At 39.1% G+C, this 144,179-nt stretch overlaps 4 protein-coding genes across 4 annotated transcripts; 1 reads left to right on the forward strand and 3 right to left on the reverse strand.

Moving 5' to 3' along the window:
- The first annotated feature begins 5,724 nt into the window (after positions 1–5,724).
- Positions 5,725–54,708, forward strand: LOC136751747 (skin secretory protein xP2-like). The gene is made up of 3 exons (XM_066707541.1): positions 5,725–5,737; positions 54,072–54,418; positions 54,460–54,708. Exons 1-3 carry the CDS (start codon positions 5,725–5,727, stop codon positions 54,706–54,708), a joined length of 609 nt encoding a protein of 202 aa, XP_066563638.1.
- Positions 54,709–60,677: 5,969 nt separating this feature from the next.
- Positions 60,678–64,993, reverse strand: LOC136751774 (trichohyalin). The gene is made up of 4 exons (XM_066707557.1): positions 64,965–64,993; positions 64,560–64,609; positions 62,034–63,590; positions 60,678–61,946 (listed from the first exon to the last, which is right to left on the reverse strand). Exons 2-3 carry the CDS (start codon positions 64,596–64,598, stop codon positions 62,052–62,054), a joined length of 1,578 nt encoding a protein of 525 aa, XP_066563654.1. The 5' UTR covers positions 64,599–64,609; positions 64,965–64,993; the 3' UTR covers positions 60,678–61,946; positions 62,034–62,051.
- Positions 64,994–71,687: 6,694 nt separating this feature from the next.
- On the reverse strand, positions 71,688–75,888 carry LOC136751775 (trichohyalin). Its single transcript, XM_066707558.1, has 4 exons — positions 75,860–75,888; positions 75,447–75,496; positions 72,939–74,495; positions 71,688–72,851 (listed from the first exon to the last, which is right to left on the reverse strand). The coding sequence occupies exons 2-3, from the start codon at positions 75,483–75,485 to the stop codon at positions 72,957–72,959; spliced, it is 1,578 nt and encodes a 525-aa protein (XP_066563655.1). The 5' UTR covers positions 75,486–75,496; positions 75,860–75,888; the 3' UTR covers positions 71,688–72,851; positions 72,939–72,956.
- A 6,352-nt stretch (positions 75,889–82,240) lies between these two features.
- On the reverse strand, positions 82,241–95,617 carry grpr (gastrin-releasing peptide receptor). The gene is made up of 3 exons (XM_066706038.1): positions 95,076–95,617; positions 86,977–87,328; positions 82,241–84,081 (listed from the first exon to the last, which is right to left on the reverse strand). The coding sequence occupies exons 1-3, from the start codon at positions 95,486–95,488 to the stop codon at positions 83,689–83,691; spliced, it is 1,158 nt and encodes a 385-aa protein (XP_066562135.1). The 5' UTR covers positions 95,489–95,617; the 3' UTR covers positions 82,241–83,688.
- Between the last annotated feature and the right edge of the window lie 48,562 nt (positions 95,618–144,179).

Below are 144,179 nucleotides of genomic sequence, written 5' to 3' on the forward strand. Positions count from 1 at the left end.
CACGTTTATTTGAGTTCATGTATTTTGTTTAAGTTAATCACTGTAAGATTTTAAACATTTTAAGTGATTTTAAGAATTGATTTAAATTTTTTTTTAATCATAAGTATTAAAATTTTGAAAGTTTTTATTTATTGAAATGTAAAATACTTTACCTAATAAAACAGTAGTACCAGTATTAATTGGTCAGGAGACGGTGCTTCACTCCAGTGCTCACTGTTCCCCTTCCCTCATGTTATTTGTATATAATCAGACTGGGCCATGGGCAGTGCAGTAATACGGACTAAATAAAATTACATCAGGGGGCATTACAATCCGTGACAGCAGGCATGTGCCACACAGACAGGTTTCCAGTGAATTCATGCACTTGTGGTGGCGTGGAGCATGAAGGGAGGCCTCTCTCTCTCTCTCTCTCTCTCTCTCTCTCTCTCTCTCTCTATCTATCTATCTATCTATCTATATATATATATATATATATACATATACACACACACACACACACACACTGTCACTTACATACAGACAGACTGTTTTATTAGTTTAAGTAGTTTACATTACAAAATAATAAAAACATTCATAATTGTAATACTTATGATTAAAACCTTTTTTTAAATCCAACTCTAAAATCACTTAAAACCTTTAAAATCCTAATGTGATGAAATAAAACCAAATGACCAAATCAACTCGAAACATGTGCATTACATCATCCAAAACAATAGACTTGTGATTATAAGGCAAACTGCCAAACCAACACATTTGAACAAAACAATCAAATGCATTGATAATCAGCGGGAAATGCAGCAGATAAATCATAACACAAACAAAACCATGAAGAACACAAACTAAGCCAAAACAATCGGATGCATTTGTCAAATAAAATGAACACGCTCAATGCATTGGACAAACACAACAAAACAAGTGCATTTTAAAAACAAGAATTCATTAAAAGCAGTGAAAAATCATTTTTACAAACATTCAAGAATCAATCCAGACAGTAAAGGATCTTGGACTCGAACTCCAGCAGGGGGGGGTATCCCTCCCCAGAGGTGCTATCCTATCATGGGATCCTAAACTCCCCCAGATCTTGAATATGCCAGATCTTAAAGGCGTCCTCCTTGCCCTTCTGATGGATCTCCAGACCGACACAGTCTCTAACTAGGTCCAGCTCCTGCTTGTTGAAGAGACACATGTTCCGTCCCTCCCACAGGGCCCGTTTCACCACGCAGAAGACACGCCACCAGCACCTCAGAGTCGGTGTTAAAAGTCCTCTCCATATAGGATCTGCTGGGCAGTCGCCCAGTGCAGGAACGGGAAAGACAGGATGCAGACCCTGCAAGTGGAGGGTCCTGTAGTCCCAGGAGACCAGCGCGGCTTTGTGGAGGCCTACGTCGAGTGCAAAGGCTCGGAGCGCCCTGCAGAACGGCGGGGGATTCCACGAGTGCGGCCTGGTGTTGTCCATGGCGCAGAGGCCCAGTGGTCTCAGGCTGCTGGCAGAATAAAAGCGGGTTCATGAAACTCACTTTTTTGCCAGCAGCCTGGATGTTCTTAACCACATACGCCAGCCCCGGTTACATGACAGACAGACATTCTGTCAGACACATATTATGGCTGGTGCATGGCTAGTCAAATGGCTAGCAGCAGTCGTAGTGTGGGTAATGTGAGGGAGCCAATCATAGTCCCCTACATTTGCATAACATGGGGCAAAGGTTTGTGGGAAAAGCCAGTGAAGACGTGTAGTGATGTGCTTGTCCATAGTTTACAAACGGGATGAAAGAGACAGTATGACGTCCCGAGAACCTAGGATTCCTGGTGTGAATGTGAGGGGCAGAGGAAGCAGGAAGCAGGAGCCAAGTGCGCTTGTGAGCGCCAACAGAATGCAAAGGATTGTGGGAAAATGGCACCCCGCCCTGAATTCAAAGGGGGGCCAGAAGGCATGACATAAATATGAACGGCGAGACTGTTTTATTTGGCCTGGCCCTATCCATATAGTGGGGTCAGCAGCCACCTAGCAGGCCCAGCAATAGCAGCGAAGCCTGGGGAGACTGGATTCAGCATTTCCTCTCCCTTTTGATAAGTAGCCATCGTTTCTGAAACATACTTCTAACATATATACGTATACATTTCTTTTTTACATGCACACTGATATAAATACATACATATATATATAGAGAGAGGTACACATATCAGTGTACACATACAATGTCACCTGTTATATGAATACATTACGGAGGCAACTGTCCCCTTATATTATATTCATCATATTTCATGTGCACTTTTCAAATCTACTTCTTCATAGCTTCATCTTCTTTTATCTTGCCATTTCTGTTCTACCATCCTTTCAAATGTTAGCCTAACATTGACACATTACATCTCAACCGTTCTGTTCCAAAACTTGCAAGAATGGAATTGGAATTGCCCACCTCTGATCTATAACCTCGAACAGACAGTCATAATATTTAGTAAACCTACGACAACACTGAGCTTTTTTTTTGTCAATGTCTGCCTCTTGTCCACTCTGCTTCCTCCAGAGCCGCTCCTTCTCATCCCTGAACGACCTGCCCACCGAAGTCAAAACAGCAAGAGTCCTTGACCTCCTTCTGGCGCTTAATCAAGACACATCTGTTCAGACTCTACTTGTAATTTAGTCTTTCATTCTCCCTTAAGATTGCACTTATACAACGTTTTGTCATACTGCTTGCCTTGCGTTACTGGTACTCATATTGATTATTTTGATTTCCCCTATGCTCCCTTTCCCTGACCCTTGACTGTGAACATCTTGTCTGCACTCATCAGCTTTTACACTATAGGATTGAAGACCTTATATATTGTTACTGTATATCTCATATACACTTGTGTAAATTGGAATTTGTAAATGTATTATGCCTTGAATTGCACTGTATTACTTCAATACTTTGTATTGCGCTTATATTGCACCTTAACTGAAGTAATTTAATTACATTTGACTCTTTAAATTTAATTTGTTTAATTTGGTTCCTTAATAATATAATCACTTCCTTATACAATTTTATACTTTACTTAAAACCCCTACTGTTAAAAATAATGAAAAGGCTCTGATTTATGAAATTATTACTTTAATTAAGGGTTCAAATAAGTAATTGAGAGCTCATCTGGAACAAAACCAGCAGGGTAGGGCGTCCTCCAGGACCACTGTTCTAGATCGGTACAGGACCAACTGTGTACACGGCTCCTGGAATTACGATTATTTTGAATGTCACACTCACTTCATTTATTAAAAACACAAAATACATATAATGACTCAATTGACTGTAAACTCTTAACAGGGAAGTATAATTAGAAGTGGAGGTGCACTGTATACAGCAGCGGTTCCCAAAGTGCGACCTGGGGGCCAAATGCGGCCCTCGAGGATGTTCTTCAACACCCCCTTATCTGAACCTTTATTATATTTTTACACTTTATAAAGAATTTGTTACAAATTGCACATGTAATTTGGGGAAAAATAAAATAAAACTATTAAAAGTTCATAAATGTTCCCTAACAGAATTGTATAGGAAATAAAAAGGTATGATTTGGGACAAATTTCATTTTCAACGGTGGTTCATTTTCTGCTGCGACCCCCCCATCTCATGCAACCTCCGGAAATTGGCCCTCCACCACCAGACATTGGGAACCCCTGGTATAGAGCAACAAATGTAGGTCTTGTAGGCAAATTTTATATCTCGATTTTATATAATAAATAACTATATTTGTTAATATAGTTGTTAATGCAAAAATACCAGCTCTGGGAACAAATCACTTTTAATATCAGAAATAAACACTGTGTAAACAGAGAGCTTAACTCACATTCATTGCACCAATTATGTGTGTGTTCCCTGTGACATGAGACATCTGATCAAAGAACGCTGACAGTGTTTGTGTAATGCACATTTCCACAGAACTGCGCAGATCTGCATGGCTCCACCAATGTCATGTCTGTCAGTTCCAGACTAAAACCATATTTGAGAATAAAAGCCTCCCAAAATCCCCGTATCCTCTACACAGAGAACAACGTTTACATTTTAACCTGAAGCAACAGTCACTTCTGTTGAAGTACATTTTGCATTATTCACCAGGGGCGCTGGTACGACACAGTTCATGTCGTACACATTAAAGTAACAAACTAGTTAATTCACTGAACAACAAAAAAGACAAATACAAAATTGCTTTACATGCCCTGTGGTTGTTTATTTGATTTGGTCAGGTTTAGATACCCTTGTGTCGTGATCCTATGTCTACAATTTAATACATCAGTTCCCAACACTGAAATGTTGTAGGCTTTATTTGTACCTGTCATAAGTCAACAACAACAGAAAAAACAGTTGCACATCAAATACACAAAAATACACAAACAGAATGATTGTAGCAAATCTATCCCTGCCTGGTATTTGAATCAGGTTATATCCTCATGAGCAACTATGTATTTTAGTAAAATTCCCTAGAATCCCATCAGTTTATGCTGTTGGGAATTGTTAGTGAATCTCACACTGTTTTCTAAGAGTTATACTACTCCTGCATGTCCAACTCCTTGTCTGAGGTTGTCACACTTGCAGTTTTGCACCACTGCTTGCAGGCTATCATCCCTCACCCAGCTGACAATGACAGACTTGACCTGGTTTGATTTCAATCCTGGCACTTGTTTTGCTTTTTTCTCTGTTTTTTAATCCTAAACCAAACCGATTAGTCTATTTTTGTAATTATTTGTTTTGCTCCACTACGTTCTGTGATTTGCGTTGATGAAGGAAACTGAGCTTCAGGCTACAGAGCTGCTGAAATGAAGTTTACAGACTTTGGAAAAGCAACGAGAGTAAGTTAAGTCTTGGTCTCTCGCTCTTCAGTGTGAGGGAGTGTGTTTATAAAGTAGGCTCTTTTCCTCAGAGCAATCTGTTACCCACAGTGACTGTAATCAGTCAGTGTTACACAGTGAATACAGGACTATATATAAACAATTACGTTTGCATATATAGCTGACAATGGAAAAGCAAACTAAACAACTTGGTGATAAAATCTGTCAGCGCTATGATGAAAAGTTGATTACCCTCATTCATATAAGGCTTTACAGGATGCAAGGTTCAATGATTGATGACACTGATAAATAAATAAAGTAATTAAACACTCTTACTGTACTGTTTTGGAGCCGAGAACTTTTTCCATGGAAATCTTCACCATATATTCACGTTGAAGGGAATGCGTCTTTATTTGGAAATGCATATGACCAAGACAAAACTAAGTAAACATAAACCCAATTCTGTATAAACTTTGCAAACTGATGTGTCTGAGTGATGTGTAATGTAATCTATGAGACCTAAAGGTGTGATATAACTGGGATTATTTACTTTACAGTGAATCGCAAAGGGACAGCATAGCTTTGTTCTGGAAATATATAATGAGTGGCCCAAATAAAATCACACCAAATGTAATACCAAACCAAATACAGAGTGGCTCTACTGATTCAGCATACAGATGAGGAATCTTCATAGTTCATAGTCCTCACTGTGATGGAGTGAACCCATCTCCAATACAACCACACTACTCATTGCTGATTTGTGTGATGCAGTTAAAACGCCTTTTTTAAACGTTATTAATGGTGGTAATTTGTTGTATTAAAAAAAAGGGGCATGGTTGATATTAATAACTCACTTATGAATTTACCTGTTGTGGAGGGAAAGGGGGAGCTAGGCTGGAGTTGTGGGGGTTGGTGTGTGGGCAGCCATGTTGGTGAAGGGTAAAGTGGTTACAGAGGCCAGCCTGGAGAAGTGCAATATATGCTTGGCCATTACCATATTTATTGTATTAAGGTAGCCACTCTTAATTCTCTGGCCAAGGGAAAGGTTCAAGTGGTTGTAGGAAAGAGGTGTGTGCAATAATGTTTTGTTTTATTTTCTTTGTACTAATGTTGGTTTGTTTTTCTTTATGGTATTAGATATAATTAATTTTGTTTATCATGAGAGTGGGCAATGCAGTGTATTTGTGTTTATACTTTTAGATATTGAGTTATTTATATTGTATTAATGGTCTGTTCTTGGGGGAGGAGTTCTAGACCTTGGAGTATAAAGAGGGAGTGTGAGAACTGCTAGGGGTCAGTTGGAAGGTTGGGTTTCTTCAAGGAGATGGTTAGTATAGAGTCCAGTGGTTTCAAACTGGAGTATCCCCTGCCCTGCTGTTTTTTTTTTTCCAACCAAGGTCTTAATTGCTGAATTGAAACCCTAATTGACCTAACAAAGCAATATACCATTCAATTAAGTAATTAAGACCTTGGTTGGAACAAAAACCAGCAGGGCAGGGGGTACTCTAGGACCTGTTTGAAAACCACTGGTATAGAGGGTAGCTCTTGTTTTCTTCCTGCTCTCAGGAGTTTTTGTGTTCTCTTGGGAAGGGATAGATTTGCTACAATCATTCTGTTTGTGTATTTTTTTTAAAGATAAGAAACTGAATTAAATGACTATCTGGTCGTATGTGTTCCCTGCATTATAACACCTGACCCTGGGTCTGCAACACTCACATCAAATTGAAAAAACAAAATAAAAAAACATTAACATTAATTATCAGAAATACTGAACACAACTAACCTGAGCGAAAATATATCTGTTGGTGCCCATGACAATTACCATGAATGGTCAGTGTGTTTCAGTCTATTATCCCATTATTGCAGAGCAGAGTCATTCAGAAGAGCCAGTTTGTGAACTCGAGATGACAGGGCGATGGGAAGACGTTTTTACCTTCCTAGTTGAGGACGGTCTGAGGGTATGAATTAATAAAATATGTAAAAACTTCAGAAGGCTTTAGTGGGCAAGGTTCGACAAGTTCTCTGGATGTGCTTGTAGTAAATTCCAGTGTCTCTTCTGCTCATGTACTTATTTCAGTCATTACTAGCTTTATTACAAAGGCCACAAAATGTTAATGGATGCAATGAAGACAAGTAAAAAAGGTTAGAGGTGTTAGAGGTGTCCAGAGACTTCAGAGACGTAGCATAAATCAGGACCTAGAACTGTGTACTGGGTGAATCAATTATGTACTGAGTGTAACAGGTGCCGAATCGATATTTTATTAAGGTAGAAATCGTTGTTCTAAACTGAAAGGCCTTTGACTTGAAGCGCTATCCTTTCAACGTTTACTGATGTTTCTAGTGGATTAGAAACAAAACGACATTTTATATTGAAAGTCTTTGTTCATTTCCCTCAGTGCAGAATATCAAAGACTGTGAATGACATGACTTTTATGGATGTGATCCAGCATTCATCTGAACTAAAAAGCTTCACACCTAACCTTGCAAGACATGCTGACACTCACTGCTCCTGTCAGGCAGATTCTGAACTACATTTCTACAACATTTCGACAGTCCAGCTTTTGAATTCTCCATTCGCTTTTCTTTCAGAGCAACTTGGTTTTCTCTCAAAGCTGTTGCCCAGTAATTCAGAGTCAAGATGGGTTTCAGTTTTGACACATATGGGAGACATGAATATAAAAGTGTCTTGTAAACATCATTTTCATAATGTTATACTTTTCAGACTGATGCATTTCCTTGTCTGAATATCATTCACTATTTCAAGTTTCTCCCTGTGTACAATCCTTTATGAAACAATATATGCCATTTAAACACACACGCATACACACACACACACACATATATATACACACGCACACGCACATATACACATGCACACGCACATGGCTTAACCACCTTTTACAAGGTTCCCCTTTGTTTTGTCCGTCATTAACTTCAAATGCCAGTGTGAATTTAAATTGAAAAGGTCAGATCTTTAAATAAATGACTTGAAGTCAGATTAAATTAGGTAGACTCTCTGTTAGAGAAGAATTTCATAATCTGAGTTAAACCTCATGAGAGAGTTAGAAAGGAGAAAATTAATCTCAAAGAACACGTGGAACATGATCTAATTGTCTAATTGTCTTATTTCGCCATACCCGTCTCTGTCAATTCATAAAGGGATTACAGAAATACACATTAAGAGCAGAGAAAATATTCATTAGCGAGCAAAGCCCACGTAATTATTTAATTAAAAGCGCCATTAAGTCTAAATCACAAAAGAAAGTGTGCCGATTGTTTTCAGATTTTTAATTCATTGGATGAATTGTGTTTGGTTTTAATTAGGTATTTCCCCATCATTGTAACAAACCTCTGAGTTAGGTTAACATTGATTGGCATACAAATAAACGTACTTTTCACCTGTATTGTAATATTTACAAACTCCTATAAACACTCTGTATATGTGTACATGTCTGCCAATAAATTAAAACTGAATTCCCACTATATTTCAAAATACATATTTAATACCTATATGCAAAAGACTCTCATGCATAAGTAACATGTAGACAGAATGTGAATGTAAATGAAAGGATTGGAGAAGCACCTATTTACTACTCCTGAACATTTGAGCTCAAACAGAAGCAGTTTCTATATATCTGAGAATGAAGGAATAACAGTTTATGTTGAAAAATAAAATTAACATGCCAGATAATTGAAAACAGGACTGCTCTGCAATCAAGTGTGACATATGAAACTGGAGCTTTGAGCGTTTTGTGTTTGTGTGTGTGTGTGTGTGTGTGTGTGTGTGTGTGTGCGTGTGTGTGTGGTGGGGGGGGTTGATGTGTGTGTGTATAGTTGTGTGTGAGTGAATAATTGTTCACTACTTCATAATCAAGTCCTGTGCACTAACTTGTTTAGTTACTTGTTGGAATCTGATGTATGGGGGTAGTTTGTTGCTTTGGTCATGAAATCTCATCGTTTTTTAAGCCTAGGCATATGTTTAAACTCAAAACAAGATGCAGACAAATGGAAAAATCATTGTTAGGCCTCACAGTGGATTTATGTGGACTTTGAGTAGCAACCTAAATGGGCATATACACTCACTTAAAGGATTATTAGGAACACCTGTTCAATTTCTCATTAATGCAATTATCTAACCAACCAATCACATGGCAGTTGCTTCAATGCATTTAGGGGTGTGGTCCTGGCCAAGACAATCTCCTGAACTCCAAACTGAATGTCTGAATGGGAAAGAAAGGTGATTTAAGCACTTTTGAGCGTGGCATGGTTGTTGGTGCCAGACGGGCCGGTCTGAGTATTTCACAATCTGCTCAGTTACTGGGATTTTCACGCACAACCATTTCTAGGGTTTACAAAGAATGGTGTGAAAAGGGAAAAACATCCAGTATGCGGCAGTCCTGTGGGCGAAAATGCCTTGTTGATGCTAGAGGTCAGAGGAGAATGGGCCGACTGATTCAAGCTGATAGAAGAGCAACTTTGACTGAAATAACCACTCGTTACAACCGAGGTATGCAGCAAAGCATTTGTGAAATTCAGATGGTAGAGTCAGAATTTGGCGTAAACAGAATGAGAACATGGATCCATCATGCCTTGTTACCACTGTGCAGGCTGGTGGTGGTGGTGTAATGGTGTGGGGGATGTTTTCTTGGCACACTTTAGGCCCCTTAGTGCCAATTGGGCATCGTTTAAATGCCACGGCCTACCTGAGCATTGTTTCTGACCATGTCCATCCCTTTATGACCACCATGTACCCATCCTCTGATGGCTACTTCCAGCAGGATAATGCACCATGTCACAAAGGTCTAATCATTTCAAATTGCTTTCTTGAACATGACAATGAGTTCACTGTACTAAACTGGCCCCCACAGTCACCAGATCTCAACCCAATAGAGCATCTTTGGGATGTGGTGGAACGGGAGCTTCGTGCCCTGGATGTGCATCCCACAAATCTCCATCAACTGCAAGATGCTATCCTATCAATATGGGCCAACATTTCTAAAGAATGCTTTCAGCACCTTGTTGAATCAATGCCACGTAGAATTAAGGCAGTTCTGAAGGCGAAAGGGGGTCAAACACAGTATTAGTATGGTGTTCCTAATAATCCTTTAGGTGAGTGTATTACTGCACTTAATTTGGACATAGCAAATACTAATATGACCATTTAACTGTAGACTATTAATACTTTAGGTGCTCCTAATTAAACACTTTTTAATATTGGCGTGCCAAACAAAATGACCTAAATATATTATTTTATTTTGTATGTATTCATATTACTACTAATAATTATTATTATGAAGTTCACAAATATGTAATGCTCTTCAAGCTGGAGTTAACATTAGGTTAAAGAGACATGTAAGAGTTAAAGATCTATGACTAAAAAAAACAATCGCTGTGAAATTCTCTCGTACAATATAAATAAATCAAACATTACCTCCTGATGTTTGTTCACTCCTGAACACAGAATGACATTTAAAGTGGTTAGTTTGCAACTTATTAAGTTTATGCTCTTATTATCTACGATTAGTCTGTAAAGCAATATGTTTATCCCTTTATTTTTATGAAGTTGGTGACAAAGAACTCACAAACTCATTTCTATAGATTTTTTTATTTATTTGTAAGCTTTATATTTTTTATTCTTGTGCAACAAACATATAGCTGGTCTGCTTGTCCAAATAGTTCACTTTTTCTTTAATCCAATCACAAGACATGATTCCAATTGAGGAGTTAAATACATTTTAGATGCTTTTCTGGCAAAACTCCAGCCTCTTCTTTAATGTATGAAGAGAAGGGATTTTGGCTTATGTTATTATTCTTGTCATTGTTTGCTTTTTTCTCAGCCATTAATCTGAGTGAAGAGTTAAGTATTCGTCTGCATGTGAATTGCACAGAGATATTACAGTATGTTTTATGCTGTTCTGGTTCTGGAGAGGTCTTTAAGAATTGGCTTATGAATCAACCTGACAGTCATGGATATGAAAATTAGGTTCAGAAAATAAACACTAGAACTTTTAAGATTTATAGTTAGTTTGTGTACTTCTTTTAAAAATAAGACTTGGAAGCTCAAAATACTTTTTATAGGCAGGAAAAAGTAGGGTGTCCGAAACACTAGGAACTTTTTGCTGAGAGCTGTGCACCGTGGATGAATCTACTGTAACGAGAACATGCGTGGCCCAAAGACCAGGGTTTACTAATGAACTGTGGCAAAATTAACACTTGAGTGTTTTCTGAATAGTAACTTAATAAAATCCAAAGCCGAATCATTGAGTGGTGATGTGAAAAGGGTCAGGAACGGTGGCTTTGAGAGGTTGAATACTGAAGGGAGAGGACAGACATGCTCTAGGGGAGAGTTAAGCTGAGCTGAGCCATATTTTTAAATTATGGGTATAAGCAAAGTACCCAAATATGTGCATAACAAATTTTAGTCAAATAAAAGCAAACCTGCATAAGATTAATGGTGCTTTTATAATTTTGACTATTTGGTGATGATGCATATTTGAACATGGATCTACGTTTTGTGTTTGTTTGGCTTAGTGGTTCACAAAATTAATACCATATTATTAATTTTAAATGTCAAGAGCTCTCAAGATTTGAACAAAGGCAACATCATTTTCACTTTCTATTGGGTGAAGAAAATGTGATTTAAAAGGTTTTGCTCATTTACATTTTGTATTTCCACATAGTCTTTTGGTCTTTGTGTTACTAATATTGAATTCCCGTGACAGGAAATATGAACATTTATTTAAAGAATTGAAAATCATACATTATAAATAAAAGTACCTTAGTGTATACCCCACATTTTAGTATGTACTGTGGGAAAAACCATAACAAATAATATTCCAATTCACAGAACACATGTATATTTCAATAATACATATTTCTGAATATTAAACTATCAAGGTCCCATTATATAATAGTTTTATATTTTAAAACTTGTTATCGATATGGTTTCCAACTACAGTGAGGGAAAAAAAGTATTTGATCCCCTGCTGATTTTGTACGTTTGCCCACTGACAAAGAAATGATCAGTCTATAATTTTAATGGTAGGTGTATTTTAACAGTGAGAGACAGAATAACAGCAAAAAAATCCAGAAAAACGCATTTCAAAACAGTTATAAATTGATTTGCATGTATAAATAAGTATTTGATCCCCTATCAATCAGCAAGATTTCTGGCTCCCATGTGTCTTTTAAACAGGTAACGAGCTGAGATTAGGAGCTCTCTCTTAAAGGGAGTGCTCCTAATCTCAGCTCGTTACCTGTATAAAGACACCTGTCCACAGAAGCAATCAATCAATCAGATTCCAAACTCTCCACCATGGCCAAGACCAAAGAGCTGTCCAAGGATGTCAGGGACAAGATTGTAGACCTACTCAAGGCTGGAATGGGCTACAAGACCATCGCCAAGCAGCTTGGTGAGAAGGTGACAACAGTTGGTCCGATTATTCGCAAATGGAAGAAACACAAAATAACTGTCAGTCTCCCTCGGTCTGGGGCTCCATGCAAGATCTCACCTCGTGGAGTTTCAATGATCATGAGAACGGTGAGGAATCAGCCCAGAACTACACGGGAGGATCTTGTTAATGATCTCAAGGCAGCTGGGACCATAGTCACCAAGAAAACAATTGGTAACACACTACGCCGTGAAGGTCTGAAATCCTGCAGCGCCCGCAAGGTCCCCCTGCTCAAGAAAGCACATGTACAGGCCCGTCTGAAGTTTGCCAATGAACATCGGAATGATTCAGAGGAGAACTGGGTGAAAGTGTTGTGGTCAGATGAGACCAAAATTGAGCTCTTTGGCATCAACTCAACTCGCCGTGTTTGGAGGAGGAGGAATGACCCCAAGAACACCATCCCCACCGTCAAACATGGAGGTGGAAACATTATGCTTTGGGGGTGTTTTTATGCTAAGGGGACAGGACAACTGCACCGCATCAAAGGGACGATGGACGGGGCCATGTACCATCAAATCTTGGGTGAAAACCTCCTTCCCTCAGCCAGGGCATTGAAAATGGGTCGTGGATGGTATTCCAGCATGACAATGACCCAAAACACACAGCCAAGGCAATAAAGGAGTGGCTCAAGAAGAAGCACATAAAGGTCCTGGAGTGGCCTAGCCAGTCTCCAGACCTTAATCCCATAGAAAATCTGTGGAGGGAGCTGAAGGTTTGTGTTGCCAAACGTCAGCCTCGAAACCTAAATGACTTGGAGAGGATCTGCAAAGAGGAGTGGGACAAAATCCCTCCTGAGATGTGTGCAAACCTGGTGGCCAACTACAAGAAACGTCTGACCTCTGTGATTGCCAACAAGGGTTTTGCCACCAACTACTAAGTCGAAGGGGTCAAATACTTATTTCCCTCATTAACATGCAAATCAATGTATAACGTTTTTGAAATGCGTTTTTCTGGATCTTTTTGTCTCTCACTGTTAAAATACACCTACCATTAAAATTATAGACTGATCATTTCTTTGTCAGTGGGCAAACGTACAAAATCAGCAGGGGATCAAATACTTTTTTCCCTCACTGTATATTCCACAGCTTTATTTGTAAGTATTCTTTATCCTAAAGCCAAATATCTTGCATTAATTTACACTTATAACCACAAAGGCTGTTGTTCATCTGATCATTCAGTTCATATTAAACATTTGTACGCAATTCAGCTTGAGTTACCAGAGCTGAATCAATCAATGTCTCACAAGGGGAAATTAAAAAAAAATTAAACCAAACAGAAAGGAAAAATTTGTAATGATATGTCAAACTATTATTTAATCGAGTTTTCTGGAAGTTATTATACAATATATACTATTAGGCAGGTGTTGGGTCATTTACAAATCTTGAATACAGTGTCTGAGTCTTAAACTTGAATTTTAATAATTTATCAATTTGTACTGGTTTAACATTTAGCTATATTATTCAGGAAAATCTCACTGCTGTCTTCATTCATTGTGTACCGACACGATCAAGCTGCTCGGGGGTTCAGATTTGCATTTCAATGGGGATATTATGCCTGGCGCTGTGTTGTGATCATAGCAGCTGGAGGTTGTAATCAATCAAGGAGTTATGGCATTTCTATAAATAATATTATAAAATCCCACACAGGCAGACCCCACTGTGAAACTGTCGACCATATGATTTGCAGATTTGATTGCTCTGTAATTTTTTACGGGTTACCTGCCTGCTCTAGTGTGTCTCCAGCCATGCTTTTCCTTGGGATCCCATCTGAATCCCATCTTTTACTTTATCCTCCAGATTGTAGCCAACCCTCTCTATGAAGGCAGATGAAGGTGGTGAAAAGCACCTGTGGAATCCCTGAGGTCAATATAAACAGACCACTTCCCCCACTTCCGGGTGCTGGAAATGTGCCGAGTGTAATGGATGACGGGAAGGAAAGCAATTCACATCACATTGATTGTGCTTCTTGACAGTTGAACAATCAATTCCGATAGATGTGTAGTTTAGTTTTGTAAAATGCACACTATTGTGGTTGGGAAATGAAGGGGTTCGCTCAGACAACCGTACATTTCAGAGGAAGAGATTCCCGTTAATGCTTGTTTGAAATACGAGAACGTGAACTTAGCTGAAGAAACCCTTAGACACAGGCAGTGTGGAGCCGGGGGTATTATGTCATGGCTGTCTTCCACGAGACACATCTCATTTGTTGGCCAGTGAGCACTTTAGCAACCAGGAGTCAGTTACTGGCGCTAGTTAATCTTCAAAGATCCCTAACCCAGTGATTCCTTCTCATTTTAGTCTCTTACATAGTTTTCACAAAAAAAAACGTAATACAGAAGATCTCTTTATTGATTTATGTTACCAAAATGTTTTAAAGTTTTTGTTGGACAGCTTGCAGAATTCCAGGGTATGACATTGCAATGAATTGTATCAAAAAGAAGAAGAAAAAACTATTTGTGCATAGCGTTAAGAGTTCAAAAAAATATTTTAGGGTTTATAAGTAAAATTCTCTGAAAAGCAAAGAGGCCTTGCCTAGAAAAATACCTGTTTGTAATTTTCCTTTGAATCTTAAAGGCCTTTTGCACCTGCTTATAGTAGAACACACATCAAATGTACTACCTTGTTCAACTGACTGTCAAAGACTGATGCATGGCTGCTCTGGGAATCCTGTGTTTGAAAACGCACAGAGCAGTCATTCATCATCGATTTAGGGTATCCTAGGCTTCCCAGAGTAGCATCAGGAGAGAGATTAAATCTTGCTAAACAAATATTAACTGAAGAATTCATTCAGCATCCTGTATCCTAAAAGTTGTCTTCTAATCAGGTAAAGCAATCTGACAGTTTTCTGTGGTTTGATGTGTGTAATTGGGGTATTTTTTCCTTCCCCTCAAGCTTCCACTTAAACACAGAGATGTTATTCCACTACTTCAGGAGCCATGACTAGACTAAACCCAGAGATCAGGGAAAGATACTCCCTCATAGTTTAAGGCATGTGAACCTTTACATCTTGTATCAAAGGTGAGCCATGAGATTTGTCTGAGGTCTTTCAAATCCTCAGAGGGGCTGGCATCAAGAATAATATCACAGAGCAGCCACAAGGGCAATATGGATTTCATATCTGGAAATGAGATTCAGAAACAGGCACAAGGTATATGAAATCCATGACTGAGTCACGCCGTAGTTGCTGATTAACTTCGTATCCCAAAAGATCACACTCTGAGATTAGCTACTTGAAACTGAGAGCAGTGAGGGACTGCGGGACTCTCAGGCGCTGTAATGCTCAGACTTCGTGCTATATCAGCAACGTGAAGACAATTCTGTTTGAGTTTCACATTTCTAATCAGAAAAATCATTGCGCTTTGGTTACTGAATTTCTAAGGTATTATAATATATCTGTTGTGTATGAATGCACGTGTATTTGTGGTATTTTTGCATGATAATGTTGTTGTTTTTGTTTTTTTAACACATCCAATGAGAGATTATTATGTAATTAATTCAGTGGTCACACAATAAATCTGTTAAACCTGACATGGTACTAATTAATGTTTTAAATTGTTACAATATTAAAGTATTTTTTTAATGTGTATGAACTACATTCTTTACCAATTCATTTTTTTAAATACATAACCTATTTGTTCCTACGCATTGACTGATGACAGCAGAACACCTAAATTAATATTTTTTTAATGTTTGTAATTAGTGATCCTTAATGAGGTTGATACTGTGATCATTTGCATGTAATGATCGGATGAAGGCGAATTGCTGAAGGTGTCTGTGATACCAGCTAGAAGTTGATTGTTTTAAAATATGATTGATTTGTAGTGTATTGGTGAGTGTAGGTCGTTGTTCCTGTTGACATCTGTGTATTGAAAATTATTTGTGCATTGTATTTTAATTAATTTGTAATGTATCAAAATGCAGGTCACGGTTAAAGTAGAAATGAGTATGCATGTCCAGAAATAACCTTTTATTATTATTATAATTAGTAGTAATAGTTGTAGTAGTAGTTTGTCTAATTACATTTGTAAGCAGTACTGAAAACATTATTTAATTGTATTTTTTTATATCATGGCTATGCTGGAGTGGACATATTTGTCCATTTCGTGAAGTGCTGTGTTGGCTCTTGGCAGTGTTCCTGACAGGCTGCTGCTGTTTCGTGCCACTTTGTCTTCAGATCGGCTAATTTTTCCTTGGAGATTAATTTCCTCTCCTTTCTCACAGAAAAAGTATCTGTTGTACAATGACAGGGTAGACCTCTTCTGCCCCTTCAGTCCCACTAAGTGTGCTGTATCCATACAATTTGCCCTATCGTTATGTAACCATGCTACAATCAGTGTCAATAAATGTAATTGTTTCCATAAGGAGCATGTGGTCAGCCTGTGCCTATTTTTCAATTATTCGCATGATGCTTTTGTATTGCCATTCGCAAACAGCCTATTTGCTACTTTAACATCCTCTCCAGAGACAATCAAATACTTATAAATGCATGTCAACTCCGGTTCTTTCTAGCCATTAGTTGTTCTTCTGAAAGCTGATTTAGTTCTGGTATTTTATTTCATCACTCTGTAGACTGTTGATCTTAAAATAAGTTATTGAGCAATAATGGCAAGCATACAATAGATATAATTATCAGAACCAAAGATTATATTAGAGAGGCGGTATTGTATTCCATCTTTGCTAATTTAGTGGCTTATAGCTAATTAATCCCAGAATCTTTTAGTACAATCCTACATGCAGGCTTCAATTCAGTTCAAGGAGTTTGAATACTTAAATCAACTCCCATGCACAAGAGTGGAGACACAGCTATCTCACCTGTCTGTTTATAACATTCCTGTGAGATCAGGAGTTATTCTTCAGGATTCTTCGTTTCTTGGCCGTTGTTATGTATTCACCCGACACTTGCCCAGATCAGCTCCAGATATCCCTGTCTCCCAAATTCTAGTTACTTTTCCTCCTAGTTTTTAGCTTGTTACTTAATTAGTCACGTTAATTAGTCATTATCACATACACCTGTTCTCAATAGCCTGTTCTTCTGTTCCTCAGTATATATTCATGAATACCTCATAATACCCGAAACATTTTGCATTCAAACCACATTCACCATTTTTGCCTTTCACAGATTCCAATACTAGTCTAGTCAGAGTCTTTCAACTGCAAAAGTTGCAGTGTAGGCTTGTGTGTGTCTCTGCCTCTCCATAAATGGTTGCAGAGTTTAATACTAACAATAATCGCCATCATCATCAACGAATACAATTCGGTATTGTTGGTTGCTGTTGTTCTTGTCTTCTGAAAGAAACTGTACGAAATGAATAATGTTAAAACAGAATTTGGGAACATCATTAACAAAAAACGGAAATGGTGAGTAATTTGTAGTGTCACAAATCAACTTTATATAATCCACATGTTAAACAGCTAACTGATTTTCTGGGCCTTTATCAGAATATGTAAACCTGAAAAGCTATTCTAAAGTCCCTATAAGTTTTGGCAACTTTCCTGTCTCAATATTTTGTGATATCAACACCCGCTGGCAGTTCATCACAGAGAGCTTGGGGCTCACCTGTGTGTTTTTGAAATTTTGATGACAATAGACTGGAACTGATGAAACACATTCATTTCGTCCCTGGAATTCAAGTCTTTGCCTGACTCACACTGTCGAGCGGTGTAGTGTGGGCTAATTTAGATTTGTGATGAATGCTCTCTGGCTCAGCCCTTGAGTGGCATGTCTTTTTCATTGGCCTCTAGTGGAGTCATGGAAATCTTGGTCCTCTTGCAGCCCTGTGTGCTTGGTGATACCTCAGCAGGTGACATCAGTATGCAGAGCACTAAAGGTCACACACGACTGTGCTGTATCTTGTCTCTGAACCGCACACTCTCTTGCACAGGAGGAGCTGCCCTGAGCCCAGAGGTCTGCTCTTTCTATCCCTTACTGCCTGACTAATTAATTGCTTGACCACCCCAGGGACGCAAAGCCTTCTATCACTCATTTGTTTGGAGGTTGCAGCACTTAAGCTTTTAATACAACTTGATTTTCACTGCACTGGAAGGTTAAACAACAATCCTGCTATCAACACGGGACACACTTGCTACGAGGCACGGTCCATGAGATAGACAGTTTAAGCTGCAATAATAAGGGTGGATATATGGGCTAATAATGATTACAAGCTCTAGAGGGGTGAACTTACACCAGCAGGCCAAACAACAATGGGGAAAGTCACAATTAAATCATTGAAATGTGTTAATCAACCACTCCATTTCACAGCCATGCAGAAACTGCCATGGATCTCACTGCTCCCTCTGTTCACAGGTAAGGGCTAGATTCATATCTCAGATTTGGAGAAACTTCTCCGGAGCCCACTGAGTGCAGCTCTGAGGTGCAGAATGGTGATCTGTCTCTTTGCGTTTCACAGAGGCCGCACCTGTGCTCACACTCATGCGTGCCACTGAGAGGAACACAATGTGCTCGGAGCTGTATTCACGAATCTTCCCCTTTCCCCTTGTGGATTTCCATATGCCAAATAAAATGGCTTTGTCAGCTTTAATTATTTAAGGTTAGTCAAATGTATTAAGGTAATCAGACTAATATCTAAAAACCAAGTATAAACAGACACAGCAACTCTGTGTAATGTTGTGTGTCATTATTTGCAAGCACAAGGTTAGCTTACAGAAACTTGCCAGCTCCCCCCTGATGTGTACAGTAGTATTGATTCATTGTAAATGGTTCTACTAAAGCAAATGAAGCCTTAAGGCATACATTATCCTCACTCTCCTGTCTGAATTTGCCCCCACAACTCAATTTGTCCGATACAATAATATAAATGAATTGTATCAATTAATGTTATTATTCCATAATCCGTCTGCTTCCTCCAATCTTTTATGATCTGTTCTGTTCTATTCCACACAACGTAGGCATATAGCAGCTCAAGAATGTGGCCCTACATCTCTGATGCCAACTCTCCTAAACATCATTTACAATTGTCATTAGTTGCAGATGTTTTTCTTAGTTTGTTTAGTCTGTTTGAGAATTAGTAATCTATTAAATATAAATCACTGTTTGGTTAGGCCACCATGTACTGCAGAACATAACAGCGATGGGTATTCTTTCGATACATCAAGAGTAAGACCACATAAGAAACTGGAATTAAATAAAAAAAATGAATAAATTAAAATACAATCATGAAGATTTGAATCATTATCTTCATGTATGTAGGTATTGACAGAAGGATTCATATTGATTTAAGACGACCACAGCGGAGGCTTTAAATATTTTTTTCTAGAGGTATGGATTCTGTCAGCTGAATTTGACTTTTTACATATATCTGATACCTTGTGCTTCTACATTAAGTTCCTCTGCTTGACTAAAGAAAAGCCAGTGTTTCCCCTTTGTGATGGATTTTTTCAAAAGGTAAAAACCCAAAGAGAGGAAATGTGATACCAATGTAGTGTTGAAGTGGTCATCTGTGTAATCTGATTATCAGAACTATTAAGAGATTAATTCAATTGCTGTTGAACATATTCGCCTTGCCGGTTTAATTTAACAGCCAATTACCTTTTCATTTTGCCACAGCTGGCTTAACAGATTGGTTCTGACACTGTTGGGATTCCCATATCAACACAGAGAAAGAAACAAAAGGCTACATATGTTGCGAACAGAGTTTCTGTTATTTATCACAGATTTATTTTTGTTTTATTGTTGTTGGCTTCGTAGTCGCTTTCAGACCAATAGGAGTTGACAGACCCATCTAATAACACTGCAGATGTTCGAGTTGTTAACATCACTAGTTGGTGTCAGCAGTTTTATGACAAGTGTGTTGATTAGCATTTTAGTTTTATGTTAATAAGCCTGGTTGTGAGAGTTATTTTTTTGTAATAAACTTCCTTTATTGCCAAAGCTAAAATGATAGATTTATAAAAAAGTAAACTAGAAAAGATTAAAAAGAATCAAAGAAAAAGATAATTATTGTATTATGTTTGCATTAATTATAGTGTAACAGCAATCACTGCCTTCACGAGTGTTACAGTGACATCACTCCCTGAGTCCAAGAGTAGCAGAGTGCATCGGTCTTCCCATCACACACTGCAATAGCATGTCCGGTAATGTGACTTCCAAGGTTACTCAACAAAATAACTTCAACAACATCATTCTTTTTTATGTAGAACATATTGCTTCTTTTTCTGGAAACTGCACTGCACTTCTCCAGCGTGATTAATAATGTATACATGACATGAGTCACGTCAAGTCTCTATAACTGTTTTTAGTGCTGTGAATGAAAGGTAAATGTTGATGTAATGATTTGATGCAGACCAGACCCACGCTGGGCCCTTTGTATTGTATAAACGTTGCGCAGTCTACATTGTAGCCAAGAGGAATTCTTCTTGCTGTTGGATTTAGAGATTTAATTCTGACAGACATCACATAGGCACTCAAGGATAACCAGATCGCTCTGTATCAGGGTTATTTACTTTGAAATTTGTATTGCATGGTACGCTGAATCTATTCCAAACATTTTGAAGTATAGTATAGTTATATACTTAAAACAGCCAAGACACAAATTCCAGTCATGTGATTCTGGAGAATAGTTTTAACCCTGTTAACCAATTCACAAACAAAGAAACCTCTTGAAAACATTCAGAGCTTGTAAGAAATGTTCGTCTCCCACACAATAATGCATATCTGATTGCTGTAAATGTAAGAAAACCTGGATTTAGCTGACATTTTCTTGGGCATAGTGTACTGAATATTTTTATTTTATATGCCTCTACTATCACATTCAAAAGGGGAAAATGTATTGATACAAAAGATAGTCAAAGTCTTCCTTATGTGTGTTTAGCATCACCTGAGTTATACAAAACAAGTCTCAGGGGGTCCATGTTACTTAACCTCCCATCCAAAAAATGTTGATCTCTGTCTTCCTTCTATATAAGGAGAATTTTATAATTCAGTCCTAGCTGAGAAATGGAAATTGACTCGTATGATAATCTGAAGAAATGTCAAAGACAATCCATCGTTCCCTTTGGTTCTTTGTGTCTGTGTTGGACACATAAGTGTCAAGGGACTGTTAACGTTGATTCGGTTAGTTGACATTCAGAAACATGCATAGCTGAACAGCTTAAAGCCTTTCATAAATTGTTGAAATGCGGTTTTATGTACATTACAGGCTGATGACATTGTCTTGGGCGTATCTGCTCAAATTGCACACGGTGTAACTTATCTGCTGTTCAGCGCACATTTAATTCTCTTCAAAGACTGCATAGCCTACATGCCAAGGTTTATAACACCAGCCAGTTTTATTGTATTTAATTAAATTTTATTTCATTTACATTTTGGAAATCTGTTCCCAAAACAATCCACACAAGAGTCCTATAAAATTGTGGCAATGTGTGCTTTGTTTGCTAAGCAACTAATATATATTCGGTTTATCTATATGGTGATTAGTTCCAAATGAATCTATTGTTAGATCCTAAAAGACCTTGGATTTCAAGTCACTTAGGGATATTATGCTGATTCAGTCTGAAAGACGTTACGAGAGTAGAAATGCAATTAACTCCTAATAGGCAAAGCTTTGTTAACAGTCTGGTGTGCAGTCTCTATACAGAACTGTTCATTTGTTGAACATAATTACTTCAAGAGATGTCCTATACATTTGTAATGACACAACACAATTTCCACAGCGTAATAACCTTAACGAGGAATCCCAAGGTTATCACAACACTATTATGGCTTTTTAAAGATGTAAAACATAGAAAACATTCTTTAACAATGCATTTCCACACAGAAAACACATTCTAAAATTGTAACGTAGTCTTGCTGATGTTGCCTGTGGTTTGCACATAATATGAGACATGAGTTTGTATTTTACATTATAGTTTATTAATTGCTATTACCCAAACACAGTAGACAATACCTGTATGGTCTAGCTGTCAAAGTTTGTGATTCCCTATGTTTGTCACTCTGTTCTGTGTGGATGTCTCTTACTCCAGTTTATCTTGCTTAATTGTACTTCTGTTTTTAACATTATGCAGGAATAACAACCTGTTTATTTCAAAGAGAGCATTCATTGCCAACCTTTCACCACAGACAAGTTGATTAGGCCATATCTGTGCATTTAAAACGAACCAATTATTGGAGGTGACACATACAACATGACACGAGGTTAAACTCAAGACGTTTTGTAGATAGTTAAAAATAATGAAATTACTTTCATAATTTGCAAAATGCAGCTTAAAAAGTTCCTAAGAAATCAAATTGAGGCTGGCAAGAAATACAGGAATGTATCACTACCTGATCTGAGTGCGTTTAATTGAGCATTCAAAGCACACAACACCTGTAAATAATTCACAACTGAATGTGTTCAAATTGACAGCTGGCTTTTGCTTTATACTGTATATATAGATGTACATACACCCTGTATACATACCCTTGTGTAGGGTGCAGAGATGTCAGTTTGAATGAGAAATCTGTGAGAAATACAGGTCTACAGCATCCCCTCCAAGAAGCCTTGAGCTCTGTAATTGAGTAAAACAGCCTCTGCATCAGAAACCTGTCCGATCAGAGCAATCAACGTGCAGGCCGGGAAACGCTGTCAGACTGCTGAAGACAAAGACTGGAAACCTCATCAGGGACACGACAGCAAATTAAACAGAAGTTAGTAATCTGAATTGGGTTTTGATTACACAAGTTAGAACATTTATTATGGTAATGAATTCTGAGCATGGTTCTGTGCGGCCTTGGTTTGGCTTTGGCCTTCAAATCATCCAATACTAAAGCCCTGTCTGGCAGTTATTACTGCATATGAGAGATCATTTGTTTTTCTTCCTTTTATTTCTACAATAAAGAACGATGTGTGTGGATATCTATATATACAACGCCAAGCTTTGCAAAGTTGTTAGGAGTGAATAGATAAAGTACAGCTAATGCGCCTCTCCTCAGCTCCGGGGGTTTTTCACTGTCACGGAGGATCACAGTGCTCATCTTAAAGTTTCCCCAACGTGATCAAGATCAAAACACTTCCCCACATTATAACATCATTGCAGCCCTTTAGAGGAAGCTGAGAATGAGAGGCCAGGGGTTAATTAGCACTGAGACCAAAATAACCCGCTTGCCAGAACGTGAAACGAGCCCCACTGCAAGTTTAAGTGGGTGTGAGTGAGACACATAGCAGCTGCCGGCCCAAAGCATCTTCTTCGCCAGCAGTACGAACCACATTGGAAAGGAAAAAGAAAATCTGAGTGATATGGGACTGTGACAACTAAATGAAAAAATGAGATGGAACAGTAATAATTGCCTTTAATCAATTAAGCAAACTAATAGATTGCTTATATGTATACTGATATTGTTTCTGTCAATTTACTTCATGACTAATATTTGCATTTCACCTGGAGCTGTTCTCCATAAACTCACTATACTGGTGCAATGCAGCATGCTATCTGTGGCAAAATCCATTTAATTTCTGACAGTCCTCTCTCTAGTGCTGTATACGAGACCATGTTGTGCTAACATCTTGATCCCAACATATTCCCCGGTGTGCCACATTGAACCGAAGCGGTATAATCCAAGACTCATTAACCTACAGCCAGTTGAAACATGTGAAGTAGTACTAATTAATGGTTGTGGTGCAGCATTATTGATCTTGGTGGAGTTCATGCTATGTAGGTCTTCACACATCTCCATCACAGCTATCATCCAAATTAGTGGCTGTCAGTATCTAAATAACATGAACTAATTTTTTGTGTGGATACTTCCTGTTTACGATAATTTATTCTCCTGTCTGGCTTTTTTAAAACAATTGCTTTGTAGATTTCAGACAGACATCCCAATGAATGCAGGGGATATTCTACTTGAAGCTGTTAGGGGGAGTTATTGCTTTTAATCACATTCCTCAGAGATTTAGAGTGGTTTTATAAACTATATAAAACCTTGCAAAAGTATTCCAACTCCTTCCCATTTTTCTCAGTGGAAGGATATTAAGGTCCGTGGTGATTAAATTTTCTATTCTATGGTTCTTGTTATGTTCGGTACTGAAGGGTTATACAAATGACTTAAGAAACTGAAAATGCTTAAGCCCACAAAACACATAAATATATTAGATAACTATCAGCATTAGGTACGACAGGCAAGAACTTTATCTAAGGTAGGAGAGGAGAAATGTCTACATTTTAGATTTCAATAAGCAGAGAGTGGGAGGTTCTCTATAAGTAAGTGCTATATAGTTGGGGGCTGCAGGGTGAAGCTGTAATAAAGCTGAATAAAACATGAATCCAGTGTAGTCAGCGCGTTGAGCCAATACAGGGGGGCTGGTATAAATGCATCTCACTCTCTGTGTTGGAAAATAGGATAATTGATAAAATATTTCTCTATCATGAAACTAGAGTACTTGCACTAAGCAACTAATCAGACCTTGGCACCATTTATTTACTTATTTCTCATTATCACGAGTCACACAATCATAGGTATTAACCACACAATACCCACTGACTACGATAGCTTGGTTGGATAGTCAACAGCAAGCAGAAATGACTGGAACATCTTATGAGGAAACAAAATTTCAGCAACTGTGTGATACCCAGAGGTGTAGAAAGTATTCAGAAGTCATACTTGAGTAAAAGTAAAAATATTCTATCAAAAACGTACTCCAGTAAAAGTAATAAGTCTCCCATTCAAACAGTACTTGAGTAAAAGTAAAAAAGTAGGTAATTTCAAGAGTACTCAAGTACCAAAAGTAAAAGTAAATTGTGATTTTAGAAATAAAATGAATGTGCATGTGTTTGTGTGTGAGCCTTATGAAGAGGCACGCCAGAGATTAATTTGATGTTTTAATCCAACATTTTATTTTCCATAAATTATCAAGGTATTTTATTTTCATGGCTCCTCAATTTTATCTTGAAGAAAACCACGTCCAACAAAACTAAATGTTATTTAGGTACATATCTGGAAATTACTTTAATTTGTATTCAATATTAACAAAGGGTAACATTGGTGGATTTATATAATAGCCTGTTTTGAGTTTTCTTAGCAAACTCACTGTTCACACACACACACACATACCAAACAGTTGTATAATAAAACACAAAACAAAATAAACAATATAAAATATGTACCCCTGTAGTGATCACATTTCTTATAATATAATCTATTGCACTGTGGTGCAGGAGACTGGGTTTGAATCTAATTTAATTGTAATTGACACTGGTGAGAGAAGTGCAGTGTTAATTCTTTACACATAATAGAGTGAAAACAACACTGGAAATGTAACACTGGTGCAAGAGTAACTTTAACACTCAAGGACGAAATGTTATCTGAAATAGTGTTAAAATGTACTCTTTAAGAGTGAAATGAACACTGATGTTTTTACTGTGTACTTGTGATGCAGCATCCTGTCATACTGCGCAATAGTGCTACATCCTGGATGGTTCAGGCACCTTCATGTCTGTGCAGTTAGTGTATTGTAACTCTCATAGGTGTTGTTCATATTCATGACCTACCCGAAGTGAGTAAGAGTGACGGAGTCGTCTGTGGGAAATGTAGTGGCGTAAAAAATACATTATTTTGTTTAACCCCAGGTCTGTATAGCCTAGATAAGTGAGAGTTAAATTTGTGTTTATTACACCAGTACTGAGATTTCCTTGGCTGTGGAGTGGAACAGCATGGGGGCGCTAGACCTTTACTATCCATTTGGGAAAAATAAAGGAACTAGACTGCCATCATCTTGAATCTTCACACCAGACTCTGCTAGGGCTGTAAATAATCATAATATGAATGGCTTAATGGTAGCTCTATAAGGGGAGCCACGCAGTGTTTAGTTTCTTCCCAGGGGCTAAGCCAGTTTGGGCGGAAGATTTAGGAACACGTTGCTCTGCCTGCACTGAGATATTTTTCATTGCTGATGCCCAGCTGACTGTGCAAATGAAAATGGTTAGATCCAATGACCTGCAGAATAATGAAATGTCACATGGAAGAGGGACTTTTTATTGCAAGCCGTTATTGTGCCATCATGCTTAACTTTTTATTGACAAATGAATAATGTAATATGGTGTGGTCATATTCCCCCATTTATGTTCTCTTAAAACAGACTAATAAAGAAAGCGATTGACATGCAGTCTAACATACTGTCTCATTTGGAAATAAAAAAGGGCAGACTGAAGGACAGAAAGGCAGTGACTTGAGCTGCAATTAACTCCTGAGTAAGGAGGACCTGCTAAGGCTGTACCTACTTTATAAGTTAATAGGTCGGTGAAAGTTTTGTCATGCAGTTTGGGGGAGAGGACTGTAAAACAAATCTGTATAACGTCTCATACAATAAGACTCCGTTCACACACGCACAAGAATTAGACACATAAATATCTTTACAGTGTAAAAAAACTTTTATTTTCAGTACATTTCAAAATCAACCGCCTTGATTGTATCAACTAAAAAAACATTTTATAAATGATTTATACAAATGATGATACGTACAATAACCCTGGTGTTAATTTTTAAGGATTCTTTAGAAACATTATCAGGTAAATTGGTACCACTGTACAATAATGGGCACCACTTCTTAATTAATAATTGTATGAATCTCACAGGAATAACATTTGCCATCATACACATCATAACATCATACACTTCCACTGAGTTCTGATGTTGATCACATGCAGGAGAGCACCGAGGAGGGGGCTAATCAGGCTATAGCCCCCCAAACGATCAGACTTGTACTGATATAAACGCTTGTCAGTCTCATATCCCGCCTTTTAAAGGCATGTAACCAATCAAACACATCATATAGACTATGTTCCGCCCCTGGAGCAGTTCTGTCCTAACAGAATTGGTTTCCAAAACCTCACTTCACTGATTGGGTCATTTACTTCTGATTGAAGGCGGGACTAAGATGAGTGACAGTGGAAAGAGCCACTGCCAGGTTAGGATTATTTTAAAGAAAAAAACGTGAGAAATAATAGACCAACTGAAGTTTGGAAACCTTGTGGAACCAGAAATCGTCTGTAAGATCTTCATTGTGAAACAGTGAAATATAAGTAAATTATACCAAAGTACAGTGCGAATGCTGTGTACACCAATCAGTAGGTTCATAATCATCGATGTGTAGCCTATGGGAACCAAACCACACCATTCCAGCATCTGATTCATCTTGATTTTGTCCCATCGATGATCGCGCTGATGACGGTCAGCAAGTTGCAAGTGGCGCACGCAGCTTTTCACAATTAAAGCTGATTAAGAAGTACCTTCGCTCAACGATGACTGAGCAACAACTGAATGGACTGACAGTATCTATTGAGCATGAACCGGCTCAACAGCAAGGTTTAATGCCAGGTGAGTCAAATTAATTAGTGGTAAGAACATACTTTTGCTTTCCTGCTGTCTGGTCGATGTTTTTTTTTTGGGGGGGGGGGCAGTTCGGTCTGTGCAAATTAGAATGACGTCTGTGTTGTCTATGCAGATGGAGACAGAATCCAGTTTAACCCTGCTGTGGTACCATGGGGTCTCTGTGACCCCACCACAATGGTACTGTCAATGTAACTTTTTTCATGGTACAAGAGCAGGGTTAAGTTTCACAGAGTCAGGGATGTGATTGCGGTGTTTATCCTCACGGTCAATGGCTGCACTGCTCCAGGTTTGGAATGGCATGTCAGGGGCAGCGAACAGTGCTGCCGCCCGGGGTGTGCTGACCAGCTGAGCTGCTTACCTGTCAGGGATGCTCAGTTTGTCAGAACACCGGGATACGTTTGTTCCATTTAAGAACTGTTTTTAAAATGAATAGTGTGCAGCTCCGATGAGATCATTGTTAAAGCTAGACATGTTGGTTAATTTGGCACAGGACCTCCACACATAACATCACTGAAAGCACACGTTTGTAACACTTAAAAGAACTTTAAGTTGTAACACTGCACGTCTGTCTATTTACAAATGCTAATTTCATTCTGCATCATGAAACATTTGAGCCACCGTAACTCTGCCAGCTTCAGTCAGTGAGAGACTGCAAAGTGAAGTTCTAGAAGGTAAGAAAATGTCCTTCACTCTCCCATTTTAAATTTAGTTTGAGTGCACTGACGATACTCTAGCCCACCCTTATAATTGCCACCGACACTGCTGTGTGTGGTGAGCTACAATGGTCATGACAGGTAGAGGTGGAGGGACCCCTAAACTGAGCTTTGATTGGGGCCACAAAATTGACAAACCTACCAAACCTGGTTTCTAACCCTGATCCCTCGCCTTGTGATACATGTGATTAACAGCAGAACTCAGATGAAGTGCATAAGTATTCATTCCTGTGGTATTCATACATCAGTCCATAAAGAATGGGTGCCCATTATTGTAAAGTGTGACCGTTAAATGAAATACTACGGATAGTACTGACTTCAGTACTGGAGAATGTTTTATGAAAACACTTGCTTCTGTGTTTTGGCTCATGCTGAAAATGTAAAATAGCCCACAGCGCACTGTGTCACCATTACAAAAATAATACAAATCATTTATATGGATCAACTGGTATAGACTTGAATGTAACAATCAATCATGGTGTGATTTAAAGTGCTTTAAATTCTGTATGATTTGTTTATCCATGAGCAAGTCCAACATGTTCTTTTGAGTGTAGAATATATGGTCAGACCTCGAATTTGAACCATTGTCATAGGCATAACTTGGTGCACTGTGCTCCCAATGAGCGATCATTTATTGGACATGGTGTGTGGACTCGTCACAGTCTAGGAGAGTGATGTCAGAGTGACAGACTTATGTGGACGGTGAGTTCTTTTATACAAGGGGGGAAAAAAGGATTTGGGCTGTACCTGGCATTTCTCATAAGCTTTGTACCCAAGGAGAAGGAAGTGAAAATGTAATTCAATGTCACCTTCTTGCGGTCTCTCACTTTAAATTACTGTCATGGAGAGAATATGAATATGAACAAAAAGAAAGAGGGGATTGGGGAGAATTTGGAATATAATGAGCTTCCCTCCTTTCAAAGAGGGGGACTTTTTTATTTTTATTTTGACTTTGAACCAAAGTGGCTCCCATTAGGGAAAGCATACAATTTTTTTAGCTTGGTTTTAAATGTAACATGTCATTTTGTAATAATAGGAATAGGAAGTGCTTTGAAGTTCGTGTTATCAAAATCAAGCAGCTCGGGCTATCTTTAGTAGCTTATTAGAGACCTGTGACTGCCCCAGATGCCACACAAAGAGTGGCTTTGAGCCAACTGGTCTGCTAGATTGGAAATTGGAAATAGTAAAATCATATATTAATATATATCAAAAAGGAAAATGCATATGAAGATACACCCCACATATAGATAAAACATTTGTGGTGGATATTTGACTTTGGTTCACAATTCTTTATACCATTTTGTTAAAGGAATCATGTTGTCTGGATGACGAATATCAACACATACACTAAACTTACCTCAAAATAACAACTGCTGTTTGTGGACAACCTCAGCAATACATCAAGTCTTAGGTGTGCCCTACACAGATGCTTTTGAGTCAGGAAGCGCCTGCCAGGTTACAATAATCACTCAGTCTGCTTAGGGTCAGAGTGCCATAGTCCTCGCAAAAGCACTTCCCTCGGCAGTCAGTGTAACCAATTTCAGAAAGCAACAGCCTAGTTGTGGTGGAACCAAGCGTGAAAACACATAAACATCCACAGGGAGAGTACAGGGGCTCGGGTGGAAATAGGTTTTCTCTCGGCAAAAGAACAAGAATAGAATCCACGACTGGACAAACAAACAGGGCATTTACTGCCAGTGCTGTCCCAGGGGACGTTTGATTGGGGAACAATGAACGTTATTTGGAGGGACGACAGAGGAAAACAAAACATTATGACATGAATGGATTGTGCTTTTTACTTGGCTTGTATTTTTATATCCGATTTTCCCTGTTATTGTCACTCCTGTAATGGATTTTAGAGTTTCATTGATATACTTATTTTCTGTAGGAGGGCAAAGCAATTTGATTCCCATTAAAGTCATGTTGATCACATGACTTAAGGTTAAGCTTAAAGGCAGGGTTACGGATAGGGTGACAGACTAGGTTTGGGTTTTAAAGTGTAGACAAATGACCAGCAAATAAGCTCAGCGGAAGTTATTCCTGGTGTATTCAGTCATGAATTCATTAGGAATTTGCGGTCATTAATACAAAGTGTCAGGCTAGCCTTTCACAATCCTGCATTGAGTAAGTATGAATGATTTAATCAACCACAAAGGGAGCTGGGTTCATGCAAAGTGAAGCGTGACAACAGCTGTAGTAACGAATTGTATTGGTTTCTGGACATCCAACCGCTTTAACATATTGAGTATGGTAAATGCAATTTAGATCAGAATCTTAAATCTGGCAGTCATTATATTTGCACTATACCTTTACAGTTAAAGGCTGAATTTGCAACTGAATACCAAATCAAGTATACAATAATTGAAAATAATCGAAATAAAATGTTAATTCATTCCAGCAGCTTCCCACAAACTGTCACTCAGTAATTAAATTTGCAAGGAGGCAGTCTGGAGCACTCTGGAAAGAAAACATTAAATAATCCTACTTCAGCAAATTTTCTTGACGTCTGTGTACTTGACAGGTATATTACATCTGCACAGCTCCTCAGGTATAATTGTGTGCTGCGTTTCCAGAGTCTGGGTTCCAGCCTTTGAGTTTTCATAAACCACCAAAGCTGTTGTTTGCAAAACGTCACTCCTAGAAGTTGCAGAGAAACCTAAAAGAGGGCAAATTACAGTTCTGCCGTAATTAGCTAATGCGTGACACTGTGTATTTAATGAAATGGAGCAAAAGTATGCTGCAGCTGCACCACACAATAATAATATAACTTTCCACACCCCCACCCTACTGGAGCTGGGAGCTGGGAAGTGGATGAATTGTAAGCAGTGTTCCAAAGACAAATGGGACCTGAGGTGGCAAACAAATAAACTTAATGTAGCAGAAGGTTTTCAGCAGCGAACTGGCAAATGTGAGTCAAGTAGGGACTGTGATAGAGTATGGCTTGTCACTTGGATTGTAAATGTTTTCTTACAGCTTAAGACAAGTGTCCAAGCTAGCTGTGCCCCTGTTAGTGTCAAATGGTGACAGAACTGACACAGTGCATGGGTGAGAGGAAACTTTACTACATTTACAGGTTAATCTTTCCTAAAATATTAATCTGAATTAGCCAATAAATATAAACAGATAACTCATTCTGTGCAGAATCTGGTGCAATCTGAGATGTGAAAAGTGTTTACTTGATAAGGATGAGTTTGTTTGTTTCTGATCAAATCAAATCCATGAAGGTATATGCATAAGTTTAGGATCCATTTGTTTTGTGTTGTTTAGCAGGGCAATATTATCTCCCCATTGTTCACAGATTTACATTTGTTTTCAATTAACTCTAAGATTCTATACTTACTTCGTAGAAATTGAACTCGAACTATATACTTCCACATATACATTTGAGCTGGTGCATGAACATTCAATTGTGTGTGATATAATTGCTTCAGACTGACCGAGTAAATTCAGACAAGCTGCTTGGTTGCTCCTATTACAGAGAAATGGAAGGCAAACGCCATATAGGCCTTTGCATGAGATATCTTTCTCTTAAGTAGATAAAGACCAGTATATAAACAATTTAGATATGGTTGATATAAGTATTAACTGTTTAACTACTGTACTATATAATGTTAATGATTTCCATTATAGGAGGATTTTTGCAAACTTACAGTGCTTAGAAAAAGAGCTAGCTTTTGTCTGATAGTTTGTTGGCTCTGTCTGTGAATAACTAGTGTAAGAAGCTGAAATATTGTGTTGCTGAAATGATCATTTATAGACTCCAAATGTAGTTAAATATCCTCTCTGGAACTTTAGACATTCTTTTTTAAACTCGTCTCAAATAAAAGATTTGTGGTCATCAGCAATGGGAAAAACAGAAAGAATTCGTATGTAATTCTAGAATATTGCATGTCTGGAACTCGTGATTCTATATAATCCACATAATTTCAATGTTGGTTTTGCCGAGTTTAATTTGGAAGAGTGGACGAAGTTTATATGGCGAATCAAAGTGACTTGTTTCACTAGCCTCAAGGTAAGAAAGCTATAATAGCTTTCGAAGAAGGGTTAGTGTAAACAGAACATTGAGAGATATTGGTTTTGGCTTTCATAAATCGTATTTCTTTGGCCAAACAGGCTTTAAACATATTTTCTTTAATCTTTACTTATATAGATATAGTTATGATGCAAATCTGTTTAGAAAGCTTAGATATTCAATTAATCTTTTCAATTTGTACTTTGAAAAGCATGGCTGGCAATAAATAAATAAGTACATATAAAAATACAAAATAGGGTAATGAAAGATGATCATTGTAATTCTATTTTTCTTTTTCACTCACTTGAATTAAGACATTTAATTTAACTTAGAGATTTAGATTTATTAGAGAAAATAAATACTCTGACTATATGGACATGACATTACCTTTTTGTGAGCCAAATATACCACTGGACTTCATTTTCCTTTCACCCTCTCACAAAGCACAGGCCCAATCCCAATCAGATGCTTCTTGGCAATTCGAAGTCTATTCCTTTTACTTTGTATGGAAACGAGCGTGAAGTTTATGTCAAGGAGCAGTATGGACACAGACCGGTTTGGCTTGGATTTTGTCTTGCGTCCTCCGGTCTTGGTACCCTTGTTAGAATTGAGAGACAGATGGGTCCTTTACCAGGATACTGGGAACAATAAACCTGGTACCCCCTGTCAAGATACTCAAGCTTCACAGTTTAACTTTCCAGTGTCATAATGATCTGAAGAAATGAAGAGAGAGACAAGAAACAAGGAAAAAACTTTAAAAATGTATCTCCTTATGTTTACGTTGTGCTTTTGTGTGATCAGCAGGTGGTTTTCACAGCAACAGAACACAGTGGACACAACTGAATGTGCAGCATCCTTTAGCGAACTCCTAAAATATATTGTTCGATAAAACATAGCAATATGCTTAGGCAATTCTCATTATGTGCAATTATATTAGAAATGTCCCTATGGATAATCTGGACAATTTGAGTATATTGCTGGTCTATTCTGGGAAATAACTATATGATTTCATATAAAACTACTTTTGTATATTATCAAATTGAATAGTTAATGACCCCTATAAAAGCGAAGTTTGCCGGTGCAGCTGTGTAATAATGTGGAGGCAATCCGTTAACTATCTATAATGCTTAACCTTACACAGAACACATTCTTTTCTGCTCACTTATTTTCATTATGAAGATTAATTATCCATATGGACATTTCCCATTTTAATAACATTGTTGAATCTAACAGCTTGAAACAAAGGCACCAGTCACATAATCTCAATTTTCTTTGAAAAGAAGAAACAACACAGAAAAAGAACCATAGGATGACACACTCACTTGTCTTTCTGGTCAATGGACACAAGGTATTATATATTATAAGTTAATAGATCATGTTAAACCACAAAGTGAGCTGCATGAATTGTGGAAAATTACATATGTTATACAATAACCTATTATAAATCATACACGTAGATATTAGATTTATAATACAGTGGTAAAATCTTATGACCAGTTCACTAGAGCATATAAACATCTTCACACTTAACAAAAGCTTATAAATACATAAAAAGCTAATCTTTCTCTCAAACTGCAATCTCCCATGGTCCTTTTAAAGCATCTTATAAAAATACTTTTAGTTGAGATTTAAACAGTTAAAACATGATATGCTCAACTGAATGCGAAAAGGCTTTCTTGAGTTTAGGTGAATAACAGCAAAAGACTTTCACACCTCGCCTTCACTGCAGGGCTCTTGAGACACACAGTACAAGTGCAGAAGGTCTTGAGAGCTAAGAAAGATCTAAACAAACTTCAAAAACAGATCAAACAAATTCGGTTTGTCTCAGTGCACAAAATAAACAGGTAATAAGTAAGAAAAGATGTATGAGCAGGAAAAACAACTAATAGAATAGGTAAATGAATGTCCCCGAGGTGGGATGGTAGCTTCAAACTAAACAGTTATTTCCCAAATTTGCATGAAATAAATTAAATTTCGGACTTCAATGTTTCCCTTGTTGCTCATTTTTTCACTGCTGTGGGCTGTTCTTATTTAGGAGCTATGTGCCGAGCAAGCAATGCTTCCTTCTTATTTCCCTGTAGAAAACACGGAGAACTCTCCACTCTTTGGTACTGCAGAGACGGCTTTAGATTTATGTGCCGTGTATTTCTCAGATGACATAATCGCTCGACACTGTAATTTGGAGGCACAATTTTCACATTAGCAAAAAGGGGAAAAGCTGTTCTTATCTCTTAGTCCCATTATCGTTACTTCATTATCATAAAAAGCTTCCAGAGCTTTCAAAGATGCTAAAGTGTCATTCTGACAGTTCAGAAGAATCACGGGAATCATATCATGGTGTCTTGTGATGGACAGACATTGGAGGCTTTTAAGTATTTATTACAATTAACAACCCCCCCAGCAGAGCTCAGCATCCCATTTACATCCCAAGTTACTCTCTGAGTGAGCATGACCAAAATTGTATTCCTGCCCTTCATATCCCCCAGCAAGGCTGCTGCATGCCCTTCACAAACAATGTCTGCCTCCTCCCCCCTGCCATCGGTGAGCCCTGGTCATGAACTCCTCAGTTGGTAAGCGTTTTATGTAAAACCGTTCGACTCATCATCTTCGCTGATCATAACATGCCCCATCACAGAGCTGGAGTCTTTTTAGTAATGAGGCATGTCTGACCCCACCCTGGCCCGAGTCCCACTCTCACAGCCATTAGCCTTTGGTCTGTTGAACTAGCATAATCAAGTCCAGTGCTAAAACACCAAGCAGCGAAACAGGTCATGTTGTTACACACTCTGTAATGAATCTCGAATCTCAGTCTGAATTGAGCTGGCAAATGCGCATCACTTTCCTTTTCTCTTTCCTTTTCTCCCAGAATGAGGCCTTAGAAAATCGTAGAAGCAACACACAAGCACACAGACTCGTCGTAAAGCAAAAGGTAGTGATCGGCCAGTACTCTTAGAAAGGAAAAGACTAGCAAAGGCAGCTGATAATAAATTGAATAGCCAAAGTTCAGAAAACTGAAAAAGGGAAGGCAAAGAGTGTTTTAGCAGCAAAAAGTTCTGAGAAGGACGATGGGATGCAAAATGCCTGTATGTTAACAGTTGTGGGTGTAAAGGAGGGTTTGTGTTGTTGTCCTGTGTTCCCCATTCACTTCTGTGCTGACCTTTGTCTGACCCTCCTGTCTTTTTCCTCAGTCTGTGTTATAGCCTTTAGTTCTTGTAAGTGTGGTTTCTGAAAGAAGGGCAGCTCCTCTTTCAATACCAGAGCCAGGTGTGTTTTGTGTAGAGAATCTTACAGTCCAGGACTCTTACAATATTTTGCAAAATGTCCTAACCAGACAGATTTCTTACAGTTACGGCCTGTACCTTGAACTAACAATAAGGTTCAATCATAATGTTTTCACGGAAATAGTTTTTCTTGGTGCTAAAGATCAAAATCACATTGTAACCATGACCAACTGAATTAAGTGCAACTGTTTCTCTCAAGTGCATTTTTCTCTTACCAAGGAGGTGAATAAGGTTATTGTAAACCACATTTTCAATTTATTTTTTATTTTTTTTGTTACAAGAGTATTAAAGAGTTTCCTACCAACACTCCTCCAGAAATGCAATCAAATGTCAGAAGAAACACAGAAGATATACACCAGGCTGATTGTATTGTCCAGATTCATTAAAAAAAAAGGTGTTGATGAAACACAGAGAAGGTGCAAATAACATTTTTGCAAGTTTAACAGCAAGTTCATGAACATAATATCTGTGTAAATCAAGTGTAAAGTCATACCTGGTGTTCTGTGACTATCAGTGTCACATTCTTACAGTCTTGTTGATTTTAATTTGTAATCGATTTGTTCTTGGCAGCAACCTTTATAATCAACAAATTCTACGTTCTCTTAGGGATCACATAGAGGGCAGTCATGTCTGCATTCAGTACACATTGTCATTGTTAAATAACCTTAAGCATTTATATAACTGTAGGCTATATTTAAAAAACAAAATAAAACAAAACGGTACAACAAAGACGCTAGTTTGCGCCGTGACTGGCTTTTCTTAGTACAATAAGCCCTATGTGCCTACTTGAGGTTAGCCAGTGCTCTTGTGTCCAGTCTTTGAGAACTCTCAGTTCACTTTCATTGAATAAAAGATAATCAGAGTTTTTGTGTCTTAGTTTTTTCTTTTTAATAGAAATCCTAATTTTCAATATGTAATGTGGTTTTGTGTAAAATGGTTTAAGATTTTAGTTAAGATTGCCGGCTCTAGTAAACCACATTTGACATTTGACTGCACATATGCAAACAAATATATATAACATGATAGAGTAGGAAGGCTGATAAAGTAAAACAATCTGTATAAAAATACAAGCGCACAATATCTGCCTCAACCAGTCAAGGCCTTATCAACTGCAGGGAGTAAAGCTACTGCATAACAAACCCTGCATGTATCCTTGTATAAAATGGCATAGCTGTCCCCGAACCATTGCCTAAAAAGCACATGCATTTTCACGCCATTTGCCATTAACCCTCAGTGGAATCTGGGCTTCAGACTTGAAACAGCAGAAAGACGGAGGCAAGAAAATTTAGAATATATATATATATATATATTTGTACTTTTAACGTATTCTGTCACAGCGATCAAAAGTGTTAGCACAAAAAAGTCTTAGCACAGAGATTAAGCATCAAAGTACAAGGAAGTACATATTAACAAGATTTTTTAAAAGGAGATTATTAAAAAGACTCATGGCGGATCTATAACAAGCTATGAGTGACAGATTTATTGCGGAATGCTGTAAGAATTCTCTAACTAGCCGAGCATTAAATTTTAATGACGGGGGAACACTAAAACGAGGGAACATTCTCACTTGAGGGTGGAGAGTCGCAATGCTGCCTGCAAGCATTTAAGAGTAATATACTACAGTATGGGCTGTTCAAATGGACCGTTTAATGGAAGTTAATAAGGGGTATTAGACGATAATTGCAGTTGAATTGATCAGTGGATTAAATGGGCATTGTCAACCATTTTCAGCACATTTGAATGATGTACTTGACCTCCCATTTGCTCGCGATGTAGTCATTATCATATATCACATGCACAATAAGCGAGTTTTTAGCTGCACACTAATTCATCCTCACCATGACCAGGAGAAACTGCATCTTCTGCTTTAAAAGTTGATGGTTGAATTCAGTTGTATAATAATATCCCTGTGTGGGTTTATGGTCAATCAAATAGCTCACCCACAAGGTATGATAATTGTTGATTATGGTCATTCAACACATAGTCAAACAGAGTGCTGCATGTTTGTAAATCTTGAAGTTCCTTATGTTTGCTTTTTAAAACTCTTTTTATAATGCAAGTGAAAAATATTTCAGTTCCATGTGTGGTGAAATGTGAAGTTGTTGTATTTTGAATGCTTGCAAATCCCTGAACATACTAATTGCTTGGTGATGAAAAGGGTGTCCTGTGTGGCACTGCAGCTTGCTGTATCTAGAACTATGGCAAACACACATTTTGACAAAATAAAACAAGCATTCAGATTTCCAGTGTTTACTCACCTTGTGCTTTGCCTGAAGGAGAACCTAATCCCCTTGCTTTAGTTGTCAAGAAAGCTGTTGCAATTATAAATTGTTCTCCTTTGAATCACAAGCTTGTTCATCACAACAAAGTGTCAAGTTTTCGTGTACGCCTACACCGTTCAAGTATATAAAGGAAACAAAATACATGTAAATGCTTTTCAAGTGCTACTGATTACACCAAAGAAGGGAAAACATTAGAGATCCAAACAGAACAAAATCCAGGCTTTGCACAAATAATAATCACAAAATGTTTTTGGAAGCCTGTGGAGAAGCAGGGTGAAAAAATGAAAGGGTTATGATTGCAATCAACAGGCACACTTCAGTTCATTACGCTATGTACCTGTTTGTTTGGTTGTTGTTTTTCTGCCTTGTTTATTTATTAATTTATTTACTAACTTGTGTTCATTTATTTAGCACTGCATCTACTGTTTACACTGATTTACACCTAGGAACTACCACCATTTTCTATATCCAGAAGTGGCTTGAATACCTGTTGGGCATTATATTAATAACACAATTAGGCTGTAGTAATAGCTTGTAATTTGCGAATCAGAGGAGCTGTGCATGGCCTTCTATAGTCAGATATGTTTCAGTACATATTTGTGTTTTTCGTTTGAGCTCCTGTCCAGTGCAATTGTGTGTTTGGTAGTTTTTTCTGCAATCAGAAAAAAAAACCCGGTGAATTGTGTGCTAAAAGGCAGGGACTCCCAAGGACTGCGAGGAGTCATCGCACTTCATCACTAGCAGCTATGACCATCTCTCCTTTTCCTGTCTTTCTCTCCCCCTCTTCTCAATGCTCACCTGCTCAACACTAGTTCTGTAATCCCTCCAAACAACTCACCTGCCCTTGTCACCTCTTCTTACTGGTTCTCTGCCATCCCCCTCAAAGGCCGCAACCTACTAAGTGACATGGTATGGATCTTCTAACAGGTGTGCCCCAAGGCTCTGTCCTGGTCACCCTCCTGTTCTCTCTCTACACTTGCTTTCTGGGCCCCTCATTTCATCCCATGGGTTCTCTTACCACTTTAATGCAGACGATACCCAGATCTTCTTGTCTTTTCCCTCTTCTGAGCCATACATCACGTCCCACATCTCTTCCTGTCTCTCTGCTATCTCCTCTGGGATGGACTTACATCATCAAACTTAACCTTTCAAAATCTGATCTCTCTCTCCTCCTCTTCACCTTCTGATCTCTCAATTTAAATTCGCCTTGGAATCTACCATACTCTCTCCCATTAAGAATTGTGGAGTCACCCTTGACCCAACTCTATCCTAGACATGCACCCGCCAATTCTTCTTGAGCAACATACAAAGGATCTGCCCCTTCCTTACCAACTACTCAACTTCTACCCACTTGGTATTCTCTCTGCCTCGATTTGCACATGCTACTCCACTACTCCGCTCACTTCACTTGCTTCCAAGTTAAAGACCTTGACTCTTACCTGCTTTGACTTTGCAAGACTTTGAGTCTTACCATGCAGATCACACTGCACAGAGCTACCTTCAGACTCTCATCTCTCCTCCCACTCCCTCCAGACCTCTCCACTCCTGTGGCAGAACACATACTTTACCCCTACTCCCCATCCTCCAGAGCCCACTCTTCAACCCCGGCCCTCTAAGTGGTGGAACGTCTTTCCTACTGAGGTCAGGACAGCAGTGTCTCACAAGACAGTATCTGTAATATACAGTGAGGGAAAAAAGTATTTGATCCCCTGCTGATTTTGTACGTTTGCCCACTGACAAAGAAATGATCAGTCTATAATTTTAATGGTAGGTGTATTTTAACAGTGAGAGACAGAATAACAACAAAAAAATCCAGAAAAACGCATTTCAAAAAAGTTATACATTGATTTGCATGTTACTGAGGGAAATAAGTATTTGACCCCTTCAACTTAGTACTTGGTGGCAAAACCCTTGTTGGCAATCACAGAGGTCAGACGTTTCTTGTAGTTGGCCACCAGGTTTGCACACATCTCAGGAGGGATTTTGTCCCACTCCTCTTTGCAGATCCTCTCCAAGTCATTAAAGTTTCGAGGCTGACGTTTGGCAACTTGAACCTTCAGCTCCCTCCACAGATTTTCTATGGGATTGAGGTCTGGAGACTGGCTAGGCCACTCCAGGACCTTAATGTGCTTCTTCTTGAGCCACTCCTTTGTTGCCTTGGCTGTGTGTTTTGGGTCATTGTCATGCTGGAATACCCATCCACGACCCATTTTCAATGCCCTGGCTGAGGGAAGGAGGTTCTCACCCAAGATTTGACGGTACATGGCCCCGTCCATCGTCCCTTTGATGCGGTGCAGTTGTCCTGTCCCCTTAGCAGAAAAACACCCCCAAAGCATAATGTTTCCACTTCCGTGTTTGATGGTGGGGATGGTGTTCTTGGGGTCATTCCTCCTCCTCCAAACACGGCGAGTTGAGTTGATGCCAAAGAGCTCAATTTTGGTCTCATCTGACCACAACACTTTCACCCAGTTCTCCTCTGAATCATTCCGATGTTCATTGGCAAACTTCAGACGGGCCTGTACATGTGCTTTCTTGAGCAGGGGGACCTTGCGGGCGCTGCAGGATTTCAGTCCTTCATGGCGTAGTGTGTTACCAATTGTTTTCTTGGTGACTATGGTCCCAGCTGCCTTGAGATCATTAACAAGATCCTCCCGTGTAGTTCTGGGCTGATTCCTCACCGTTCTCATGATCATTGAAACTCCACGAGGTGAGATCTTGCATGGAGCCCCAGACCGAGGGAGACTGACAGTTATTTTGTGTTTCTTCCATTTGCGAATAATCGGACCAACTGTTGTCACCTTCTCACCAAGCTGCTTGGCGATGGTCTTGTAGCCCATTCCAGCCTTGTGTAGGTCTACAATCTTGTCCCTGACATCCTTGGACAGCTCTTTGGTCTTGGCCATGGTGGAGAGTTTGGAATCTGATTGATTGATTGCTTCTGTGGACAGGTGTCTTTTATACAGGTAACGAGCTGAGATTAGGAGCACTCCCTTTAAGAGAGAGCTCCTAATCTCAGCTCGTTACCTGTATAAAAGACACCTGGGAGCCAGAAATGTTGCTGATTGATAGGGGATCAAATACTTATTTCCCTCATTAACATGCAAATCAATTTATAACTTTTTTGAAATGCGTTTTTCTGGATTTTTTTGTTGTTATTCTGTCTCTCACTGTTAAAATACACCTACCATTAAAATTATAGACTGATCATTTCTTTGTCAGTGGGCAAACGTACAAAATCAGCAGGGGATCAAATACTTTTTTCCCTCACTGTAGCAGTCTATACTATTTTTTAAGTTTCTTAAACTTTTTGTATTAAATCTGAAATCTAGGTTCTATGAATACAGATGTTCTCTGCAATTATCGTATGACTGCTATGACAAAATTGCAAATTGAAAATGCAGTGCCATGTTAATTTTTTCTATGCAAATATCAAGCTCATTCCCTGATTACTTATTGAAATACTTCTCTTTAGGGCTGGATTCATTTATAAATGCTGCTAATCATTTGTGGCTATACTAAGTGTATAGCCTAGGACCAAATCAGCTATTGCACCACAAAAAATAAATACAATATTTTAAAAAATCCCTGCAAATTATCACCATATCAGTACAATCCCCTTTCATGTGATCAACGTCAGAGCTCAGAGGAAGTGCATGGGATATTCAGGTGTTTGTCAAATATTCATTTAATGGGAATTTGCAGCAGTGTTACTGTTATTTTCTCTCTCTGCTTTTCTGTATTTGTCACAAAGTAGCTTCTCTCCGAGATCCCAATATGAAGGACATTTCATTATCAGACAGGCCTGTGGCATTTTAGAAAACGCTTCACAAAAAGAAAACCCACTCTTTCAAGATACACCTCAGAGGCAAAGTAGAAATGAAAAGGAAAGGAACAACAAAGCAAGTGAATTTCTGCAAGGTGGCCTCCATCAGGGTTTGTGTGGCCCCTGGGGAAACAAAACTGTATAGATATGGATTCAACTTATAAGCGAACCCTGTTTTGAATGATGATATAGTTTGTTGATTTAAAGCAAAAGGACATATCTGCTCAGGCCATTATGAAAACTTTTTTTCAACAACAGACAATGACACATGATGAATTAGATTTTAAAATACTGTAATTTATTCAGCTCTCATCACCTCAATTTGAAACTCCGGAATGACATACCTGATCTTGCATATAACCGAGTCCTCTTTAAAAGACAGACTTTATGATTTACAGCATAAATAAATGAAGAAGTTAAAGATGTGCATGGATATATTGGTCTACCTTATGCTTTGTATTTAATAGACATTAATACACAAAGTTTAAGTAAAGTAGAATATCTTTGTATATATCACGTAAATTACAGCTGGTTTAAGACAACAAACACATAAAACGCAGTGTACCAAGGTGTTACCAGGAACATCTCTGGTGTCCAAGGCACTTATAGATCTCTTGCAATATAGAAGACTAGCATTAAGTAGGACACTTTCAACAAATGTCACCGTGCGTTAGACCATGATTGCTCACAAAAAGCGACATAAAAGCCCCATCACTCTGTCAGACACCATGCTAAAATCTATAAGGTAGCACTACAATTGACTTCACTTTATGTCTCAAGTTCAATTCAGGGATTTGTTGCCCTGGGATATAAAACCATAAATGTACCACTACTGCTTTTCCCCCACCTCTTCTAATTTGGGAGTTATTGCAGAAGTTAAACACTGAGACATCGGCTAAGTGGGTTGACTTTTAAAATGGTTTACTAGAATGAATAATCCTAGTTTATACCGGAGGCTTCTACTCTTCTGCCAACAAGGTGGCATTTTACAAATATTGTTTAGCTGACATTTGTTCAAAACATCTTTATTTTTATTTCTAGGAATATTAGCCTTGTTAAAATATTTACAAGAAAGCACTGCACACCAGTGACACGGAAAAGTGGACCTATTCATGAAGCAATGGCAAAATTAATTATTTTTTTCCACTGTAACAAACAGAACAGTGTTTATATGTTATGATCTTTCTGTAATAAATGCTCATTATCAATTTCCAGTTTGTTAATATACTTTACATGAAGCAAAAATATTGGTGTATGGAAGTTTACTTCATACAATGTAATCTGGTACACTTGTCTTCAAATGATATTTTATTTAGCCATTTCAACTTGCTTTAAAATGGAAACATTTCAGTTTGTTTAATTTTTTTTTTTTTTTTGTTATGCAAGCCAAAGGAGGTCCCCAGCCAGGGTCCAAGTGAAACCCAAACTGGAGGAGGAAGAAAGCAGCAACAAAACCAAGCCCAGTTTTTACTTACCACTCATAAGGGGTTATTATTTTAGTTTACTGTTTTTTGTATTAACAATATCCAAATGAATTTAATCTCCATCTATGTAGGACTCTGGAAGGTAGGTTAAGGTAAAGATGTTTTCACTGGAAAGTTGTTCATTGTCCTGCTGAAAGAATGTTGATTTAAACTAGAGGATCTCTCAAAGGTGACGCATGGCACTCAGAGTGGTTTATGTAGCTGGTTTGCTTGTTTTCAAAGTGCACCTTGAATGAAGCACTGTCGATCTACACGTATGATGTGGAGTATCGGGGTAAATAAAGGGTTTCATAACCCAGTTACAGCAGGAGAATGTCAACCCTGTCCTCAGTGAATGCCTGGGTGTCTAACCCAAACCCAAGACCACACTAAAATGCTCTCTCAACCACCTGAAGTAACTATCCCTGCTTTCATCCCTCTAATTCATATTTAGCTTAGACAAAATGTCTTAATTCCAGTTTTCCATTTTCTTTTTCATGTTTTCTTTTGATATCATTTATTTAGTTCTTTCTTAAACATCAGAGCTTTCAGTTCCAATCTTTATTCTTCGGTGTGAGAGTGCATTTCAATGTCAAAAGGAGACATCTTAGACTATACAACATTGCATTACAGCTCCATATGCAGTGACTGTTTGAAGGTGTAATGTGATAGTTTGACCAGTCAGAAAGCACAGGGTTCATCAGTCAGTCAATCAGACCTCCATTAAGCCTGGCCACAGTGCTTTCTGTTTTTTGCTAAATCCTTCAGTCTGTCAGGCTTCTGGCATGATAAAAAATTGTGTGAATTTTAAAAGCATTGCAAAAGGGAATATTGGTTTATTGCATGATGATGTGGAAATATTTGATCTCTGCTTGCATGAAATTACACTTGCTTTTTTTGGTCCCCTTTTCTTTTCTGTTGAGCAGGGTATTCTCAGGAGCTTTGGCAAATTGTTTTTACATGATGAATTACAGGTCTAGGAGAGGTTTCATATGTGTGAAAATAGTTTCTCTGGCAGCTGAAAAGACTGAACTGCTTTCTTTGTTTTGTCGTGTTGGTTCATACATATGCATACATACAGTGTTTGAAGATAATTATCTACCAGCAGGCTCAGCAATCAGAAACGGTTGCGTTTACAGACTATTGGGACTGATTGCACACATGCCCTGCAGCCTTCCAAGTACATTTGTTAATGCCATCATTCAGTAAATAAAAACATAAACACATAAATAAGATCAAAATGTATAACAAAAATACCCCGTTTTGCATTAGTGCTGTGTTCCTGAAAAACACAACACATTTACCACTGAAATGGATGTTATAATGATTGACGATGCACCACAGGACTCACAGCATGCAAACCCCATTTACTACCAAAAAAATACCTGATAAAATAGATATAAATTAAACAAAATAATGTACATACCTGTAAGAATCAGAACTTTAAGTCTGTCGAGCACCAATACCAAATATTGCTCTTCCTGGATTCCTTGTCAGGGGGAGAAGACAACATACTTAATTTCTCATCCATTGTTTTGATTTTTTCACAAAAATTACACAATGGAACCAGGTGGGAGGGGAGATAAATAAATACAAATTGCAGGGTGAGGGAAAATACAGTGATGCAAAACCGAGGCATTAGACAATGCACTAAAAGTTGTTCCTAAAAAATTGATGATGCAGAAACAGATTGATGTAAAATGTGGTACTAAAGTGTCTATATAGTGCAAGCAACACGGCGTTAGAATGCGTTTGTATTATTTTTAGTTTTTTTTAGCTACCGCAAAATTGTCATTGTTTATTTTGGCAAGGGTGTCACATTTAAACATCCATTGCTTTTGCCAGCTCCCAGCTTCAGTGGTGCGTGGCACATTGCATCCTAAGGTTTCTGCAGTGACATGTCTGCACAGCCATTGCAATTGGTGTCAGCAGTATTACAGCACAGGCCATATGGTGCTATGCGGTCCAGTTCAGGTTTGCCCAGATTTTACCCTGCTGGTTCTTTGTTCTCATGCTCCCTTTCTTGGGATAGCGGAAATCTAATTTAATGATTAATTTGCTTTCGTGTGGACTATGTGAGACAATGTTTGCTTAAAATGAAATTGGTTCTGCTTCTTTGTGTAATGTTTGCTCATAGAGTTTCAGGAGTTTCTTATCAAATAACTTCCTGTCAGGAAGTGAATGATTTTAAATTTGGTCCTTCTGCAATGTGGCATCAGAGCTGAGCTAACCTAGATTTAATTAACCAAAAACATATTGCCAGACATACTTCTTGAGCAACTTTCAATAACATTAAACAGGGCCCAATAGTTTTAGCTTAGGCACAAAATAGCCAAAAACAGAATGAATGCAACAATTTGAGAATTTAAAAAAATACTAACAGGTTTTGCTTTTCTGAATGTATTGTAGTTGTCGGAGTTTTAAAATGTAAGCAAATATTAATTTTATTTCAGAAAATCCACTATTTATCATTGAACATGTAAATAGAGGGACAGTTTTTGACTGCTTGTCACTTACTAGAAGAATTTACACAAACTTTCAAACAAGAGGAAAATAGGGATACATTAGGAGGCCATTCGCCCCATCGTGCTCATTTGATGTCCATTAATAACTAAGTGATCCAAAGATCCTATCCAGTCTATTTTTAAATGTTCTCAAATTGTTGCTTCAGCCACATCGCTGAAGATTGTTCAGATTGTGACGCCTCTCTGTGTGAAGAAGTGTCTCCTGTTTTCTGTCTTGAATGCCTTGAAGCCCAATTTCCATTTGTGTCCCCGGGTGCGTGTGTCCCTGCTGATCTGGAAAAGCTCCTCTGGTTTGATGTGGTCGTTGCCCTTCATGATTTTGAAGACTTGGATCAAGTCCCCACGTAGTGTCCTCTGTTCCAGGGTGAAAAGGTTCAGGTCCCTCAGTCTCTCAGTAGGACATTCCCTTCAGACCTGGAATAAGTCTGGTTGCTCTCCTCTGAACTGCCTCTAGAGCAGCGATATCTTTCTTGAAGTGTGGAGCCCAGAACTGTCCACAGTATCCAGATGAGCTCTAACTAGTGCATTGTACAGTCTGAACATCACTGCCCTTGTTCTCAATTCTGCACTTTTGACAATATACCCTAACATTGTGTTTGCCTTTTTTATTGCTTCCCCACATTGTTTGTATGGAGAAAGTGAGGAGTCCACATAGACTCCTAGATCTTTCTCATGCGTTACTTCTTCCATTTCTATTCCAAGTATGTTTTGTTGTTCTTTTCACATTCCTAATAATATACCTGATTGAATATAAGTGTATTTTTAAGAAACTGAAGCTTTTGAAAGAATCCCCATGCAGTTTTCTGTCAAAAGCTAACAATCAAATTATGTTATATGTCATGAGTTCCTTATCACCAATTCTTCTGGTTATTTCTTGGATGAACAGTAATTTATTTCAGTCATACAAAATACATAGCATTACTTCAGACAGATCATGATCCAATTTTGTATTTGTATTTGTAAATTGCTGTCACTTTCAGATTCACTGTAACTATATCCTGCCACATCAGATTGGTTGAACTCTGCTTTTGTATCATGTTAATGTAAAGATTTACATTGAAATAGGAAGAGGGACCTGGGCACATAACATTCTATTAATGTCCTATACACGTCCTGAATATCACTCTATGAAGAGGGTCTGAAGAAGTTTTGGATTCTTCATTTATTCTTACCAATTATAACAGCATATATGCAACCACAGTCCCAACTTCATTACAGTCATGTCTTCACATCTCCATGTCGAAATGTAATTAAATAGATCAGGATGAACGAGGGACACGCTTCCAGGATTTCATTGATCTCTTCATTAAAGCATTTTCTGCCACACAGATCAATCAGCAATAATGTTGGCTTACTACTGGCCTGAAAAATGATTGTTCACTGCATTTTTAATCCTCAGATCATTATGAGTGAGAAAAAGGTTACAGTGTATGCGTACCTAGCCATGCTTAGTTTAAGTAGATCTTATATTTTCCGCTAAATACCAACATCTCAGGGGTCAGTCGGGCACAGGAGTCCTTATGAGTTCTTCTAAATCATATTTTTTCCCCTCACTAGCCCATGTGAATGAGGTAGTGAAAGTCATGTTCCCTCTGACTAACAAAGCTTGGCAATTTAATGCTGCCAGAACTAGAGCAAATAGACAAGCTGGATAGGGGTTTCTGCTAAGAAATAAAAGATAATAAAATACATTATTATAAATGATGTGTTTCTGACTCGCCATAGGAATGTGGTATTGGAAAGGTTATATTCTGTGAATGTGTGTGCCTGTGTTTGTGTCTTTTTTTGTAGTTAATAAACAATCTCACAGTTATACTATATTTCTGTCAAAATAAACACAATAGTCTAAATATAATGACTAAATCAACAACAGTCCCGCTGAAAGTTTTGTATATCCTTTGCAAACAAAGCAGCTCAGCATAAAACCTAGTAACTTGCAGTAGAAAATATATCGAACTGAGAATGTATTGGTCATTTAAAAATCTGTAGCCTTTATTTTATTTTGTATTAAATTTGTATTACATTTTATTACATTTCATTTTCATAATGTATTATTATATTTTGTATTCATACACTTTGTATCCAATTCAATGACCCAAACTGCCTTTCAAACTGCCAAACTACCAAGGGCTACTACACCTTTAGCAGTGTAGACATATCCAATGGATAAAAAGGGAAATATATAATTACAATATATTGCATCAGGAGCACACAAGTGTTGATAATGGGGTTATATAAAATGTATTATAGTATTCAAGGAATGTAAATGTGAACCTATTCACATGTAATAGCATAGTTATAACCACGGAGTAGAAATTCATTTTAACACTTCAATTAACAATCAGTTGTTCTGCTATTAATTGCTACGTGAGCAGCTTACTTTCTCCTCAATTAAATTAAATGCAGTATAGTTAAACATTAACAGGAAAAGCTGTTCGCATAGATTTTCATGCCAGTTGAGTTTTATTATATTATTAATATTTACGTTTTATGTTTTTTAATGTTTTTTTCTTTCTTATATTGTCTTCTCACTGCAGATTTTGTCATCACTCTAGCTGATAATAACCATTCCTCTTGTACTGAGTGTTGGAAAACAGTGCTTCTTGCAGGTATGTGTTGCACTTTTAATGAAATGCCCTTTGCCTCCAAAGCTCCATTTAATTAATCGGGTATTATGCTTGTAAAACTAATTTAAAATGACTCAAATACATTAGATCTTTATATTTTTCTAAGAAGGATACTGATGATGGGTTCCTCAAAGTTTGAACAAAGTGATTTGAAAGTCATCAATGCCTATCTTACTATAATTCACAAAGAAGTGTGAGATGTTCATAAAATTAAAGAATAATTGGTTACAGAAAGTCAATGGAAACTTCTGTGCTAAGTGAGACTCTATGTTTACACATTTACTTCATATATACAGACCACACCAATAGCCAACAACGGATGCCGGGGTTAGTATTTCTGCACTGTATTATTCTTTATTCGTTTTATTTTGTATAACTCCTGATGCTTCTGTTCAAAAAGGCCCAAGACCACCCTTCTATGAGTATCATTCACACACACTCTCAGTTTTACCATTTCAAAGCGAGTCCATGTCAAAACTGTTCAATGGATGAGATTAACCCGTAACGTAACGCTTAGGTAGGAGTGAGAGCAGATAGGCAGAGATAAGTGTGTCCTACGGCTGTGTTGTGTTGTGTGACTCTGTGGCTGTAAGAACACATCGTCCCTGCTTAAAAGTACTAAAAATAGGGATTCTCTACACTGACAGAGTTATAGCTGAACAGATTAATTGAAACTAGAGGTCAACCGATAGTGGATTTTCAAACAATAACAATAATTAAGGGTGGGGGTAAAAGCCGATATCCGATTAATCGGACGATTTTTTCCCTCCCCCTTTTTTATCAATTAAAATCAATATATTGCATCAAATATATAGCATTCAATGTAAAATTGCAACACTTTGAACTTTATTATCAAACGAAATTACAGTATGAACTAAAAAATAGTGTAAAATAAATAATAAATAACATAAATAAGAACACATTGCTTCAAAATGCTTCAAAAGGACAGCAGCCACACCTAGTGGGATAGGTATTGAGATTCCTTCAGCAGTTTCTCATTGACTGATTGATGCCAACAGTGCACTGTGCTGTATGCACTTGAGATACTCTTAGAAAGCCATAGAGCTTCCTTCATTCACTTCAGTTACAAGTGGGCCACGTTAGCAGTTCTCTCCATTCATTGATATATTTCAAATAATCGTGGCAAGGAGGCTTGCAGTCTGCCCAGAGCTCACATTTGTAAGGTCAGAAATTGAATAATGGCTTTGCTAAGTGGCCTCAATGTTCCAGCTGCAGTCAGAGATCTGCAATCCGTCATGCTACTAATCGGGAACTAACAGGATGAAACTTGGCTTTGTTGAAGGAAACTTTCACTTGATATTAACAGGGATGCTTCCTATCTAATATTCAGAGAGTAAACATAATGGTATATATGATTATTAAATCCTATTGCTGAGGACATGGACCATCTGCAAAACTCACCTCAATATATGAAGGCTCCACAATTATTTTTATATTTGCATGGCTTTCAAGTAGCTCGGTTTGATAAGAATACGGAACACTGCCCAGGGAATTATTTCCAATTGATGGATTAGATTTAATGTCCATTTGACAAATTAATGAGAACAAACTGCACAAGTGTTGAGACATCATGGTCTGAATTAAATTACCATTACAATTCCTAATTAATTGACATGCTTCGTTGTGAATATGATAAATACTCCCCTGAATTACTCAGATAAATTCCCCAAATGTCATTCTATATTCAAACTGAATCAATTTCAGTAATGTCTCCATTGTTTTATACTTCAGACTGATTTCAGAATCTGGAGTAAAGTTGTCTCTGGGTTTATAGTGGCATAACCCAGGACCACCCCTTAATACTGATATTTTTAATCATATTGAAGAGAATTGTGTAGTATTTACCCACATCAGAGACAGAAGAACTCTTCACATAAAATGACCCTTTTAATAAGGCAAATTGAAATACAGTATATATATATATATATATATATATATATATATATATATATATTAATAGTCTACAACAAGAGCTGTCAACAAACACAAAAAATTGCTTCTGCCTGCTTTGCTGCCAGTTCTTATGAAATATCACGTGCAACATACTTCAGATTTATTTTAAGGTTTTAATCAACTACTCTGGTCATACATATATAGAACAACCGTAATACGAATCTAATCCTCAATAATTTAATTTGTGGATCGTGAGTCACCGCAGTATGCTGTACAAGTGCTGTCACTGTTTCAGTTGCTGCCATGTGATGTGCTGAGGGCATGCTTGTAAGATGAATGTTTCTTGATTACAATTGCTCAGACGCAGGGGAAATAACCAGCGATTTCATTTGTCATCTACGCCCAGCCAACTGAGTGAATTAAACATCAAAACAATCATATGTTGGACATACAGTTTAATAGATGCTATGAAGTGCATAGACACATTCAGGGTTGTATTTGTTTCCAACACCATGGGATGGTAGGTAGCTCTTTATAGTATACTCTTTGTCCTTTGTCACCCATAACGTTACAGTAAGCAACTTTTGCTGATCCCTCAAAAAAAAAAAATTCATATAATGCATGTATAAATGAAAGCACAATTTTAAAGCATTTCACAAAGTAAGGTTGAAATGGGGCTGTTACACATTGGATAACACCGCACTCTCAGCAAGCAAACAATCCTCTACAGACACTGCACTATCAGTAATGCATTTAAACCCATGCCTATGTGTTAAACTCCCGAACTCTGTGGTTTGAGACCCCTAAAGGAGGCCCTAGCTTACCAAACGTCAGCGCACAGATAGAAAACCTCAATCAAAGATGTAGACAAAATACAATAATCAGTAAAAAAACTACAGAAAATCCTTCAAACAAAAGAAAGAGAGAGAGAGAGAGAGAGAGAGAGAGCGAGAGAGAGGCATCGCTGACCCTAGCACTGTATGTAATTCTGGGTTGATGCAGTTTGGTCAAAGCTTGGAATGTTTTCTATGAGTACAATTCATGTCCTGAATCCAGGTTGTATGTGGACTAGATGCAGTGCCTCTTTACAACTACTGCTACTTAATATTCCCACAGAGGTGTCTCATATTCACACTTGGATTATGTTTAATTGCCAGTATGTAAGCGCTCAATTAATGGTATGTATAAATATGTGTTCATTAGCTTGCTTATAGGTAATGCATTTGTGAAACATAACACGTCCCTAAGGTATTGAAAGACAGACAGAAACACTTGTGGTGTGAATACTATGTTCATAATACAAAATAACCGTGAAAACAATTTGTAAGCGTGGGTGATGAAGAAAGGACTCGGAAGTGACGTGACTCAGTTCAGCGGGTCTTTATTTATAGTCAGGAGTAGGGTATCTTGTACATTCCCCTGTCTCTTACTACGGTCAACAACCTTTTCTCCTAAACCTAAAAAATGTTTATGTCACAGAAGAGTTCCAGAGTTGCACAAAGCTTTTGTAATATCATCCAATATCATCATACTTTACTTCCATAAAGTAATTAGGCTGATGAGTAATAGATAAGAGATGACTGTGGCTCTCGTACATGTAACACATAATGAAAATACATCATTTGTTCTTAAGAAATGTCATAACCTTGTTGCCTTTCTCCCCTGGGCAATGATATAGATTTGGTCCTATTTGTTCCTTTTGCCTGATTTCCCAGACTGGCCCACTGGCTGCTGTGTTTATGACACCGTGGAATATTGGAACGGTGCTGGCAAGAAGTCTTTTGATTTTGGTGTCAGTCCAAAACACCCTAGAAAAAGTAATTTTATATTGGGTGGGGGTGTTGAGAGAATGCCTGGAGGCGTGAGGAAGCAGCCCCGTGCAATTCGAAGGGAAGGCACTGGTTCAGTTATCGCTGTGGAAAGGAAGAGATGTGCGTCTGTGATTCTGGAGGCTAAGGAAACGTAAATTCACTGTAAATGTGATTTAGTCTCAATTCAGTGTATATGTGAACACAAATTACTCTGGAACAACAAATCTAAACAATACAATTGAATTAGATATAGCCTCGCTTACACCCCTCTTATTTGAGATTTAGAGAATGCATGTAATTGCACGCAAACTTTATGGAAAAAAATCATTAATTTGTACATTAATTTGTATTGGGACGGTTCAAATGTCAGCCTGCTCTCAAATCACATCACTTGAGAACGATAAACCAATAGAAAAATGGTAACAAACACGTCAGATAGGTAACAATAGTAACAAGCTAGCTAACTACACCCCAGAATTAGGCTAAACCAACTAAAAAATGATTAGGCCTATGCTTTTTTTACATTATGAACAAACTTCCTCTTCATCTTGTGTTACTCTGTCAAATCTATTCAGCATGTAAAGCCAAATAAATGTATAATACATTAATGAACATATTATGTACCATAAAACAGCAACAACACTACATAATGGAAAATGATTGTAAGCATTGTAAGCATTATTATTGCCACTTGTTGCCACTTTTATTGTGTTGTTTTGTATCATACCGAATAGACTTATTTGACTAAATGAGCGATTACAGCAATTACTTAATGTTAACAAACTGGTTGACGAAGGACGTTCTAATGGTGTCACTTAGAATGAATATCCTGCACGTTATCGTGGGAAATGTTAAGTTGTGAATGCAGTTCAATTCAAGTACAATTAACCCTTTCCAGGCAGCCCATTGTAATTTCGTTCGAATTCGTAGGATGACAGACTTATTAATTACACATTGACAAGTAGGCGGTTTTATTTTAAATTAGCATAAAATCCTTCCGCCAGCAGTTTCCGAGTCTACAGTGATTCTCATTCACATCCGCGCCGCTGACACAAACTGCCTGCACTGACCGCTGTGGCGAATAGGAAAATAGACAAAAGTTGGGCTTATAAACCAATACAGTTGTGTTTTATTAAAACCCTCCAATATAAAGTATTTTTGACAGCTGTGAGGCATTTGAATATCCATGGTTTCGGTTATTTTCAATCATGGAGATTCCTGTAACCAGCGGTTCCCAAACTTTTTGACTGGCGCCCCCTCTATACATTTGGGTCACAGCTCTCTGTAGTTCTGCAGTTGCCGAATTTTTTCAAACTGACAAAGTATACACACATCTTCACACGTGACACCCCAGTCTGCACAATCAAGGGAAGTGTAATTCATATTTTTTTCCCTACCTGTGAACTCCAGATGTTTGGCAGTGGACTCTTTGTCTCCAGCTGCAATTTATTTGTATGTTTTTATTTGACCGTAATTAATACCTCATATAAGCTGCAGTGTGTTTTGGTCTGAAACTACCAAGAAGCGGTTCACACACGACAATCCTCTATTCTGATTGGCCAGGACTGGATATGGATTAATGTAATAACTGATTTCCACTCTCGTGAGCAGTTTGTTTTTAATGTGTGGAAAAAGTAGTTTCATAAAGTTAAGTTGATGGAAAAGGAATCAGTTTATCTAATGCAATCTCAGCGTCCCTGGGTCCGTGTGTCCCTGCTGATCTGGAAATGCTCCTCTGGTTTGATGTGGTCGATGCCTTTCATGATTTTGAAGACTTGGATCAAGTCCCCACGTAGTCTCCTCTGTTCCAGGGTGAAAAGGTTCAGGTCCTCAGTCTCTCAGTAGGACTTTCCCTTCAGACCTGGAATAAGTCTGGTTGCTCTCCTCTGAACTGCCTCTAGAGCAGCGATATCTTTCTTGAAGTGTGGAGCCCAGAACTGTCCACAGTATCCAGATGAGCTCTAACTAGTGCATTGTACAGTCTGAACATCACTGCCCTTGTTCTCAATTCTGCACTTTTGACAATATACCCTAACGTCTGCCGCCGATCCAGAGGTCCCGATCCCGGTCCCGAACCCGGCCGCCGCCGCCGAGCCAGAGGTCCCGATCTCGGTCCCGAACCCGGCCGCCGCCGCCGAGCCAGAGGTCCCGGCCTTGGCCGCGTCCGCAGCCGAACTAAAAGTCCCGAACCCGGCCGCCGCCACCGCCGAGCCAGAAGTCCCGATCCCGGTCCCGAACCCGGCCGCAGCCGCCGAGCATGAGATCCCGGTCCCGAACCCGGCCGCCGCCGCCGCCGAGCCAGAGGTCCCGATCCCGGTCCCGGCCGCCGCCGCCGAGCCAGAGGTCCCAATCCCGGTCCCGAACCCGGGCGCCGCCGCCGAGCCAGAGGTCCCGATCCCGGTCCAGATTCCGTCGCCGCTGAACCAGTGGTCCCGGTCCAGATCCCGGCCGCCGCCCAGCCCAAGTGCCCAGCGGTCGACGCCTTCGCTGCTGCCGCCCAGCCCAAGTACCGAGCCGTCGCCGCCTTCACCGCCGCTGCCGCCCAGCCCGAGCAGTCACCAGCTCTGCCCTCGACGGTCCTGATGCCTGTGTCTACGGCTTCCATGCCTCCAGATGCTTCCACCCGAGGCTATTACTTCTCCGCCTCCTGTGGTTCCCTCGGTGCCGCCTTCCGTGGCTCTGCCTCCTGAGGCTACACCTACAGATGCATCTACGGCTCCGCCTCCTGAGACTGCACCGTCTCCAGTGATACCGGCTCCTGTGGCTGAAGCTTCTAAGGCTCCGCCTCCTGAGGTTCTTGCAGATCCACCTTCCGCGGCTCCAGTCACTTCCATGGTTCCGCCCCCTGAGACTGTGTCGCCTCCTATGATGCCGTCTCCTGTGGCTGAAGCTTCTAAGGCTCTGCCTCCCGAGTCTCCCACGGCTCTGTCTTCTCTGGCTTCTATGGCTCCGCCCATCAAGACCTCCTTGGCTTCCACGGCTCCTGCAGTTCTGCTGTCAACGGCCCCTGAAATTTTGCCTCCCGAGGTCCCTTCGGTTCCGCCTTCCCAGGCTCCGCCCACCGAGGAATTTACGACTCCGCCTTTTATGGCTTCCACGGCTTCGTCTGTCAAGACTCCCCTGGCTTCCACGGCACTGCCTTCTGTGGCTTTCACAGTTCCTGCAATTGTGCTGTCCACGGTTCCTGCAATTCTGCCTCCTGAGGTCCCTTCGGTTCCACCTTCCCAGGCTCCGCCCCCAGAGACATTTACAACCCCATCTTCTATGGCTCTGCCTTCTGAGGCTTTCATACCTCCCGAGGTATCAACCGTATCGCCTCATGAGACTGCGCCTCCCTCGGCTCTGCCTTATGAGGCTTCTACTACTCTGCCTCCCTTGGCGCCGTCTCTTGTGGTTCCGCCATCCTTGTTGCCATCCCCTGAGACTGCAACTCCTTCGGCTCTGCCTCCAGTGGCGCCACCTTCCTTGGCGTCCCCTCCCGAGACTACCAAAGCGCCGCCGCCTCCCGAGACTTAGGAGGCTTCAACAGTTCAGCCTCCCGAGGCCTCCGTGGAGCCGCCTTCCACAGTTTCCCTGTCTCCATCTCCCAAGCCTTCCAAGACTCCACCTCCGACGGCTCCGCTTCCTACAGCTTCCGTGGCTTTGACTTCCCAGGTCCCGGCTTCTGTGGCCTCATCGGTTCCGTCCACCGAACCTCCAGCACCTCCTCTGCCCGACCCAGACCCTACCTGTTTCTGGAGATTGCCTTCCAGTTCTCCAGACTCTGCATCTGTCTGGAAACTACCTTTCGGCTCTTTGGATCTCACCTCTGTCCTGCAATTGTCTTTCAGACCTCCAGACCCTGTCTTTGTCTTGTGGCCATCTCCTAGACCTCCTGAACTCGTTCCTGTCCTGAGGCCATCTCCTAGACCTCCTGAACCCGTTTCTGTCCTGAGGCCATCTCCCAGACCACCCAAAACTGTTGCTGTCCTGAGATCGCCTCCCAGACCTCCTGATCCCGTTCCTTACCTGTGGCCACCTCCAAGACCTCCAGAACCCGATCCTATCACATGGCCGTCTTTCAGATCTTTTGACCCTGACTTGTGGCCACCTCCCAGACCTCCCGACCTTGCCTTATGGCCACCCTCTAGAAATCTTGCCCTTTTCCTCCTTCATGTCTTCTGTTTCCCCACTACCTTTGGTCCTGATCTTCTGTCCCATGGCTTTCCCCGCTGTATCCAGTCCTATTCGGCTGCGCCGAGCGTGGAGGGGGGGGGTACTGTCACAGTTCCCTAGCCCTGACCCTCTTCCTCCACTAGAGGCCGCCAATGTTCTCTTGCCTTTTCCTGCTCCCTTCACTGCTTTCCTTTTTTCATTCTATCAATTTATATTCCTCCTCACCCTTGTGCACTTCTGCTTCTGTCCTTTGTTCTCATTGGTCCTGCTCTTGTCTTCTTAGTTTCTGCTCTCCTTTATAAACCCCTCACTGCCCTCACTCTGGGCAAAGTGTTGTCAGCTCTACCTGCTTCACCTAGCTGTGTTCTCCTGGTTCCTTGTTCTCCTGGTTCCTTGTTCTCCTGGTTCCTTGTTCTCCTTAGCCCCTTGTCCTGTACCTGTTTCTATTGACCTCCTGGACTTCGACCTTTTGCCTGTGACCTCGACCTCGCTATTGGATTCTCCTTGGTTTCTGTCTGCTCAGTGTAGTAGCTCTGCACTTGGGTCCTTTCTCTATTAGCTTTACGGTCCTCTCACGAGGCAGCCGTGACACTTATTAATTACACATTGACAAGTAGGCGGTTTTATTTTAAATTAGCATAAAATCCTTCCGCCAGCAGTTTCCGCAGTTTTTCTGCATTACTTCATCCAGTTCTGTTCCTCCCATCGTGTAATTATAGTGGACATTTTTGTTACCTGCATGTATTACCTTGCACTTGTCCACATTGAATTTCATCTGCCAGGTGTCGGCCCACAACTGAATATTATCCAAGTCCCTTTGAATAAACTGCTGCCGAGATTGTATCTGCTGAGCCACCTATTTTAGTATCATCTGCAAATTTGACAAGTTTGCTGTCTATCCCAGAGTCCAGATCATTAATATAGATTAGAAAGAGCAAAGGCCCTAGTACTGATCCCTGTGGAACTCCACTAACAACCTCACTCCAGTTAGAAGCGACTCCTCTAATCGACACCCTCTGTTTCCTAGACATCAACCGGCCTGCCCAGGAGAGTGGCTAGAGGACTAGTGGGACGATTTTCGGCCCAAAATTCCGGCCCCTTTTTAGCCTTAAAATGTTTTTTATTGGAGAACTCTGCATAGCAACAAATTGTTTTATCCAATAGCAGAGATCTTCATTGAGGGGATGAGCCATTCAAACAACTTTTAAAGCAAACAGGTTTTGTATTGGTTATAAAGAAATTCCCGTCTCTTAGAGAAGACGGGAAAAGATGGCGACACGCTGAAAATGCGCACTACATGAGAGTGCTTTTAAAGGAGTCAAATGGGGGATGTTTTGAACATTTTACAACTTCTGAGACCGGTAAAACTAAATAAAACTAACTTTTTAGTATTGTAAACTTTTAATTTGGCACATTGATTAGTATTGTGCACAGTTATGACAGTGATTTGGGAGAGGGGGGCAGAAGTTTATCACGGGAATAAATGCGAGGCGGTGATGGTGCAGATGAAGACGTTTCTAGTTTATTTCCGCTGGTCAACCTATATGTCAGAATCACCTTTTCCGCATAAATAACAGATAATGTAAATTATAAATTGACACAATAGATAAATAATAAATTAGTAATAGTCCGAGATGTATTTCCACACGGCAACCCCGACCGGCCGATTTCTCCGCAATGGAGAAAGATCACATCTGCCCCGAGCCAAACACACGCGTTTACAATCAATGCAAAGTAAGCAATGTACATGTATTATTATTGTTAGTAGTAATAGTATTTTTATTATTATTAAATATTACTGGTAGTAATAACGATAACAACAACAATAATCTGCACATTTTTAACATGTTTTTATATTTATTCAACACGCAGCACAAGCCGACCGTCCGATTAGTTTCATTTTTGTTGTTTTGTGGTGTAATTGTGACTAGTTTATGGACAGGTGCGCTCTTTGCAAATCTTATTATATCTCTTGAACAAGTATTTGTAAACATCTGTGTTTATTTGTAATTTTAAAAGAACATTCTGGCGATTCATATGAATATGATTTTTTTAGTGTTTATAAGCCAGGTTATTTCTGAAAACTGGGTTGTTTTGAAAATAAAAATTGCGTCTGTATAAGTTTAGTTTCTTTGCCAATGCACATTTCTGTAGTCATTTGAAAAATAAACAAGTTATGGTAGATTGAAAAATGTCAGTGTCGTATGTTTCTTGTGATATACAGGTTTCATATGATACTTATATGTATTTATGTAAAATTAAGTAATTTGCTGCGCTATGTTAAGCGCTGTGATTTTTTTGAGAGCGCTCTAGGCCTGATGCGTAGAGCTCCCCCTGTGGGCCTAGTCCTCTGAGTTTTAAGATGCTCCTCTATTTTCTGTCTAATCATTTGTTCCAACATTTTACAGGTAATGTAGGGGAGACTGATTGGTCTGTAATTTCCTGGCTCAGTTTTGTCCCCTTTCTTGTGGATTGGTGTGACATTTGCTGTCTTCCAGTCAGTTGGCTCATCCCCTGTTCTAAGTGTCATGTGGAATATTTGAGTTTGCGGCCTATAAATAATTTCCCTCATTTCTTTAAGTACTTTTGGGAATATCCCATCTGGCCCAGGTGATCTGTTTGTTTTTAATTCTGCTAGTCCCTTTAGTACCTCCTCCTCATTTACCCTGATCTCTCTTAGGGTTTGACTGGACTGATTGTCAACCTGTGGCATGTTATCTGTTTTTTCTTTTGTAAAAACCTCTGTGAAATACTCATTCAGAACATTTGCCACATTTTGTTCGTTTTCCAAGATACTTCCATTTTTGCCCTTTATCTGTTTCACTTCCTCCTTTATTGACCTCTTGCTGTTGTATTATTGAGAACAACTTATCAATATGCCTGTGATTTATCAATAGAGAACAATGATGCTGTTTATTTTCATTAGGATCAGAAGCAGATGATTGTTCTTTGGCATCCAAGCTCCTCTGTTTGGGGCGACTGGTCCTCTGTGTTTGTAATCCCTTTACCGAGGGGTAGGACTCTTGACTGCGTTTTCTTGCGCAGCGACAGTGTGTGTAACACAGTTCCTACCTGGACAGGTACGAGTCACAGCTTCAGACACATTGTGCAAACAATCACCAGGACAGAGAGGAATGTTGATAAATACACTTTATTATACTCATCACTGTATCAGTGGCGCTTTTCTCCGTGTCTGTCTATTGCAAAACCTGCCTCATTTCATAATCAAAGCTTTCTGTATAAAAATACAACAGTTGCATGCTTTAACACGATTCACCTGGATCTCAAATACGGGAGACAAGGATTGGCAGCAATTCAAATGGAATAGTGAATAGTGAATATAGTGATATAGGGTGCCATGTAAGAGGGGGGAGTTGACCTTTGACCTTGAACTTGACTTGAACTTGAGGCCCCTTCCTACTGGGCTTGTTCTACGTCACTGAATAATTTGCATACTAGTGGCTGCAGTTCAGGGCATTGATGGAATGTACAGTCTGGTGGGGGTCTTCAGCTGTTTCTCAACCCCACACACACCCTCCAAAAGAGCTCTATTTAAGCCCTCCTGATTCTTTAGTAAAATAGCTCTTTTTGTCTGTGTGAGTGACGCAAGTCTGCCTCTTCAACATGTCTAACACTATCTACGAGAAATCCCTGAGAGGAAAACCCGGATGTGGGAGTTGGAGGATGAGACAAGTCAGGGTTACCGCTTTAAAATGGACAAGGGTTATGTCGGTGCGGAACTTTTTGAACTAGGGGATGGTGAGGATATGTCTACGCCTCTTGTAACCAGATTTGAGTATGCTGTTGAGGACTGGATGCATGTAAAGGACTGGAGAAGGGAAGGTGATGTGGATAAAGCGCTTAAAGCGCTGAAACAGTGGATCCTGAAATGGCCCCGCTGCCTCTGCAGTTTGAAACTCACGACTGGGATAGTGCTCTATCGCTGAAGCACAGTAGCACTGTAATGACTATGACAGGGTGCAATAGAATTTTGTGAACTCTGCGTATTTCCTCAACATCTTAAAACCATCATTATTTTATGATCATAATAATTGTCGACCAGTCCCAGGCATTGAAATACATTTCGGTAACATTCATTTTCATCCTCAGCGTCATCGAAAAAAATAGGTTTAGTATCAAGAAATAGTCAATTTTTCTTGCGTGATGGATTTTCGTAAACACAATTGTGTTGTACCCTGTCATAGTCATTACAGTGCTACTGTGCTTCAGCGATAGAGCACTATCCCAGTCGTGAGTTTCAAACTGCAGAGGCAGCGGGGCCATTTCAGGATCTCTATTCCACTGTTTCAGCGCTTTAAGCGCTTTATCCACATCACCTTCCCTTCTCCAGTCCTTTACATGCATCCAGTCCTCAACAGCATACTCAAATCTGGTTACAAGAGGCGTAGACATGACCTCACCATCCCCTAGTTCAAAAAGTTCCGCACCGACATAACCCTTGTCCATTTTAAAGCGGTAACCCTGACTTGTCTCATCCTCCAACTCCCACATCCGGGTTTTCCTCTCAGGGATTTCTCGTAGATAGCGTTAGACATGTTGAAGAGGCAGACTTGCGTCACTCACACAGACAAAAAGAGCTATTTTACTAAAGAATCAGGAGGGCTTAAATAGAGCTCTTTTGGAGGGTGTGTGTGGGGTTGAGAAACAGCTGAAGACCCCCACCAGACTGTACATTCCATCAATGCCCTGAACTGCAGCCACTAGTATGCAAATTATTCAGTGACGTAGAACATGCCCAGTAGGAAGGGGCCTCGAGTTCAACTCAAGTTCAAGGTCAAAGGTCAAATCCCCCAAGTAGCGTGGCCCAACCAGTCTTCCTTCATGCTGAAAGGATATCTTACACTATATTACAGCAGTGGTTTTCAAACTGGTCTTGGAGTCCACCTGCCCTGCTGGTTTCTGTTCCAACCGAGGTCTTAAAAACTTAATTTAATGATATATTGCTTTGTTTGTTCAATTAAGAAATCAATTAAGCAATTACAACCTCGTTTTGAAGAAAAAGCAGCAGGGCTGGGGATCCTCCAGGACCGGTTTGAAAACCACTGTAGTAAACAAATATAAACCACTGAAAAACAGATTCTGATACACATACTGAGACCCACACACTACACACTCAATATGCATCTCAGTGTATACAGTGCGTCTCAGTATACAGTGTGTGCGTCTCAGTAAACAGTGCGTCACAGTGTGTGCGTCTCAGTATACAGTGTGTGCATGTCAATAAACAGTGCATCTCAGCACACAGTGCGACACAGTGTGTGTGTCTCAGTATACAGTGTGTACGTCTCAGTAAACAGTGCGTCTCAGTACACAGTGCATCACAGTGTGTGCATCTCAGTATACAGTGCGTCACAGTGTGTGCGTCTCAGTAAACAGTGCGTCTCAGTACACAGTGCATCACAGTGTGTGCATCTCAGTATACAGTGCGTCACAGTGTGTGCGTCTCAGTAAACAGTGCGTCTCAGTACACAGTGCGTCACAGTGTGTGCGTCTCAGTAAACAGTGTGTCACAGTGTGTGCGTCTTAGTATACAGTGTGTGCGTCTCAGTAAACAGTGCGTCTCAGTACACAGTGCGTCACAGTGTGTGCGTCTCAGTATCGAGGGTTAAGTACTCCCTGTTCAATACCGCTGGCCTGTGCCAGCTCCATTCGATCTCTCGTCTCTGCTTGTGATGACTGAGGCCTTCCTGGGTGCCCTGGGATCTGTCTGGAAGGGCCCTGGACCGTGTATCAGACAGAATCTCCAGAAGGCCTGAGAGAGAAGAGTGAAAATCAAAGACCTGCAATCCAAAGTGTAATCCAAAGAGAAGTCAAAATCCAAAAATCATGAGTTCCTTACCGGGGTCAGTGTAGTCCGTCAGTGGGTCTGTCTGGGATTTTGAGAGATGTGTTGAACTCTCCCTCTTGCAGTTCTGGTGGGTACATAGTTGAGGTAGCGAGGTGGGATATACTGCCCGTCTATGACCAGGCCCCGTGGCTGGACACGCTGCGCAGCAGGGCGTCGGGTCTGCGACTGATGGCCGGTCCTCTCTTTAACAAGCTCTTGCTTTTTCACAGAATTAGAGCTCTGCTGAGACAACAGCTTCTGCTTTTCTTGCTCAAGACGGCGATTGAAGGCTTTCAGCTTCTCAGAGTTGTCAGTGAGCAGCTGAATCGTCTTCTGCGCAGAAATCAGTTCCTCACGTCGCACTCGATCAGCCTCAAGGGCCTTGTCCAGCCGGGAGGTGAGGTGTTGGATTTTGAGTTGATCAGCCATCTTCTCAGACTGATTTCTCTTCCTCTTGGAGAGGCCTTCCTCGCACCTCTCACTCTTGGTCTCAGGAGCATTCTTATGCTTGCGAATGAGAGAGTTGCGCTCCTTCTCCAGAATCCTGGACTTCTCTTTCTCCCCCTGCAGCTCTGCAGCGAGGTTTTGGATCTGGACCTTATAGTTGGTCCTAGTTTGAACCAGAGCATCACTCAGCTCTTGTATTTTCAACGCATTGGACCTTTGCAAGGACTGCCATTTTTCTTTCTGAGTGGAACTGAGTTCTTTCTGCTTTTCAGCGTCTTTAGTGAGCAGCTTGATCTTTTCCTGCTCAACAGTCAATTCCTCACATCGCACTCGCTCTGTCTCCACAGCCTTCTCGAGCTGTTCAGTGAGGTTTTGAATGTGGGCCTGATGGCTGGTCCTCTCGTCAGCTAGAGCATCAGCCAGCTCTTGCATTTTCAGTGCCTTAGACCTCTGATCAGACAGAAGTGTGTTCCTTTCTTCTTCAAGAGTGTAATTCAGTCCTTTCAGCTTCTCAGCCTCTTCAATGAGCAGCTGGATCTTCTTCTGCAATGCAGTCGATTCCTCACATTGCACTTGCTCTTCTTGCTGATGCTTTTGGAGCTGGGCAGTGAGGTGTTGGATGTTGGCTTTATCAGCCATCCTCTCTTGATGATTTCTGTTCTTCTGAGAGAGGAGTTCCTCACACCTCACTCTCGAGGTCAAGAGAGCCTTTTTCTGTTTGGAAATGACAGAGCGCAGGTTTTCCTGAACAGCCCTGGAGTTCTCTCTCTCTTTCTGCATTTCTGTAGTGAGGTTTTGAATCTGGCCCTCAAGGCTGGTCCTCTCTTCCATTTTCTCAGAGAGCAGTGCGTGTTTTTCTTTTTCAAGACGGCAACTGATTGCTTTCTGCTTATCAGAGTCATCACTGAACAGCTGCATCGCCTTCTGGAGCTGTGCAGTGAGATGATGGATGTCCGCCATCTTCTCAGAGATCATTCCCTCATAGTTCTGCCTCGCGGCCTCCATCTCCGCAAGTTTGCTGCCCTGCGTAAGCAGTAGGTTTCGCACACTTTCGCGAAGGGCAGCATTGGATTTGTTCTGCTCCTCTTCATGTGCTCTGAGTGTCTCAACCTCATCCAACCGCTGTGGAGGTGGGAAAGGATGCTTGTTTGTCAGGAGCAGGTGAGGTTAGAAGTTGTAAATGGGCTTATATAAGAAAAAATATCCCCCAAAATAAATGAATGAAATAAATGACTAATAAAAATGATAAAATAAAAAATGATAATGTACAAAATAAAGATGTAGTAAGTAATCATTTAAACAAACAATATACTCTTTCAAATAATTTTTAAAATAAAATAGTGATTAGTGTGTGTGTGTGTGTGTGTGTGTGTGTGTGTGTGTGTGAATGTGTGATATGTGTGCATAAATATATAGGGCTACATTTGTGGGAATAAAGTAGATGGTCTGGTTCATCACGTTAGCCCTTAGTTAATGGTTAAAGTTAGTGAGGGAAGATGATGATTTGGTATGTGCTGAGCAGATAATATTACAGTACATAAGATATGGGTAAATCAAAGTGTACAGCAAGCCTGATAAGTCACGCCACTAATCTTTTTGATAATACCAATAGATTTTGTAACTCTGCTGCAATCAACGTTACTATGATCTTTCCCATTCAATTTCTCATCAACTAGAACTGAGAAATGTAGTAGATTAATCCTGTTCCATTGAATTCCCTCTGGTTAGGATTCTAGCTGTATTTTTTAAAATATTTCTTACTTTTATTAGTGAAAATAAGTTGGATTTTTTTATATTTAAAGTTAATCTATTAATCTGAGACTTGATCTTATGAAATGTACCTTGACAAAGTCGACATAATACTTCTGGAGATGTCAGGGTATTACCACATTTACAGCAATATGAATTGTTATTCATAAGTCATTTTAGGAAAATACATTAATGAGTAATATAATGATATAACTTGTGTGTGTGTAAGTGAGCGTGTGTTAGACATCATCAGTGGTCCACACCCAAGCCACTTGTCATAAGTCTACTGTGGAGGTGGGGGATGAACGATCAGCTGGTCGTATTTCAATTATGCGATGTTACCTTTCTTTCTTTCCTCATTGAGATGTGGCAGCAGTCCATTTAACTGGTACCTTTAATAAAGAAATGAATAAAGAACTCAGTTCCTTTCAAATGGTTTGCTCTCCGGAAGTGAGCCGAGAGCCCAGTGTCAATACTACAGCCATTGTTGATTCTAAACTTGTGAAAATATTGTCACATATAATACAAATATCAGTCACATGAACATTTTTCTCAATATTATTCTTAGTCCTACTAGTACATTTTGTTATGTTTTTATGTATCTGCTTTTGTGTATTTTTTAATACAATGATTCTCAGTTGTCTCAGACTGGCACCATAAATGTTCTATGGATTTTATTTTTAATTTAGAGAAATTGTATAAATAATACATCGAAAGCCAAAGTTACGGGAGAAGAACAGGTCTTACCTTCCAGTCGCGTGTCTGCTCGGATAATAACCTGACGTCCAGAGTGAGCTGAAATAGAACTGACGTCCATTGTGACATCATCACATGGAAGGCCCTAGTAACCAAGGTCTAACAATAGGATATGTAACCTTGGTTACACTCTCAAAAGGGGGGGGGGGGGGGGGGTCTGAGAGAGGACCTGCGGACCTCGGCTCGGTACCGGTTTGGTTCGGGGTTGGGTCGGGGATGTGCCGATGGAAAGGGGGTGACTCGGCCCTGCATTCAGCCCTGTTTGCATTCACACTTGCCTTATGCTACAGCAAGGGTCCCCAACCGTGGTCTTGTAGGAGCCCCTACCCTGCTGCTTTTTGTTCCAACCAAGCTCTCAGTTACGTATTTGGACCCTTAATTGAACTAATTAACTAGACCAGAGCCTATTCATTGTTTTAAACAGTAGGGGGTTTAAGTTAACTATAGAATTGTATAAATAGCTTATTAAAGAACCAACTCTTTTATTACACAATTTAAGAAGTGAAATCTAAGCAGATTATTATTTCGATTAAGGTCCAATTAAGTAATTGCTCAGTTGGGATCCAGATGCACCAGTCTGTGCCAGAACAAGGACGTCACCAGGTTATTAATCACCAGGACCCTCCCCCTGAAAGATAGGCGCTTCAACAGCCACTGCAGTCTCCCGACACCCCCTCCCAGTTCAGCCGCATTTTAGTCTTCATGCCCATGTAAAACTCAGCAGGCAGTCCATGCATCCCTGGTGCCGTGCCATGGGAGAGCTGTGTGACAGTGGTGTAGAGCTCTGCTAGCGTGATGGCCGTTTCCAAGCCCCACCGCTCACCCTCACTCAGGTTGGGGCGGCCCACCACAGCTCCGCAGGGCTGGAGACCTCTATGCTCCGGGGCAGCCGCAACATCAGCATTTGTCTCTGTTCTGCAGCTGTCCTCTCCGAGCCAAAGAAGAAGACTGTGGGAGCGTCCATGTCTTTCAGTTCCATGAATCTGGCTCGGACTAGCGCCCCCTCGACCTTCTCCTCCAGCAGGCTGCGCAGGCGTTGTTCCTTCACCTGCAGGCTGCGATACTCCCCCTCCGTGCTCTGGCCGCCCATTGTGCTCTCAGTCTCAAAAATCTCTCTCTCCAGCTGTCTGACCGCTGCATGCATTTGCCTAGTGACGTCCTGAGTGTACTGTTGGCCGAAAATGTGTATCTGGATCTTCCCCACGTCCCACCATTTCCGCAGAGTGGAGAAGCGTGCCTTCACGCCTCTCCAGCAATCCCAGAACAGCATAAAGAAATCTGCAAGCTGAGTGTTTTGTAAAAGTTTGACATTAAAATGCCAGTATGCAGTGGTGCGCTGTGCTGAGGGCAAGTGGATCCCTGTGATGATAAGGTGATGGTCAGACAGGTGTTTGGGGTGAATACTGCAGGTGGTGACTCTGTTGAGGTGATGCTTTTTGTGTGTAACCGTGCTTCAGAAATTCGGCCCTCCCTAACTCTACTCCAAGTGTACTGTTTACAGGTGGTATGTAAGGGACTCCAGGTCCAAAAGACCTTGTCCACTATTCTTGACTTTCACAGCATTTTGAACAACGTTAACACAATTATTAAGAAGCTGAAAATGTAAGCAAAATCTCAGTAAAATGGTAACGATTTAAGAAATATTTACTTGAGTAGCATAAATAATGTAGACTATACATTGGCAAAGTATACAAGTTGTATAAATCAGATTTGTTATTTATACCTTTCTCTGAAAATGTTCATGTATTTTATTTGTTTTGGTTGGTTCAAAAACAAAACTTAAATTGGACTGGACCTGTATATTAACCATTTGAACAAACAGTTGATATTATTTACAATTAAAAATGAACTATTTACAAACCTTTTCTCTTAGCAACTGTAGAAGACTGTTTTCCAGCACAAGGAAGAAACATCAGCAGGCACTTCTCAAGCAAGCATGCTAAGTATTTATATTCTTTCCTGAAGTAAATGCTTTAAATGTATTCTATGAAATCACAAGCAATCAATCAATGTTCAATATTTATTTCATATAATGCATGTATACATGAAAACACAATTTTGAAGGATTTCAGAAAGTAAGGTTGAAATGGGGCTGTTACACATTGGATAACACCGCACTCTCAGCAAGCAAACAATCCTCTACAGACACTGCACTATCAGTGTTCACAGATCAAACCTCAATCAAAGATGTAGAAAAAATACAGTATTCAGAGAGAGAGGCATCGCTGACCCTAGCACTGTATGTAATTCTGGATTGATGCAGTTTGGTCATAGCTTGGAATGTTTTCTATGAGTACAATTCATGTCCTGAATCCAGGTTGTATGTGGACTTGATGCAGTGCCTCTTTACAACTACTGCTACTTAATATTCCCACAGAGGTGTCTCATATTCACACTTGGATTATGTTTAATTGCCAGTATGTAAGCGCTCAATTAATGGTATGTATAAATATGTGTTCATTAGCTTGCTTATAGGTAATGCATTTGTGAAACATAACACGTCCCTAAGGTATTGAAAGACAGACAGAAACACTTGTGGTGTGAATACTATGTTCATAATACAAAATAACCGTGAAAACAATTTGTAAGCGTGGGTGATGAAGAAAGGACTCGGAAGTGACGTGACTCAGTTCAGCGGGTCTTTATTTATAGTCAGGAGTAGGGTATCTTGTACATTCCCCTGTCTCTTACTACGGTCAACAACCTTTTCTCCTAAACCTAAAAAATGTTTATGTCACAGAAGAGTTCCAGAGTTGCACAAAGCTTTTGTAATATCATCCAATATCATCATACTTTACTTCCATAAAGTAATTAGGCTGATGAGTAATAGATAAGAGATGACTGTGGCTCTCGTACATGTAACACATAATGAAAATACATCATTTGTTCTTAAGAAATGTCATAACCTTGTTGCCTTTCTCCCCTGGGCAATGATATAGATTTGGTCCTATTTGTTCCTTTTGCCTGATTTCCCAGACTGGCCCACTGGCTGCTGTGTTTATGACACCGTGGAATATTGGAACGGTGCTGGCAAGAAGTCTTTTGATTTTGGTGTCAGTCCAAAACACCCTAGAAAAAGTAATTTTATATTGGGTGGGGGTGTTGAGAGAATGCCTGGAGGCGTGAGGAAGCGGCCCCGTGCAATTCGAAGGGAAGGCACTGGTTCAGTTATCGCTGTGGAAAGGAAGAGATGTGCGTCTGTGATTCTGGAGGCTAAGGAAACGTAAATTCACTGTAAATGTGATTTAGTCTCAATTCAGTGTATATGTGAACACAAATTACTCTGGAACAACAAATCTAAACAATACAATTGAATTAGATATAGCCTCGCTTACACCCCTCTTATTTGAGATTTAGAGAATGCATGTAATTGCACGCAAACTTTATGGAAAAAAATCATTAATTTGTACATTAATTTGTATTGGGACGGTTCAAATGTCAGCCTGCTCTCAAATCACATCACTTGAGAACGATAAACCAATAGAAAAATGGTAACAAACACGTCAGATAGGTAACAATAGTAACAAGCTAGCTAACTACACCCCAGAATTAGGCTAAACCAACTAAAAAATGATTAGGCCTATGTAATTTCGTTCGAATTCGTAGGATGACAGACTTATTAATTACACATTGACAAGTAGGCGGTTTTATTTTAAATTAGCATAAAATCCTTCCGCCAGCAGTTTCCGAGTCTACAGTGATTCTCATTCACATCCGCGCCGCTGACACAAACTGCCTGCACTGACCGCTGTGGCGAATAGGAAAATAGACAAAAGTTGGGCTTATAAACCAATACAGTTGTGTTTTATTAAAACCCTCCGTGTGTCCCTGCTGATCTGGAAAAGCTCCTCTGGTTTGATGTGGTCGTTGCCCTTCATGATTTTGAAGACTTGGATCAAGTCCCCACGTAGTCTCCTCTGTTCCAGGGTGAAAAGGTTCAGTTCCTCAGTCTCTCAGTAGGTCTTTCCCTTCAGACCTGGAATAAGTCTGGTTGCTCTCCTCTGAACTGCCTCTAGAGCAGAGATATCTTTCTTGAAGTGTGGAGCCCAGAACTGCACACAGTATCCAGATGAGCTCTAACTAGTGCATTGTACAGTCTGAACATCACTGCCCTTGTTCTCAATTCTGCACTTTTGACAATATACCCTAACATTGTGTTGGCCTTTTTTATTGCTTCCCCACATTGGTTGGATGGAGAAAATGAGGAGTCCACGTAGACTCCTAGATCTTTCTCATGCGTTACTTCATCCAGTTCTGTTCCTCCCATAGTGTAATTATAGTGGACATTTCTGTTACCTGCATGTAATACAAATGGCGTCTGTATAAGTTTAGTTTCTTTGCCAATGCACATTTCTGTAGTCATTTGAAAAATAAACAAGTTATGGTAGATTGAAAAATGTCAGTGTCGTATGTTTCTTGTGATATACAGGTTTCATATGATACTTATATGTATTTATGTAAAATTAAGTAATTTGCTGCGCTATGTTAAGCGCTGTGATTTTTTTGAGAGCGCTCTAGGCCTGATGCGTAGAGCTCCCCCTGTGGGCCTAGTCCTCTGAGTTTTAAGATGCTCCTCTATTTTCTGTCTAATCATTTGTTCCAACATTTTACAGGTAATGTAGGGGAGACTGATTGGTCTGTAATTTCCTGGCTCAGTTTTGTCCCCTTTCTTGTGGATTGGTGTGACATTTGCTGTCTTCCAGTCAGTTGGCTCATCCCCTGTTCTAAGTGTCATGTGGAATATTTGAGTTTGCGGCCTATAAATAATTTCCCTCATTTCTTTAAGTACTGTTGGGAATATCCCATCTGGCCCAGGTGATCTGTTTGTTTTTAATTCTGCTAGTCCCTTTAGTACCTCCTCCTCATTTACCCTGATCTCTCTTAGGGTTTGACTGGACTGATTGTCAACCTGTGGCATGTTATCTGTTTTTTCTTTTGTAAAAACCTCTGTGAAATACTCATTCAGAACATTTGCCACATTTTGTTCGTTTTCCAAGATACTTCCATTTTTGTCCTTTATCTGTTTCACTTCCTCCTTTATTGACCTCTTGCTGTTGTATTATTGAGAACAACTTATCAATATGCCTGTGATTTATCAATAGAGAACAATGATGCTGTTTATTTTCATTAGGATCAGAAGCAGATGATTGTTCTTTGGCATCCAAGCTCCTCTGTTTGGGGCGACTGGTCCTCTGTGTTTGTAATCCCTTTACCGAGGGGTAGGACTCTTGACTGCGTTTTCTTGCGCAGCGACAGTGTGTGTAACACAGTTCCTACCTGGACAGGTACGAGTCACAGCTTCAGACACATTGTGCAAACAATCACCAGGACAGAGAGGAATGTTGATAAATACACTTTATTATACTCATCACTGTATCAGTGGCGCTTTTCTCCGTGTCTGTCTATTGCAAAACCTGCCTCATTTCATAATCAAAGCTTTCTGTATAAAAATACAACAGTTGCATGCTTTAACACGATTCACCTGGATCTCAAATACGGGAGACAAGGATTGGCAGCAATTCAAATGGAATAGTGAATAGTGAATATAGTGATATAGGGTGCCATGTAAGAGGGGGGAGTTGACCTTTGACCTTGAACTTGACTTGAACTTGAGGCCCCTTCCTACTGGGCTTGTTCTACGTCACTGAATAATTTGCATACTAGTGGCTGCAGTTCAGGGCATTGATGGAATGTACAGTCTGGTGGGGGTCTTCAGCTGTTTCTCAACCCCACACACACCCTCCAAAAGAGCTCTATTTAAGCCCTCCTGATTCTTTAGTAAAATAGCTCTTTTTGTCTGTGTGAGTGACGCAAGTCTGCCTCTTCAACATGTCTAACACTATCTACGAGAAATCCCTGAGAGGAAAACCCGGATGTGGGAGTTGGAGGATGAGACAAGTCAGGGTTACCGCTTTAAAATGGACAAGGGTTATGTCGGTGCGGAACTTTTTGAACTAGGGGATGGTGAGGATATGTCTACGCCTCTTGTAACCAGATTTGAGTATGCTGTTGAGGACTGGATGCATGTAAAGGACTGGAGAAGGGAAGGTGATGTGGATAAAGCGCTTAAAGCGCTGAAACAGTGGATCCTGAAATGGCCCCGCTGCCTCTGCAGTTTGAAACTCACGACTGGGATAGTGCTCTATCGCTGAAGCACAGTAGCACTGTAATGACTATGACAGGGTGCAATAGAATTTTGTGAACTCTGCGTATTTCCTCAACATCTTAAAACCATCATTATTTTATGATCATAATAATTGTCGACCAGTCCCAGGCATTGAAATACATTTCGGTAACATTCATTTTCATCCTCAGCGTCATCGAAAAAAATAGGTTTAGTATCAAGAAATAGTCAATTTTTCTTGCGTGATGGATTTTCGTAAACACAATTGTGTTGTACCCTGTCATAGTCATTACAGTGCTACTGTGCTTCAGCGATAGAGCACTATCCCAGTCGTGAGTTTCAAACTGCAGAGGCAGCGGGGCCATTTCAGGATCTCTATTCCACTGTTTCAGCGCTTTAAGCGCTTTATCCACATCACCTTCCCTTCTCCAGTCCTTTACATGCATCCAGTCCTCAACAGCATACTCAAATCTGGTTACAAGAGGCGTAGACATGACCTCACCATCCCCTAGTTCAAAAAGTTCCGCACCGACATAACCCTTGTCCATTTTAAAGCGGTAACCCTGACTTGTCTCATCCTCCAACTCCCACATCCGGGTTTTCCTCTCAGGGATTTCTCGTAGATAGCGTTAGACATGTTGAAGAGGCAGACTTGCGTCACTCACACAGACAAAAAGAGCTATTTTACTAAAGAATCAGGAGGGCTTAAATAGAGCTCTTTTGGAGGGTGTGTGTGGGGTTGAGAAACAGCTGAAGACCCCCACCAGACTGTACATTCCATCAATGCCCTGAACTGCAGCCACTAGTATGCAAATTATTCAGTGACGTAGAACATGCCCAGTAGGAAGGGGCCTCGAGTTCAACTCAAGTTCAAGGTCAAAGGTCAAATCCCCCAAGTAGCGTGGCCCAACCAGTCTTCCTTCATGCTGAAAGGATATCTTACACTATATTACAGCAGTGGTTTTCAAACTGGTCTTGGAGTCCACCTGCCCTGCTGGTTTCTGTTCCAACCGAGGTCTTAAAAACTTAATTTAATGATATATTGCTTTGTTTGTTCAATTAAGAAATCAATTAAGCAATTACAACCTCGTTTTGAAGAAAAAGCAGCAGGGCTGGGGGTCCTCCAGGACCGGTTTGAAAACCACTGTAGTAAACAAATATAAACCACTGAAAAACAGATTCTGATACACATACTGAGACCCACACACTACACACTCAATATGCATCTCAGTGTATACAGTGCGTCTCAGTATACAGTGTGTGCGTCTCAGTAAACAGTGCGTCACAGTGTGTGCGTCTCAGTATACAGTGTGTGCATCTCAATAAACAGTGCATCTCAGTACACAGTGTGACACAGTGTGTGTGTCTCAGTATACAGTGCGTCTCAGTGCACAGTGCATCACAGTGTGTGCATCTCAGTATACAGTGCGTCACAGTGTGTGCGTCTCAGTAAACAGTGCGTCTCAGTACACAGTGCGTCACAGTGTGTGCGTCTCAGTAAACAGTGTGTCACAGTGTGTGCGTCTTAGTATACAGTGTGTGCGTCTCAGTAAACAGTGCGTCTCAGTACACAGTGCGTCACAGTGTGTGCGTCTCAGTATCGAGGGTTAAGTACTCCCTGTTCAATACCGCTGGCCTGTGCCAGCTCCATTCGATCTCTCGTCTCTGCTTGTGATGACTGAGGCCTTCCTGGGTGCCCTGGGATCTGTCTGGAAGGGCCCTGGACCGTGTATCAGACAGAATCTCCAGAAGGCCTGAGAGAGAAGAGTGAAAATCAAAGACCTGCAATCCAAAGTGTAATCCAAAGAGAAGTCAAAATCCAAAAATCATGAGTTCCTTACCGGGGTCAGTGTAGTCCGTCAGTGGGTCTGTCTGGGATTTTGAGAGATGTGTTGAACTCTCCCTCTTGCAGTTCTGGTGGGTACATAGTTGAGGTAGCGAGGTGGGATATACTGCCCGTCTATGACCAGGCCCCGTGGCTGGACACGCTGCGCAGCAGGGCGTCGGGTCTGCGACTGATGGCCGGTCCTCTCTTTAACAAGCTCTTGCTTTTTCACAGAATTAGAGCTCTGCTGAGACAACAGCTTCTGCTTTTCTTGCTCAAGACGGCGATTGAAGGCTTTCAGCTTCTCAGAGTTGTCAGTGAGCAGCTGAATCGTCTTCTGCGCAGAAATCAGTTCCTCACGTCGCACTCGATCAGCCTCAAGGGCCTTGTCCAGCCGGGAGGTGAGGTGTTGGATTTTGAGTTGATCAGCCATCTTCTCAGACTGATTTCTCTTCCTCTTGGAGAGGCCTTCCTCGCACCTCTCACTCTTGGTCTCAGGAGCATTCTTATGCTTGCGAATGAGAGAGTTGCGCTCCTTCTCCAGAATCCTGGACTTCTCTTTCTCCCCCTGCAGCTCTGCAGCGAGGTTTTGGATCTGGACCTTATAGTTGGTCCTAGTTTGAACCAGAGCATCACTCAGCTCTTGTATTTTCAACGCATTGGACCTTTGCAAGGACTGCCATTTTTCTTTCTGAGTGGAACTGAGTTCTTTCTGCTTTTCAGCGTCTTTAGTGAGCAGCTTGATCTTTTCCTGCTCAACAGTCAATTCCTCACATCGCACTCGCTCTGTCTCCACAGCCTTCTCGAGCTGTTCAGTGAGGTTTTGAATGTGGGCCTGATGGCTGGTCCTCTCGTCAGCTAGAGCATCAGCCAGCTCTTGCATTTTCAGTGCCTTAGACCTCTGATCAGACAGAAGTGTGTTCCTTTCTTCTTCAAGAGTGTAATTCAGTCCTTTCAGCTTCTCAGCCTCTTCAATGAGCAGCTGGATCTTCTTCTGCAATGCAGTCGATTCCTCACATTGCACTTGCTCTTCTTGCTGATGCTTTTGGAGCTGGGCAGTGAGGTGTTGGATGTTGGCTTTATCAGCCATCCTCTCTTGATGATTTCTGTTCTTCTGAGAGAGGAGTTCCTCACACCTCACTCTCGAGGTCAAGAGAGCCTTTTTCTGTTTGGAAATGACAGAGCGCAGGTTTTCCTGAACAGCCCTGGAGTTCTCTCTCTCTTTCTGCATTTCTGTAGTGAGGTTTTGAATCTGGCCCTCAAGGCTGGTCCTCTCTTCCATTTTCTCAGAGAGCAGTGCGTGTTTTTCTTTTTCAAGACGGCAACTGATTGCTTTCTGCTTATCAGAGTCATCACTGAACAGCTGCATCGCCTTCTGGAGCTGTGCAGTGAGATGATGGATGTCCGCCATCTTCTCAGAGATCATTCCCTCATAGTTCTGCCTCGCGGCCTCCATCTCCGCAAGTTTGCTGCCCTGCGTAAGCAGTAGGTTTCGCACACTTTCGCGAAGGGCAGCATTGGATTTGTTCTGCTCCTCTTCATGTGCTCTGAGTGTCTCAACCTCATCCAACCGCTGTGGAGGTGGGAAAGGATGCTTGTTTGTCAGGAGCAGGTGAGGTTAGAAGTTGTAAATGGGCTTATATAAGAAAAAATATCCCCCAAAATAAATGAATGAAATAAATGACTAATAAAAATGATAAAATAAAAAATAATAATGTACAAAATAAAGATGTAGTAAGTAATCATTTAAACAAACAATATACTCTTTCAAATAATTTTTAAAATAAAATAGTGATTAGTGTGTGTGCGTGTGTGTGTGAATGTGTGATATGTGTGCATAAATATATAGGGCTACATTTGTGGGAATAAAGTAGATGGTCAGGTTCATCACGTTAGCCCTTAGTTTATGGTTAATGTTAGTGAGGGAAGATGATGATTTGGTATGTGCTGAGCAGATAATATTACAGTACATAAGATATGGGTAAATCAAAGTGTACAGCAAGCCTGATAAGTCACGCCACTAATCTTTTTGATAATACCTATAGATTTTGTAACTCTGCTGCAATCAACGTTACTATGATCTTTCCCATTCAATTTCTCATCAACTAGAACTGAGAAATGTAGTAGATTAATCCTGTTCCATTGAATTCCCTCTGGTTAGGGTTCTAGCTGTATTTTTTTAAATATTTCTTACTTTTATTAGTGAAAATAAGTTGGATTTTTTTATATTTAAAGTTAATCTATTAATCTGAGACTTGATCTTATGAAATGTACCTTGACAAAGTCGACATAATACTTCTGGAGATGTCAGGGTATTACCACATTTACAGCAATATGAATTGTTATTCATAAGTCATTTTAGGAAAATACATTAATGAGTAATATAATGATATAACGTGTGTGTGTGTAAGTGAGCGTGTGTTAGACATCATCAGTGGTCCACACCCAAGCCACTTGTCATAAGTCTACTGTGGAGGTGGGGGATGAACGATCAGCTGGTCGTATTTCAATTATGCGATGTTACCTTTCTTTCTTTCCTCATTGAGATGTGGCAGCAGTCCATTTAACTGGTACCTTTAATAAAGAAATGAATAAAGAACTCAGTTCCTTTCAAATGGTTTGCTCTCCGGAAGTGAGCCGAGTGCTGAGAAGCCCAGTGTCAATACTACAGCCATTGTTGATTCTAAACTTGTGAAAATATTGTCACATATAATACAAATATCAGTCACATGAACATTTTTCTCAATATTATTCTTAGTCCTACTAGTACATTTTGTTATGTTTTTATGTATCTGCTTTTGTGTATTTTTTAATACAATGATTCTCAGTTGTCTCAGACTGGCACCATAAATGTTCTATGGATTTTATTTTTAATTTAGAGAAATTGTATAAATAATACATCGAAAGCCAAAGTTACGGGAGAAGAACAGGTCTTACCTTCCAGTCGCGTGTCTGCTCGGATAATAACCTGACGTCCAGAGTGAGCTGAAATAGAACTGACGTCCATTGTGACATCATCACATGGAAGGCCCTAGTAACCAAGGTCTAACAATAGGATATGTAACCTTGGTTACACTCTCATACGGGGGGGGGGGGGGGGGCTGGTGGGGTCTGAGAGAGGACCTGCGGACCTCGGCTCGGTACCGGTTTGGTTCGGGGTTGGGTCGGGGATGTGCCGATGGAAAGGGAGTGACTCGGCCCTGCATTCAGCCCTGTTTGCATTCACACTTGCCTTATGCTACAGCAAGGGTCCCCAACCGTGGTCTTGTAGGAGCCCCTACCCTGCTGCTTTTTGTTCCAACCAAGCTCTCAGTTACGTATTTGGACCCTTAATTGAACTAATTAACTAGACCAGAGCCTATTCATTGTTTTAAACAGTAGGGGGTTTAAGTTAACTATAGAATTGTATAAATAGCTTATTAAAGAACCAACTCTTTTATTACACAATTTAAAAAGTGAAATCTAAGCAGATTATTATTTCGATTAAGGTCCAATTAAGTAATTGCTCAGTTGGGATCCAGATGCACCAGTCTGTGCCAGAACAAGGACGTCACCAGGTTATTAATCACCAGGACCCTCCCCCTGAAAGATAGGCGCTTCAACAGCCACTGCAGTCTCCCGACACCCCCTCCCAGTTCAGCCGCATTTTAGTCTTCATGCCCATGTAAAACTCAGCAGGCAGTCCATGCATCCCTGGTGCCGTGCCATGGGAGAGCTGTGTGACAGTGGTGTAGAGCTCTGCTAGCGTGATGGCCGTTTCCAAGCCCCACCGCTCACCCTCACTCAGGTTGGGGCGGCCCACCACAGCTCCGCAGGGCTGGAGACCTCTATGCCCCGGGCAGCCGCAACATCAGCATTTGTCTCTGTTCTGCAGCTGTCCTCTCCGAGCCAAAGAAGAAGACTGTGGGAGCGTCCATGTCTTTCAGTTCCATGAATCTGGCTCGGACTAGCGCCCCCTCGACCTTCTCCTCCAGCAGGCTGCGCAGGCGTTGTTCCTTCACCTGCAGGCTGCGATACTCCCCCTCCGTGCTCTGGCCGCCCATTGTGCTCTCAGTCTCAAAAATCTCTCTCTCCAGCTGTCTGACCGCTGCATGCATTTGCCTAGTGACGTCCTGAGTGTACTGTTGGCCGAAAATGTGTATCTGGATCTTCCCCACGTCCCACCATTTCCGCAGAGTGGAGAAGCGTGCCTTCACGCCTCTCCAGCAATCCCAGAACAGCATAAAGAAATCTGCAAGCTGAGTGTTTTGTAAAAGTTTGACATTAAAATGCCAGTATGCAGTGGTGCGCTGTGCTGAGGGCAAGTGGATCCCTGTGATGATAAGGTGATGGTCAGACAGGTGTTTGGGGTGAATACTGCAGGTGGTGACTCTGTTGAGGTGATGCTTTTTGTGTGTAACCGTGCTTCAGAAATTCGGCCCTCCCTAACTCTACTCCAAGTGTACTGTTTACAGGTGGTATGTAAGGGACTCCAGGTCCAAAAGACCTTGTCCACTATTCTTGACTTTCACAGCATTTTGAACAACGTTAACACAATTATTAAGAAGCTGAAAACGTAGGCAAAATCTCAGTAAAATGGTAACGATTTAAGAAATATTTACTTGAGTAGCATAAATAATGTAGACTATACATTGGCAAAGTATACAAGTTGTATAAATCAGATTTGTTATTTATACCTTTCTCTGAAAATGTTCATGTATTTTATTTGTTATGGTTGGTTCAAAAACAAAACTTAAATTGGACTGGACCTGTATATTAACCATTTGAACAAACAGTTGATATTATTTACAATTAAAAATGAACTATTTACAAACCTTTTTTTCTTAGCTAATGTAGAAGACTGTTTTCCAGCACAAGGAAGAAACATTTTCAATATCAATTTGCTGAAAACATATTAAACATTTTTTTCTGAAATTGTACTATTTTAAATAATACCTACAAAGGAAATATGATATGCAAATCACATGGTCCAATTTAAAAAACAAATATCTATCAAATTAATACTGTAGTTATCCATAACTTGACAGGATATTTTATACTTGCTTATCTGACTGCCTCTCATATTCGTGATGTAATGTCAGTTAACCTAATCATTTAACACTGTGGTAGTTCCAACAAGGTGCCAGAAACATTTTTGGTTAAAGGGGATCAACATCACTTTGCAAATCAGCACCATTACAGCAAATTAACTACCATTCTCAGTATAAATATGAAAATATTAGTCCAGAAAGAATTAAAATATTGTCCAGTTCAACAATAGCAAATTGCCCTTCATGTTGATGTTGTATTTGCCCATTTTTTCCTTTGTGTCCTCTGACTGAAGTGTCTTCCCTTTGAAATTTCTGATTTCTGGGTCTGTGTCAAAATACTAAACAATACTTGTATGTTTTGGATCTATACATTAACAGAAACACAAGAATTACATTTTCTCCACTTGTTTCATCTCCAAATAAATGTAAGTAAAAATACTGAAAACAATTGTAATTGCTGGGTTTCATTCTAAGCCAGTTTTCAGCCACTTAAGTGAAAAGCTACCAAATTAGCTCAACCTGTTATGAGAGCTGAAAATAATTTAATATGTGTTCATAAGACACATTTAAGGGTTCAGACACAGTGGCCCCCCAGGACCAGTATTGAGAAACACTGCTTCCGGCAATTACTCGGGAACAAAGAGCTTTTCAAATCATTGGCTGTTCACTTCTGAATAATTTCTACAGTATGCCACAATACTAATAATTTCACAGCACATATTTGATCTTAATATATTCTAAAATGTGGATGTGATGTTTATGTGCTATATGGAGTGATGTATTCGAAATTCCCCAAATATTAACATCCCAAATGGTCCAAAGCCATTACATCACTGAGGTTTTTACTTTGCTTCTTGCTAGCTTTCAATGCATTTCAAGGCAGGTCACTTCCTCCTAAAGATGGTGGATTTAATGAAGAGTAATGGGCCAGTATTATGTCATTTATGAGGAATAATCCATTACATGTGTTTAGGATAATGATAATGTTTTATGGGAAATCTATTTTCACTGCGTTTCACTGATGCATGGATGCATGCCTTAGCCTAAACATGTATGGCTTTTAAAAGTGCTCTTATGATGCATATGTTGAGGATGTAATTATTGTTCTTTGCTGGAGCATTCCTGATTTCTATCATATACATAATTTTGCTCAAACAGGTAGATACCCAGACAGTTCCCATATACTGCAAACCAAATGAAAGGAGGATGCTTCTTAATCTACTTATTTTAGTGACTCTTGGGAGAAGCTGTGAAAATTTCAACATTTTAAATTAATTTTTAATTTCCACATGAATTTGGGGTAGTTATTGGACACACACTGTTCAATACTGTTAATTTGTAACAAGAATGTCTTCAAATAAATACTTTACACATCCAGGTATTCTTCCAGCAAAATTGCCTTAATTAAATACAATGTTGAAAAATATATCACTTCTAATTTATTTCAGAACATAAAAAACATTGTGAACACAGTACAATATTTAATTTCTTAACACAATGTATGGTTATCTCTTGACACTTTCTCATAAAGGGCACATTAAGCAATCAAAGCAATAATTAAAACTTCAATAATTGAACAAACTGTGAACAACCCAGACCTCTGTAGTGCAATAGTCTTGTTGGAAATAACTGAATCAGACACCACTCAAACCTCACAGACCTTCCAGATACAGACGGACAGGTGGGGATCATTTGGGTTGATTTTATTTGGACTCAAATCCAGTTTGAACTGAAAAATGTCAAAGCTGTATAATTTACATATTCCCCTAGTTATTAGAAGAATATATGCAACAGCTTTCAAGTAGGAGTGAGTTGTCATGAATTTGGAAATGAAAGCAGGCTGGGTATATGGGTTTATCCAACTCACAGCTGTAATGTTTTGCTAGAAGACTGAAGAGAAAGCTGACGTATTATTGTATGTGAGAAAGGACATTGCTGTTGAGGCTGTATGCATATGGTCAATGGGGAGTCTGAAAGCTGGTCTCTAGTCTCAAAGGAATACAAAGTTGCCAGGGCTGTGAATATTAACAACTACCTTCACAAACATAGCCATTTTGCATATACAGTGCTTATAAAGTCTACACTCCCTTTCAAACTGTTCACCTTTTATGGCCTTGAATTAAAATACATTAAAAATAGTATTTTTTTTTTTTTCATTTATCCACACATCCTACTCCACAACTTCAGAGTGAAAAAATATTCTCAAAAATTGTAGACAATGAATTAAAAATAGAAAATGAATTGGCTTGGTTGGATAAGTGTCCATCCCCCTTAAATTAGCTCAGGTGTGAGTGATCGCTTTCAAAATCAGGCACCAAGTTAAGTGGCCTCCACCTGTGTTAAATTGTAAAGCTTCACATGATTTCAGGATACAGTCAGCAGTTCCTGTAGGTTCCCCCTGCTGGGTAGCAGAGATGGAGTCAAGACCAAGTGTCTCGAGACCCAGACCAGATCAATACATTTTATATGACCAGCCTTATAATCTAAATAACATTTTGTATACAAACTAGACCTTCATTGATAATAAGTTTTCCTTTTTAGTTAAGAGAAAACAAATGTTTTAACTATCAGCGCATTAGTAAGGCAGGTGTCAAGGCAGCGGCTGCATTGATTGAAATACAAATGTATTGACCTAAAGAACTAAATAAATTATGAAAGTCATGATGGGGGCATCTTTTAGTGCAAATGGTTTGTTTTCCACGTGATTGTAAAATTGGGACAATTACACAGATGAGAGGAAGGATTCATAAAGCATTGTTTAAACCTGATGAGTGAATTGGGATTGAATTACAATTTCACTCACAATTAACAAACTTAAATCTGTAAGTTCTAAATCACAAAATACAATTACAATTTTTAGGTAAATACTTCACTTTTAAATGTTTAGATTTAATGCTGAATCTAAATGTTAAATATAAATCATATCTGTAGTTAGCAAAATAAATATTTAGCTTGCATTCAAATAAGCCCCGCCCACGTTTGTACCTCAGACTTTTATGTCCAGTGGAGGTGTGGCTTGCAGCTGAGCTCTGTATCACAGCTGTGTTTTTGTGCATTGACCTGGTCATCAAGTTGTGTGATTTGTGTTTTTGTGATGCGGTCAGGGACGAAGCAAAAAACAATCTCACCGAGCTGCAGCCAGAGGTATAATATGTAGTGAATGGCGAAGGACCAGTACAACTAAGGTATCAAGTAGTAAACCTTTTTTATCTTTTGGTACACTGGCCCCCCAATCCCACCAGTAAATCCCACTCCACACAGTCCAGGCCATCGTTCATCTGGGTTTGTGTTACAGTTCAAGGTTGAAGCAAGTGACTAAAACACCCTCAATTATTAATCATCCTGAAATTCAGAAAAAGTTTAATTTAGAATGTTACATGCCAATAAAACAAGGATGTTTTTGCATTTTTGCCAGAAGAAGGAAGTTATTACTCAAGAAAGCCCACCTGAAACTCTCAGGAGATTCTACAGCAATGTGGCAAAATGTTTTGTGGTCTGTCAAAACTAAAATTCAACTTTTTGGCCTAAATGCGAAGTGTTATGTTTGGCGCAAACCCAACACAGCGCAGCACCCAAAGAACAACATCCCTACTGTGAAGCCTGGTGGCAACACCATCATGTATTGGGGATGTTTCTCATAGGCAAGTACTGGGGCACTTGTCAGGATAGAAGGGAAAATTAAAGTAGCAAAGTATAGAAAAGTCCTTGAGGAAAACCTGCTACCTGCATTGTCATGACACAAAGCACACAGCCAAACCTACACTGGAGTGGAACAGAATGGTAAATATCCTTGAGTGACCCAATCAGAGCAATCCAACATTTGTGGTGTGACTTGAAGATTGCTGTCCTTTGTTGTCCAACACTACCTCTGGAACCTGACGAAGCTTGAACAGTTATGTAAATTCGTAGAGGCCAATCCCTACAGACACACAGCTGTATTTGCTGCCAAAGGTACATCCACCACATATTAACTCTGGGGGATGGAGATGTATCCAATTACTATGTTTAGGTTTTGTATTTTTAACATCTATATTTCTTTCATAATAAAAATCCTAATTTAAAGGTATGAAACTCTGAGGCATTGATATGACAATATGTGAAAAGTTCAAGGGGGTGTAGACATTCAATACGCACTGTCATTCCCTGCTCGATTATGTGTACATCACCTATAGGCAACAGAATATATCCAAAACATATTTAAAATCTAAATTTTACAGGAGCAGCATGAGGGATCGCAGCATTGCACCATCAAACATCGAGAGGAGACACGGAGCCCCGCTTCAAGGAGCCAGCGCTCTCTTGGTAGGGCACAGTTAATGTGCACGTTAAATAATTTAGTTGCTGTGCTGAAGATCCCGTGTCTTTCAGGAATTAAACAACATCACTAGACATTGAACAGCACACCATGTAGTTTATATTTCAAAGCTCTATAGATAGGCTATCATTTGTGTTCTTCATTATATTTATTGTACATTTCTTAGCAGACACCTTAATCCAGGGCAATTTACAATATATCACATTGCTTTTTCATACAACAACCCATTTATACAGCTGTTTTTTTTTTAACTGGAGCAATCGAGGTGAAGTATCTTGCTCAAGGGTACAACAGCAGTGTCCCCCACCTGGGTTAGGACACACGACCCTTTGCTCCAGAGGCCTGAGCCCTGACCACAAACTACAAACCCACACTGATGCCCTACTTCATTCTTGAATACAGGAAAAAAAGAAGTTTTTCCTTAAAATTCAAGAAAAACAGAGAGTTAAAGAGATTCAGGCCTTAAGAACATCAGACTGCAGTTGCATTGCATTTGTTTATTTTGTGACACATACAAGTACTGCCATTTTAAACACGGATAATATATCTTGATCTCTGAAATGGTGCTTTCATTTTTAAACATAACTTCCTGAGATAAATAACTATTTGGAATTAAACAGTTAACATTTTAACGAGAATGAACAAATGTGGATAAGAGTTATGATCTGTAGAAACCTGTCAGTAAACTCAAAGAGATCTGTGCTTATTTATTTTGATATTTGAGTGCTAGAAAATATAGTGTTGGATGTTGTATTGTAACCTTTAGATTTGTTTCTGTGCACTGCATCCAGTTTTTACCTGCTGTTCACTTTCTGCTGTGTGGTCAAGGGTCAGCTTGTGTTAGTCTGTTTCCTGTGATGTCCACCCCTTTAAATGTACTATTGATTATTTTTGGAACTGGATATTCTTTGAAATGGACATAGAATTTTAGATAATGTGCAAATGTCTTTACACTCTGGAAAAAAAACAAATAATTTACAGAGCCACCTTAATCTAAAAAGGTAAAGGTACTACTTCAAAACTTCAAAACAACTTCAAAAACCCTATGAAGAGATCCAAGGCCCTGAATTATTTGTAACAGAGACGACTCCCATGTGAAACCTGTGAGTTTTTAGAGCTTTGAAAGAGCATTCAACCTTTGAAAACATATACACTTATACAGCAACAACCAAGGTATTTATACCCTTGAAGAAGCACAACTAAACATTGATTTAGCAAGAAATCGCAGGTGTGCAAAAAAAATTGTAAAGAATTGCATGACTCTCAATACTTTATACATACATCCCATATCTGTCAAAAATAGTTATACATATTTCTAAATCCACCATATCCAAATATATTCTGATCCAGGCCATCAGTATCTTGTGAATTCCCTGTGGCTGCCAGTGTGTGCGTGTGCAACGCTGACATCATCACAGTCACTATACACAGCCTTCGTGACATATGTGGTTCCCGTTGATGAGACTGAAGCTGGCCACCGAGTGGTTGGTGCTCTTCAGTGATGTCATTCTGGTGGTACTTCGGCCCATGCTCTGAGACCGTATGAGAAGCGTGGCCCTGCAGCAGCACAGCTGGTTATTGAACTGCTTTTGAAAGCTCTTACTGAGCAGATACAGGGCGAAAGGGTTCACACAAGAGTTGGTGAATGCCAAGATGCGAGCGCAGATGCTGGTGATGTAATGCAGCAAGGAGGTGTCCACTTCGGAGTAGTGGTAGGAGCGATACAGGTAGATGACGTGATTTGGGAGCCAGCAAATGGCAAAAAGCCCAACGAACACCAACACTGTCTTTGCCAGCCTCTTCCTTGACTCAATCTGAAATGAAAGGTAAAGAGAATGATAACTAAATACATAAGTGTACAATTGAGAAATACTCTAATTAGCACAAGCATTTGAGAAGTGTTTTCCCATAGAGAATGAACTGTCAATCTCTTACAGGGAAAACTCACTGAAAACACCAGAAGACACTTAAATAAAAGGAAGGGTAACATGTCACATTCATATGGCCTTGCTGCAGTTGTACCATAAAAGTGGCAATTACCAAGTCTTGATGTATGGTTATTAAAGAAAGAAAGGGTCAAATAAAATCAATGCCAACAAAGCTTATAATTGCTTTTTAGCTCATTAGAAAAGATCTATTAACTGTTGCATCAATATGTTTTGAAAGTAATATCATTGCAAATTATATACTGAGAGAAATGACATCTTCTACAGATGGGGGTCTTGTGTCGACGTTCATCCAGCAGGATAGAAATGATATTGAATTTACGACTAGGTTTTTGGAATGGTTCCAATTGGGAAAGATGTAATTATCTTCTGGGAAAAAATATTTAATGCTTGAGTAAAAGGTGGAAAAATTGCTTTTTACAAACAGAAATTTAATTATATAAAACATGTACAAAGCAGAAAAGACTTTGAAGACAAGCCAAACAAGTTCTGAATTCAGAGCATACAAAATTTAAAATATAAATCTACCCTCACTGGGCTTGTAATTTTACTATAGACTAAAAATTACTAAAGTGTGTATTTGTTCTTCCAGTATATTTGATTTAAAATTGTCAAACATAAAACTAAGAAGTGCACAGTTGTACTTATTTGGAAATTCAATGAAAGTCAGATGAAGCCAACACTGATTCAGTTGCAGTTGTCAATCTCAAGACTTACACTGCAAGACATCTTTGAAATTAGATGTTAAAGACGTGAGGGAAATTAATTCAGTCCTCAGGGAATTAATTGCTGACAGACTGCAGAATCACCTTGTCACAGAAAGCTGTTTCCCTTTAATATATAATAATAATAATAATAATAATAATAATAATAATAATAATATTTATATATAAACATGTTTTTCAGCAATCCAGAATTTGAGATCTATTGAGAGGATTGTTTCATTATTATTATTATTATTATTATTATTATTATTATTATTATTATTATTATTATTATTGTTGTTGTTTAAAGCATATATGCTCAGAATTATTTGTGTAAGATGGGAAACATTGAAAGTATGCCCACTGCAACTTGAAGCCTTGAAGCAGATGGTTAGCACTCGAGAAACGTCTTCCACTCGCCCTCACTGCGAAGGTGGAGAAATGCAAGTGAGCAATGAAATCCCATTATTGATGTCCATAAGGCTTGATGAATGTCCTGTTACTCACAGTGCTGTAAAAAAGTAGTCATTGTTTTCAACACGGCGAATCGAAGCCTTCATGGCACAGATTCAGTGTCCCGTTCAAACTACAGCTGCTTCTTAAATGACTGTAGACAGAGAAACTAATACAGCCAACCTTGAGCATTTCATTAAATCAGGTGGTTAGCCTTGCTGAGATGCACACTGGCCTCATTTATATTCTCATTCATTCATGTATTCAAAATCAAGCCCTTCTGTAATTCATCTATATTTCATCCCATACAGTGATGTAAAACTCTTCAGAAGTGTACACATATCAAACATCTTATTTGACACTAGGTGTACAGAAACAGAATGGAGAAAAACAAAAATGGAATCCACATAATTGCTTAGGTTTTTTTATATATAAACTTGGAATTACCTTCAAAGTATGATCCTGAATATGTATCCACCTACTGTACAGTTTGAAATGTCCTGAAATTAAATCCAAGGGGAATGAGGGAAGCATAAGAACATAAGAAAGTGTACAAACAAGTGGAGGCCATTCGCCCCATCGTGCTCGTTTGGTGTCCATTAATAACTAAGTGATCAAGGATCCTATCCAGTCTGTTTTTGAATGTTCCCAAATTGTCTCTTCAGCCACATCGCTGGGGAGTTTGTTCAGATTGTGACGCCTCTCTGTGTGAAGAAGTGTCTCCTGTTTTCTGTCTTGAATGCCTTGAAGCCCAATTTCCATTTGTGTCCCCGGGTGCGTGTGTTCCTGCTGATCTGGAAAAGCTCCTCTGGTTTGATGTGGTCGATGCCTTTCATGATTTTGAAGACTTGAATCAAGTCCCCATGTAGTCTCAGGTCCCTCAGTCTCTCAGTAGGACATTCCCTTCAGACCTGGAAAAAGTCTGGTTGCTCTCCTCTGAACTGCCTCTAGAGCAGCGATATCTTTCTTGAAGTGTGGAGCCCAGAACTGCACACAGTATCCAGATGAGCTCTAACTAGTGCATTGTACAGTCTGAACATCACTGCCCTTGTTCTCAATTCTGCACTTTTGACAATATACCCTAACATTGTATTTGCCTTTTTTATTGCTTCCCCACATTGCATGGTGTGGAACTGACTATATTGATTAGGCCTCTGTTGGGGCAAAATTGCCCCCTATGAATTGTACATACACTTTCCAGTAAGTTACTAGTTAAAAGCGCTCACTGGGGTGCCTGATTCACTGGGATCCGAAGGGTTGCTTCAACTGAAGCATTGTACCTTAACAGCCTCCCTTTAGCACATAACTGTACTATTGAATTGGTCTGAAATGTTCCTTGTGTAAACTGTAAGTCACCCTGCATAGACAGATAGATAGATAGATAGATAGATAGATAGACAGTACTCTGTGAAGTGGTGATCCATCTTTCTTTTTTTCCTCATCCCATAACCACCCAGCCAAATTAAACACACACTCTACACATAATATGCTTTGAACCTGGATTTAACCATTTCAAACCTGGAAGGAATAAGATGCATCTTGATAAACACATTTTTAAACATGTACTATAGTTATAGTCCCTTCCCGTTCCCTCCAAAAGACTCACCTGTCTCCTGACATGCATGTTGCCCTCCACAGGCATGTTATACGCACTCCTGATCAGATTCTTGGCAATGAAATAGTAATAGACAGAGATGATAAAAAGGGGAATGATGTAGAATATAAGGAAGGAAACCATGGAATGGATCTTGGGGTGCAGGTCTCCCGAATGAGGATAGGGGGCGCATGTCACGAATGTCTCATTGGTGGTTGTGATGTAGAACGTGTGGAGGTCTGAGAAGATGGCTTCGGGAATGGCCAGCGTCATGGAGAATATCCATATCAAGGCAGCTCTGAGGCATATTTTCGCCGTGGCGTGAGACGTCTGGATGTCCATTGGTCTGACAATAGCTTTGTACCTGTGAATATATATACATATTAATTATATAAAATCACAGTTATTAAGGATAAACACATATACAGTGAGGGAAAAAGTATTTGATCCCCTGCTGATTTTGTACGTTTGCCCACTGACAAAGAAATGATCAGTCTATAATTTTAATGGTAGGTGTATTTTAACAGTGAGAGACAGAGTAACAACAAAAAAATCCAGAAAAACGCATTTCAAAAAAGTTATACATTGATTTGCATGTTAATGAGGGAAATAAGTATTTGACCCCTTCAACTTAGTACTTGGTGGCAAAACCCTTGTTGGCAATCACAGAGGTCAGACGTTTTTTGTAGTTGGCCACCAGGTTTGCACACATCTCAGGAGGGATTTTGTCCCACTCCTCTTTGCAGATCCTCTCCAAGTCATTAAGGTTACGAGGCTGACGTTTGGCAACTCGAACCTTCAGCTCCCTCCACAGATTTTCTATGGGATTAAGGTCTGGAGACTGGCTAGGCCACTCCAGGACCTTAATGTGCTTCTTCTTGAGCCACTCCTTTGTTGCCTTGGCTGTGTGTTTTGGGTCATTGTCATGCTGGAATACCCATCCACGACCCATTTTCAATGCCCTGGCTGAGGGAAGGAGCTTCTCACCCAAGATTTGATGGTACATGGCCCCGTCCATCGTCCCTTTGATGCGGTGCAGTTGTCCTGTCCCCTTAGCAGAAAAACACCCACAAAGCATAATGTTTCCACCTCCATGTTTGACGGTGGGGATGGTGTTCTTGGGGTCATTCCTCCTCCTCCAAACACGGCGAGTTGAGTTGATGCCAAAGAGCTCGATTTTGGTCTCATCTGACCACAACACTTTCACCCAGTTCTCCTCTGAATCATTCAGATGTTCATTGGCAAACTTCAGACGGGCCTGTACATGTGCTTTTTTGGGCAGGGGGACCTTGCAGGCGCTGCAGGATTTCAGTCCTTCACGGCGTAGGGTGTCACCAATTGTTTTCTCTGTGACTGTGGTCCCAGCTGCCTTGAGATCATTAACAAGATCCTCCCGTGTAGTTCTGGGCTGATTCCTCACCGTTCTTATGATCATTGAAACTCCACGAGGTGAGATCTTGCATGGAGTCCCAGACCGAGGGAGACTGACAGTTATTTTGTGTTTCTTCCATTTGCGAATAATCGCACCAACTGTTGTCACCTTCTCACCAAGCTGCTTGGCGATGGTCTTGTAGCCCATTCCAGCCTTGTGTAGGTCTACAATCTTGTCCCTGACATCCTTGGACAGCTCTTTGGTCTTGGCCATGGTGGAGAGTTTGGAATCTGATTGATTGATTGATTCTGTGGACAGGTGTCTTTTATACAGGTAACGAGCTGAGATTAGGAGCACTCCCTTTAAGAGAGTGCTCCTAATCTCAGCTCGTTACCTGTATAAAAGACACCTGGGAGCCAGAAATCTTGCTGATTGATAGGGGATCAAATACTTATTTCCCTCATTAACATGCAAATCAATTTATAACTTTTTTGAAATGCGTTTTTCTGGATTTTTTTTTTGTTATTCTGTCTCTCACTGTTAAAATACACCTACCATTAAAATTATAGACTGATCATTTCTTTGTCAGTGGGCAAACGTACAAAATCAGCAGGGGATCAAATACTTTTTTCCCTCACTGTACATAAACATTTTAGTATTCATCTGCAGCCAAATATCAAAAATAAAGTATTCCAGCACAGTCTTTTAATTTTTAAAATGAGACAGAATGTGGAGAAATTCAGCTTTTGTCCGATTCAGATTTAATGTCAAGAGAAGTAAAAATGTGAAAAAATGATGGAAGGAATTAATTCACTATAAAATAGCAATTGAACAAAAGTGTCATCACGTAGAGCAATTACCCAGATATATATTCATTGTGTTTATCTTCCTTTGATTGGAAATTAAATACATTTTCCATTACAAATTCAATTCTCATACATGTTTTGACATTGTAAATTGTTGTATTTATTTCTGAATAAGCTGTTCGAGTGCTCAGTGGCAAACACATACCTATCTGTCACACTATGTTCATTTTACTTTGAATTTCAAGGTAGATGTGTGTGAGCTATCTTACATTGCCATGTGCGGATATTTTTACTTTGGCTAAAGGTTCCTCAGGACTGAACTGAATCCTAAGAAGGCAAATAGAAAGTTGAAGAAAACAAACATCTGTCACAGGTAATAGTTTATAAACAGGTGTGATTTTCTACAATAATAATTCAAGAATTATTCCCTGATTTATGCAGTCCTGACTCACAATCATAGAATGGATCTTTAGAAAACCAAATCAAAGCAACGACACTCAGAAACAAGTACGATCCCCACAGAGCCTTGGAAATAATTTCTTGCACTTCCAGGAATTGGACTACCATGAGCCTGATAATGCATAGATCCCATTTCACACAATATATATATATATATATATATATATATATATATATACACTCACCTAAAGGATTATTAGGAACACCATACTAATACTGTGTTTGACCCCCTTTCGCCTTCAGAACTGCCTTAATTCTACGTGGCATTGATTCAACAAGGTGCTGAAAGCATTCTTTAGAAATGTTGGCCCATATTGATAGGATAGCATCTTGCAGTTGATGGAGATTTGTGGGATGCACATCCAGGGCACGAAGCTCCCGTTCCACCACATCCCAAAGATGCTCTATTGGGTTGAGATCTGGTGACTGTGGGGGCCAGTTTAGTACAGTGAACTCATTGTCATGTTCAAGAAACCAATTTGAAATGATTCGACCTTTGTGACATGGTGCATTATCCTGCTGGAAGTAGCCATCAGAGGATGGGTACATGGTGGTCATAAAGGGATGGACATGGTCAGAAACAATGCTCAGGTAGGCCGTGGCATTTAAACGATGCCCAATTGGCACTAAGGGGCCTAAAGTGTGCCAAGAAAACATCCCACACACCATTACAGCACCACCACCAGCCTGCACAGTGGTAACAAGGCATGATGGATCCATGTTCTCATTCTGTTTACGCCAAATTCTGACTCCACCAACAACCATGCCACGCTCAAAATTGCTTAAATCACCTTTCTTTCCCATTCAGACATTCAGTTTGGAGTTCAGGAGATTGTCTTGACCAGGACCACACCCCTAAATGCATTGAAGCAACTGCCATGTGATTGGTTGGTTAGATAATTGCATTAATGAGAAATTGAACAGGTGTTCCTAATAATCCTTTAGGTGAGTGTATATACAGCACTTTATATAGCAACAAAATATAGATGAAGACTCCATTCAGCTAAATACATTCTCAGGAGGGATTTTAATAGCCCTTGAAGAACACTGATTTTGTGCTTCCCTGAACCTGTTGGTCTTAACCCTGGATTTGTGTTTCAGACTGTAATCATGCTGGAATGGCCATTTCTACCCAACATGAGCTGCTGAACAGAGGATGCCGGGGTTATTGGCAAAAATATCCTGGTATGTATCTAATATATAACATGTAATGACCTTCGCAACTTGTTTCATGAAGAGGCATTATTCTCAAATATTTGAAAAGGGCACTCGTGGAGAACTGATGACATTTGGAAAAGTATTCTCATATTCCTATGTCTCAAGAGGGTGACTCAGGGTATTTGAGGATCTTCCAACATTAGTTTGGAGCTTAAATTTCATAATTTTGAGTGTCGTGCATATGAGAGAGAGAGAGAGATTTCCCTGAAGAAGAATTATATTCTCGCCTCAGTGGTATAATGTCAGAAAATCTATTGTTTCCTTCCCATTACTATTTAAAGCAACTGAATAAACGTTTGTCTATACAATATATTTTAGATTGCATTACACATGATTTTTTATGATCATATCAAATATCAAATCAAATCAAATCAGTTATATGAACGTTGCAAATGTTCAATACTGTTTTATATTTGTAGCACAAAATTGAATTCACACAGAACATTTGAAAGCTAGGCGCAGAATATTGCTGTAAACTGTATAAAATGTAATTTGTAATAACATTAACATATACTGTTGGAATAAGGAACAATATGTGCATGTTTGGGGATTTTTTAAATGTAAAATTACATTACAATACTTTTTATATAAATATTAAAATATTAAAAATATGTATATATATAATCAGCCTATGTATGTTCAAGTTATTGAGGGTTTTTTTCATCTTCAAAATGCACATGTTGGTTCCAAAGTGATTTACTAAACCTTTTTTATTGGTTTCTTTATAAAAGTGTAAATTTGGTCTTCAAAGTAAAACTGGTTACACATGGCTTAGCACCCACTGAAATTGTTGTTTTTAAATTTGTTTCTTACATCTATTACATCTACATCTATGACCGTTTCATTACAAAACTGTTTTGTTATATCACTATGAACTTCTCTAGCACAGACAAAAATGTAACATATGAGCTTACGTTAATATTATTACTATACTTGTTCTTACCAAATTAATAAGTCGTGTTCCTTTTTTATGTTTAAAAACGCTTAATTAATTCTGGGGACTATATCCACTGTATGATTATTTCAGTTGTGCATGGAATACTCTTATCAGGTTTTTGATTGGAATCAGTGATGATAAACGTTGTCCTTTGACTGTCCTGTACAACACCCCCCGATTTTCTTGATTTCCATTAACAAGCCAGTCAGTTACTGCCTCTTGCCAAATCTGTTAGGTTTGGACAATCTTCACAATCTTCACATCCTACAGGATGTGGTATAGCACTGCCTTACAGGTGAAGCTATGTTTTATTGACAACATGTAAAATACAGTTAATGCACATTGAGTGACATCAAATATTCAGCAAACAAAAGGACAGAGGCACCAGTATCCTCAAGATACTGTCATCCCTGAACAGTGAAGATGAATGTGGAATACTTTATCACAAGATAAGAGTTTGTGTTTAGCTTATCTTGGCATTTTTAGCTGTCATCATCTCAGAAGTATTTTAAAGAATTCAGGAAGAAGAAACATCCATTTATTGAGTGGATAATATGATTAATGAGGGACAGACACAATTTCATAAGCTGCAGCAACCTCAGTAATTTTTGCAGAGCTCTGCTTTTTTAAACAGCTGTTCTCTTGATGCTGTATTTTTCCAAAGTGTTTTATCAATGCCAAACAAACTTCACATAATTGCCCTTGGACAGATAGACAGTGTACCACCTACAGTTGTGGCTGAACGTATTCACACACTTCATCTGCAAGAAAATTGATGATCTCTCCAGAAGGTGAAAATCACTTTATGCAAAAATGACACACAATAGGTTATATATCTTATTATTCAGTGCTACTGCCACTAGGATTACTTCTCTTCATATTTCACTTTATATGACTACTTTTTCCTGACAACAACAAAAAAAAGCAGTACATTACAGGAATGCAAATGAGCTGAGAATCAGCAGGGTAAATGCACTGTTCAGTGAACTGCTATTTGGCCTGAAGTTGGAAATCCACAGTTCAGCCTTCAGCTAAAAGGTGAACTAAGAAATAGATCTTACTCTTTCACATGAGTGAGTGAGCCAGTAGGTATTTAATTAATCTGCAAGGATTGCTGGCAGTGTTTTAGCTGACATCTGTTTCCACTTCACAGCAATGTTTTCTTCAGCCAGTTTCCAAATGTCTTATCAGATATCCAAATTATAGTCACACGTCTGTAAATCTAATAAGGACAAAACTCTAAAACAATTTAAATGTTAGCTCTGCAATTAAGTTCACACTGCTCCGTGGTGATATGTCAGCATCAATCAATTTTAATTAATCAAAAATACACTTTCCTATAACAAAAATACACTTTCCTAAAACAACTAAAAAATAAATTATCTATAAATACAGGTTTAAACAGTTACCAGGGTTCATCTTACCTTTGGCAATTGAAAACAGATATTGAGTTCTCAACCTTTGGCTGCAATCCGTTGGCCAATTATTTAGGCTATACATAGTATGACCTATTCCTTTTTGTGTCAAAGCCAAGGAAATATGTTCTTTGCCCTGTGTATAGTATTCAAATTTGTTTTAAAACTGGCTAACCCCAACCAAACATCATACATTCAATCCATGTGTGTTCAATCCAGGTGTGTTTCTTATATATATATATATATATATATATATATATATATATATATATATATAGATATATATATAGATATATATATAGATATATATATAGATATAGATATAGATATAGATATATTGCATGTTTCTGGGAATAAATGCCAAGTGACAGTTAACTGTAAACATGACAGACAGACAAATCAGGGTATTTGCAGTGGTTGTGTTGAGATATAATTCCACAGATAGCAGAACAAACATTTACTAAGAGCTCAACTTTAAGCATACTTTAAGCATTAAAAAGAAAAAATATAATGTGGGAAGAACATAACCTCATTTAAAGACAACCTTTGCAATACATGCTATAGTACAATGTCACTTGTTAGCTCAAAAAGGGGAAGACTACACAATTCTGCTCATACCATATGCTGCATCTGGTAACTCCTAGATTTACCTCCGAGCCTCGAACTGTGCAGAGCAATATTACACAGCTATCCGAAGGTGTAGATGATTGATAATACTTTGACTAGAACTCACTAAATGTCTCTGACATTTATTATAACACTATAATCCTGGTGTTCCTCCATTCATCTATCAAAACAAACAGTGATCTTATTTACAGATTAAAATCCAATTGGAAAACGAAAACGTTTATACCATGGTTTTTATAATCCAGCCTGCTGATGGTGCTGCGTGTATTCTTATTTAATTTGTGTTACTGTCTAGCCTATTACGCCATCTCCTTTTATTGCCATCGTTTGCAATTGCAATGTAACTACTTTAATGTTGTGAAGTGATTTGAAGCTGCAATTTAAAATAAAGATCATGATGATTATGATTATTACTACTACTACTACTACTACTTATGCAGTTATGAAGTCCAGGGTTGAGCCTATATCCTACAAAATGCACTGTGAATAGCTTTTGTCGGTCCAATACTTTTGATAATGTATTCATACATATATATATATCGGACTGATCACATTGAGTCCAGTTCATGCGACGCTTCTAATATTTCCTCCTGGAAGACAGTAGGCTCCTGAAATGAACAGTGTTTATGCGAGAAGCAGGGGGTGAGCTGCTAATAAATACACAGGCTGCCGTATTTCTTTCTTAAATTCAGTTTTTTCAGCCATTCACATATTGAAAACAAATCTGAAGGAAGACCACAGCAGTGAAGTTAATTCTGTACAACTTTTGTAAGAACACGCAAAAGCAGTCTAAAGAGCTGAAGAGCGTCGCATGCAGTAGAAACGTTGCACAAAACCAGACAACGTCCAGCTGGACGCAATCTAAGTAACCTTGGCGTTTTTATTTTTTAAAACAGCTCATCGAGATATCCAGTGCCAGAGTCACCTGTGTTTTTCCCCAAGCTATTCAATCAACCGCACGTTAAATAAAACAGTGGTTGCTTTGGCCGAGGTTGAGACATGCTGGTAGAAGTTTGCAAACCTCCCTTTCACATGAATGCTAAGGCAAACCACCCATCATGTGTTACCAAAACAGAGCCGTGTTTACCCTGTTAATCTTCGTGTTTTTGGAAATATCTTGCAACTGGCCAACCCCTATCCGTATTATTACTGTACAGGGAAATCACACATTGTTACAACAGGGACTCTATAGGACTCGTTAACAAGATCACACTAGCTAAGACTTGCCACTGCTGTGACATTTAGTTAAACAGTGCATCTGATTCCCGCATGCTTACCTATCCGCGGACAGGGCGGTCAGTGTGAACACAGACACCCCGACAGAAGTGAGCTGGATGAAGGGGATGAGCTTGCACCCCACCCGGCCGAAGAGCCAGTCGTCCGCCAGGTATCTGCTGGCGTCCACCGGCGCGCAGGTCACCAGTAAGAGCAGGTCCCCCAGCGCCAGGCTGGAGATGAACAGGTTGGGGACGCTCCTCATGGACTTGACCGTGCAGAAGATCTTGATCAGGGTAACGTTGCCGATCAGCCCCACCAGGATGATGAGCCCGTAGACGGCAGTGATGGCGACGCCGGGGTACCAGGGCAGCTCCGCCAAGCCCACGGCAGTGCGGTTATGCGCCTCGGACGCGTTGGAGAACATAATGTTGGCCACTTCTGGACTGAGCGCAAATGTGTCTTCCAGAGACATCTTCTCAATGCAGCTGGAGTTCACCAGGAGGCGTAATACTTTTTTTGTAATAATAATAATAATAGTAATTAAAAAAGCTAGGAGCTGGAAGTGGCTTTGACTTTCACAAACCAACAAAAAAAAGTATTTTCTTCCAACTGCATGCAAATATAAAGTGAAATGTGAAATTCACTTTATAAGCATTTCACATTTTGATTTTGTTTCAGATATATTAATTTTGATTTAAAAGTGTTTATCTTCTCGATAATAAATACAAGATAAGAAAATGTATTAATAATAATAATAAGAAGAAGTAAAACAATATTATTTTGGTATGTGAACTTTTGAAACCCACTTACTAATGGTATTAGTCCAGAATCAGGAGAAGTCCTTAGTTGTATCCTGCTTTATAAGCGACGATATTGAATGCTGGAAACCAGAAGACCAGAGCAGACGACGTGGACGGGTCCGGGCAGCGAGTGCAGAGCCCCAGTCCCAGCTGCGGACGGGCTGCGTCTCTGAGCGTCTGCTGGCAGGAGCCGCTGGGCGGGCCGAGGCGTGCTGTGGTCGCGGTCCTGCGCAGATCTACACAATCCCACTGATCCCATTGGCGGAGCAGCGCAGACCTGCCGAGACGTGAGCTACACGAACCAGAGCTGTACTGCTGCAGGGAAAGCTGCGAAGGACCAAGCATGAGCTACCAAACTCATCAGGGTTAACCCTTTCAAGTCTCTGTTCATGTGGGGAAAAGGTGAACTGAGTAAATGTCGTGTATTACTATTAGGCTATCACTAATGTTATTATGATTATGAATGATTATTATTATAATGCAATGGTTTGTCTAGAGAATTGCGATGGAAAACTGGTCGGTGTCGTTTTATGATTGTCAGAGGTGCACAGTCCGTTTAAAATGCTCTTTGGTTATTCTGACGGATGAGTTCTGGTTTCTCTTTCCCTATCATTCAATAGGCTCATAACGAGCTCGCACATGCAGGCTGTGAGGTGGACGCCGTGAAGCATTTCATTTTAAACCTTTATACATGACATTCACTGCCTTCTGAAAGGATTTTGAAGGGACCTTTAAAAGAGCAATTCCTCCCCACTGTGGCAAATGCTGGTTTCTTACATTTGTATTCTTATATATCATAGAGTGGTGTATGAACCTGGGGAACAGCACTGGAGCAATTCTGCAAGCAACCAGCTGTACTCAGATGATTCAGTCCTGTTAAATGACTGTTGTATGAGAGTCAGTGAATGTGTTTTCCTGAAAGAAAGTGCATAAAAACCATTTTGTTTCTTACTGTAGTTAACCTGCCATCTCTCCTTATCTTGAGATTGGTATAATTGTTTCTGCTGGGTAATTTCCAATTAAAAAAAAAACATAGTATAAGCTTCAATACATTAAAGGAAGTTTTAAGTTATTAGGGAATGTCAAGGTCTTCACAAAATAATGATACTATGTTTTTGTAATTCTAAACCGCATTAGAACATGTTCAGGTATATTTAATGCAAGTTATAATGTGAAATTCTTTAGCTGTATTTTTAATACATAATGTTAAGTTAACAGAATCATATTAAATTGTTCATTTTGTACTATTGGATGTTTTTAGTCTTAAAAAACAGTGGTAAAGTTTTCTAAATATGAGCCTTCCGTATCTGCCTTAATTGTGCAAGACTAACACATGCAGTAAGTGAAGGACTGTGGGACTGTTGCTCGGTTTTGTTTTGGATCTGTCTGAGGGAAAACAACTCCGATACCAATGCACATCTGTGACCCACAATAATGGTTTCTTCACTCTGCTTATAAAAAGGCAGGAAATGTGAATCATTATAAGTTTATTGTTAGCAGGCATAATCTATGAAAGGCAAATTGTATACATTTAAATCATTATATACATTACATGATGTAAATTATGTACACTGAACTCACATATACTGGTTTTCAAAGGTAATGTGTCTCCAGTATCTTACTTGTGCGGTGCTTTGGATTAAATACACCCTACTGAGACAATAGAAGGTAGTTAAATACTCTTATCTTTATCCTTGCACACTATGTTGCCCTTACAAATATTATGCACTTAGTCTATGGGAAAGCAGTGTTGAAAAACAGTGCAGGGGAAGTAAGATGTAGTTTCATTATAATGTTGATTCACATGTGTTGCGCACATTATTCACATTTACAGTACTATTACCTCATTCAGAAACAGCTACGCACCTTTGAATTAGAGGCCAACAGGATATATTAGCCTCAAAGAATATGGTTTCCTTATCTTAATGCAGGTGGCAGAAAAACAAATATGGTCAGATTTTAAAACACTCTGTGGGTTTAAAGATAGGGCCTCACACCAGGATCTCTATAACCCAAAACAGCTGATAGAGCAGAAGCATTGAAAGCACATTTTCAAGAAAGAAGCACATTTCCCTTTTAAGTCTCAAGAGCCAAGCACTTTCCCCACACCCAGCACACAGCAAACATCCTATCGATCGGCATCTAAGCTCCTCTGAAGCATCAGGGTCAATCCACAGAGTGAGTTGGTCCACACACAGAGCTGAGGTCAAATACAGGATCCATCGTGTCATTCTAATGCCATGCCACCAATCGATGACTGTTTTGACCATTTCCTCATATTTTTGGCAGAATCCCTGTGACTACAACTAAAGCTGTACTCTTTCCTGGCTGCCAGAGACAGAAGATCCCCTTAGGGGGTACAGTAAAATCAGTTACCTGGACATGGTGATATTAAGAGTCTCAGAAATGAGCCAACTTGGAGACAAGCAGCTTGGGGGCTGCTCATTTTAATGTGACAGAGTTATGGATCTTCAAAGATATTTTTTCTGAGGCTAATGAAGCTACTGGGAGATTTAAAATCCAGGCACTAACACTGAAATCTGCGGGAAAGCTGTTTAGGATCGTTTGTGCCATTTTCTTCCTACCGATAACCACTAGTTATAGCTGTTGTTTGGACAGTTATTTATTTGAGTGTGTTGGCTTGGAATTAAAAATACATTTGTTTAGAAAATGGCATGCCAATATGCTTTTAGTTAATTTACCTAATGTCTACATTGGCAATTGGCAGGTGTAATGTTGTTGGATGTTAGCTCAATAATTTCTAGTTGCTTCTTTTGAATAACTATATGTACATTATTTGTGTATATTTGGTAAATACTAATACCGAAGGGAAGTAACACAGCACCAAGCATAGCTCTTAAATGACGACAACATTGTTGAATGTATTACAAATTCAGCTTACAAAGGATTTTGAGAATATATTAAAAGACTATGGGTCAAATTAAATAAAAGGCTTGACCCACTCAATAATATCAAATTATAAAAAAAGCCTATCACAGGAAAATAACTGATAAAAACGAAACCAGTGCATGTTTGTAATTTTTGATTCAATGGTAGTTTTGATAAATTTACAGTTTGGAAATTGTTTGTTTGGTTTTCTGGCACAGTGTTCCAGCTGACACCATTGCTTCTTTGACTTACTAGAAATCTGTTTTGTGTTCTATCATTTTTAATTATCCAGTGAAATAGTTACATAGAAGATACACTGATCTTGTTTAATGTTTACTGATATTTCTGAAACGTCAAATCCCAGAGGTGTGATGTCGGGCTCTTCTACACAACTGGCCTTGTTACACTTCAAAATGTAAGCATCTCATAATATCAGTGATGCTCTAGTCATCAAAGTTTAGTGGAAAAGTACCCATTAGACCATAAAGTGATCCTGGGGGTGGTTTCAGCTTTGACAAACACAACCAGCAGCCATGGAGTCTCTGAGCATATACTGTGGAATTACACAAAACTAGGCCAGCACTTTTATTCTGCCTTGAATCCAAAAGACAGCTCCAGGGATCTGTAAATATCTGACATATTGAAAGAAGACAGCAGCCGATGTTACCTATGCCAGAAATAGAGGTCTCAATGAGAACAGAAGTGAAAAACATGGCTCCGCTTTCCCATGCGAGGAGTGGTAATGAGGTTAGCATGTCAACAGCTGCAAGGGAATTGGACTGTTTCAAACGTGTGGTCGGTTTATGTGCAATTTAGGTACCTGTTGCAACAACGCTAAGAAAGTTCTATATTCTCTTTAAGGAAGTGTGTATGATGCAAGTGGCACTGATAGGAATATTTAAATCTCAATACCCTTGACACTTTGGGTATTGACAATGCTGAAAAAACTACAGGTATAATCTGTGTGACATGAATGAAGTAAGAATTTCTGGCGCAGTATGCATAAGCGTTTAAAGAACCATACAGATACTGCAAAATAACACATTACCTCTGCTCTGTGCCTCCATCGTTCAGAGATTGGGTGGATCAAAGCAAGAACTGTCAAGATGAAGGCTATACAAAAGATTGCCCACTCGCATAATGAGAAGCTCCACGTACTACCAGTGACCAATCACCTGTCACCCCGTCCTAACAACAAAACCCTTGAAATCACTGTGAGGCTGAGCATATCGACATCAGAAGAAATTAAAGCCTCATACAGTTGCAAAAATATTTTTAATGTGAGTTTGACGTCACAGGGGAGGAAAGAAACGCCGGAAGCTGTACGCCTCCAGACATTGCTTTATTGCATGCAGTGGAAGAGGGATCAAACAAACTTAAACTCAACCTCTCCCTCATCCAGAATGCCCTCCCTCAGTGGTTTTCAGTCTGATTCAAACACTGTCAGGTTACTTCTAGTGACGGAGAGACGAATACAACACAATCAAACTGGAGTCATTAAACAGCAACCCTGATTAAGAGAAGCTCTTAAAACATGATCTAATAGACAATGGGTTTTCATTTTTTAAATATACAAAATTGAAAGAAAATAAGTTTGTACCTTGTAGCCAGCATGCACAGATTTTTATCACAACCTAAGTATATTTTGCTATGAAAAGAAAATGTCTCTACTTCCTTCACTGAAAATAAAACAGTTGAAAATACTTAATAAAAATTTGTCAAGTTGTTACACATATATTTTTTAAGTATTTGTAACTTGCAGTTATTTTAGTCACAGTTGGACACAAACACAAGCGTAGGCATAACACAATGGGAGACAGACAGGTAAACCACACCGTCAATAAACTGGACTGACCAATTTTAAGTCCTTAAGTCTATCTCCCAGCATCCCCTGTGGGAGCACCTGCATATTAATGACCCTGGGCAGCTCTGGCTTTCTATGACCGCCACACTATAATTGCTGACTATAATAACTGAATTTAAATTATACATTTTTACTCAACTTCTACACCACATTAAAGTGTTCATTGCTTAAAAGGTTGAATTTTATTAGTTTGTTTTAGTTAAATAATGAAGTAAGCATTAATTAGGCAGCAACTGAAGAACAGCTGCAAGAGTTTGTCATTTACTTTTCAACAAATCTTTATGGATTCAACGTTCATGAATGTAGTGGATTCTGGGTATGAAACCAAGCAATTTACATGGCTCAAGTAACTAATTTAGCTGGTCAAACTAAAATAAATTAATGAAACATTACTTATTTAGAATCATTCATTTTACTAGCTTTTCTTGTTTTTTTCAAACGTAAATATTTTAAGTAATTCTGATCTGTCACAATTTAAGTTTGTCTTACTTAAGTGATTAATATTTAAGAATATGAAATATGTATAAATTACTTGACCCACAATTAATTTGTTCTAAAAGGGTATTTCCTTCCACCTGATTGAAGTGATTCATCAATAGAAATATTTTCAACCTGTTAAATATGCAACAGAAAGACAAATTCTCATGAAAGTAACAATCAAGGGAGCTTCCAAGCTTGAAGGAATTTTGTGATTGAACTCGGCAACAAAAAATGAACACATCAGTTCAAGCTTTCAGTTATGCATAGGCACATCATTTAGATGATGAAAGACAGAAACAATTCGTTTTGGTTACGGTTTGTCTTTACAATAACCGTGGATATTGCATTCTAATGATGGACATATGGAGATGTAGCTGGAATTGTGGTTTGTAATTCAAAAATGATTACCATGAGAATTCTTCCCTAATATTTAAACCCAATTATGTAAGGTGTCTGGGTTGACAGTGCTTTTACTGAACATTTTAACACAGAATGTATAAATTTGATTGATTCACAAAATAGATATCAAAGTTGGTTTTAAGCCTTTATTATTCTCAATAAATAATAAGAGTCCTGGCCAGGAATAGAATCCACTTCTACAGCTGAGCAATGCTAAAGTCACTTCTCACACACAGTTCCTCAGCTCCAGTTTCTGATATAATCAGCCCCTCTCCTTCACCTTTACTATGCCTTCTCCTGTGGGAATAAGAGAGTTGACTTAATCTTGGTTCCTGGCTGTGCGACCATGACTAACACTGCCATCTTCCATAGTCTAGGGCTGAGGTGAGTGAATTTGAGAAATGTCAGGCTGTGACACAACAGGAAGTTAAAAAGTCTGGCTAGCTCTTCTAAAGATTAAGCTTCAACCATGAAAAACTGTCATTATCTTCAGAGATGTGTCATATTGCTTATTTTCTTCTTCTTCACTCCTGCTACAGCACAGTCCAAAGTTCAGTTGCAATGTCTGCACATAATGAAAACTAAAAATCTGAAATCAAGTTATTTGAAATGTAAGACCATCAGGGAGAAAGGTCATTTCTTTCTTAGTTTATCCTTTATGACAGCTACAATTGACTGATAGGTTGATTGTTGTGAAGCTTCAAGGCTTCAGGGGTGTTCACTGATATAAAATACACATTACAGTAATACATATGCGTAGTTTATTGTATTTAATTTTTTCTGGAGATTGTCTGGGACACCCAACTGTACTAGATTTATTTATGTGACATTCATGTTGTATGTAAGATCTTATCTTGCTTGTGCAGTTATTGGATGTTGTCTTTTACCCTTGATATCTGAATTAAATCCTTAAGCATGCCATATTCAAAGTTCAGCCCATTGCATGACGGTAGAGGATTGAATCCTGTCAAAACAACAGTAATTTTTCTGGAGCTGTACCTGACAGGTGGGTCGCAAGTCTGATATGGCACAGGTCATCATAAACATCAACTTGAAGATGTATCTTAGTGAAACAGGTCTGTCATGATTGCAGTGTGGCCGTGGCCGAAAGAGCAGCCGTGCACGAGCCTCTGTAAGAGATAGTAATTCTGTTGTTGTTTAGGTCTGATGTGTTTTTATGTCTGCATGATTGCTTGGACTGGTTCGTTTTGCCTGTGAAAGTGGTCAATGTAGTGGGAAGGCAGCAAAGAAATAGGTCATTCCCTTCCATTCTCTGAGTTTTGTCCATTTGTTAGTTGGATTTTGTTTTACTATTAAGTCAATGTAAAATGATGACCTTCCTTTAAATCATGAATGACATTTCTGCACTCCAGAGATGAGTTGCCAATTAAGTTCTGTTCTCTGTTGTAATTGTGAATGTTGCAATAGCACTTAAAATTATTCACACTCTTCAGCTCAAACTATGTTATACACTGTTCCATTTGTTTTAATAAATCTTGATTTTTAAAATTGGGCTTGGGTACACGTTTCATTGCCAATCAATAGAAATTAATTGAATGGCTGTTCAAAGTTTCCAAGAACACCAGATCCGGTGGCCTGCTTGGTAAAGATGGGGACCTTAATGAAATAGTGGTTTGCTAATGGTTGAGGATAAACTTTTACATTAAACTTGAGCTAATTGCATTCATATGCAGTAACCGGTGAACAGTATGCTGCACTCATGAATGTGTGTTTCCCAAGTAATTGATCTGATTATGCCGAAGGAGATAAAACAAGCCATGTTTTCACCTCCCTCTGATCTGTTCAGATTGAAAATCCTTTGCTGCTAAATCCTGAACAGGTCTTTCATTCCTATTAACATTATCACAGTCAATATACAAAACATCTTATAATTGTTCTTTCATAAGCAGAACCTTTCATGGGAAATCAAATGTCTCTGCAATAAGCAGGACAGGCTGGTATGGTGCATTTTAAATAATGACGTATGTTACCCTTTTCCATTGTGTTAGCTGGTTTAGTTCTTCATCGGGCCAGCAAAAGCACACAAACAAACAGACGATTAAGAAGACACTTTGAAAAGCTTCGATCAGCTTCGAGACAACCTTAGGTTACTTCTTGAAAACTATAAAGTGAATTGGATATTGCTGATGGATTTTAAACTTATTTGTCTTCACTATTCATGGAGACATACAACCTTCTCACTCATACACCATTCAATGTAAAACCAGTGGTAGATCAGAGCCATGATCTCCATTTATAAGTCCATTGAAACATTATTTAAAATTAAATGACAGGGGTCTGGTGGCCAGTTTTCACCTGGCTATTAAGTCTGGATTCATCCCATTTCAACAATAATTGCTGACTGCTGGGAATATGCAGAAAAGTACATATATACCTAAAGAATAGAGTCAAAAACATAAGACGATTTTGCTGGAAATAATTGTACGTTCCTGTCCTAAATACAATAACAATTAACAAGAGGCACTATGTTTGCATAGTGTCGGTCATAATAGGGTACTAGCTCTAAAAGTCACAACATTCTGCCTTGCCTGGAAAAAGTGGTGAAAATGTATAAATGGCACAGATCCACAGAAGAAAATAACACTTAATGGAAGATAAGCTCCCACATTGCCCATAGAGTACACATCAGAAACCAGGGACTGTAATCTAATGGAAATTTGTTCTGGAAAAGGTTCTGAGAACTCCTAATTACCCACGAGGCCTCAGTTTCAGGCCTCTGGGGGCTCTGTTGCGTTTGTTTTCTAGTGTTCATCCCCAGGAAAATGATACTGTTGTTTATATATAAAATATAAAACTTTATTCACATTTACAGAATGTGCAAGTGGAAATCAAGAAAGATTCAATACACACACTCTCGCTTAAGAAAAAGGAAATAATGGAAACTTTTTGATAGCAGGAAATCAAAACACATATTTAATTAAAAAAAATGTACATATGATCAGACAGGTCATACTTTCTTTCTACGCAGGATACTTTATCACTTTAATTTAGTTTGAAAGCTGTCGAAAGCTAACCACACACATCAAGGAATATTGATCCAGAAGAGATGATTTGGGAATGCTTAGATATAGCTTAGTTTATAAACAAATTGGAGAATATGATGGGAATTGATAATAAACGGTAGTCTGACATTAGCAGATCCTGAGTGGGAGGATGCTTATGTGGTTATAGTAAGGGTTTTGTTTAGTCTTTATACAAAGTACAGTATAGCAGGATTGCAGCTTCAGCAAATCCTAAAATGAAAAGAGGCCTTTTAGACTTCACTGAGCAAGTTCTCATTTTTTATTTTGCAAATTGGCTGTGGTTTATACAATTATAAATTTACTGTTCAAATTATTTTTAGAACAAAGAAATAAAAAATATGAACTGACTATCTATACGGACATTGTAATTTATGTATTTTTTAATCAGAATTTGATTTCTCTTGTATAACCGCTGTCCGGTTTCTACTATTGGTAGTCGGCCAATTGTGAACTGGTGTGCTCCATGCCACCTGCAAGCAGAGATAGGATACACCTCCCTGTAGACCAGCTCATATTGTACATTCACTTTCACAGTCAAACCAATGTAATTGAAAAAATATATGTCAGGGAGCTTTTGAAATAGATGAGTGTCTCCACAAAATCTTTATGAGGAAATATTACCCAGAACAGTAAAACATAATAACACTGTGTATTATATTTTTCATTCTTATACATAAGTACCTAAAGTCTCTATGAAGACAGTACTTTACCAATACTTCTCATTATTATTGATTTAGTTACATATATTTAGGCCCACATTAATGTTGGGTTGAGGATACAAGCTCAGTTCCCACATGGTAGCTTGACAGGGCTTCCCCCACAACTATAGAATCCCGACATCATGGAAGACGAGCGGAAACAGTGTTGAGGATTCTCACGGAAATTTGAACACCTGGCTTATCACTCGGAAAAAAGCCCTAATTCTCAAGATCTCTGGAGAAATTCTTGAGAGACTTCAAGCTCTCGAGCAGCAGTTCAAGGTGAATTCTCTGCTCTTGGGATCTGTTGAGTGACTTGAGAAATCTCGAGCCCTCGACACAGAACTCGACAGAGATCCTAGAATCTCGAGATCTGAAGAAAGTATTCGAGCGAGTCAAGCTCTTGATGTCGAGTCTCAAGAGGAGCGCAGTGCGCAACTGACAGTCTAGAAGCTGCAAAGTGAAAGTAGCAAATGTGTTCGGGTAGTTGTTTTGAATTCTCAGAGCAGCTGAACTTGTCTTGGGGGCCCCTTCAGGACTGTCACACTGGCCTGTTAACCGAGTGGGAAGTGAGATAAGTTGTTTATCCACACCAATGTGCCGAGCATATAGACCAGACCCTGTGGGCTGTCAGGTGGAGAGCGTGCGATCAGCCCTCTCATCACCCACGATTCAGCAGTGTGGTGACATCTGTGTGTAGGTGCACCAGATTTGAAGGGTCCTCCTGGATGACTGATTGGCTCATCACGTACTCGTTTAGTGCATTCTGACCTTGTAAAATAATGATAGAACACAAAAAAGTATGTAGTGAATGATGAATCACTGATTCACAACATTCTATGAATTTCCTCACAGTGAAAAGACGTGATGTCACCTGATGTACGAACTCTGACCTGTGGGAGGTTGTTATTTTTCAAGGATGATCTTTGTCGCTGGAAAAATATATCTTTTTGGTTTCCAGTCACGTGGAGCCATGTGTAATTGCTTTTCATTCTGACCACAACAATGAGTAATGCAGTCATTAAAATAGAGGAGGTTACAGAGCTGACTAAATTATTGATAAGGAATGGAAGGTAAACAACTAAAAAATCAGAGGAAATCTTCAAGAAAGTTTCAAGACTGTGAGACGAATCCCTCAAGGTATCGTTAGTACATGATGAATTATTGTTGTAAAGCTGTCGATAAATGCAGTGAAAGCCAATTTAAATGGACAACATAACTAAAGATAAGCAATGGCCGATAATGTACCTGTCTGATCACCATGAAAAATGAACAGCGTGGGAACTAAGCCAAGGCAACAAGTACTTCTGGCATACGAACCCAGAGACCCCATGACCCAGGAGTCTGCTACTGCTCTGAAACTGCCACACCAATTAATGTGACTTCAATACTATATTGTGTTTGCACGGTAAAAGTCATGATGGGTCGGCCAGGACAGAATCAAAGCAGAGACAGATTTGAACTGGCGTAATTGCACAACTCAACACCCAATCTAAATAGATGAGTCACAAGATCTTTATGCTTCACTGTACATTTGACCACATTTGGTTCCTAGTGAGGTTTAAAAGGAATCCTCTTTTCTTTTGGGTTCACCTTGAGTTTTTCTTTCTTATGAAGTTTCTAAACCTTTATTACATTATTTATAATAATGCCAGGGGCTTTATACTTGGCAACAGAATGAAAAAATATATATTATTTTAATGTTTGTTCATTTAGTTGGAAAATGTCTACCCTTTTTTGGTGTAAATAAAATGTTGTGATATGTATGTTATAATATGACAAATTTTCAATACAATTTATCTGTTACTTTAAACCCCTACTGTATGTGTGACTATATTCGGGGACTATATTAGTATTGATTTTGTATAAACAGCAATACTGAACAGAAATATGAAAAACTAGAAACAAAAAACAGAGGACCTAATGAAGTTATTGTGTGTGTTAAGATCTAGTTGCTTTTGCTGACTGGAAAAAGACTTGGCTTTCAGCTCATGCCTTCTTGTATATTGTAATATGTCTTCCTGCTTTATATTGTACTTCTCTATCATCGTTTAAAGCTGTAATTAAAAAAGCCAAATCCCATCGTTTTTTTAATTAAAACAGTTATCTGATGATGGCCAAATAGGATCCCATAACTTTTTCATCATTAAAGAAAATTAATCACTTCTCTCCCAGTTCCACATTAAACATAGTCAAGCTTTGATGCATATTGCTATAATCAGCATGTAACAGAAATGCAGCAATAGGTTAAATAATAATTGTAATACAATTGGGTGGGGACGTATTTTATAAACAGGAATATTAGTGATATTAGAAAACAGTTCTATTTGCTAAATGTTTGAGTGAGTTGTATTTTGATCCTTGTTTTGTTCTGAGTGAAGAAAATAAGAAAAAAAAAACAGGACTGATAACTTGGAGCAAACCTTGTGTTAAATGTCTTGCTTTGATGGTGTATAAACTTTTTTACTCTTAGAAATGCATGGGATTGAACTCTGCCTTGTATTATGCCTTTACATTATCAGCTTTATTATCATGAGAAAAGAATAAAATAAATGGATTCATAAATAGATTAATAAAATCTATATTTCTGTGTTTGATTACAAACCCTCCAGATTTTATGTATTTGCATTGTTGTTATTGTGAGGAACCCAACGCAAGCTTATGTTGCTTTTACTCTGTTTGTTTTAAACACCGACACTCAACTCAAAGCACATTCAAGTATTTTAAGAACAGATTTTGACTAAACGGTGTCTGACAGTAAAACAATTACTGGATTGTCTGTGATGAGGACATCGCAAAATGTTACGAGAAGCGCATCCTGACAAATCCTTTTAATATTCTGTCACATGAGTCACAGACTTTGACATCCATACAGGGACACAAGTACTGAGGAAAATATGGCCTAGTATAACCTGAACAGCAGAATAATATGAACTCATACAAAACAACGTCTCTCTGATTAATTCCATATCTGTTATGTATGTTTTTATGCCAGATCGTTATTCTCTTATAACTCGATTCATTTTTAATTTGATAGCCAAGCCATTAAAGTGGCAATAAGGCCTTCTTTTATTAAAGGAGCTGTCTTGAGGCTGCAGTGTAATCTTCAATTAATTAATTTAACCTATTAAAAAAAATATAAGATAAAAATACAGTAGTTAATTCTTAGCTTTATGAGATGCCAGCAGACGAAGCTTCGGCCTTGTAATGCAGTACTGCCTTGTTCTTCTTTTCATTAATTCATGTACAACATAAACTATTTAGTAAGACGTAATTCATGAGAGATTCTACCACTTTCATTGGCCTACTGCTCCTGGCTTTCTGCATCTTTTCATATGCAGGCTGGCAAAGGCTGCCCTTAGATTCATTCCTGCATATCCACAGTCTTCTTCAGCACTACCCAGATAAACAGCTTCACCCTAAACATGATTGTGGAAGATTAATGACGAATGCAGCCACTTCGGTGTCCAGCCAGGATGAAATAAATAAATAAATAAATAAATAAATAAATGTGCTAAAATATACCGACACTGATCACCATAATAGTCAACCGTACTAAATTAGATTATTTTGATTAATAAAATACTTCCATGCATAGAGACTAATGTATTATATAATCATAATATCTAATTAGAAGAGATATATTATTAGCATGATCTTGCATATTAGCATTTTGTGTTCAGAATTTTAAAATGGTATTTGTGACTGGAATCTCAAGTGGTATAAAATGTATGTTGTATTTTCTTTTAAATAGATGATTAACAAAACATGGGAACAACCCAGCAGCTTTGTTCATTGACTAACGGCATTAAATAAACAAGAGTAGATAGTTTATACTATTATGTATTTTTTTAAATTGTGTTTACAGAAAAATATTACTGATATTATAGATGTAAATGAAATTTGTAGATATAAAACACGCTGCTTAATATAGTTTGTACTGCTGGGAAAAATAACATTGGCATTCAAATTGAGCTGCACTAATTGTTTAAATGCCTTTGGTATAATTGCATCTAAATTCTTAAGTTAAGCTTATTTTTTAATCTAGAAATTAAAGTAATAATTAATCTAAAAGGAAGACGTCATACAATACAGTATCTAATCACTTTCTTCCTGTTAATTAAATAAAACCAAATATGACAAAAAATATACTTGTGGAAAGTATAGTAAATAAACATCCTAATATATATATATATATATATATATATATATATATATATATATATACACTCACCTAAAGGATTATTAGGAACACCTGTTCAATTTCTCATTAATGCAATTATCTAACCAACCAATCACATGGCAGTTGCTTCAATGCATTTAGGGGTGTGGTCCTGGTCAAGACAATCTCCTGAACTCCAAACTGAATGTCTGAATGGGAAAGAAAGGTGATTTAAGCAATTTTGAGCGTGGCATGGTTGTTGGTGCCAGACGGGCCGGTCTGAGTATTTCACAATCTGCTCAGTTACTGGGATTTTCACGCACAACCATTTCTAGGGTTTACAAAGAATGGTGTGAAAAGGGAAAAACATCCAGTATGCGGCAGTCCTGTGGGCGAAAATGCCTTGTTGATGCTAGAGGTCAGAGGAGAATGGGCCGACTGATTCAAGCTGATAGAAGAGCAACTTTGACTGAAATAACCACTCGTTACAACCGAGGTATGCAGCAAAGCATTTGTGAAGCCACAACACGTACAACCTTGAGGCGGATGGGCTACAACAGCAGAAGACCCCACCGGGTACCACTCATCTCCACTACAAATAGGAAAAAGAGGCTACAATTTGCACAAGCTCACCAAAATTGGACAGTTGAAGACTGGAAAAATGTTGCCTGGTCTGATGAGTCTCGATTTCTGTTGAGACATTCAGATGGTAGAGTCAGAATTTGGCGTAAACAGAATGAGAACATGGATCCATCATGCCTTGTTACCACTGTGCAGGCTGGTGGTGGTGCTGTAATGGTGTGTGGGATGTTTTCTTGGCACACTTTAGGCCCCTTAGTGCCAATTGGGCATCGTTTAAATGCCACGGCCTACCTGAGCATTGTTTCTGACCATGTCCATCCCTTTATGACCACCATGTACCCATCCTCTGATGGCTACTTCCAGCAGGATAATGCACCATGTCACAAAGGTCGAATCATTTCAAATTGGTTTCTTGAACATGACAATGAGTTCACTGTACTAAACTGGCCCCCACAGTCACCAGATCTCAACCCAATAGAGCATCTTTGGGATGTGGTGGAACGGGAGCTTCGTGCCCTGGATGTGCATCCCACAAATCTCCATCAACTGCAAGATGCTATCCTATCAATATGGGCCAACATTTCTAAAGAATGCTTTCAGCACCTTGTTGAATCAATGCCACGTAGAATTATGGCAGTTCTGAAGGCGAAAGGGGGTCAAACACAGTATTAGTATGGTGTTCCTAATAATCCTTTAGGTGAGTGTATATATATATATATATATATATATATATATATATATATATTGTATCCAGCATTTAATATAGATCTTATTTCAAAGCAAGGAGAACACTGTGATTAACAAAGACATTCTGCCCTTCATTCAGTGACTACACCTATGTGATCTTATAAGGACTACAGGCTGTCCACTGAAACACAGAGGCAAAAGGAAGAGAGGCGGTGACAGGCTTCTCCAGTCCTGGGATGAACAGACAAAGGTGCACACAGGGGATCAGGACTCAGTACACATTTGTCTGGTAAGGATGCCTTTGGTGGTGGAGCGGGCATTATAGGAGTAGGTTTAGGGGGGATGGGGGGAACATTTCCCCCCCAATGTTGAGAGAACTTTAAATTGTCCCCCCCAACAGTGTATGCCCGGCTCCATAGCTGTAGGGGACACATACCAGCCAATACTGACAGTGTCCCCTCTAGTTCTGAAACAAAACCTAAGCCCCTGCCAGGCATGGTCCACTTTTTACACATTAAGTACATGTTAACCCACATTAAGTACATGTTAACAAATGCATAATTACATTGTGCACTGTGAAGCGCCATCCAATTAGTTTTTATAGCATTTGGCTGAATCTGAGTAGATATCTGAGTAGAATCTGGGCAGCAGTGTGGAGTAGTGGTTAGGGCTCTGGACTCATGGGTTCAATCCCAGGTGGGGCCACTGCTGTTGTACCCTTGAGCAAGGTACTTTACCTAGATTGCTCCAGTACATGTCCAGCTGTATAAATGGGTAAAGAATAATAAAGTGATATATTGTAACAGTTGTAAGTCACCCTGGATAAGGGAGTCTGCTAAGAAATTGAGTAATAATAATAATATATAATATAGCTATAAACACTTCAGAATTCATCCAGTTCCCTTGGCAGCCATACATGCCCATGCCATAACATGCTTCACAGTTGAGGTGGTATGCTTCTGATCATGAGCAGTTACTTCCCTTCTCCATACTCTTCTCTTCCCATCATTCTGGTACAATTTGATCTTTGTCTCATCTGTCCATAGGATGTTGTTCCAGAACTGTACAGGGTTCTTCAGATGTTTTTTGGCAAACTCTAATCTGGTCTTCCTGTTTTTGGGTCTTACCAATGGTTTACATCTTGTCGTAAGCCCTCTGTATTTACTCTGGTGAAGTCTTCTCTTGATTGTTGACTTTGACACAGATACACCTACCTCCTGGAGGGTGTTCTTGATCTGTTGTGAAGGGGTTTTTCTTCACCAGGGAAAGAATTCTTCTGTCATCCACCACAGTTGTTTTCCGTGGTCTTCTGGGCCTTTTGGTGTTCCTGAGCTCACCAGTGCGTTCTTTCTTTTTAAGAATATACCAAATAGTTGATTTGGCCACACCTAATGTTTTTGCTATCTCTGATTGTTTATTTGTTTATTTATTTATTTCTAAGGCAAAATGCCCCACGAACAAGCAGGAACTAAAGACAGCTGCAGTGCAGGCCTGGCAGAGCATCACCAGGGAAGAAACCCAGCATCTGCTGATGTCTATGGGTTCAGACTTCAGGCAGTCATTGACTGCAAAGGATTTGTAACCAAGTATTGAAACTCACAAATTAATTAATGATTATGTTAGTTTGTCCAATTACTTTTGAGCCCCTAAATTTGGGGGACCACATATAAAAATGGGTGTAATTCCTACACTGTTCACCCAATGTGGATGTAACTACCCTCAACTTAAAGACGAAAGTCTACTGTTAAAGCACATCTTGATTGTTTCCTTTCAAATCCATTGTGGTGACGTACAGAGCCAAAAAGATGACAATTGTGTCACTGTCCAAATATTTATGGGCCTAACTGTACCATACAGTAATGCATGTTATATTGTATCTGCAGGTTTATTAACCAACCCACAATTGACATACATTATCTACACAAGGGAAGAACACTCTATTGCCATGTGAAATTAACAGCTGTACATCGATCAGCCATAATATTATGACCACTGACAGGTAGGGATGGGGATCGTAATTTTTTATTGATATTGATACCATTTTCGAGATTGCTTAACGATCCGAGTCTTTATCGATACTACTATCGATACTTTTCTATTATTTGGTGGAAAGACGAGACGACAATAAATTCTTAACAGAACTGTTATTGCTATTATTGCAAAAACTGTGAGTCTTTAATTTCTGATTTCAACATAATGTGAGAACTATGAGAACAGTAAAATAATATATCAGCAGCAAAATGTCCAACACGTTCCAACAACAAAGAAAATAAATAATATACATAAATAAAATAAATATTATGCTTTATACAAAAAGAAAAAATAATCGACAGCTCTTCTTGACAGCTCTTCACACACTGTGCTCATAAATCATTTTTCCAGATCGCGCATGTATCTAATTTTAGGGGCATATGCGAGTGAAATAGTTGCACTGTAGAGCCCTGAATTGGCTTATTATGGTCAACGATGGAGACTTGCTACAAAGTTGGGGCGCTCACCATGCACACTTGGGGTGGAAGAGGATGTGCCGGGGTTGGCACAGTTGCGACCCGAAGACAGTCGAAGGTTCTGCATTTTCCCTTTAACTGATGCACAATGATGAGGTGCTTAATCATTGCTGTAGTGTCCCCCCCTTGCAAGAAATTACCTGTGAACATAAATTACATGTTGCTTCCTCCTTATCTTTGGCTTTATTAAAATGTAGCCAAGCCTTTGACCGCTTAGTACGTTCAGCCATCCTAGCAAGCAACGAAATGAGAAATTAAGCGAATTAGGGCGTGAGGCAATTAAATTCTTCTTCTTTTCGTTTAAAGGCGGTTGGCAGGCAATTCAATTGAATTTAGTAATTTTATTAGACAATCGATGTATGTTTGTGCACCAGTGATTTGATTTAAATGACATGACTCTTGTCTCTCGAGACATAACTTAACATTATATTACCCACTAGGCTTGATAGCAGTATCGATAATCTCGGACCTTATTGATATTCAGGTTTTGAGAAATTTGAGAACCGGGTCTCGATCCCCATCCCTACTGACAGGTGAAGTGAATAACACTGATAATCTCGTTATCATGGCACCTGTCAGTGGGTGGGATATATTCGGCAGCAAGTGAACATTTTGTCCTCAAAGTTGATGTGTTAGAAGCAGGAAAAATGGGCAGCGTAAGGATCTGAGTGACTTTGACAAGGGCCACATTGTGATGGCTAGACAACTGGGTCAGAGCATCTCCAGAACTGCAGCTCTTGTGGGGTGTTCCCGGTCTGCAGTGGTCAGTACCTATCAAAAGTGGTTCAAGGAAGGAAAAGCGATGAACCGGCGACAGGGTCATGGGCGGCCAAGGCTCATTGATGCACGTGGGGAGCGAAGGCTGGCCCGTGTGGTCCGATCCAACAGACGAGCTACTGTAGCTCAAATTGCTGAAAAAGTGAATGCTGGTTCTGATAGAAAGGTGTCAGAACACACAGTGCATCGCAGTTTGTTGCGTATGGGGCTGCGTAGCCGCAGACCAGTCAGGGTGCCCATGTTGACCCCTGTCCACTGTGAAAGTGCCTCCAATTGGCACGTGAGCATCAGAACTGGACCACAGAGCAATGGAAGAAGGTGGCCTGGTCTGATGAATCACGAGTTCAAGGTGTTGACTTGGCGTCCAAATTCCCCAGATCTCAATCCAATTGAGCATCTGTGGGATGTGCTGGACAAACAAGTCCGATCCATGGAAGCCTCGACGGATGTCCTCGACGGGTCAGGGCTGTTTTGGCGGCAAAAGGGGGACCTACACAATATTAGGCAGATGGTCATAATGTTATGGTTGATCGGTGTATCTCTCAGTGGATTGTCATGGATTTAATGTACTCAGTTGTTGGCATTTCTTGTTTCTGGACAATGTACCCACACCTGGGTTATATTGGCTGACATATCATATGTCTGTTGACCTTGGTGAGAAAACTCAGAATGGCCAGTAAATGCCTTCAGTCCTCCTGCTGTGTGAAGAGAGTGTACCCTAGTCATGCTTAAGACTCCCATAGGGAGCATCCTGCAGTATGTTTGTACACCAGCTTAATGTGTCCAGGAATCAATTATGTATCGGCCTCAAGTAGAGGAATTTTGGATACACATGCACCAGGAGCGAAAGTAATGATTTTATACAGCATCTTATTCAGGTACCTCATCTGCTATTTGGTGTCTGTTCTTTAAATACTAGGATTAATTTGGATTATTAAGACTCTTACTGTGGAGCAGTGAATCATGGGTAATTGCATAGCAAAGTATTCTCTAACTTGCTCTTTGGAATGAATTGAACCCTGTCTTTGAACATATTGATTCAGCTTCCCAGAACCAATGTGGTGGATAACTCCGAAGATGTCCCTTCTGTAAACTGGAGTACATGCATGAAAAGATGTTGATGGCCAGATCATCCACAAGCATTTTCCTCCAGTCAGATGTAGGGTTTAGAAACCCATGCTTCCTTTTTAACACAACAGCTACACTAACCCTTAAGCAGATAGAGCCCTCAGAGGCCATTCTTTCCCACTCTCACCTGCTATGACTTTATGGATTATTTCAACAGCAAAGTTGCTGATATTAGAAAACAGCTACAAGCGGAAACATACTCAAATATTAAAGCCGAGATGTGCAGTCCAATTTGTTTAACTAATTTAACCTAGTGAATCATCAGGAATTAGTTTCCTTGATTACTAAAATTAAAGTAGACCCTATACCCACTAAACTGCTAAAGCAATCTCTGCTATTGATTATCCACCGGATTCACAGTGTTATTAACACCTCAGCCAGTCCAAATCCTTTAAAAGTGCTGTAATGAAACCGCTCCTGAAAAAATCTAATGCTGAGCCCAATTCACTTAAACACTACCAGCTGATTTATAATCTTCCCTTCGATTCTAAGGTTTTAGAGAAAGTAATTACTAACCAATTGCAAACTACTAATAACATTTATGAAAAAATTCAACCAGGTTTCTGCTCTGGCCACGTGTGAATCGGCCCTATTTATAGTAGTAAACAATGTGTTTCAGTCTGATATAATTGTATACAGTATGTGTACATGTTTGTATTTTGTTAATCAAGTTGTAATTCTAATAATGTATTAATGGTAAATTTATCCAATTTAATAGTTATAATTTCACTGCAGGTATAGGTAGCATTATTGAATACAACATGAATAGTAAGAGGTCCTACAGTAATGTGTTTTTTGGGGATCAAGGGCATGGGGCCTTGTTAGTAGAAACCAAGCAACAAGGAATGCCTTGTGTAGCGATAGCAGCATAAATATTTAGACACTTCCTAGAAGTGAGTATTACACAGAGATAACTGTTATTGTGTTCTAAACACTGATATTTTATCTGAAGGGCGTACAGCTGCTGTGCACCCTCTGTTGAAGGGTCTCTCGTATATTACACACATTAGGCAAATAAGAGAGGTGTGAGGGGGCTCTGGGGATCCATCCTGTAACCAGCTGGAGGGAAGCACAATAAATAGCAAGTTTTTTTTATCTGTCTCTTATCTGTCTTTAGCTTGTGCTTTTACATTGGTTTACAGCCCATGTAGTTGGGTACCCCTGTGGGAGGGATTGTTGTTGTTTTCTTTGCTATTTCAACCAGTTATAAACACTATCCCACTAAAACTAACTGGTCACATAACATCGACCACTGTGCTGCGAATTTTCAGTCACAGCAGGACCAGGCAATTTCAAGGAAACTGCCTGTCTATTTGAATGGTCTCTGTTTTACAAAATATTAATAATATTAAACCTTTACAAGATGCCATCAATATAAGGTGCTGATGGAAAGGAAATGATTTGTGATCTTCTCTGACTGGAAACTAGCTTCTCTTGAATCCCCAGTGTTACTTCTTCATTTTAAGAAAGTGGTATTTGATTGTTTGAAGAAGCCTTGACATTCTGTGTGATTTAAAATGAATACAATAACACATGGATTCTTAGAATTTCTTAGGATTTCTTTCGGTATTTCTATACGTTATTGTGACTTAATCCCATCTTCCTCCTGAGATGCCATCCCAAAAAAGCTCCTATGGCTTTTCAAGTAAATATGTTTGAAATGAGATAGTCAGGACTATGTATGGTTCCTGGCTATTATATATTATTGTATTTGTCCTGGTCTTTTGGTTTAAATTAAAGGTTACTGTTAAAATCATCTGACACTGACACTGCACCCCTTGACAAGAGAGCCAGGACACAGGTGGAGGTGAATTCAAATGCACGGCAGGGGGTGCTGTTTTTGGAGGGTTTAAATACGCTAGCCTAGCAGCTCATTTGAGTGTTGTTTTTCTGTGGTAGCCAATGAGGTGATTAATTCTGTGTGTGATTAAGTGAGTTTCCAGTCTGAACCATCACTTTACTTAATTTCTGCTTCTTCTTATTGTGCTAATTGATTTCTTGACTTATCTTCCGAACTGAAGTTTTAAGTCTATTTCTTGGGATATCAGCTCCCCTAGGGACTACATAAAGGTCGGTTTGATCTTGATTGAATCAGAGAAAGCTTAATTGAGGACTAGATGTATCGTTCACTGTCAGGGAGTACAATTCATTGTCTTATGTTGCCGATACTGCCTCTCACTTTCTGTGCAAACCTATTAATTCAGTACAAATAATCAAAGAATCAGTTGTGTGCTGTATATTTTAAAGTCTTGGCATATTTTATTTAGTTTTATTGCATCAGGCAAGGCAAGCAATATACAGGCAATGTAAAGCCTGTTATAGCTTTTATATATTTCATACAGAAATCATTTTACACAGAAAACATTTCATATATTTATTAATATATTTCATTTTGGTGAGAATATTGTCGTTAAATAAGCTGCTGTCTTCAAATGGGTAAACAGTACCAGTGATCAAAATGCATTCTCCCTAGAGATCCAGACACACTCAGACCCACAGCTGTGAGAAAAATAAGCATATTTTAAAAATATTCTAACTTGATTATAGGTTATTGACTTTCTTGGGTTACAATTTATTTTTGTGGCTGTTATCTTTACAGTCAGCTTTAAGAATCTGCAGTCGTTTTTTCTATTATGTTGAGAGAAGTCTCTTCTGTCCTTTTCAATATAAAATGAAGCATGGAAGGTATATTTCCACTGTACCTTAATCAAATCTCTGCAAAATAAACCCACCCTATTTGCATCTTAAGCATTTAATATACGAGTTCCTACCAGAATATTAGCATGTGAACTGGGATTTGGTTCCCTACACCCTGCTTTATTATGAAGGGATTTTCTAATTTCACCGTGGAGAGCTTCAGAGAGCTCCAAGTACATGAATCCCTTCATACGAATTCCCCAGAGCATTAATCCCCCAACCCTCCCACACACACACACTCAACAGTCTTCACCAAGTGAGTATGTATTTTTTCTGCCTATATATTCACCATTCTATACATTTTCCTTTCGGTGAGTTTTGTGAAGTTCATTCAATTGTCTACATATCTAGTAAAGGGTTTCTAAACTCCAGTCCTCCAGATGCCCTTAGTCTTGTGTTTTCCTGTTCAGAGGGAGCTGTTTAATTGGTATCCCATTTAGAGTTGGTTCAGATGGATATCAACTCATCCAACAATTCATTTAAGAAGCTGAGGACAGCTCGAACAGAATCCTGTTCACTACATTTCGTGGCTGTGATGTACCTAAACCACAGCATTTTGGAGACCAAGGCGTGAGCACAGAAAATAGTTAGAAAATATCTCATTAGGAACACAGTTCAATTCATGGTTCAATAAGCCTAGGTAATTACAATTTCAGTCTGAAGGGAAAGGACAAGTCCGTAGGGAAACACGAATGGAGCAGCTGAGAGCTCTGTGGGGAGCGAGACACAGAATTAAATAGTTTCTGTCGTTGTTTTAGTGTTCACACAAAAGTCATTATTATTTGCAAGATTGTGTTGATTTTGCAAAGCTATGCACATCTGATATTCTATCCCCGTGATTACTAAATTAGAGACCTAGCATCAATAATTAGAGCATTGATTGGTCATCTTGGTGTTCCTTTTTAATCCACTTGAGATCTCTTTTTGTTGATTTTTTAGTTCTTTATTAAATTGAATAATTTCCTGTGCAACTCCACAGGAAATTATAATTTATTTTAGGTGTAGCATAGAAAGAGTGTTTGTCTTCAGTATGTGCTTATCTTTTCATTTTTAAATAACCTTGGGCCATCCAACATCAATTCATTTAATTGTAAATTCATACAGAAGCAATTTTCTAGATGAAAATGACTAATCTAACGCACCCAGTTCCCTTTGCCATTCACAAACTGCGGAGCACCTTGAGGTTTTATTGAAATGGTGAGTCCACACAACCAAGTGTCATTAAATGGTTTGATGAATCTGGAGACTGGCTGGACATGCAGCTGTTGAAGTGCTTATGGAGATGTAAAGGTTAAAATGAAAAGAAAATACATATAAATTATCTAAGCTTATTCATCTACCCTGAGAAAGAAGTCAGGGAAACTTGTGAATGAAAAAAGAGCCATTTGTATATATTCCCAGACAAATGCAGTACTCAGATAAGAATATGAATCATTTTCTGTTTAATGCACCACAGTGATTTAAATGCCTAAATTTACAAATACTTTATTTATTTTTTGGTTCCAAATGAACAGTTCAGCATATTCCTCACAAAACACACATGCTGATAAGCCAGGTTTGTATTTTAAATAGATGGGGTTTGTATAAGCAAAACGTTGTGAACCATAAACTATAGCCTATAGTCTCAGAGCTTATAACAAAGTTGAATGTCAAGTGCTTTCATCAACGAATGATAAAGGTATCAAATGGATCCCATTGTGTTGACTGTAAAACACCATCACCCACACCTGTACTGGTTTCATTTGATGATTCTCATTGGATTTCCAGACCTCTATTACACAGTCTGACTCTTGTGTCTCAGCCAAGCAGGCGTGTATTAAAGAAAAACAATCCACAGTCATCTGCTTCTGATGAACTGTGGAAGTTGTCCAATCAGAGGAGAGCTCAATTAATGTCACAGAAAGCAGCTCATATAATTTTCAAGCATAATTTGCCCTTAGTCAAGCAGTGTGACAATGTTTGTAGGGGTGTTAGTTGCCAGGAGAAATATGTATTATTTGTTACACAACAAGCTTCCATTGGTTTCACAAATATGGCCTGCTGATAGCAGGTTTATATTAATTATGTGGTTTAAAGAGTTTGTTCCCTGCTAGGATTGCTTAGCTTTTAGAATTGTACATTGCTGTAATATTGTTCTGTTCAAGAGACATTAATAAGCAGCTTGTTTCATGCAACATATTCATGCCAGACTGTTAATAACTGACTAGAATACACTGCACACAATACATGTTGTGAATATATAAAAAATATCTTGTTCCAATACAGATGGCTGTACTTTTCTGTATTAATACTTAGGAGAAACCTTTCTTCGGAGACTAAAAAGGTGGTAGTGCTCTGAGTTGTTATCTATGGCTTATTGAGAATTTCATATTCAGTTTTTCTACATTAAAAATGGACCAACCTCTTTATTGTTCTCAAGAATGTCATTGATATTTTGGAATGTATACAGACTTAACAAGAAGACCAAAGCTTTGGCAATTCAAATAGAGGGACACTAAACTACACTCTAAAATGGAGACCGCAGTTCTTAAATGAACCCTTTAATTTTACCCTTTTCATTTTATTTGTATTAAAGGGTTCGTTTAAGAACCGCGAGGTCCATTGTAAACACAAGGGATCATTTAAGAACCCTTTTTCATTATGATCATGGTTGATTTAAGATCCATCTTTAAGGATACTTTAAAGATTCTAATAAGAACTTCAAGGGTTCCTCCACAGTATCAACCCAAGGAACCCTAAAAGGTTTTTATTAGAACCTTTACTTCTTAGAGTGTATGAAGAAAATATTGCTGTCCACTTTGATGTCAGTCTGAGCAAATGGTTCTCAAATCCATTGTTGTTTATTTTTTTCTCTTGTTTACTTGCTGTGGATGTTTTTCTCTCTGCCGTGCTTACAGCCTTGATGTCTTAGGACTCTTTGATATAGCAGATTTTGTAATGCCTCCACAGTAAAAAGTAATGAATATTAAAGTTCTGTATTGTGGGAAATAAAATGTTGAATCTTTTTATAAGCAACACTTGATATTTTAACCCAGGCACTCAACCCAATCTTAATCTTATTTAATTTACATAGCATGATTCTGGCTGAAACATTAGACAGTGTTTGCTTTGGGGAAAGATAAGGTTCTTATTCATTCCCTCACTCTACTCAGCTATCCTTTTGGATATCCACTGTGACCTGGATTTCATGACAAAGCAGATGCACAGGCTGAGGACGGAGTTTAAACGAATATTCAACGGATAGACGGAGGAACATGTAATTGTATATTCTACATACAAAATAGTCCAGGGACCTGAATGCAAATAGATGTCCTTCAATACCCCAAAAGGCAGGATTTTGTTTTGGAGAGGCCGAGGCGAGAAGCAGACAAGTATTATGAGCAGTGTGCACACCAAGTATTTAAGAAGCAAAAACTCTTAACACTTTACAATAAGTCTCCCTAGTTACAGTGTATGTACACAGTAGGTACTCAGTATGTAGTTACTCATGAGAACAGTGTAATTATACATCATTACAATATACTTAATGTGTAATAATGATAAATGGTATATGTAAGTACACAATTATATGGTAACATTTTACACATTAAGTACATTGTAATAAAGCATAATTATAATATATAATCTTAATCTTGAACACCTCATAGTCAGTCAATTTAACATTATAAAGATTTAAACACTTAATTAAACTAGTATACAAGCACAGTTGTATTTAAAGCAGACACAAATTCCAGGGGGGAGCAGGTGTAGAACCAGGAGTTGAAACTGTAAAATAATACTCCGAACAAATCCTTGTAATTAACCCATTGAACAGAAGTATTGTGGTGCTTTTATAACCATTATTCCCTGATGCAGTACATGTTTCACTCTCCCCTTTCATGCATCTACAGCAACCTCACAAAAATGTAATTCTGTAAACTCAACTCAGGGGACCAATTTAACAGTGGAAAAGCCAAAGGACTCAGTCATGTGCAGAATGTCAATTCAGTGCCCTGGACTGTCCTGTTGGAGTGGGCAGAGAGGCCAATAAAAAGGCTAATTTAACCTCTGTGTGGGAGTCAGAAATTAGCAATTATTTTTGTTCTTATAGAAAACATTATCATTTGCATGTAGATTATGGCTATGTATTTGAAAAGAGGTAATTTTCATACATAAGTGAATTAAAGTAGAATCGTGCCATTAGTGTTCATGGTAAACATCCTGTTGCTGCTTGAATTAAATGCTCCTGAAGGAATCAGTTATCACATGCTGTGAAAACAGATTGGCAAGACATAAACATTTATGTGAATAGTCTGAGAAATGCGGATTAATTTCTGTGCACTAAATAATCTCACATTGCCCATATTTGTTACACCTGCAGGTAATTGATATCAGTTCAGTCCATGGGGGATAAAACTTATGCTGCAGGCCCTTAGGAATCTGTCAAACTGAGAATGTGTTTAATCACCTGTGTAAGCTCAATATATATCACAAACACTAAATTAAAAATAAGTAACTATTTATATAAGTAAGAAGGATGTCAATACTTTTGTCTGTCACTGCATTACCTAGAGTCACCTTCTAATCTCCATGCATTTGCAGTGGAATTCAATCTGTTCCATCTTGACCATATTAATTACTTCTGTTTCTTGATCTGTTTTTTCTATGATGTTTTTTTTGTTTGTACTGATAAAAACAACAAACACAATTTCAAGCTTGGCACTATTGATTAAATAGAGTTTTGTGCTTTCCACAGTTTATCTCTCAATACAGCTTCCACCTTTAGTACTTACTTGCTCCCAAGCAGGGACTGCAATTAACACCAAAGCCAGTTCCACAAACACATCTACTACATCAGCTTTTCCAGACAGAAGAACCAACACAGCTCATCTACACCATATAATAATCACAATATAAAGGTGCACACATGCTGTAGCCTATTCTCCACATTTTAACTGTATTGATCTGCAGGTAATCCAGATATTGAATGGTTTGTGGAAGATGGTGGATGCTGCTGAGTTTTATTGGAAATTAATTTTTCATGCTTGCAGGAGCATAGGTAGGAAGGAGAGGAACAATGAGAAACATTTGACCTAATGATAGATTTGATGTGCTGTCATATAGGGCCCACTTGGTTTACTGCATTTTAAACATAACAAGTTCTGAGATTTTTTCTTGTAAAACTTTTACTTCTATGTGTGGCAGAATTGTATTTATTTAGCTACAAATAAGTGAATCTGGTTTATGAAGTGAAGACTCGTGTCAGCCAAGCTTTCAGCCACTATATAATTATTCTTACTTTGAAAATGTTAACATTGTTTCTTTCACCAGTTTCTCCCTGGTCTCTCATAACACTGAAGGTGGTAGTTTGTGCCGTTCTCAGCATGATTTTCAAAACTAACAGAAACTAGAAGAAAAGTAACAAGTTGGTTGCAAATTGTGTAATGAACTCCTTTTCCCGCTTATTGAAAATATGTGTCATTTTCATAGTTCCATTTTATTTTTCTAGCTTACATGCCTTTTTGATGTATTCTACCCTTGGGGCGTAAATCACTTGTACTTGTATTTGAGTCCACATTGTACAAGTCTTGTTTCTGACATATTGTGCAATTATGGATATTGGTGTCAAAGAAAATTGTATAATTTTATACTCTCACAATCCACTTTCCTTTGCACACTCCTATAGCATCAAGTGGTTCTAGAAGTAAAATGAGTAGCCATTCCATGAATCCACAGTCTTTTGCATTACTTGATTGTAGCTCTTTAGAAGTTAGCACATACATTTTCTATATAATACTAAGTGTCTGGCTATGCATAGAGGAAACCCCATCCATGCCTCTGTTTCATTCTCAACTCTGCAAACAGCATCAAAGCTGGAAACGGGGACAGAATGTCACAACATGACCCCACTACCAGTGATCTATTACATGAACAATGTTAACCTTCAATGTTATTAAGTTGGTGTGATGTTATCCCCTTTTTAAACATCTGGGGCTCTCCTGTACCTGGTTTATATTTTGTTTTTAAAAAGATTTCAAACTTTCCTTTATGCATGAAAGATTTAGCATGGTAATTTTTAATTAGCCTTTGGTACTGGGTGACATTATATGATGCAGTTTTCAGTAACACAGTGCAATGTGCTTGCAAGGCTGTAATATTATAATTATATTTTAAATTCATTACAGTGGTACAATAGTTTATGATTAGATCTGCCTGTCAACACCCTAGGCTTATGTCACACGGGGGGCTAATTACGGTTTAATAAGAAAAATCTCATTGCAGGATCCTGGAAAGAAACAAACTATTTTATTGCTATGTTTTATACACCTTTTAAAAAAGGAAGAGACATTCAAATTAATTGCAGATTAACACTTATTTCATGTTTATTATTTCACTTAATTTTAGAAACTGAAGTTTACAATATAAGATCTATCCATTCAGAGACACCTTTACTCCTGGTATAATAAAAAGGGTGGCCCAGTCAGGTCATATTGGAGACCCGGATGCAAGCAACCACAAGAGGAGAAGACAACAGCAATGTGTGACTCCACAAAATATTATGACAAATCAGGTGCCAAAGGGATCAAGTGTAGAATTGTAGGCCAGGGTACAGGTAAAGCAGATGGAAACCTAGAGCCCTCTGGGTTGGGCAAGAATGTCATAGCTGAATGCTACGGTGCTGCATTATTTGACTCCCGTCTTGTTCAGTAGGAAAGTGCAATATGGAAAAGGGCATTGCTCCAGTGCCAGCGTATGGAGAAAAGAACAGAAACTGATGCTTTAGGTAAAGTGAGGCATGCTTTCGGTACCAGCAACTGATCTGCAAATTAAAGCAGCCTTCCCTTTGCTGGTGCTGCTAGAACCCTCAGGGCCTGGAGAAGGGATTTTGCCCTCAGGCTGTTGATTTAGAAGAGTCCTTGAAAGCCCTTACAGGAGCTAAGTGGTTCTCTACCCTCTACTTAGATAGTGGGTACAATCATCTATGAGGGAACTAAATGGCAGCACGGCGAGTTAGAATGAACAACTGGAGTTTGAGGGATTCCCTGTTACAGACTGTGCAATTTATCTATTTAAAATATCATAGTCTGCGTGGCAGGCATAAGATCCAGGATGTGTGGAACCCAACATTGTGTCATGTGGTGCAGGTGCCCAGTGGGCAAGGGGCTGTTTACAATGTCTCTCATGCAGATGGAACAGGGCCAACAAACCAATACAGCACAAAGTACCCAGAAAATTGCATGAAGACCTCTGGCCTGCTGTGAAGATTTGTGACCCGGGTCTGAATGTTCCCACTACCTCTGAGGAATTGGACTCCACAGGTGACAATTAATGGTTTGTTTTTGAAGAACCACAAGTATCATCCACAACCCCAGCTACTGGGAACCCTAAAAGAGCGTGATGCTGACAGTCAAGAGCCCATAGAAGCCCCTACAGAGGACCCTCAGAGGTGCTGCTGGGAAGCACTGAAACCCTCATTGAATGCCACACAGTCTTTTTGGGATCCATTGTGCCAACTCAGGTGAGGAATATGATGCATCTCTCAACACAAGTTACATGCGTACCCAGACTGATATATTCTGGCTGTAATTGTTCAATCGCCAGGACATTGATACACAACAGGGTGGTACAATGCAGCAGATGAGACCATTGCCAGTAATCGTGAATGAATAAGTCAATTTTAGAGCATCTTTATATTACACGGCAGCTGATTTAGTTAAGGAAGATGGCCATGGTGATGATCTCACTGCTGCTACTGATGCCAGTAAGAACAGTTTCTTTCTCCCATTCCCATCCCCTGCTTTTAAATGTTTTATTTTTTACTTTTTTATGGGTATGTGTAGGGTGAACAAGTCAGGGAGTGGAGACTGATTTTGTTGTGGTTCACCCAAGGTACTGTATTGTTTTTTTTTTGTTGTCTTAAATGTTTTTAAGAAGTTCATTTTAATATTTTTGTTAAATTGATTGAATTTTGTTTCAATAGTGGTCACACTTGTTTCTGTATTACAGGAGAGGCCTTGGCCACTTTTTTGTTTCAATGGGTTTTTTGTTACTATTGATTTTCTGTTTCATTTGTCTTTGTTGTTTTTGTTTATATTGATTTTGTCCCCTTATTGTGTGCATTTGTAAATAATGTTCTGAATGTTTGCTTTTAATAGAAATTGAATGGTTAAAGTCCCCCAACTTGTTTGTTAACAACTCTGAAAGGAGCCCTTTTCTGGTAAACACAAATAACAGTAACGCTGCATTAGTAAAAGGAATCTAAAGTAGAACTTGGAAGTCTGTATGCAGCCTCCCTCGGGTGTCACCGCCTCTTGGAATGTGTGGTATGTTATGTATTATTTCTATTTTGATTAAAGTCTTGCCTTGCCTATGTTGGGCTGACACTCTATGTATGATTTTCTAATTTATTCATCCACTTGAATGGACTGAATGGGGGATTACATTATAAAAGATCTATTCATTCAGAGTTTCCTTGGCTCCTGGTATAATTCAATTAAATGGTGACGTAGTCATTTCAAGTGGCTGGGTGCCACATAATACTTAAACAAAAAAAAATGATGTCTGTCAGAAAATAAATGAGAGCTTTTTCAAGAGATCATTCTTCCTTCAGCTGGCAACATTTCAAAATGTGCGTACATTAGTAACCAGAAAGTACACTTGTTATTACTCTTTGTGCACCTAAAACATGCACCTAATATGTTAATAAATTATGGGAAGTGGAGTGTAAACAGGTATTAGAAAGGAATTAATGAATTAAATGCATTTAGTAGGGTTTATTAATACCCCTTTGAAGCTCATTAATGAATGCATTAAGATACATTGTGATTATAGTTATGCTATTCTGTGTTATTGTGTGTCACTCAGGACATGTCGCTGTACTCGTAGCAGATTCTGAAAACTTGATTAGATCCCTTATCAGTTCAAATTAAATCATAGTGAGAATAATGCATCCACACATTGTTCTAATTTTCTTGTATATTACATTTCCTAATATTAAAAAAAAATATCACCAGAGCAATTTTTACCAAGCTACCGAGAAAACCATGTACCAAAAGAAATAACTGGGCTATGTTTTTAGCCTAATTGCAGTGCACTGGTTTTGAACACTGAAGACCCATGTTGGACAGTAGTGAACTACCACAAAAATCTACTTCAGAAAGTTCTGAAGGCCTCTGTCTGGAGTATAGAATGAGATCTGAAAACCTGGCCCTCTGGTTTGTGTGACATAGAGCAGAGTCAGTAAAGTGTGCAGTTGCTACTCAGGCTGGCCTGGAATCGGGCTATGGTTTTACGAGTTGTATGTTGGTTATACACATGCACTCATATTTTTTTTGTTCTGGTTGTCTAGTTTGGCAATCCAAGCTCTCCATTGACTTTGTGGTTTCTGTTATCTCAGTCCTGCACAGTACAGGATGCTTAGTGCAGCTTCCATACAGATGTAAACAGAAAATATATTTAAACAGCACAAACAGCCTTAAAAGTGGGGGGGGAAGCTGCCGTTTGGAAGGCAAATGTCTGCTACAGTGACTGCAGACTGTGTGTTATGGCCTTTAAACATTTATCATGCTAGATTCTGGTGTGTGGGAATGTTATTAACTTCCAGTCTCTTGGGGTAGACTACAGGGAGAGTCCTGTGTTAAACTGATGATAGGGACTTGAACTTGGATGGTAATTTGTACTTCCAATAAAAGTGAGCTGATAATGCAAAAAAATATTCCTCTGGGTTTGCCTTGTAAATGTTTAATTCACCACAATGGAATCTGCAAGATGTTGTTTCGTGCATTCAGCATTTAAGAAATACCTCTGTATAAGATCTGTATAACGATTTCAATTAAGAATTGAGTCACTGCACAGACTTTTGATATAGGTGGCTACAAATGGGATTGAAGGACATGTGGAGAAAATGTATAAATTACGTTTTGTAATTAATTGTAAAATCATGTCAGTAATATTTTTTGATCCAATATGATAATTGTATAAACACTATGCAAATATTTTAATCATTACAATCAACAGTTGTATGTTTTTAAAATAATCAGTATTATAATTACTATAATGCTGGATATGGATATGACATGAAAATGGTTTATACAAAATAAATATTAAATGATATATAGAATTCTTAAGAGAAAGACTTTATGCTTGCTTATTAATGTTAACAATTTTGTTTGTTTTTTCTTTGTGCATTTAAAAGCAATGATCCATCTATTAACCTATTTTATATTAGTCCCTCACATCTGTTAAGTTAAGATGCAATGAAGTGTAAACAGTAGCTCTAGTTGACAAGGCTGAGTGAAAAGGTATGTGCAATTTGTTTGGATTTAATCAGCACAATGGAAAAGTGGTACAGAAATGTCCAGAAGACTAATAGGAAGTATTTCTGTGTTTTAATTAAGATACATAGTCTATTGTAGCAAAATGTGTAGCATACCCTAGGAATATATCAATACATACTAGTAATGACATGACACTCATAGATTGTACCACCCTGAAAAGCATGTATATTTTAATCCCTCATCTGAAGCTGTTTATCATCAAATAAAACTCTACCAGGACATTACTTTCAGTCAAGGAGCACCATGCATACCAATGAGCAGCAGATAAATACACACGTTCTCTCAACACACAGTCACACATTCTCTAAACTGCTTTGGGCACAATTATATAATTTCTCTGTTGCATGTTGCATACATACAAGGAAATCAAAATTCTCTGAGGCTGCCTTCTTACCAACATAAAGTGAAGAGTTAAAATAGTTTAATCCAAATTAAACTTCTAAGTGCTTTGATGGCATTTCAAATATACGTTTGGGAGAGAATCTTGCCCTCAGCTTTACATGCATAAATACAAGTAAAAAACTCCTTGCAGCTGCATCCATATGACCAGGCTTTCATTCCCTCCATCAAGCAGGTTAAGACCAGAATATTTCCAATACCCAGTCCATTTAAATAGATGGGTTTGTCCAAAGCTTCTGAACCTACCTAAGATTTGGCAAGTCTGAAACCAAAAAACAACCTGTCCTTTAGGAGCCTGGCTGCTCTGGGTGCAGATCCACAACATGGGGCATGGGGGGTAGGGGACTTCCTAGCTCTTCTATTGCACTGCAGGGTTGCTTTTTCTCCCCAGCTAATCTTTAATTATGTATGTGATTTTCAGCAGTAGCTAATTAGGCATCAATTTAAAGCTGTGGTTAAAGCCAAGGCCATGTTTTTTCTGCATTTGCACTTCACATACTCTTGAATATCTTTTGATTCTGTGCCTTAAAGATTGTTAAATTTAGCTGTTCACGACTGCGGAAATCATGAATGCACAGATTCATATATAGTAAAGTTTAGATTTTCTCCTGTCTTCCAAGCATTGAACTGTTACTGAAAAGGGAGAATATGTTGACATTATTTTGTCTTGATGACCTAGTGGAATGCATCCATGAATTCTGTTGAACATCGGAGTAGCTGAAGCTTGTCTCAGTTTATGCACTGCTTGTCTTATGTGGTTGTTCTTTACGGACAGAAATTAATGAGACCTTTTCTCACAGATCATTAAAGTAAACTCATGACTAATATCTGACAAATACAGTCATGTTTGTAGATCAAATTATAGGAATGTTAGCATATTCCCAGATGGTAAATCAAAAACACATTACATGTAGTATAACATGAGTGTATAATTACATTTTATCAATTATAAAATCCTCAATACATTTAGGTTATCGGAGCAAGTGATTCCAGAAATATTATCAAATATTATGTTTGTGTACTGCTATCTCAGGCACCCCTCCCAGAGCCCTGCTCCCCACAGCATCCCCAGCAGAACAATATACCCGCTCCACAACAGGTCGGTGCCCTGACACGAGGGGTTTGTACACTGTACTGCATTCAGAAAGGGATGATGTCATGGGTGGTACGTGACACTGGACTACGCCACCCGTGTTATTAACGAGGAAGGGGAACCTTGCCACCACACAGGTTTGGTGGATATCAGGACACCAAAACATGGAAACAGGTATGTTTAAAGAAGGTTTTTTCTTTCATTTATCTTACAGGGCACAAAGTCTGCACTTAAGAAACACATAATACAGGCAACGGGGAAAAGCGTTTAAAAATTACTGTTAAAATCACCTTTATCAGAAGACCAGGTGATACAAATATTTATAATAACATCCCTACACTAATTATTAAAAGAAACAAATGAGCAAAAAGTAAGGTGATCTCTGCTCCTCTCTTACAGGGCCCAGGACAGCTCCTGTGGACACCAGAGGGCATTATACCTCAAAGAGCAGCAGAATAGTCTTAAGAGACAGCACAGTAAGTACAACAAGCTGCTTCCTATCAGTGACGGTTTCACATTCACTCTCCAGCTCTGTGAACTGTGTAAATCCCATCCTCACTGCACCTCTCTGCCTTTCTCTCTCTACACCAGTAACCCTCTCAGAACCGGGCCTGGACCATAAACCATGGGACACCGCCACCACCAGAGGACCATTCCAAACCAGAACTGGGGTTGAGCACAATAGGATTCATTTTCCCTTTCAATATACCACAAATAACTTCTCTTCTCAATCCACAGGCTCATAAGGCAGGGTTAGGAAACGCAAAGGCAGGGTATGGTGAAAGATGGTGATATTTATTATACAGTGTTTGGTGTGCTAAACAAAACAGACATACAAAAACCAAAATCAAAACCAAACTCTTATTCAAGCCGACCTAACATGTAAAACAGATCCCACTAAACATGCCAGTAATGGAAGACCAACATGACGAACAACAAACTGTAATACAATTCGTCTTGTCTACGTCTCTCTCGCTTACACTGGCGCAGCTTCCTGCCTCTCTTCCCCAGGAAGTGGGTCTCCTTGTTTTATCGAGGGGGGAGCCAGTCTTGGGGAAGCTGTAGGTCAGATGCTTTCCAGTTAATTCACCTCCCCAGGGTCCAGGGAGGAGTTGTCTCTCGCCCTGCATAGCATCACATAAGATGCACTGGATTTCTTCAGAAATTACCTTAATACTTCATTATTTGAAACAAGTTCAGGTACAAAATAAATGTAAATGGAGGCTTTAAGATAATACAAAAACAAAGGCGTAATGACTATACATTCCAATATTCTCCAATAATGCCATCATTTTACAGCACTTTGAAGTAATACAGTCATAAGCAGAAATTGGCTGAAGTCTAATGAGTTCATAGAAAATCCAGTTTCGTACCAACCTGATGATAATTGTACAGGTAAAATGGTCATTAAATTGTAGTCTATTAAGGAATGTATAATCTTAATAGGAGCATAAAACATCTCAGACTGAAATTAATTCAAAATAGGGGCATGACAAATCATAATACTCTTTTTTTTATAGATATTACTTATTTCCTTCACAACACTGCCACTTAACTTTAAATCCTAGACTTTTCACATGAAGAACTAAAATCTTACATTAATAACTGCAGCAGACAAGCCAAGAATAACTATACCTTATCCAATAAGAGACTATGGCATAAGAGTGTCCCTAATATTCCCAATTATCAGCACTCAAAATACATTTCACTCACCCACCCGCACTCTTTAAAACATCTGGGTCCACTCAGTTATGGGTGGATGTTTTCAACTCGGTTGCACGTTTAAAAAATTCCAATGCAGTGTGTGGGGTTTATAATGTATTGCTAGGCATGGGCCATTTGACTCTTTGAATAAAATACAATAAAAAACTCAGATCTAGACCTTCAGTAGTGGAACTCAAGAAACCAAGCCGAGTACAGAAGACTGAGACAGAAAGTCTGTACTACTGCACTGCTGTGCTTCTGTGAATAAATTTCTCCACGTTCTGACTTCAGGGGTTCAGGTTGTAGTGTTTAAATCCAATAAGGTCTTTGAAATTGATATTCCAACACCTGCTGGTTAATAGTCACTTTTCTACAAGATAACTGCCATTCAAGAGAGGTTGTTGCCAGCTGCCAAATATATTTAGTGAGCACCTATTCCATTATTAGTATATAATGTGGCTAAAGTGCTAAGAATATTTCAAAATACAGAGCCCACATGATTAAAACTGCTCAACTGTCCTCTGTTTGTATTCCACACACAAGATGCAGGTGAATAATATTTGAAAACCTTTAAAAACAAGGGAAATTAAACAAGATAATGTGACTGAATGGGCTAACAAACCATACACGACTTCAACACGTATTTCCTTCACTATGCTCCGAGATATCAATAAACACCATGACTTAACGCATTGCAGCAGCCAGTTACGTAGTTTTTAATGCAGTAGTGACAGTCCAAAAGCAGGGGACATAGCCCTTAAACATTTGGAGAGCTGTAATGTTTGTTGGTGATTTGTCTCCATGGCTCACATGGAGTTGTACATTGGCTTCTTTACTTTCTTCTGTAGTTTCTTCAATTACTCAGGAAGATGGAAATATGCTGCTCTTGGCTAGTGAAGTTCTACATGCAACCTAAGATACCATTGTTTCATTTTTCATAGCCTTTATTGTTATTTGGTGTTGATTTTCTTTTAATAGTTTTTTTCAGCCTCAGTAATTGGATTAGTAAGATTTGTTTTACCATTACTGTGATGAGAACGCTGAATATAAAAGCTGTTATTGGCAAGTCATTTTATGTTGCTGTAAGAGTGGTTTGGTATATAAAGGGCAACTGTGCATCAAATTATTTTGGAAGAGATTAGACTGAAGACCACTATCTTATTAATTTACCCTGGATAAGCTTCCATTATTCTGCAAAGCAGGATAATGGATGTCAATACACTTCAGACCTCAATGAATCTCTTACTATTCCAAACAGCTTCTTCTGGTGATTTGACCATCGCTGAAGTCAAGGGGTGAACCTATGACCGAAGATCCATCTTTTACCCTTGTCACCAATCTCCAATAAACACTTGTCTTGTATGTATTTTTAAGCACAAACGGACCTTTATAACAAATTACATTAAATAATGATGTAACAGAAAAGCCTGTACCTGCTATATTGATCTAGAATAAACTACTAAAGTATATAAAGCATTCATTACCTCCATCCAACAATAGAAACATCAGTTTCCCTCTCAGATAACTACATAAGTTGTGAGGAAGTCGTCAGTCTCCAGGTTTCAAAGATGGGTGAAGATGCTAATGCTTTGGAGAAGCCTCCTGACTCTGCACTACATGGACACACATGGAATTGTGATGCAAGAAAAAATGTATAAAGTAAGGAGGGAATTGTTCGAATTCCACAAAGGCAAGCTAAGATTCAATAACGTCAAGGCTTGATCCCCAGCCTGCTCATGGATCCTGCATCAGTCAATTGAAGGCTGCAGGATGCTACAGATGCACTTTCATTATTTATTTCTATGAATAAAAAGGGTGCTAATGTTTCCTTTTTATAGTAGAACTGCACCACCACATGATATTCTCATTGTGTGTAATAGATTAATCTGAGAGCAGGTCTCCCATCTGGAATCTAACCTTAGATGCAGGACTTCAGTTGCAGCTCAATTTATATCTACTAATAAAGAAACAAGACATTCTAATAAAAGGTATGAACCGGATTCTTAGAGTGATGGAGAAAAACATGCCATTGTGGTTTGAAGTTTCATACAACTATTCTAAAACTCATAGTTTTCCTTTGTGCTTTATGACTCTAAGACAATACCATATGGCCAACAGCATGACTGATTTAAAAATGATTGATTAAGGCCTATGATTGATACAGTATATGGCCTAATATTGATACAGTATAATTTACAATCCTTTTCTTTGTAATAAGATGAATACATTTAAAGAAAACTGTCAGCAGCACATCTATTGTCTGGAAATACTGGTGCCTGAAAAGGGATGTTAATTCCCGAGTTCTTCCATATGCTTTTCCTCTTTTAAAGTGTCCAGAATTTCTCTCTTTGAAGTTACTTATAATCCACTTAAAATTAATAACCTGATATCAAGGGTGTCAGCTTCTATTTGCGAAGACTAAGCCTGCTTGTTTTTGTTAAGTTATGCTAGAAGTATCACAATCGGTGAGGTAAAAAGCAAGATGAAATGAAGAAGGAGCTCGAATGTGAGAGGAGACTGTCAAGATCATTGTGCTGCTTGTTTTGAGAGGCAGGGGGTTCTTCATAATTTTACAGGAAAGCAAAAGCAGGACTTTGATTAACTGTCCTGTTGCCACTGTGCCTGTGTTGTTTTACCTCTTTATTCAATGTAGTTCATTCCTTCAGATCTTTCCTTAATTTTAAGTTTAAGTTTAATCTTAAGTTTCTTCCCTGGTGATGCTCTGCCAGGCCTGTACTGCAGCTGTCTTTAGTTCCTGCTTGTTCTCAGGGCAAGTGAAATGCTGCTCAATTGGATTCAGGTCAGGTGATTGACTTGGTCATTGCGGAACATTCCACTTCTTCACCTTAAAAAAGTATTGGGTTGCTTTCACAGTATGCTTCGGGTCATTGTCCATCTGCACTGTGAACCGCCGTCCAATGAGATTTGAAGCATTTGGCTGAATCTGAGCAGATAATATAGCCCTAAACACTTCAGAATTCATCCTGCTGCTTTTGTCTGCAGTCACATCATCAATAAAAACAAGGGAACCAGTTCCCTTGGCAGCCATGCATGCCCATGCCATAACATGCTTCACAGATGATGGTGTGCTTCGGATCATGAGCAGTTTCTTCCCTTCTCCATACTCTTCTCTTCCCATCATTCTGGTACAATTTGATCTTTGTCTCATCTGTCCATAGGATGTTGTTCCAGAACTGTACAGGGTTCTTTAGATGTTTTTTGGCAAACTCTAATCTGGTCTTCCTGTTTTTGGGTCTTACCAATGGTTTACATCTTGTGGTAAACCCTCTGTATTTACTCTGGTGAAGTCTTCTCTTGATTGTTGACTTTGACACAGATACATCTACCTCCTGGAGGGTGTTCTTGATCTGGCCAACTGTTGTGATAATTCTTCTGTCATCCACCACAGTTGTTTTCTGTGGTCTTCCAGGCCTTTTGGTGTTCCTGAGCTCACCTGTGCGTTCTTTCTTTTTAAGAATGTACCAAATAGTTGATTTGGCCACACCTAATATTTTTGCTCTCTCTCTGATTGGTTTGTTTTGATTTCTAAGGCAAAACTGATGGCAAAATGCCCTGAGAACAAACAGGAGCTAAAGACAGCTGCAGTGCAGGCCTGGCAGAGCATCACCAGGGAAGAAACCCAGCATCTGCTGATGTCTATGGGTTCCAGACTTCAGGTAGTCATTGACTGCAAAGGATTTGCAACCAAGTATTGAAACTCACAATTTAATTCATGATTATGTTAGTTTGTCCAATTTCTTTTGAGCCCCTAAAATTGGGGGAACCACCTATAAAAATGGGTGTAATTCCTACACCGTTCTCCCAATTTGGATGTAACTACCCTCACATTAAAGATGAAGGTCTACACTTAAAGCACATCTTGATTGTTTCCTTTCAAATCCATTGTGGTGGCGTACAGAGCCAAAATGAAGACAATTGTGTCACTGTCCAAATATTTATGGACCTGTATTCTTAGTTTCTCCACAGCTTCTCTTTGAGAAATTCTCAATGCTTGAGTTATAACATTCTGTTAATTTTGGCATGATTCTCATGATCACGAACTATCGTGGATTTTAGGATAATTACACCCATTATCCCAATTGGTCACATCATTGATTTGTCTTAAGAATAAACTCAAACTCAATGTGAATTTCAGTCAATCAGAACCACTTTACATTTCCCCTTCTGCCAAAAATATGAATGTAATTATTTTTTTCACTAAGTATATATGACACAAATACAACATACACCATTACATTTGTAAATCCGTTTACTTTTACTTTTCCCGCCATGGTTATATAACCTTCTGGGCTTTTGATATGAGTATGCTTTCTCTCACTTAATATATATATTGCATTTTATTTTTAGCCAGACAATTTCTTCAAATGTCTTGAATCAGGCCTATTCTAACGCACGTCTGACTATTTGTTTTCAGGGAAAGCTAATGCACTGTATATGCAAACCTTGCAAACTCACATCTTCCACCAGCTGTGCAAGAACTGTCAATCACAATTGATTATTGACAACTGTGACTACCCAGAAGGAGATCAACAACATGTGATCTGGCACTTTCTAATCAGACCTCCAGGAGACAATTTTACTTGCTCACATTAAGCCACTGAGATTGAATATTATACAAAGCAATGCAAATTACATTTACCCAGTATATTAGGACTGCAGAAGCTAGAATATCACATGGAATGTTCAGATGGAATGTTCGGATGAGTAGGTACTTCAGAAACTGTCAAATTACTAGATCACACTTGATTAAATGTTGAAACGTATGTCTTTGTCCACTTCAAGGCACTGCTGAAAAACATAATTCAAATGGGCAAGTTATTGAGGCCATGTGGGAGGAGGAGCAGGAGGAGACTGCATTGCATTAGAAAATCATACTAGAAGAAAGCAGGCTGGCAGTTGCCTGAATTTGAGATGAATGCTGAGGAAGACAGACAGTGGGGCTGCAGCTCAGCTTTAGTTCCCACAGCACTCGGATCCAGCTTTGTCTGTCAGCTACAAAAGCTTGTGCATCAGTCATTCACAGAGGGCGGCAATTTTCAATCCCTCATTGCAATAAATATACTATTCTGTTGGTACTTTGACAGAAGGTTGAAGAATATAGAATATCTGGGTGTTTCTTAATTAAAACCTATTTTTTAATAGTGTACCTAAATCCTCTACTGCACTCTATGTGCACTCAGAGTTAATATCTGCAAGAAAGAGAGATGAAAAACTTGTAAGAATATATTGTGTTAACCATCCCATATGGACAACTCACATACCTACAGTATACTGTATGTTTATACATGTATAGTATATGTATACTATTGAAAATATATGAGTTTTACATATGGGATAATTAATTATGAGAGGTGTCCTTTACACACAGCCACTGGCTATTGCCTTGTGATGGCAGGAAATTACATGTTGTTAATCTGTACATATTTTATTTTAAAGCTATCTATCTATATATTTAAAAGCTATTATATAAACAGTTTATAACCCAGCTATCAATATAATCTCTCTTTAGCTCCGACAGTTAATCCAAGCTCCCTGCCAGGTTTCTGAGTCAAATGTCACTCTCCTTCACTTTGTGTGATCATTTCATTTCCTGCACAACAGCCGGTGCCTCCTTCTGGAGTGTATAGTAAATGTAATAAAGTAAAATAGAGATCTAGAGGAAAAATAATTTTCCAAGTAGTAAATATTGACCTCAAACATGAAAATAGTTTGGGCCTGGTGACCATTTTTTCTTCATCTATCACATAGTGTACCTTTCACAGAATTTGACATAAAATATTTTCCTTTTGCTGTTAAGAACATTTATGGTGAAATATTACAATTATTCATTTTCTATCTGTTACTTCCCATTGATTTTCTCTTTAAAGACCATTAATTAAATATTTTAAACAATATACCTCTCTATATAATCAGTTTTATCTCAGTTTTATCAGGCATTTCGGCCAAAGAGTCTCAATGTTTTTCAAGACAGCATCCATTCATATGCAGTAGACCAAGAAGCCTTATGAAATGGAAATTGATTTTGGAGGATAAATCCTCTGGGTAAACGTAACTAATGAATTGCTTTTCCTCCATATGAGCAAAGCTATAATCATTTAAGAGACAAACCTATAACCACTATCGCACAGCACTGCTGTGTCTATCCCAGTGTTTGTAATTTAATTAAAAGTTAAGCTTTGACTTGACTTAAGTTTACTCCTTGACCTCTTAATTACACCAAACTGTATGTTTGTTGACTCTTTATTCACACTGCAAGTCACATGTTGTAAAATATCCCCAAAATGCCACGTGCAGCCCAAGTCACCCATAGTCATATTGATTACCTGACAACACAAAGCACAATACCTAACACTTCATTCATTTGAATTACAGTTTTAATTTAAAATTTGAGCTTTAGGTAATTTGAATTTGAGCTTTCTCACTCCTGGTTGAATGTCTGTATTTTCAGACCAAAATCTAACATCATGTATTAAGGAATCAGCTTTTAATGTAAGTATGACTATATTGATTTTCTGCAGCTCAGTATTTATTTACTTCAGTCCATTCTCTGCTCTCCCCAGAAACATGAGTGTTTATTCTCTCTGCTTCTGAATGTACGTCATATATACAAACTGCAAGAGCTTTGCTATGCCCTGGCTCTTCTGTCTATCATGAAAACCATGTGGGGCAGAAGAGACCAAGAAAAGGCACTCGGGTTAATTTCGGAAATCAATGCTCGCCTGAGGGCAATCGCCCTGGCTCAGCACCCATTCAAAATATTATGCTGCCTGCCTTCATAGAAAATAGATAGTTCTGTTTGCTACAAATACACACTATGGAGATGTCACCCTCGGGACATTGAAATAATGTGCGTTAGCCTATTATGGTATTTTTTTATTTTTTATTATTCAAACTAGATGCGATTTCTTCTAAAATTGTCTGGCATACTTTTACAACCTTTTTTGTATATTACAATTTGACTTTGATTTAATAGAAATAAAAAAATCAATAAGGAATTAATGGATTGTCACAGAAGAATGACTGTATTGTACATAGTTACATAGTTAATTCAGCATATCATGTCATCTCATCTGATCCTCACAGAGAATTACTAATGGGAATTACTGTGGGAAAGAATCTAAGCAAAATTTCTGAACGTTGCAACGCTATTCTTTCTCCTTTCTCGGTTTTCCATAAAGCGTACCTATTCTGGTAATTGCTAAAATTATTATGTACTACAAAAGATCAAATACCTCTTGTTGGTCAGAAGGAGAATTATTGTCATATGGCATACATTTACATGCACTGCAAAATAAATGTGTTTACTGATTGTGATTCTTATGGCAAAGAGGCCCCTTCCAATGATCATCATCTATTGCTGTGGAGAAGCCTCTCTTGCTCATTCCCAGACACGAGTTGTGGTGCCATCGCTGGCAGCTAGACACTGTATCTGCAAAATGAATAACAGAAACACATATAACTGACAGAACATACAGTACATTCTTTATGAGGTTATATATGTGACATGAAACAATGATAACAACATGACCATTGAATAACAGGTGTGAGAGAAATGTGTAGGTTGCAAATCCGGTGTGACATCATTGTGGATGTATCATTCAGTATGGAATCTCTGTAGAAATTACAGTATTCCAGGCATGACGTGGCAACGATTCCTAGGAGTAGGCCTGCCTATGCGGTCTGAGATATCACCCATCAGTTTTCACATTTCATGCAGTTACTCAAACATTCTTGGAGCAAGAAAAGTTGTATACCGTTTTTCACCATTATAACCTTGTTTGTTGGCCTTTTCATCAGAACATAAGAAAGTTTACAAACGAAAGGAGGCCATTCAACCCATCGTGCTCGTTTGGTGTCCATTAATAACTGAGAGATCCAAGGATCCTATCCAGTCTATTTTTGAATGTTCCAGATTGTAATACAGTGAGGGAAAAAAGTATTTGATCCCCTGCTGATTTTGTACGTTTGCCCACTGACAAAGAAATGATCAGTCTATAATTTTAATGGTAGGTGTATTTTAACAGTGAGAGACAGAATAACAACAACAAAATCCAGAAAAACGCATTTCAAAAAAGTTATACATTGATTTGCATGTTAATGAGGGAAATAAGTATTTGACCCCTTCGACTTAGTACTTGGTGGCAAAACCCTTGTTGGCAATCACAGAGGTCAGACGTTTCTTGTAGTTGGCCACCAGGTTTGCACACATCTCAGGAGGGATTTTGTCCCACTCCTCTTTGCAGATCCTCTCCAAGTCATTAAGGTTTCGAGGCTGACGTTTGGCAACTCGAACCTTCAGCTCCCTCCACAGATTTTCTATGGGATTAAGGTCTGGAGAGTGGCTAGGCCACCCCAGGACCTTAATGTGCTTCTTCTTGAGCCACTCCTTTGTTGCCTTGGCTGTGTGTTTTGGGTCATTGTCATGCTGGAATACCTATCCACGATCCCATTTTCAATGCCCTGGCTGAGGGAAGGAGGTTCTCACCCAAGATTTGACAGTACATGGCCCCGTCCATCGTCCCTTTGATGCGGTGCAGTTGTCCTGTCCCCTTAGCAGAAAAACACCCCCAAAGCATAATGTTTCCACCTCCATATTTGACGGTGGGGATGGTGTTCTTGGGGTCATTCCTCCTCCTCCAAACACGGCGAGTTGAGTTGATGCCAAAGAGCTCGATTTTGGTCTCATCTGACCACAACACTTTCACCCAGTTCTCCTCTGAATCATTCAGATGTTCATTGGCAAACTTCAGACGGGCCTGTACATGTGCTTTCTTGAGCAGGGGGACCTTGCAGGCGCTGCAGGATTTCAGTCCTTCATGGCGTAGTGCGTTACCAATTGTTTTCTTGGTGACTATGGTCCCAGCTGCCTTGAGATCATTAACAAGATCCTCCCGTGTAGTTCTGGGCTGATTCCTCACCGTTCTCATGATCATTGAAACTCCACGAGGTGAGATCTTGCATGGAGCCCCAGACCGAGGGAGACTGACAGTTATTTTGTGTTTCTTCCATTTGCGAATAATCGCACCAACTGTTGTCACCTTCTCACCAAGCTGCTTGGCGATGGTCTTGTAGCCCATTCCAGCCTTGTGTAGGTCTACAATCTTGTCCCTGACATCCTTGGACAGCTCTTTGGTCTTGGCCATGGTGGAGAGTTTGGAATCTGATTGATTGATTGCTTCTGTGGACAGGTGTCTTTTATACAGGTAACGAGCTGAGATTAGAAGCTCTCCCTTTAAGAGAGTGCTCCTAATCTCAGCTCGTTACATAGCCACTCTCCAGACCTTAATCCCATAGAGAATCTGTGGAGGGAGCTGAAGGTTCGAGTTGCCAAACGTCAGCCTCGAAACCTTAATGACTTGGAGAGGATCTGCAAAGAGGAGTGGGACAAAATCCCTCCTGAGATGTGTGCAAACCTGGTGGCCAACTACAAGAAACGTCTGACCTCTGTGATTGCCAACAAGGGTTTTGCCACCAAGTACTAAGTCGAAGGGGTCAAATACTTATTTCCCTCATTAACATGCAAATCAATGTATAACTTTTTTGAAATGCGTTTTTCTGGATTTTGTTGTTGTTATTCTGTCTCTCACTGTTAAAATACACCTACCATTAAAATTATAGACTGATCATTTCTTTGTCAGTGGGCAAACGTACAAAATCAGCAGGGGATCAAATACTTTTTTCCCTCACTGTATATCCACGCTTTACTCATTCTTATCGACCACCTGCACAGCCTGCTATGAGGACTGTATTATGCCCGTGCTGCGCGCACAGACGAGTGCTTTCTGCATCATACGTTACATTTGCATTCGTTTGTGCGCACAGCACATGCATAATACAGTCCTCATAGCAGGCTGTGCAGGTGATTGATAAGAATGAGTAAAGTACGGATATGCTGTTGTTAAAGGATGACGGGAGCAGGCTGTTCACACAGTTCCCAGTTCCCTTCCCTGAGCAACCTGGCAAGATATGTTCTTTGCATCCCAGCCACGAGTGCACCTTCAGAGAGAGCATTCAGCCTTTGTGGTTGGATTTTGGAGGAGAGAAAATCATTCTAAGCCGATAGCGGGTGAACACAGTGTGGATTTTAAGCAGGAGCGGGCGGGAGCAGGATAAAAAAAAACAGTCCCGCGCAGACCTCTACCTTGAAGCCCAGTTTCCATTTGTGTCCCCGGGTCTGTGTGTCCCTGCAGATCTGGAAAAGCTCCTTTGGTTTGATGTGGTCAATGCCTTTCATGATTTTGAAGACTTGAATCAAGTCCCCAGGTGAAATAGAGATATTTGTAATAATATTAATTAATTGTACAACTGTCCTGTGTGGTCTGTGGTGTGCTCCTGGCTTGTGAACCCCCAATTTAAAGAACCTAAATTGAAGTGAGAACTAAAAGGCAGGGGAAATGACAACCTCCCAACGGGTCCTAGGGCCTGTAGATAACCGCTAGGTGGTGTAGTCGTGTTTCCATAATAGTTTTACATCCCAGTGGTGTAGCTTCCACTCTGTGACAGAGACTATTTCTATTTATACTCAAAGTCTCTCAGGTTTTAAAGTAAAACCACTCAGAACATGCACAGGAAATACTGGTGTTAGTTGGGAAAAGTGTATACATTAATTTAAAGTCGGGGTACAATATCCACTCTTCATCATCATGAAGAGAAAGATGATGGTGATGAAGGCAAATGAGAAAAAGGCATGTTAGGTTAACATTTAATTAATTTAAGATGTGTATTTTCTTTCCTCTCTGTTTGATGTCTAATATGTAAATGTAATATGACCTCTGTTCAGTGGCAGAAGTAAAAGGAGAAAAATGTATTGCAGTTCCTGTGGTTTATGTGCTCAGTACTCCACTCTCTCACTGACAGCTGTTTTTTCTATATTGAGACAATAGCTTTGAATCCTATAACATCAGAAATTTGAATCACTTATGAGTCAATGCCTGAGATCAAGGCTGGTGTTATCAGCAGAACAGTGCCACAGCGCAACTTTGTAGTGTAATACAGTTGAGACAGAAGCACTTACGTCTTGATGAATCATTCAAACTTGCACAGCAGAAAATTTGAAGGGACACCAATCAAAAATAGTGACGCTGAAGCAATAAACTGTATTGTAGCACTAAGCCAACAAAATAAAGACAGGTGACACTAAAGCAAAATAATGATTTTGACATCAATACAAATATAGAACAATGTCAAATTCTTTACTGGTATATACGTATGTATTTGACGTCACCATATTAACCATATGTATTTGAAAATTGTTTCATGTGGTTGGCAATGATTGTGCAGTAATTTCCAAGGCTATGCTGCAATTTAAAAGGCTGGTGCTAATAATTAATTCTCATAATGACAGGGCAAGGGGATGCAGAAAGGCTGATCACTTTTGTGCAAGAGTAAGTGTAAGTGCACAAAATGGAAAAGCATATGGTGATAATGCATTAACCTTCATTAAACAATCTGTGTATTTCATTGTGTACATTATTCATAGTGGACTAATTACTCTCTAGTTGTATATTTGTTGAAAACTCAAAGTTTTTGATAAGCGATTGCCTGTCAGACGTGTTAAGCTATTGATTTATGTGGAGGAAATGAAGAGTGAGAAGGATGATGTAAAAGACACAAGGTCAATTTATTTTGTTCTTGCCCTTATTAGGCTGGTATGATCTAATATCCTTTGATTTCTTTAGGGGCATCTTGTTATTGCACTTCCCAGATTTATGCAAAAGCCATCCCACCTCTCTTGTAATCTAATGAGAAATACAATAAATGTGTGATCTGTCACGGCACACAAAGCTGGAGTCAAGATTGTAACAACCACCAATCAATTCATGGATGGCTGCAATTCATGAGCTTTTCTCACCCTTCAAGAGCGCTATGATTCAGCACCTTGGACAGAGACCAGAAGCAGCACTGCCTCCAGAGACATAAGGAGAGTCTGCCAAACGTATTAGTGTCCTTTTCCAATGAACGTTGACACTGTTGTGTCGTTTTTCTATTTTGCTTCAGTTACTTTGACAGACCCGGGCAATCTTGTTTTTTTTATTCACTAAACACGTTCATCTTGTTGTCTCGAGACCTGTGCCAACACCTCTGATCCTGGGCAGAGAGGACACAGAGCTCATGAAGACACTGGGAGGGGAGTTGCTGTATGTTTTCCTTTAATATGTAGCAGACACATTTTTTTTTAATAAAAGGAGAAGAATGTGTTTTAGATGTATAATATGAATATAAGTCTCCAATATGTGTATCCATTTAATCAAAAAAGCTCAAGATCAAAAGAAGGGTTTAATGTGAAAATAATATAATGACAGTTTCAGGTGGGAAAAAAATATAAATTCTGTACATTGACTCAAAAGTGGAAAATCCCTTTTCAACAAGTAATTTAAATTCTGTTCCCTGCAGTTTGTTCTTCTGTAATCAATATCTCAAACTTCATGCATTTTTCACAATAGTGATACCTCAAGTATCATCAAAGAGAAAGTAACTTAAAACATGAATCCCCAAATAATCCACACAAACAAACACAAGGGATGATGGAGGCACAGACAAAGCCTTCTAATGATGTAAAGCTTACATTTGCCATCCAGCATGTCTGAGTTTTTAATTCACTGTGATTAATACATGGTATTGTTAATCTCTTTTCTTGAAAACTATGACAAAGTAAAACAGAAAGTTTCACAAATGCAATGCTGAGGTTTCTCAAAAATCAATTCAAACAAGTGAGCAAAGAGGTGTTAGAAAAACTGATTCTGTGCGTGTTTACTTTCATTGTGTGTTTTAATACATGTAACACGAGAATATAGTATATCCCAGAATTGAGCAAAGTCATTTTCTGACTTCATTCTCCTTTTGAATTAATTTAAAACATTCAGTTATGTGCTTGTCTTGTGATGTTTTATTACTCTTTTTGCCATGCTTATAGCAT

The sequence above is a fragment of the Amia ocellicauda genome, chromosome 6 (assembly GCF_036373705.1).
Source record: "Amia ocellicauda isolate fAmiCal2 chromosome 6, fAmiCal2.hap1, whole genome shotgun sequence".
Lineage (NCBI taxonomy): Eukaryota > Metazoa > Chordata > Actinopteri > Amiiformes > Amiidae > Amia > Amia ocellicauda.

Bases quoted from the DNA above. Each gene is read 5' to 3' on its own strand.
- grpr (XM_066706038.1), bottom strand. From the start codon at position 95,488: ATGTCTCTGGAAGACACATTTGCGCTCAGTCCAGAAGTGGCCAACATT. The intron at 87,329-95,075 runs GTAAGCATGCGG...ATATATTCACAG, and splicing joins ACCGCCCTGTCCGCGGATAG to GTACAAAGCTATTGTCAGAC. The intron at 84,082-86,976 runs GTGAGTCTTTTG...CTTTCATTTCAG, and splicing joins ACATGCATGTCAGGAGACAG to ATTGAGTCAAGGAAGAGGCT.
- LOC136751775 (XM_066707558.1), bottom strand. From the start codon at position 75,485: ATGGACTGCTGCCACATCTCAATGAGGAAAGAAAGAAAG. The intron at 74,496-75,446 runs GTAACATCGCAT...CCACCTCCACAG, and splicing joins CAATGAGGAAAGAAAGAAAG to CGGTTGGATGAGGTTGAGAC.
- LOC136751747 (XM_066707541.1), top strand. The intron at 54,419-54,459 runs GTCCAGATTCCG...GTCCCGGTCCAG, and splicing joins AGCCAGAGGTCCCGATCCCG to ATCCCGGCCGCCGCCCAGCC.
- LOC136751774 (XM_066707557.1), bottom strand. From the start codon at position 64,598: ATGGACTGCTGCCACATCTCAATGAGGAAAGAAAGAAAG. The intron at 63,591-64,559 runs GTAACATCGCAT...CCACCTCCACAG, and splicing joins CAATGAGGAAAGAAAGAAAG to CGGTTGGATGAGGTTGAGAC.